This window comes from Leucoraja erinacea, unplaced genomic scaffold, assembly GCF_028641065.1.
Source record: "Leucoraja erinacea ecotype New England unplaced genomic scaffold, Leri_hhj_1 Leri_292S, whole genome shotgun sequence".
Lineage (NCBI taxonomy): Eukaryota > Metazoa > Chordata > Chondrichthyes > Rajiformes > Rajidae > Leucoraja > Leucoraja erinaceus.
Window position 1 is genome coordinate 1 of NW_026576193.1, and position 144179 is coordinate 144179.

At 46.6% G+C, this 144179-nt stretch overlaps 1 protein-coding gene across 1 annotated transcript; it reads left to right on the plus strand.

The window, feature by feature from the left end:
* The first annotated feature begins 1212 nt into the window (after positions 1 to 1212).
* LOC129693429 (adhesion G protein-coupled receptor E1-like) lies at positions 1213 to 94417 on the plus strand. The gene is made up of 16 exons (XM_055630256.1): positions 1213 to 1295; positions 2352 to 2599; positions 8659 to 8811; positions 18625 to 18777; positions 32917 to 32954; positions 34120 to 34297; positions 42272 to 42391; positions 47847 to 48031; positions 50825 to 50983; positions 65641 to 65841; positions 76304 to 76524; positions 79832 to 79898; positions 81125 to 81216; positions 84088 to 84256; positions 91571 to 91660; positions 92931 to 94417. The coding sequence occupies exons 1-16, from the start codon at positions 1213 to 1215 to the stop codon at positions 92961 to 92963; spliced, it is 2190 nt and encodes a 729-aa protein (XP_055486231.1). The 3' UTR covers positions 92964 to 94417.
* The last annotated feature ends 49762 nt before the right edge of the window (positions 94418 to 144179 follow it).

The window sequence follows — 144179 nt, forward strand, 5'->3', positions numbered from 1 at the left end:
TATGGATGGGAAGGGAATAGAGGGTTATGGTCTGAGCGCAGGTATATGGGACTAGGGGAGATTATGTGTTCGGCACGGACTAGAAGGGTCGAGATGGCCTGTTTCCGTGCTGTAATTGTTATATGGTTATATGGTGTACGTATGTGAGCGTTGTTTGTCCCCGTTTGGTTCCGACCTGATTCGGGTTGGTTGAAGGTGGGTAAGGGTAAGGGCTTTGAGGGCCGCTCACATACTGTTGCACAATTATGCCTTGAGTGTCACTGTCTGTTATCATTGTATGTATGCAAATTGATGTGAAATTCAAATAAAAAGATTTCAAACGTAAAATGATGAGAGGGATAGACAGAGTTGACATGGACAAGCTTTTCCCATTGAGAGTAGGGAAGATTCAAACAAGAGGACATGACTTCAGAATTAAGGGACAGAAGTTTAGGGGTAACATGAGGGGGAACTTCCTTACTCAGAGAGTGGTAGCTGTGTGGAATGAGCTTCCAGTGGAAGTGGTGGAGTCAGGTTCGATTTTATCATTTAAAAATAAATTGGATAGGTATATGGATGGGAAGGGAATGGAGGGTTATGGTCTGAGTGCAGATAGGGGAAAATAATTGTTCGGCACGGACTTGTAGGGCCGAGATGGCCTGTTTCCGTGCTGTAATTGTTATATGGTTATTGGGTATTTAGTAAATTTGCAGATGACACCAAGATTGCAAGGGTCACAGACTGTAAGGAAGGCTGTCAAAGTATACAGTGGGATATAGATCAGCTACTGGGATCTGTGGAAAAATGGCAGATGAAAATATCAAATACTGGAGGGCATAACCTTAAGGTGAGAGAAAGTTTAAAGGAGATGCCTAAAAACCAATTCCACCTTGTTGCAGCCCTTGCACTTTTTCATGGCTGCACTTTCTCTATAGCTGTAATATTATATTCAGCACTCTGTTTTCTTTCTCTTTTTGCACCACCTATTGTACCTATGTATGGTATGATTGACTAGATAACCCACGACACAACGATTTTCATCGTATATCAGCACATGTGATATAGCTTATTAGTGACACAGTGGCGCGACTGATAGAGCTATGACTCACAGCGCCAGGAACCCGAGTTTGATTCTGGCCTCGGCCACTGTCTGCTGGTTGCTAACCATTTTAACTCCCGTTCCCATTTCCATACTGACCTGTCCTGGGCCCCCTCCATTGCCAGAGTGAGACCATGCACAAACTGGAGGAATACCATCTCATATACACCTTTGACTTACCTTCCAATGGCAGGAACATTGTGTTCTCCAACATGAGGTAACTAATCCAAAAACAACCCGCGCTCCCTTTTTCTCCCCCTCTCCTCCCTGTGGCCAAGCCGGATTCTCACCTATTTCTCCACCTCCATCGCCTCCCATCTATATATCTTTTTATGGATTTATCATTCGACCTTTTCTATCCTCATCTCACATTGTTTGTCTTTTCATGCCTGGCCTTTGTCCAATCACCTGACAATCAGCCCCCTCCCCACTTGTGTCTATATATCACTTGCCAGGCTTTGTCCAGCCTCAAATTCTCTTCCAGCTTTCTATTTCTCTTGTGATGAATATTTCAATGAGAGTGAAACATGAGGTAGTCTCGGAGGCACGAGAGATCGCTGATGCTGGGATCTGCGACAACAAAGGAGAGTTGTCAGCGGGTCAGGCAGCATCTCTGGTGGAAAATGGACAGGTTCTGACCTTCATGTGGGCAGCAAGAATACAAGGGAGATAGCCACTGAAAAGAGTGGGGGAGGGCTTGGGGCAAGTGTGGGAGTGATAGGTGGATACAGATGAGGAATGGTTCATTAGCAGATGGAGTGAGGTGGGGAAGGGAAGGGTGGAGATAGAGACAGGGAACGGGAGGTGATGTGGAAACAAGAAAAGGCTGCGGATTCAGGAATTTGATAGGAAAGCAAGGTGAAGGGTGAATCAATATGGGAAGAGTAGTGGGGGATGGGAACAACGGAGGGGGGGGGGGTGGGGGGTGATGGCCAGGTGGAGTAGGTGGGGGGGGGGAGAAGTGAGGGCTATTGTAAGAAGCAGGGGTAGGCAAGACTCCTTGTAATGACATTACACACTTCACAAAAAGCAGAAAGAATCTAAGTTTGCTGATGTAGATGTGGGAGTAACAGAGGAGCAGAGAGGCAGCGGCTTTGTCCGTTTAGGCCTGGGCTGAGGAAAGGTCCCGTTTGTTCAGAAGGTTGTGAGTCTTCCTGTTCCTCACTGTGGAGCCACAGTTGTTGAGGACATATCAGGCTGTTACTGTGAATGTTGATTGAATCAAGGGATGATGGAGATGGAGGGACAGGTCACGATAGGACCAGGAATGATCAGCTGTGGAGTGTGAGGGCTGGCATGGGCAACAGACCACTCATCCCTTCTTGGTTTTTATTAAAGCATGGATCTTTTTTCTCCTCCTCCATCCAGATGATGATGAATGTGATGGACCTTCTGCAAAAGCACTGTGTGGCTCCAACGCTGATTGTCACAACACAGTGGGAAGCTACTACTGTACCTGTAAGGCAGGATATTTCCACCCGAGCAAACAACGTAACTTCACAGACAGCAGACACTGCGAAGGTGGGTGGTGACACTCACATTTTTGTATTTAATACTTTACTGTTTTGCCTCACTGGGGAGCTTGTGCTTTGAACTTGGCATGAATGGGAAGAGGCAAGGCCATAGCAGCTGGTTTCAGGTACATGGAGGAGTATTGGAAAATCAATAGACAACAGACAATAGACAATAGGTGCAGGAGTAAGCCATTCGGTCCTTCGAGCCAGCACCGCCATTTAATGTGATCATGGCTGATCATCCCCAATCAGTACCCCGTGCCTGCCTTCTTCCCATATCCCCTGACTCCGCTATCTTTAAGAGCCCTATCTAGCTCTCTTTGAAAGTATCTAGAGAACCGGCCTCCACCACCCTATGAGGCAGAGAATCCTCAGACTCACAACGCTCTCTGAGAAAAAGTGTTTCTCGTCTATGTTCGAAATGACTTACCCCTTATTCTGAAACTGGCCGCTGGTTCTGGACTCCCCCAACCTTGGGGCCATGTTACCTGCCTCTAGCGTGTCCAAACCCTTAATAATCTTATATGTTTCAATAAGATACACTCTCATCCTTCTAAACTCCAGAGTATACAAGCCCAGCCACTCCATTGTCTCAGCATATGACAGTCCCGCCATCCCAGGAATTAACCTTGTTAACCTATGCTGAACTCCCTCAATAGCAAGAATGTCCTTCCGCAAATTAGGGGACCAAAACTGCACCCAATACTCCAAGTGTGGTCTCACTAGGGCCCTATACAACGGCAGAAGGACCTCTTTCTGTACTCCTATACTCAGCTCCTCTTGTTATAAAGGCCAACATGTCATTCGCTTTCTTCACTGCCTGCTTTACCTGCATGCTTACTTTCATTGAATGATGAACAAGGACACCCAGATCCTGTTATACTTCCCCTTTTCCCAACTTGACACCATTTACATAGTAATCTGCCTTCCTGTTTTTGCTACCAAAGTGGATAACAGAACATTTATCCACATTAAACACATCTGCCATGCATCTGCCCACACGCTCAACCTGTCTAAGTCACCCTGCATTCTCATAACATCCTCCTCACAGTTCACACTGCCACCCAGCTTTCTGTCATCTGCAAATTTGCTAATGTTACTCCCACTAGTCACTGCCTCCCACTGGTCGCTGCCTACCATTTTGAAAGGGACCCGTTAACCCTACTCTTTGTTTCCTGTCTACCAAACCAATTTTCTATCCCTTTTTACTCCCAACTTGGAATCTTTCTTCCTCTTTGGAATTAACTGATCCTGTACCTTCTGTATTATTCCCAGAAATACCTGCCATTGTTATTCCACAGTCATCCCTGCTAGGGTATTTTTCCGGTCAATTTGGCCAGCTTCTCCCTCATGGCTCCATAGCCCCCTTTATTCAACTGTAACACAGACACCTATTTACCCTTCTCTCTCTCCAATTGTAGATTAAACTTGACCATATTATGGTCACTACCTCCTAATGGCTCCTTAACCTCAAGTTCCTTTATCAAATCCGGTAGGCTCCAATACAAGCTGCTCTAAGATTCCATCACAGAGGCACTCCACAAACTCCCTTTCTTGGGGTCCAGTATCAACCTGATTTTCCTAGTCTACCTGCATGTTGAAATCTCCCATAACAACCACAGCATTACCTTTACGACATGCCAATTTTAACACCTGATTCAACTTGGAGCCTCCCACCTCTCCTTACAGTGCTGCCATATATCAATTACATTCCCCCACCTTTTACCTACAAGATGATTCCAATTCAAAAGCTTAGATGACTCGGTTTTTCATCTCATTCTTTCTAATATTTGAGCCGAATACCAGTGTGAAATTAATAAGCTTCCCTTGTTTACTTTGTTTGATCAGCATGAACTTTTCTGACATCTTTTATGGCCTTTGAAATTCCGTTGACTACCGTTCATAGCATTGCTTTTACCCAACTGTGCCATGACTTGTGATTGACATCAGTTGCATCAAACAAACCAGTCAGAAAGGACATTATGGCAGGTTTGTTTCAAAATTCCATGTTCTACAGCCAGCGGGAAATGTGGGAAATTAATCTTGAGTTTTTTCAAGAAGTCACCAAGACAATTGATGGGGGTAGGGCAATGTTGTCTATATGGACTTTGGAAGGTCTTTGACAAGGTCCCACATGGTAGACTAGTCAGGAATCCAAGGTGAGCTGATGAATTGGATGTTGGTAGACAGACCCTGTACATGGATAGGACAGGTTTTGAATCTGGCACAAAAAGGAGAGGTAAACATAGAAAATAGGTGCAGGAGTAGGCTATTCGGCCCTTGGAGCCTGCAACGCCATTCAATATGATCATGGCTGATCACCCAACTCAGTATCCTGTACCTGCCTTCTCTCCATATCCCACAAGGGCCACATCTAACTCCCTCTTAAATATAGCCAGTGAACTGGCCTCAACTTCCTTCTGTGGCAGAGAATTCCACAGATTCACCACTCTCTGTGTGAAAATTGTTTTTCTCATCTTGGTCCTAAAAGAATTTCCCCTTATCCTTAAACTGTGACCCCTTGTTCTGGATTTCCCCAACATCGGGAACAATTTTCCTGCATCTAGCCTGTCTAACCCCTTATGAATTTTGTAAGTTTCTGTAAGATCCCCCCTCAATCTTCTAAATTATAGCGAGTACAAGCCAAGTCTATCCAGTCTTTCTTCATATGAAAGTCCTTACATGCCAGAAATCAGTCTGGTGAACCTTCTCTGTACTCCCTCCATGGCAAGAATGTATTTCCTCATATTAGAAGACCAAAACTGTACACAATACTCCGGGTGTGGTCTCACCAAGGCCCTGTACAACTGCAGTAGAACCTTCCTGCTCCTATACCCAAATCCTTTTGCTGTGAATGCTAACATACCATTCGTTTTCTTCACTGCCTGGTGCGCCTGCATGCCTACTTTCAATGACTGGTGTACCATGACACCCAGGTCTCGTTGCATCTCCCCTTTTCGTAATTGGCCACCATTCAGATAATAGTCTACTTTCCTGTGCCACCAAAGTGGATAACCTCACATTTATCCACATTATACTGCATCTGCCTTGCATTTGCCCACTCACCCAACCTATCCAAGTCACCTTGCAGCCTCCAAGCAATACCAATACCAATACAACAATACAATACCATTTATTTGTCATTTGAACCTCACGTGAGGTTCAAACAAAATTTGGTTTCTGCAGTCATATAAGAAAATAACCAAGACACACACCAACACAATTTACACAAAGATCCATCACAGTGAATCTCCTCCTCACTGTGATGGAAGGCAAAGTCTTGTCTCTTCCCTGCTCTCCATTCTTCTCCCGAAGTCAAAGACAAAGTCCCCGGCGGGCGCCAGCAATTCCGCTGCCATTTAAATCCGCGTCGGGCGATGTAAGGCCCTGCTCCGCGTCTTGATGTTGGAGCCCCCAGCGGGCGTTAGCAAGTCCCGCGGCTGTTTAAGCTGCGCAGGGCGATGTAAGGCCCCGCTCCAGGCCACTTTCTACCCAGCAATTCGGGCGGGAGAAGTTACAGTTGCTGGTGCTCCGTGAGTAGTCTCCCACCGGGGACCCGCAAGCTCCTGGTGTCACCTTCCACCGGAGTCGGGTCGCAGCAGCGCGCCACCACAGCTCTCCACGTTCCGAAGCCGGCCTGCTCCACGATGGTAGGTCCGCAGCTCCGCCGACTCCGTGACTTGAGCTGTCGTTCCGGTTGGAGGCCGCTCCGCGGCGCTAGGCCCCAACGGCAACGGAGACCCGACAGGGAAAAGGTCGGGTCCCCGTACAGGGAAGAGATTTAAAAGTTTCCCCCACCCACCCCCGCCTCCCACACATCTATCTTCTATTATTATATAAAACTCTGTGGCTGCCGCCTGCCATCCGGCTGCCTTTCTGCCTTTTGATTCATTCCATCGTGTGATGTCACAATGCCCAATACTCGCAGATGACCAATCGGAATGGCCGATGCACGCAGATGTCAAATTGGAATGGATCCATTTACATGTACGGCTGCCGGCTGCATTTCTTCCTTTGATTCCTTGCCACGCCGAATCCAGACGCACAATCGCCGAGATCTTTTCCATTTCGGTAGAGATTTCACTTTTCTTTCTAAGTATCCACTCCTCATTACATTTTGTCGTGTTTAAGTACACGTTTGTTAATCAAATCCTTCTCCCCCTCCCAATATTTCAAATAACACTGGCTTCTCACTCACAGAAACAGCTCCAGACCCAGCCCCTGGTGAATGTTGTCGCCTCCTGCTGGCCAGCGACCATAACGGCTGCTGGCGCCCGCATCTCGCCTCAAAGACGCCATTTAAAACCAGCCGCACTGCTCATTCCTGAGCCGCTTGAGTTGGAGGACCACGTCTCCCGTGGGGGCTACGGGTAGGGAACGGCTGCGTTCGGGGAGCAGATCCAACGGGTCTGCCCTTGGTCTAGTACACATTTAAAAACCCACAACAAACTATACCGTCAACGGGACAAAAAAATAAAAAAAGACAGACGAACTGCAGAGGCCGCTGCGACATTGGTCGCGCCGCCCATCCATCCATCCTCCTCCTCACAGCATCGTCCTCACAGCTAACACTGCCCCCCAGCTTAGTGTCATCCGCAAATTAGGAGATGTTGCATTCAATTCCCGCGTCCAAATCATTAATATATATTGTAAATAGCTGGGGTCCCAGCACTGAGCCCTGCGGTACCCCACTAGTCACTGCCTGCCATTCTGAAAAGGACCCGTTTACTCCTACTCTTTGCTTCCTGTCTGCCAGCCAGTTCTCTATCCACATCAATACTGAACCCCCAATACCGTATGCTTTAAGTTTGCATACTAATCTCTTATGTGGAACCTTGTTGAAAGTCTTCTGAATGTCCAGATATAACACATCCACTGGTTCTCCCTTATCCACTCTATTAGTTACATCCTCCAAAAATTATATAAGATTCGTCAAACATGATTTACCTTTCATAAATCCATGCTGACTTTGTCCAATGATTTCACCACTTTCTAAATGTGCTGCTATACCATCTTTAATAATTGACTCTAGCATTTTCCCCACTACCGATGTTAGACTAACTGGTCTGTAATTCCCCGATTTCTCTCTCCCTCCCTTTTTAAAAAGTGGGGTTACACTAGCTACCCTCCAATCCTCAGGAACTACTCCAGAATTTAAAGAGTTTTGAAAAATTATCACTAATGCATCCACTATTTCTGGGGCTACATCCTTAAGCACTCTGGGATGCAGCCTATCTGGCCCTGGGGATTTCTCGGCCTTTAATCCATTCAATTTACTGAACATCACTTCCCGACTAACATTTCTGGTGGAAAATGGACAGGTTCTGACCTTCATGTGGGCAGAAAGAATACAAGGGAGATAGCCACTGCAAAGAATGGGGGAGGGCTTGGGGCAAGTGTGGAAAGTGATAGGTGGATACAGATGAGGAAGGGTTAATTAGCAGATGGAGTGAGGTGGGGAAGGGAAGGATGGAGATTGAGGCAGGAACAGGGAGGTGATGTGGAAACAAGAAAAGGCTGCGGATTCTGAATTTTGAGAGGAAAGCAAGGGGAGTGAATCAATATGGGAAGAGTAGTGGGGGATGGGAACAACGGAGGGCGAAGGAGGTCCACTGGGAGGGATGTGTGGTGATGGGCAGGTGAGGTAGGTGGGGGGAGGAGTGAGGGGTATTGTGAGAAGCAGGGGTAGGCAAGACTCCTTGTAATGACATAACACACTTCACATAAAGCAGAAATAATCTAGGTTTGCTGCTGTAGATGTGGGAGTAACAGAGGAGCAGAGAGGCAGCGGCTTTGTCCGTTTAGGCCTGGGCTGAAGAAAGGTCCCTTTGCTGAGAAGGTTGTGAGTCTTCCTGTTCCTCACTGTGGAGCCACAGTTATTGAGGACACATCAGGTTGTCATTGTGAATGTTGATTGAATCAAGGGATGGTGGAGATGGAGGGACAGGTCACGATAGGACCAGGAATGATCAGCTGTGGAGTGTGAGGGCTGGCATGGGCAACAGACCACTCATCCCTTCTTGGTTTTTATTAAAGCATGGATCTTTTTTCTCATCCTCCATCCAGATGAGGATGAATGTAATGGAACTTTTACCCAAACACCGTGTGATGCCAACGCTGATTGTCACAACACAGAGGGAAGCTACTACTGTGCCTGTAAGGCAGGATATTTCCACCCGAGCAAACAACGTAACTTCACAGACGGCAGAGGCTGCGAAGGTGGGTGGTGACACTCACATTTTTGTATTTAATACTTTACTGTTTTGCCTCACTGGGGAGCTTGTGCTTTGAACTTGGCATGAATGGGAAGAGGCATAGCAGCTGGTTTCAGGTACATGGAGGAGTATTGGAAAATCAACAGACAATAGACAATAGGTGCAGGAGTAAGCCATTCGGCCCTTCGAGCAAGCACCGCCATTTAATGTGATCATGGCTGATCATCCCCAATCAGTACCCCGTGCCTGCCTTCTTCCCATATCCCCTGACTCCGCTATCTTTAAGAGCCCTATCTAGCCCTCTCTTGAAAGTATCTAGAGAACCGGCCTCCACCGCCCTCTGAGGCAGAGAATCCACAGACTCACAACTCTCTGTGTGAAAAAGTGTTTCCTTGTCTCCGTTCTAAATGGTTTACCTCTTATTCTGAATCTGTGACCCCTGGTTCTGGACTCCCCCAACCTTGGGGCCATGTTTCCTGCCTCTAGGGTCTCCAAACCCTTAATAATCTTAAATGTTTCAATAAGATCCCATCTCATCCTTCTATACTCCAGAGTATACAAGTCCAGCCGCTCCATTCTCTGAGCATATGACAGTCCCGCCATCCCGGGAATTAACCTTGTTAACCTATGCTGAACTCCCTCAATAGCAAGAATGTCCTTCCTCAAATTAGGGGACCAAAACTGCACACAATACTCCAGGTGTGGTCTCACAAGGACCCTATACAACTGCAGAAGGACCTCTTTGCTTCTATACTCAACTCCTCTTGTTATAAAGGCCAACATGCATTTTGCTTTCTTCACTGCCTGCTGTAGCTGCATGCTTACTTTCATTGAATGATGAACAAGGACCCCCAGATCCTGTTGTACTTCCCCTTTTCCCAACTTGACACCATTTACATAGTAATCTGCCTTCCTGTTTTTGCTACCAAAGTGGATAACCTAACATTTATCCACATTAAACTGCATCTGCCATGCATCTGCCCACACACTCAACCTGTCCAAGTCACCCTGCATTCTCAAAACATCTTTGTCACAGTTCACACTGCCACCCAGCTTTCTGTCATCTGCAAATTTGCTAAGATTACTCCCACTAGTCACTGCCTCCACTGGTCACTGCCTACCATTCTGAAAGGGACCCGTTAACCCTACTCTTTGATTCCTGTCTGCCAACCAATTTTTTATCCATGTCAGCATTCTACCCCCAATACCTTATGCCCTAATTTTGCCCACTAATCAAGTTCAAGTTCAAGTGAGTTTATTGTCATGTGTCCCTGTATAGGACAATGAAATTCTTGCTTTGCTTAAGCACACAGAAAAATAGTAGGCATTTACTACAAAACAGATAAATGTGTCCATATACCATGATATAAATATATACGCACATGAATAAATAAACTAGTAAAGTGCAAATAACAGAAAGTGGTTATTAATAATCGGAGTTTTGTCCGAGCCAGGTTTAATAGTAAGATTAAACGAGTACTTACCAGTACGAAGTTTGATCTGTATTTTATGAGGAGTTACGATGAGGGATTACGTGAAGAACCCACCCAGCGCGCAGGCGCGGCATACTTCCAAGCAGCGGTGTGGAATCACAGATAGACACAAATTGAAGTAAAGATAGTAAAGACTAATGAGACATCAGTCCGAGTTTGATCTATACCATGAGGGTGGGAGCGGAGGGCACGTAATCCCTCATCGTAACTCCTCATAAAATACAGATCAAACTTCGTACTGGTAAGTACTCGTTTAATCTTACTATTTTACTTCGGAGTCACGTGAGTGACTACGTGAAGACTTCAAAGGTCTGTGATTTCAAACCGTGTAACAGTTTTATCACTCACTGCCGAAAGATCATCGAGGGAGGAAGTGGTAGCTAAAGACCAACGAGTTTGTTAGTTTTAAAAAACAAATGTTTATTAAGAACAACAAAAAATAGCTCCCCTGGGCTTTAAATTATAAATTTGCGGTTTCTAAAATTTTCTCCGCAAAGACGTCCTTCTGCATCAGCGGTTTGCGGTAGAATTTTTGGAATGTCGATTCCCTTGACCATCCCGCTGCACTGAGGATGTGGTCTAGGGGAACCTGCATCCTATCCGCCGCTGACGTGGACGCTGCCCTAGTTGAATGGGATTTAAAAACATCTGTGTTAATCCCTGCCATATTAAGGACCTGTTTCAACCATCTGGATATTGTCTGGCTGGTAACCCGTCCAAAAGGCTTTTTATGGCTGACCCATAAGGCTTTCTCTCCCCCTCTAAGAGTTGGGTTGTGTCTATATAATTATAAAGGTGGGTCACCACACACAGCCTAGGTTCTGGAGGGTATGCCCGGAAGATCAACGGGGAGTTGGATGTACCTGGTCTGCTCTGTTTGACCAACCCCGGCATGGTAAACGTAATGGTATCTGGGGTGGTCACCATGTGGTTCAGATTTAACTGATGCAGCGACTGAACCCTCTGAGCTGAGACAAGCGCCATGAGCATGAGGGTCTTATAAGTGGACTGTTCCAGGCTCAGGGATCCCACCGGAGGCCAACCTCGAAGGTGTGACAAAACTACACTTACATCCCACATATGGGTGTATCTAGGTGTAGGGGGTTTGGTGTTATAGATCTCTTTAAGGAGTTTGATAACCAGAGGGTGGGATCCCACACTATGCTGTCCTATGGGCATAAGGTATGCGGACAGGGCGCTCCGAGCTGTATTGATGGCACTGTAGCTCATCTTTAGGTCATGGTGCAGGTGGGCCAGGAACTCCAGCACATCCGAGATCGAAGCCGTCTTGTAGGATGTCCCTGCTTCCAGACAGTACTGTTCCCATTTCCTGATGTAGGTCAGGTACTGTTTTTTGGTGGAAATTCGCAGGGATGCCGACATGGTGGTGATTGTTCTCTCTGATAACCCCAATCCCCGGTAAGGTCTGTTCAGAATCTGGAAACCAGGAGGTTCAATTTTTGGTGGCATGGATGACTAATGCCAGTTACCGGGTGAGTCAATAATTGGAGGTGGTTGTGAAGGACCATAGGTGTCTCTACCACCATGTCGTGGAACATTGGGAACCATGGTTGGGTAGGCCAGTCGGGCACGACCAGAATGCCGGAGGCTGAGTCTGCCTGAATTTTCTGGAGTACCCGACTGATGAGGCAGAAGGGAGGGAAAGCATAGAAAAAGAAATTTCCCCAATCCAGCGTGAAGGCATCTACCGCTGCTGCCTCTGGGTCTGGTTCCCAAGCCACATACATGGGTAGTTGGTGATTTAGTCTAGACGCAAACAAATCTATATCTGGCGTTCCATATTGCTTGACAATTTTAGCAAATAGTTTTGGGTCCAACATCCATTCGATGTTGTCATTGAATTTTCGTGACCTGGTGTCCGCCACTAAATTTAGCTTGCCTGGTAAATAGGCAGCTGATAGCCAAATATGTCTCTCGACACACCATTGCCAGATTATAGCAGTTAATTTGTCGCATGATACTGATTTTATGCCACCCATGTGCTGGATATAAGATACCGCCGTAGTGTTGTCGATCATAATCCTAACATGCACATGCCGCATATCAGATGTATATGCTTTTAGCCCATAAAAGGCGGCGAGCATTTCCAAGAAGTTAATGCCCAGTGATTGTAGTAGCGATGCCTCTGAGTTAGTCCATCTGCCACCTGTGCTGTCTATGGAGTTAGTAGCTCCCCAGCCTAAAGCACTGGCATCCGTTGTAATGGTTATGTTAGGATTGGTTACGGCGATAGGACTGTGACTGTGCCAAATATTATCAACCCACCACTGAAGTTCTGATTTGGCTTCAGTGGGTAACTCCATTTTGCGGTCATAATGCCCCCTATTAAGACGTAATGCATGAGTCCTTGCTCTTTGCAAGTTTTGATAATGCAAGGGCCCATGTTGGGCAGCCGGGAATGCTGCTACTATAGAGCCAATAACTCTGGCTACGTGCCGTATCCTTGGTTGCGGTGTAGCAATTAAATGGTTACAAGCTTCGATGAGTGAAACTTTTTTGTCTCTGGGCAGAGTGACAGTCATATGGACAGTGTCAATAGTGAAGCCTAGGTAATCCATGTTAGTAGTAGGCTCCAATATTGATTTATCTGGGTGAAGGATGAATCCCAAAGTTTCAAGGAGTTGTTTAGTGGCTAAAACTCCTGCGACAGCTAGTTCCCTTGTTCTCCCTAATATGAGAACATCATCCAGATAGGCCACCACTAAATGTTTTAGTTCTCTCAATTTTTTCATGGCCACTTTGAGAATTTTTGTAAATAATCTGGGAGCTGTCGTTAAACCATTGGGCAAAGCTTTGTACTGCCATAGCTGGCCCATCCAGATAAATTTCAGATATTTGTAATAATCTCTATGAATGGGTACCAAATAGTAAGCATCCTTGATATCTATGCTTGCCATGTAGTATCCCTTGGAGATCAGTTGTCTGGCAGTGACAAATGTCTCCATTTTGAAATGTTGATACTCAACAGACTGATTAAGTGACGTCAGATCAATAATAATGCGACATCCACCATCTTTTTTGGATTTGAGAAAAATATTTGATACAAATTCTTGCGGCTCGTGTGTGGTCATTTCTATGATGCCTTTAGCCACGAGCCGATCTAGTTCAGCTTGTCCTTCTACCTTCTCAACTGCTGAGGGAAGGAATACCCTTTGGGGCATGTGCTGAACTGGCGGTTCTATGCCTGGTTTGAATTCAATTTTGTATCCACTGATACTGTTGAGTATAAACTTATTGTTAGTAAGGGAGCACCAAACATGCTTGAAGAACCTCAAACGTCCTCCTGTTAATACAACACCCTTTGTCTGTGCATGTTGGCAGGAACCAGACCCACCTACCTCCATGTTTATTTGCGGGGCCGTTTTCGGTAGGTTTGGCCCAAGGTTGTCCGTGTTGGTGCTGCGGTGGGGCGGCGCATCTTCCCACGGCTCCGCCCTGGGCCCCGCTCTAAAAAAGAGCTCTGGGGGTAGTGGGAGGCGGTCACCAGGCTTTCACCAGCTCGGTACCTGCTGGTGGATGCTGAGGCGTGCTGCCAACTGGGTGTCTTCACCCTGCTCGGTCCTGGCGCTGCCCTCATGAGGCCTACAGGTTTTGCCGCCTCTTCCAACTCTTTTAGTTTTTTGGCCAGGTCTGCACCAAATAGCAGCGCCTCCCGTTCGGGCGCTGGGGCTTTGCAGAGGCCTGCGTATTTTGGATTGAGGGCAGGCCTGATGTTATCCCTCCGTAGGCTGTTAAGCTCGTACGTGGTGTTGCACATCAACGCCAGTGCATCCTGCTGGGGTATGGAAAGCTCTTCGTTCCCGACGGACCGAGCAAAGGCGGTGACGGCTGCAGAGTGGAGCTTCAGGACCCGCTGCATTTTTACTTCGTGAGTCCTTATCTGCTGCCCCAGCTGGTTCCATATTTGCCCGTTGACTGTTTTCACCCGCAGCGCCTCGCAATTCTCTGGCGCTGTATAGGTTTCAAGGGCCTGCTGGACGACCTTCTCCAGCAGCGGCTTGTTGGAAAGCCTATTGATGCTGGCCGCCAGTCGAGGTGGTAGTACCATCCCGGTCGTTGGGGGCGCAGCGTACCGACCCACTACACCCAGTAGCTCTTCTTCTAGCACACCCGGCATACTGATGTTGTCGTCCGCCTGCCCTTGGGATAGGCCAGCCCAGTCCTGGCCTCCCTTACTGCCCTCGAACATAAAGGGTACAGAAGGGTGTGGTGAGGAGGAGGCCAAAGCCCGTCCTCCTGGGAGATGCCTAGCCTGCATCTCCTCATCGATCATTTGTTCCAACAGCTGCCTCATGCAGCTGATGCGGGCGTCTCCCCGTTTCGGCGGTGGAGAGCGATCCCGTTCCTCCGACGAATCGGAGGACACCGGCCGGTCGGTTTTGTGAGTAGCCTTCCTCCCTGTGCGGGGCGTTGATATCGGCAGCACAGGGGGCGGCTCGGTGTCGGGTAAGCGGGAGCGTTGAAATGGCTCCTCCGCTACGAGTGGCTGCCGCCCAGCTATGGACCCCTCCTCGGGTGGAGTAGGGCAGGCAGTCCTTCTGGCTGGTCGCTTTCTGGTGGCCATAATTTCCACCGTTGAGCGACTCTGTAACACAAAAAAGGCACTTACCTGAGGTCTTGACTTTATGCTGCCGCTGGAGAGCCTGGCTCCAGCTGCTGCCGCTGTTGCACTGCTGACGTAATGCCGCGCCTGCGCGCTGGGTGGGTTCTTCACGTAGTCCCTCACGTGACTCCGAAGTAAAATAGCCTGATGGCTGTGGGGAAGTAGCTATTCCTGGACCTGGTTGTTGCAGACTTTAGGCTCCTGTACCTTCTACCTGAAGGTAGCAGGACGATGAGTGTGTGGCCAGGATGGTGTGAGTCTTTGATGATACTGCCAGCCTTTTTGAGGCAGCGACTGCGATAAATCCCCTTGATGGAAGGAAGGTCAGAGCCGATGATGGACTGGGCAGTGTTTACTACTTTTTGTAGTCTTTTCCTCTCCAGGGCGCTCAAATTGCCGAAACAAGTCACGATGCAACCGGTCAGTATGCTCTCGACTCTGCACCTGTAGAAGTTAGAGAGAGTCTTCCTTGACAATCCGACTCTCCGTAATCTTCTCAGGAACTAGAGGCGCTGATGAGCTTTCTTGATAATTGCGTTAGTGTTCTCGGACCAGGAATGATCTTCAGAGATGTGCACCCCCAGGAATTTGAAATTCTTGACACTTTCAACCATAAATGGGGCTGTGGGTCCCCCTTCAATCCTTCCAAAGTCCACAATCAGTTCCTTAGTTTTGTTGGTGTTGATGGCCAGGTTATTGCACTGGCACCATATGGACAGTTACTCGATCTCTCTTCTATATTCTGACTCATCCCCATCAGTGATACGCCCCACAGTAGTGGTGTCGTCAGCAAACTTGATGATGGAGTTCGCACTGTGGTTCGCTACGCAGTCATGGGTATAGAGTGAGTACAGCAGGGGGCTGAGCACGCAGTCTTGAGGTGCTCCCGTGCTGATTGGTATCGAGGCTGACACATTTCCACCACTACGAACAGACTGTGGTCTGTGGATGAGGAAGTCGAGGGTCCAGTTGCAGAGGGATGCGCAGAGACCCAGTTCTGCGAGTTTGGTAACCAGTTTGGAGGGGATGATTGTATTTAATGCCGAGCTGTAATCAATGAATAACAGCCTGACATATGAGTTTTTGTTGTCCAAGCGGTCCAGTGCGGACTGGAGGGCCAGCGAGATCACATCCACCGTCTGTTGTGGCGGTACGCGAACTGCACTAATCTCCTATGTGGGACCTTATCAAATGCTTTCTGAAAGTCCAGGTACACTATCCACTGGCTCTCCCTTGCACATCCTCAAAAATTCTAGAAGATTAGTCAAGCATGATTTCCCCTTCGTAAATCCGTGCTGACTCGGACCGATCCTGTTACTACTATCGAAATGTGCCGCTATTTCATCCATATAACAATTACAGCACGGAAACAGGCCATCTCGGCCCTACAAGTCCATGCCGAACAAATTTTTTTCTCCTTAGTCCCACCTGCCTGCACTCGTACCATAACCCTCCATTCCCTTCTCATCCATATGCCTATCCAATTTATTTTTAAATGATACCAATGAACCTGCCTCCACCACTTCCACTGGGAGCTCATTCCACACCGCCACCACTCTCTGCGTAAAGAAGTTCCCCCTCATATTACCCCTAAACTTCTGTCCCTTAATTCTGAAGTCATGTCCTCTTGTTTGAATCTTCCCTATTCTCAAAGGGAAAAGCTTGTCCACATCAACTCTGTTTGTTTCATCTTTTATAATTGTCTCCAGCATCTTTCCCACCACCGATCTCTGGCTAACTGGTCTATAATTCCCTGGTTTCCCTCTCCCGCCTTTCTTACAAAGTGGGATAACATTATCTACCCTCTTATCCACAGGAACTGATCCTGATGGTATAAGAAATTTATCACCAATGCATCCACGATTTCTAGAGTCACTTCCTTAAGTACCCTGGGATGCAGAACATCAGGGACTGGGGATTTATCAGCCTTCAGTACCATCGGTCTACCCAATACCATTTCTAGTCAATTTGGCCAGCTTCTCCCTCATGGCTCCATAGCCCCCTTTATTCAACTGTTAAATTGAACGGTTTATCCACTCTTCTCCCTCTCCAATTGTAGATTCAACGACCATATTATGGCCACTACCTCCTAATGGCTCCTTAACCTCAAGTTCCTTTTTCAAATCTGGTTCATTACATAATACTAAATCCAGAATTGCCTTCTTCCTGATAGGCTCCAATACAAGCTACTCTAAGATTCCATCACAGAGGCACTCCACAAACTCCATTTCTTGGCGTTCAGATTTTCCCAGTCTACCTGCATGTTGAAATCTCCCATAACAAACGTAGCATTACCTTTACGACATACTAATTTTAACTCCTGGAGTTCAATTTTAACTTGGAGCCTCCCACCTCTCCTTACATTGCTGCCGTATATCAATTACAGTCCCCCACCTTTTACCTACAAGATGATTCCAATTCAAAAGCTTAGATGACTCGGTTTTTCCACACAATCTTTCTGATATTTGAGCCGTCTACCCGTGTGAAATTAATATGTTTCCCTCCGTCCACCTTCATGATCAGCATGAACTTTTCTGACATATTTTATTACATTTGATAGCCCGTTGACTCTACCGTTCATAGCATTGCTTTTACCCAACTGTGCCATGACTTGTGATTGACATCAGTTGCATCAAACAAACCAGTCAGAAAGGATATTATGGCAGGTTTGTTCCAAGATTTCCATGTTCTTCAGCCAGCGTGGCTTTTGATGTGGGAAATGAATCTGAGTTTTTACATGATGTCACAAAGAGGATTGATGGGGGTAGGGCAATGTTGTCTAAATGGGCTTTGGAAGGTCTTTGACAAGGTCCCTCATGGTAGACTAGTCAGGAATCCAAGGTGAGTTGGTGAATTGGATGTTGTTAGAAAGACCCTGCACATGTATAGGACAGGTTTGGAATCTGGCACAAAAAAGGAGAGTTGTCAGTGGGTCACGCAGTGTCTCTGGTGGAAAATGGACAGGTTCTGACCTTCATGAGGGCAGAAATAATAGAAGGGAGATGGCCACTGCAAAGAGTGGGGGAGGGCTTGGGGCAAGTGTGAAAAGTGTTAGGTGGATACAGATGAGGAAGGGTTAATTAGTAGATGGAGTGAGGTGGGGAAGGGAAGAATAGAGATAGAGACAGGGTGATGTGGAAACAAGAAAAGGCTGCGGATTCTAGAGATTTGAGAGGAAAGCAAGGTGAAGAGTGAATCAATATGTGAAGAGTAGTGGGGGATGGGAACAACCGAGGGGGGAGGGGGTCCACTGGGAGGGATGTGTGGTGTTGCCAGGTGGGGTAGGTGGGGGGAGGAGTGAGGAGTATTGTGAGAAGCAGGGGTAGGCAAGACTCCTTGTAATGACATAACGCACTTCACAAAAAGCAGAAATAATCTAAGTTTGCTGCTGTAGTTGTGGGAGTAACAGAGGAGCAGAGAGGCAGCGGCTTTGTCCCTTTAGGCCTGGGCTGAGGAAATGTCCCTTTGCTCAGAAGGTTGTGAGTCTTCCTGTTCGTCATTGTGGAGCCACAGTTGAGGACACACCAGGCTGTCATTGTGAATGGTGATTGAATCAAGGGATGGTGGAGATGGAGGGACAGGTCATGATAGGACCAGGAATGATCAGCTATGGAGTGTGAGGGCTGGCATGGGCAACAGACCACTCATTCCTTCTTGGTTTTTATTAAAGCATGGATCTTTTTTCTCCCCCTCCATCCAGATGAGGATGAATGTGATGGACCTTCTGCACAAACACCGTGTGACGCCAACACTAATTGTCACAACACAGTGGGAAGCTACTACTGTACCTGTGAGGCAGGATATTTCCATCCGGATAAACTAAGTAACTTCACAGACGGCAGAGGCTGCGAAGGTGGGTGGTGACACTCATATTTTTGTATTTTATAATTTACTATTTTGCCTCACTGGGGAGCTTGTGCTTTGAACTTGGCACGAATGGGAAGAGGCAAGGCCATAGCAGCTGGTTTCAGCTACATAGAGGAATATTGGAAAATCAATAGACAACAGACAATAGACGATAGGTGCAGGAGTAGGCCATTCGGCCCTTCGACCCTTAAATAGCACCGCCATTTAATGTGATCTTGGCTGATCATCCCCAATCAGTACCCAGTTCCTGCCTTCTCCCCATATTCCCTGACTCCGCTATCTTTAAGAGCCCTATCTAGCTCCCTCTTGAAAGTATCTAGAGAACCGGCCTACACCGTACTCTGAGGCAGAGAATCCACAGACTCACAACTCTCTGTGAGAAAAAGTGTTTCCTCGTTTTCTGAAACTGTGGCCCCTGGTTCTGGACTCCCCCAACATGGGGAACATGTTTCCTGCCTCTAGCGTGTCCAAACCCTAAATAATCTTATATGTTTCAATAAGATACCCTCTCATCCTTGTAAACTCCAGAGTATACAAGCCCAGCCGCTCCATTCTCTCAGCATATGACAGTCCCGCCATCCCAGGAATTAACCTTGTAAACCTACTTCCCTCAATAGCAAGAATGTCCTTCCACAAATTATGGGACCAAAACTGCACACAATACTCCAGGTGTGGTCTCACTAGGGCCCTACACAACTGCAGAAGGACCTCTTTGCTCCTATACTCAACTCCTCTTGTTATAAAGGCCAACATGCCATTCGCTGTCTTCACTGCCTGTTGTACCTGCATGCTTACTTTCGCGACGCCATCTTGGCCACGAGGAGCGCCTCCAGTACTCACCTGAACACCGCCTTTACCGACCTCCACGTCGATGCTGCGCCCACCTTCACCTGCCTACCGATGACGCCCAGCCTCGCCGCTTCAACGGTAACTCGGACTTTCTCCCCCTCGCTGATTCCTCTGACCGCCGCCGCCCCCCGGGACCGCCTAACCTCATCGCCGCACCGGGCCCATCCGACATCGCTGTCGCACTGAGCCCGCCGAACATCACAGCCGCAACCGGCCGTCTTAACATCGCCGTCGCACTGGGTCCATCCAGCATCGCTGCCGGACCGGGCCCACTGAACATTGCTGTCGCACTGGGCCCGCCTAATATTGCCGTCGCACCCGGCCTATCCAACATCGCCACCGGACCCAACCTACTGGGCATCGCCGCCGGACCGGGGCTCCCCAAACATGGCTGCCGCACCGCACCCTACCCATCTCATTGCCTTACCGGGCTAGCCGCGCCGCCCCAACGACCATCCGCACACCGGGACCTCCCACGCATCGCCCGCGGACCCCGACTCAACTGCCCATGGACTCCCACCATCGGGTCCGCCGACCCTCACCACTGCACCTCCCTCCAGCAGCCCACAGCAGTCGCCTTGCCTGGAGCCTGGACTCTGCACTGGGCCTGCAGCCTCCACTCTGCTAACTCCCACTCTTCTGGGTTTGACTGCACTGGGTCCTAGTGCCAGTCTGCCCAGCCTGGTTAACCTCAGTGGCAGTTCCACTGGGTCTTCCCCATCCCCCTTTAAGTATGTGACCCCACCCACACTACAAACACTCACACCCCCCCCCCACCCCCTGACCACCCACCACCCACCACCCACTCACCACACATCGCCTCATCCCCAGTCCACCCACCTGCCTTCCACCGACCCCAACCCCCATCCCTGCCGGGTGTTCACCATCCCCCCCGACCTCCCCCTCTCCAACACCGAACGGTCTGTCCTCAGCAGAGGTCTTACCTTTGTCCCCCTCCGTCCCCACCTCAATGAATTCCGCGCCCACCACGACTTGGGTCTCTTCTACCGTCGCCTCCGTCTCACAGCGTTCTTCCACGGGAAGGAGTCCTCGCCCCCCCATTGATGACCCCTTTTCACGTCTCCAACGCACCCCCTCCTCGTGGAACCCCCCTCGAGGCCCTCCGGCTTTAGAACTCTTCATCCAAAACTGCCGTCGCGACATCAACCACTTCAACTTCTCCACTCCCCTGTCTCACTCCAATCTCTCCCCCCCTGAACGTACTGCCATCGACTCACTCCGCAACAACCCAGATTGGGTTATCAAACCCGCCAACAAGGGAGGTGCCTTGGTAGTCTGGCGCGCCGATCTCTACAAAGCTGAGGCCACGCGCCAACTGTCGGACACCACCTCCTACTTACCTCTGGACCATGACCCCACTGACGAGCACCAGGCCACTATCTCTAGCACCATCCCCGACTTCATCAACTCCCACGCCCGACCGAGCCTCCAACCTCATTGTTCCCCAGCCCCGCACGGCCCGTTTTACCTTCTCCCCAAAATCCACAAACCTGACTGTCCCGGTAGACCCATTGTCTCTGCTTGTTCGTGTCCCACCGAACTCATTTCCACATACCTTGACTCCATCCTATCCCCCTTGGTTAAATCCCTCCCCACCTGTGTTCAAGACACCTCAGACACTCTCCGTCATATCCACGCATTCCATTCTCTAGGCCCTCACCCCCTCATCTTCACCATGGACGTCCAGTCACTCTACACCTCCATTCCCCACCAGGATGGTCTCAAAGCCCTCCGGTTCTTCCTCAACCAGAGAAGCAACCTATACCCGGCCACTGACACTCTCCTCCGCCTAGCGGAGTTGGTCCTCACCCTCAACAACTTTACGTTTGACTCCTCCCATTTCCTCCAAACACAAGGCGTAGCTATGGGCACCCGCATGGGCCCCAGCCAGGACTGCCTCTTTGTCGGTTACTTCGAACAATCCTTGTTCAATACGTACCAGGGCCCCATCCCCAACCTCTACCTCCGCTACATCGACGACTGCTTTGGTGCCACCTCCTGCACCCACACACAACTGACTGACTTCATCCACTTCACCACTAACTTCCATCCGGCACTCCAATACACCTGGTCCATTTCCGACACTTCCCTACCATTCCTTGACCTCACTATCTCAATTGCAGGTGATAGACTTCTGACCGACATCCACTATAAACCTACTGACTCCCATGGCTATCTGGACTACTCTTCTTCCCACACTGCTTCCTGTAAGGACTCCATCCCCTACTCCCAATTCCTCCATCTACGCCGCATCTGCTCCCAGGATGAGGCGTTCCACACCAGGGCATCTGAAATGTCCTCATTCTTCAGGGAACGGGGGTTCCCCTCCTCCACCATAGATGAAGCTCGCACCAGTGTCTCTTCCATACCCCGCAACACTGCTCTCTCTCCCCATCCCCCCACTCACAACAAGGGCAGAGTTCCCCTAGTCCTCACCTTTCACCCCACCAGCCATCACATACAACAAGTAATCCTCCGTCAGTTTCGCCACCTCCAGCGTGACCCCACCACTCGCCACATCTTCCCATCTCCCCCCATGTCTGCCTTCCGCAAAGACCGCGCCCTCCGTAACTCTTGTCAATTCTTCCCTTCCCTCCCGTACCACCCCCTCCCCGGGCGCTTTCCATTGCAACCGCAAGAGATGCAACACTTGTCCCTTTACCTTCCCCCTCGACTCTATTCAAGGACCCAAGCAGTCGTTCCAGGTGCGACAGAGGTTCACTTGCATCTCCTCCAACCTCAGCTATTGCATCCGCTGCTCTAGATGTCAGCAGATCTATATCGGTGAGACCAAGCGGAGGCTGAGCGATCGTTTCGCCGAAACACCTCCTCTCGGTCCGCAATAACCAACGATCTCCCGGTGGCTCAGCACTTCAACTCCCCCTCCCACTCCGAATCCGACCTCTCTGTCCTGTGTCTCCTCCATGGCCAGAGCGAGCAACACCGGAAATTGGAGGAACAGCACCTCATATTCCGCTTGGGGAGTCTGCATCCTGGGGGCATGAACATTGAATTCTCCCAATTTTGTTAGTCCTTGCTGTCTCCTCCCCCTCCTCAGCCCTCTGGCTCGCTCCTCCCATCCCTCAGCCTTCGGGCTCCTCCTCCTCCTTTTTCCTTTCTTCTCCCTGCCCCCCACCCCCCATCAGTCTGAAGAAGGGTTTCAGCCCGAAACGTTGCCTATTTCCTTCGCTCCATAGATGCTGCTGCACCCGCTGAGTTTCTCCAGCATTTTTGTGTACTTTCATTGACTGATGAACAAGGACCCCCAGATCCTGTTGTACATCCCCTTTTCCCAACTTGACACCATTTACATAGTAATCTGCCTTCCTGTTTTTGCTACCAAAGTGGATAACCTCACATTTATCCTCATTAAACTGCATCTACCCACACACTCAACCTGTCCAAGTCACCCTGCATTCTCATAGCATCCTCTTCACAGTTCACACTGCCACTCAGCTTTGTGTCATCTGCAAATTTGTTAATGTTACTCCCACTAGTCACTGCCTCCCACTAGTCGTTGCCTGCCATTCTGAAAGGGACCAGTTAACCCTACTCTTTGTTTCCTGTCTGCCAACCAATTTTCTTTCCATGTCATCATTTTACCACCAATAACTTATGCCCTAATGTTGCCCACTAATCTCCTATGTGGGACCTTACCTTATCAAATGCTTTCTGAAAGTCCAGGTACACTGCATCCACAGGTGATTGTCACTGGACGTTTCAAAGTGAAGAATATTACAGTTGGTGCACTGGTCAGCTTAGATTTTAAAGCGTCAAATGCTTGTTGAGATTGCTGGAATCAGGACCAAGCAATGAGAGTTGTCGCAGGGGCGAGCTTAATTCGCTGAGGTTTGGTATGAATTTTCCAAGATAGTTCACCATACCCAGGAAACGCTGCAGGCCGAGCACGTCGGTGGGGGCCGGCATCTCAGTGATGGCAGCAGCTTTCTGTGGATCGGGCCTGAGGCGGTCGGGAGTGAATACGTGCCCGACATAGGTGACCTCTGAAACCCTGAACTTGCACTTGTTAGGGTTGAGCTTGAGGTTGATCTGACGTGCCCGCTCCATGACACGCCTTAGGTTTTGGTCGTGCTCTGTCGCATCTTTGCCATACACCAGGATATCGTCAACAATGATAGCGCACTTTAGGCCTGCAAACAACTGTTCCATGCTTCTCTGGAAAACCTCACTGGCAGAGTTGATGGCATTCTCAGAAACTTCCCCCTTAAAGAGATGAACTGGTCATACAGGATGATGTTATAGTCAAGGGCCACAAAGTCATGATCCCCTCATCATTGCATGATAAATACTACAATGAGGCGCACAGCGGTCACCCGGGAGTCGATGCTACACTGATCCATGCACAGAACCTGTCCTACTGGCCTGAGATGGCCAAATACATACGGGACCATATATCCTCTTGCCCCACCTACAACAGTCTTGCACCACACCAGCAGAGGCAGCCCCAACTGCAACAACCTCCACTAGCCCTGGCCTGGACGTCGGTGGCGGCAGACATCTTCGAATGGTAAGCACTACCTCGACCTCGTCGACTCGTTTTCAAACTGGTTTGAACTCGACCTCCTGACCTCCATCACATCTGAGATGGTCATCCATAAATTAAAGAAACACTTCTCCACATTCGGCTCACCCGTCCGTTTGCAGACCGACAACGGAAGACAGTTTACCAGCCACGAGTTCAAGCTCTCTGCTAACCGATGGAATTTCCACCATGTCACGAGCAGCCCTGAGTACCCACAGAGTAACGGACTTGCCGAACGGGCTGTCAGAAGCGCTAAACAACAGATGGAAAGATCGCGCCTGGCCAATTCAGATTTTTACCTTGTGGACTATGAGGGAAGAGTCTACCGCAGAAGTCGTCAACATTTGCTTGCTGTGCGAGAACCCCGTCCGCCACCAGCCGGACCCTATGCTCCACCGCTTTAGTTCCAGCCGTTCACTGCCGAACATTCTACTGATCCCCGCATGCCCCACACTCCTCGCATGTTCCATACTCCTCCACAAGGCACGGCCGTGACTAACAGCGGGATTACCCCTCCTGCACACTTCCTCTTTCAGCCACCACGTCTCACCCGCGGCTTTCTCGATTCCGGGTTCACCCACTCTCTCTAATCTTTCCGGTGAAGGAGGGGAGGATTTGTCCGTACGCGTTCGGGCCGCATCAGTAGACCGCCTGATAGATATGGAGAATTTGTTTAACTTTAATGGCATGGATGCTCACTATACTTACTCTTTAAGGGGGAAGGATGTAGATTGGTTTATGCATGCAACCAATCATATATAGGTTAGCATCACTAACCCCGCCTAACTGTATCTTTTATATTAACACCTACTTCCTATGCTACCCAGTTTGGTAGCAGACAGGAGGCAGTGACTACTAACATGCTGTTAAGTCTGTATGTGGATTAAAGATGATCTTAAGTTGCGTGTTGTGTAGATGTCAAATTTACAAGTTCCTTTATCAAATCCGGTTCATTACAGAACACTAAATCCAGAATTGCCTTCTCCCTGGTAGGCTCCAATACAAGCTGCTCTAAGAATCCATCACAGAGGCACTCCACAAACTCCCTTTCTTGGGGTCCAGTACCAACCTGATTTTCCCAGTCTACCTGCATGTTGAAATAGTAAGATTAAACGAGAACTGACCAGTTTGAAGTTTGATCTTTATTTTATGAGGAGTTACGATGAGCAATTACGTGGAGAAGGCCATCAACCCGAATGCGCGTCAATCTTCAAAGCAGCGGTGTGAAATCACAGATAACAGTTGTTGAACTAAAATAGTAAGATTAGAGCTGACTAGAACTTCCAGAAAAGATCTTTATGTTACGAGGGTCGGGAGTGGAGGGCACGTAATCGCTCATCATAACTCCTCATAAAATAAAGATCAAACTTCAAACTGGTATGTTCTCGTTTAATCTTACTATCTTACTTCGGAGTCACGTGAGTGACCACGTAAAGATTTTGAAGCTCTGATTTCATGCCGTGAAAAACCGAGTCCACACAAGCACAGCTGCATCAGTTGACCACACATAAGGGAAACATTCATGATGCATACAGACATGACACAGATCTAAAAACATGCTGATGCTGATAAATGAACAAATAATAATAGTAGTAACCCCTCTCAACCGAGGGGAAACTATAAATAGAATCTAAAATAGAGTTGGCAAATACCCCTGGTCTGGCAAACGGGTTAAAAGAAAATGTTGGAACTCATTCGATAGACCATCCTGCAGTCGGCAGGATGTGGTCCAGAGGACCATACATAACCCTTGCTGCTGATGTTGTAGCAGCCCTGGTTGGAGTGAGATTAAAAAACAGTATCTACTCCTGTATAAGCCAAACCCCCGTTTTAACCACCTGGAGATGGTCTGAACTGATATCTTCTTATGAGGTTTTTGTACCTAACAAACATAGCTATTATCAGAGCCTCTAAGGCTCTAGATGACCTTGACGTAATGTTGTAAATGTGTGACCACTCATAACCGAAGTTGCATGGGGTTTACCATGATAATTAGTTTGAGACCAGATACCCCTGGGCTGCCCTGCTAACTAAATCGTAAACATGAATTATCGTATAGAGCAGGTGTACCCATCCTGCCCAGTCGCAATTTATATAACGACTGGACCCGTTGCGCTGAGCACAGCGGCAAGGGAATAACTACCTTATGAGGGCCGAGCCTAAGCTAGGGATATAGCTGGAGCCCCCTAGTGGAGAAGTGTAACACAATATCAATGTCCCATACTTCCGTGTACTTGGTCTGGAAGAACGTGTGTTAAAGATATCCTTAAACTGGTTATCAGAGGGTGAGACCCGACAGAGCGGGTCCCGCTCGCTGCAGCAATATGATGAGAAGCACGTTGGGCCCAGTTAATGGGACTATAACTTAATTTATTGTCAAGGACCCATTTGAAAATGAAATCTAAGACATCAGTGTCCATGCCGTATTAATATGTAACATAGCATTTAAACAGAAACGGTACCCATCTCCTGAAGAGGAAATGTACTGCTATTTTTGGTGCTATCCCTGCACTCTGCAGTGAGCACAAACATTGATTGGTCTGACACCCCGAGCCGCAGGAGCTGTCTTCTCAGATTCTGTAAGGCAATGAATTGATTAATCACACAGAGGCTGGTTCCCCGAGTCCCAGGCTGAACCAGCAAAGTTTTATGTTTAGAAACCCCATATAAGGTTCTACTATAATTCCCAACATTTGCGGGAACTATGGGCACATAGGCCAGTCAGACAGTACGAAAACCCTGAAGCAGGATCTTGCTGAACTATTGCAAGACCCTCACTGATGAGGCCAAATGGAGCAAAGACACAAAAGAAAATTCCTCCCCCGTGTAACGAGAATGTATCTCTCGCCACTCTGTTGCCACATGACTTTACAAACTGGTGAATGAGCCTGGATGCAAACATATCGATATTCGGTGTTCCATCGAGCCATAATGTCATAAAATACACAGTGATCGAACATCCATTCTGTGTTGTCATTGATTTTACGTGATGATACACCAGCGCCAAATAAGGTTAGGTAAATTATGACAGGATACTTTGACTTGATTGCACCCATGTGACCAACATAAGCTACCACCACAGTGTATCAACCTGGAACTGAGCATGCAGATCATGCAGATCCGCACAACCCTTTAACCCATAGTATGCACCTAGTGTCTATAGGTAGTTGATACCAATAACTGAAGAATTGGTGATTCATACAAACCCCATCCGCCTCCGTAACTAGAGAAGGCATTCTTAATTTTCCATCTCAGAGCACTAGCATCAATCTGAAATACAACTGATGATTTATTGACAAAAACTACTGGAGCAATGCTGAATATTGTTCGTCCACCATTGTGACTTTGGTGGCTTCAGCTGGTAATAGCATAGGTCCATTAACAATGACGTATATGGCCGTTGAGAGATTACTACTTGCACGTTGTAGGTTCTGATAATGCAAAGGCACAATTGCACAGCTGAAACACAGCTGTTATATTGCCAATTACACTTTATGAATAGAAGACTGCTTGATAATAAGGTTGTTACAGGCTTCTATTGATTCCAAACTCTTGCCCCAGAGCAGAGTCACAGATAAATTAATAGTTAAAGGTAAAACCGAATAATCAATAACTGTGGTTGGTATCAACTTAATTTTAACTGGAAGGATGAGGAACCTCAATCTCTCAAATATAGTTGCGGCTGAAAACAGTAGATTTTAGCAAAACACAGATTTAGAATATCATCCAGATAAGCCATAACACGTGTTTTTGAGCTCTGAGCAGTCCCAGCACTGATTTAGTAATTTAGTAGATGACTTGGGTTCCCTGTGAATGGGACCTGTATAGTATGCATCTTTGAAATCGATGTGTCCTAAAGAAATCCGTTTGTTAGACAGTAACGAAGTTCCATATACTGAAAATCTATGTTGCAAATACGAGTTAAATCAATTATGAACCGACTTCCTCCATCCTTCACAATGAACAGGCCTCGTCTGCCATAATTCCGTGCCTGCCTTAAATGACAACTCTGGCCAGATACCCAAGCCTGTCTCGAAAGGTGATCCTGGCCATAATACTGAGCCTCTCTGGCCATAATACTGAGCCTGCCTTGAAAGGGTATTCCGGCCGTAATACTGAGCCTGCCTCGCAAGCCAACCCTGGCCCCAATTCCAAGCCAAGCTTGGTACCCTTATACTGTGCAATAATAACCCAGTCTCCTGCTATCATTATCATTTGTACGAAAACAATTGTAAATATTACCAACTTGTAAATGATCCACTACCTCATATTTCTGAAGAAACCAGACCCACCTACCTCCATGGTTACCGGTGGTCTATGGTAAGCCCAACGGCCCCTGACGTGGGTTCTATTCCCGTCTTGATTGGAGAGTAGGAAAATGGTAGTGTATGTGGATTCCATTTTTTCTGAGCCCGGCTTGGACCTTGGCCTGAAAGGCCTCTGCGCAGCTTTCAAGCTGCCGCCAGCTTTTGCTTCCTCATCCAGGTATACCTGTTGGATAGGTCTTACCTGAAGAGGAGATTCGGCGGCTGGTTTCATTTCTTCCAATGTCACCCCTGATAGTGCTGTTCACTGCCGGCACTTGTGGCATGAGGGGAACTCTGACCCCTTCTGGGTTTTCTGCCCACGGCAGTAACCCTATCATTTGCGAGTATTTCCTTGGAGCCATATGCATGTGCTGCAGTATGTTCCATGGACATACTTTGAATTTGAAGTCAGTTACACACTGACCATTCGTAGGCAACCCTGAGAACAGGTGCTACCGCAGGCCCCTGAGGATACCTGCGCTGTCATGGCCCCTCCTTCGGACCTATATCAGGTTATTTCCCCCCCCCCCCGAGTCAGACTGAAACTGACCCTGAATGCTCCCCTCCTCAGAGAGGGAGACATTGTGCAGCCCTGAAACAGGTGCTGCTGCCTGCGGGTTCTCCATAATCCCTCCTTTGTAGTATATCATTCTGAAGCACCCCTCCATCAGATGCTCCATGTGTTAAGGCATCCGCAGACACTACCCATAGAAGGAGGGGAAACCCTCCTGGCCTGACTCCCCTGAGTCCCAAGGCCTAACCGACTTCCCTGTGGTTTGACCCCGTCCCTGGGTATCCATTGCGGTCTGGGAGCCGCTAACCGCACTGTCAGTGACTCGGGTGGCGAGACCGGCTGACTGCTGGTCTTACCCCTTTTTCTGGGGGAATCATAGTGGTCTGGGAGCTGATGACCCCATTGTCTGTGACCAGGGTAGTGAGCAACTTCCCTTGGTCCAGCCCCCTTACTTAGGAAAGCACCGCTCGCACTTCCCCCCCCCCCCCCCCCCCCCCGGGTGTCGCTGACCCCCTTGTCAGCGACTGGGGTAGTGAGACCAACTTCCCCTTGGTCTTGTCCCCCCTCCCCCCGGGAGTGTCGCTGACCTCCTTGCCAGCGACTGGGGTAGCGAGATCAACTTTGCTTGGTCTACCCCCTTTCTTGGGAAAACCACCACTCGCAGTCCCCTCCTGGGTGTCGCTGACCTCCTTGTCAGCAACTAGGGAAACAAACCCGACAGCTTCCGGCTACCCGCTTCCGCGGTCCGGACCGGGATTCCCCACGGTCCATAACCGGTTTCCCCGCGGCCCGTCCGACTTCGCCCCGAATCCAGCAGGCAAGCTCTGCAAGGAGCTTCCTGCAACACAAAACACAAAACCTAGAAATTAAATTTTAAACTTACCTGTAGGTTTAAACTTACCGCTGGCAGGAGCAGCGCACCTGCCAGTCAGCCATTGCGCAATGCGCCAGACGTAATGACGCGCATACGGGTTGACGGCCTTCTCCACGTAGTCACTCACGTGACTCCGAAGTAAAATCTTCATAGCATTACCTTTACTACATGCCAATTTTAACTCCTGATTCAACTTGGAGCTTCCCACCTCTCCTTACATTGCTGCCATATATCAATTACATTCCCCCACCTTTTACCTATAAGATGATTCCAATTCAAAAGCTTAGATGACTGGGTTTTTCCTCATGTTAGAAACATAGAAACATGAGGAGTAGGTGCAGGAGTAGGCCATTCGGCCCTTTGAGCTTACACCGCCAGTCAATATGGTCATGGCTGATCATCCAACTCAGTATCCTGTATCTGCCTTCTCTCCATACTCCCTGATCCCTTTAGCAACAAGTGCCACATCTAACTCCCTCTTAAATATAGCCAATGATCTGGCCTCAACTACCTTCTGTGGCAGAGAATTCCACAGATTCACCACTCTCTGTGTGAAAAAAAAATTCTCATCTCGGTCCTAACAGACTTCCCCCTTATCCTGAAACTGTGACCCTGTGTTCTGGACTTCCCCAACATCGGGAACAATCTTCCTGCATCTAGCCTGTCCAACCCCTTAAGAATTTTGTAAGTTTCTATAAGATCCCCCCTCAATCTTCTAAATTCTAGCGAGTACAAGCCGAGTCTAACCAGTCTTTCTTCATATGAAAGTCCTGACATCCCAGGAATCAGTCTGGTGAACCTTCTCTGTACCCCCTCTATGGCAAGAATGTCTTTCCTCAGATTAGGAGACCAAAACTGTACGCAATACTCCACGTGTGGAACCTCCCTGCTCCTATGCTCAAATCCTTTTGCTATGAATGCTAACATACCATTCGCCTTCTTCACTGCCTGCTGCACCTGCATGCCTACTTTTAATGACTGGTGTACCATGATACCCAGGTCTCGTTGCATCTCCCCCTTTCCTAATCGGCCACCATTCAGTTAATAGTCTACTTTCCTGTTTTTGCCACCAAAGTGGATAACCTAACATTTATCCACATTATACTGCATCTGCCATGCATTTTCCAACTCACCCAACCTATCCAAGTCATCTTGCAGCCTCCTAGCATCCTCCTCACAGCTAACACTGCCCCCCAGCTATGTGTCATCCGCAAACTTGGAGATGTTGCATTCAATTCCCTCGTCCAAATCATTAATATATATCGTAAATAGCTGAGGTCCCAGCACTGAGCCTTGCGGTACCCCACTAGTCACTGCCTGCCATTGTGAAAAGGACCCGTTTACTCCTACTCTTTGCTTCCTGTCTGCCAGCCAGTTCTCTATCCACATCAATACTGAACCTTGAATACCGTGTGCTTTAAGTTTGTATAGTAATCTCTTATGTGGGACCTTGTCGAAAGCCTTCTGAAAGTCCAGATATAACACATCTACTGGTTCTCCCTTATCCACTCTACTAGTTACATCCTCGAAAAATTCTATAAGATTCGTCAGACATGATTTACCTTTCATAAATCCATGCTGACTTTGTCCAATGATTTCACCACTTTCCAAATGTGCTGCTATCCCATCTTTAATAACTGATTCTAGCAGTTTCCCCACTACCAACGTTAGACTAACTGGTCTGTAATTCCCCATTTTCTCTCTCCCTCCCTTCTTATGCATGAGTTTGTGTAAAGGGCCTGTTCCTATTCTGTGCTACTTTGCAAATCTATAGACCTAATCGGAGGAATTTACATTTGCCAATTAACCTACCAATCCTCATATTTTTGGGATGTGTGAGTATTACAGCATTAAAAGAAGCCCTTCGGCCCAACTTTACTATGCTGATCAAAATGCCCCATCTAGACTAGGGCCATCTGCCCGTGTTTGGCCCATGTCCTTGTAAACCTTTCCTATCCCGTACTTGTCCAAATGCATTTTAAATGTTTTAGGATGTACCTCAATTACCTACTCTGGCAGCTTGTTCTTTGACATTCTATCTTTGTCCCGCCCCCTCCCTTGACAACAGTCTGAAAAAGGGTCTCGACCTGAAACATCGCCCATTCCTTCTCTCCAGAGATGCTGCCTCACCAGCTGAATTACTCCAGTATTTTATGTCTACCTTCGATTAAACCAGCATCTGCAGTTCTTTCTTACACACTCGCTGCCCAAAATTGCTCACAATACTAGTATCCTTCAGTAAGTAGATGGTGATGGTGGAGGGTCCTTTGTAACAACATATCCTCCTGACAGCTGCTGCAGCTGTTTTCTTGTTGAAACAAAGCACTGCAGATGCTGGTTTACAAAAAATAAATACAAAATTCAGGAGTAACTCAGAGGGTCAGGCAGCATCCCTGCAGAATATGCAAAGGTGACATTTCTGGTCGGGACCCTTCTTCAGACTGTTTGTAAGGTAGGGAGATGAAAAGTGGAAGAGAGGAGGGGCAGGACAAAGCACTGCAGGTTATAGGTAAGCACAAGCGATGGAGAGTTGATAGGCAGATGGGTGGACAAAGGCCAGAGATGAAAACACACAGGGTGTGAGACAAAAGGATTAAAGAGTTGTGATTTAGGAATCTGGAGGAAGAAATGTCGGGGGAGGGGAAGGTGAGTAATAAGTGCACGGCGAGTTGTGGCTCAGGTCAGCAGAGGGAGGAAGAAAGACGGTTGTCTGGGGGTGAAAGGGGAGGGGATTCCTCTGTCCCACCTGGCCATGTACCTATTTCTTCCCAGCCCCCTCATTTGTCCAACCATTTGCCTATCAAAACCCCTTTGCCTGTGCTCACCCATCACCAATCACACTTTGTCCTGTCCCTCCTTTCTACCAGCATTTTTGGTCCCCCCCCCATACAATCAGTCCAAAGAAGGGTCCCAACCCGAAATGCCTCCAGTCTAAATTCTCCAGGGATAGTGCCTGACATGTTGAGTTATTCCAGCATTTTGTATTTTTTATCAACTATTTTCTGTTCTCTTCACAGATTTGATACATCTTCGCCCGAACAGTTCATCTTTTGCGGTAAGCTCATGTTTTTCAACGGTGCTCACTGGAAAAGGGGGAGGAAGAAAAAATCAACTGGGTTGTTGCTATGGATTGGAGAATTCAATGTTCATACTGTTGACTTGCAAACTACCCAAGCAGAATATGAGGCTTTGTTCCTCCAGTTTGAGTGTGGCCTTATTCCGACAATGCAGGAGGCCCAGGACAGAAAGGTTGATACGAGAATAGGAAGGGGAGATAAAATGGTTAACAGCTGGGAGATCCAGTCAGTCTTGGTAGACCGAGTGCAAGTGTTCAGTGAAATGATCCCTTTGACTACACCTGGTCTCACTGGACACCAGTAATGTAATGTTGAATGCAGTCGATGAGATTAGAGGAGATGCATCTCACCCGAAAGTACAGTTGGAGTCCTTGTATGGTGGTGAATGAGGTGGTATAGGCCAAGCGGTACATCTCTTGCCGTTGCAGGGGAATGTACATGAGGATGGTGCGGTTTAGGTGGGACGGGATGATGGAACCAAGGTTTGCGGAGGGAGTGGTTTCTGCAAATGTTGCTGGAAATTGAGGGTGTGAGCTATAGGGGGAGATTGGGCAGGCAGGGAGTGTGGGAGAATAAGGGGTAATCTTACAGAGGTGTATAAAATCATCAGGGTTATAGATAGGGTGAATGCACAGTTCTTTTTCCCCAGGGCAGAGGAATTAAGAAATAGAGAACATGTTGAGACAGAAAAGATGGAACCTGAGGGGCAACATTTTCATATAGAGGGTGGTACAGATATGGAACGAGCTGCGAGAGGAAATAATTCAGCGAGGCGTAATAACAACATTTAAAATACATTTGGATAGGTACACAGACTGGAAAGTTTCAGAGGGACATGGGTCAAATGTACATTAATGGGACTAGCTTCGATGGGGCAACTTGGTCAGCATGAACAAATTGGGCCATAGTGCCTGTTTTTTAGACTTTAGAGATACAGCGTGGAAACAGGTCCTTCGGCGTACCAAGCCTAACAACATTTCTATGCTTGTACATTGGATGGAAGGAGGGAGATGATTGCAAATGAGTAAGAGAATCAATAAATTGAAGGATATAGAGCGGTGTAGAGGAATGGATAGAGTGCATGTTCACAGGTGCTTAAAGGTTGATCAAGTTGTGATAAAGGCACTGTCTCTATCCCAACAGGATATTGATTCATTTGCTAAGGTTTCCACGACGAGTTTGTTAAAGTTTTGCAACACAAGTTCAACAGAATTCTTCAAGTTGGTTTCCAATTTCATGGAAGTCATGGAAAATTATGCAATTGCTGCTGCCCGGAATTTACATCATCAACAAAAGGCAGAGTTCTCTTCCAATAACTTGGGTAATGTAACAATCTTGTTATGCTAGGGGTGTTGAATAAAGTTCTGTGTTAGCGATTGGTTTAAGGTACACAGTTGGTACCAGCAACCATTGAAACTGTTTAGGTTTGGCAGTGAAGGAGGAAACTGGTGTACTGCTGGAACCAATGATCTTTCTCATGGGTAACACGTCAATGTTGACTGATAGCATCACCGCCTGGTTCTGCAACTCAAAGGCCCACGAACAGAGACAATTACAAAAAGTGCTGGTCCGATATGATACAATAGAACTTTTTTTATCCCAGGTGCGAAATTGATCTGCCAATAGTCATAAAAACGCAAAATACATGAAACATGAAATTAAAGTGATGAGTGGAAAGAATTAGGGATTTGCAAAGATTGGGGAGGAGGGAGGGGAGTCAGTCTCGGTCTTCCCCACGACAGAAGGGGGAGGAGTTGTACAGTTTGACAACCACAGGGAACAAGGATCTCCTGTGGCGTTCTGTGCTGCATCTTGGTGGAACCAGTCTGTTGCTGAAGGTGCTACTCAGGTTGGCCAGTGTGTCATGGAGGAGGTGAGCTGTATTGTCCAGGACGCTCCACAGTTTGAGGAGCATCCTCCCCTCCCATAAATCCAACTCCACCTCCAGGATGGAGCCAGCCTTCCTGATGAGTTTGTTGATCCTATTGCCGTCCGTGTGTCTGTCTGTGTCCGTGTCCGTGTCCGCATGAACACACCAGCCCACACCATTCAACAGTCATTGACTACACCTCTGTATTCACCTCTGTATTCAGCTTCCATCGCCTCACGGATGCAGCCCACAATTGCAGAGACAGACAAACACTTCTGCAGGTTGGCAGAAGTCCGGGTTATATCCGAGGTGTACATGGTGAGCAGGAAGGGGGAGGACCATCCCTTGTGGGGCCCCTGTGTTGCTCACTACCATGTCCGAGACACAGTTCTATAGCCTGTCACAATGTGGTCGGCCAGTCAGTTAGTTGGTGATCCAGGACACCAATGGAGCATCCACCGGCATCCTCATCACTTTGCTCCCTAGCAGTGTAGGCTGGATGGTGTTAAAAGCACTGGAGATGTCAAAAAACATGACTCTCACATTGCTTTCTGGCCTATCCAGGTGAGCATAGAAACGATGGAGCAGGTGGATGATGGTGTCCTCAACCCCCATCTTTGTTTGGGAAGCGAACTGCAGGGGGTCCAGGTAAGGTGTAACCAGGGGTCACAGGTGAATGAGCACCAGCCTCTGCAGGGACTTCATGATGTGTGAAGTCAGTGCCACCAGTCTGTAGCCATTGGAGGATCTGGGTTGTGTCCTCTTTGGTGCAGGAACCAGGCAGGATGTCTTCTACATCACAGGAACCTTCTCAAGGCTCAGGTTGAAGATATGCTGGAGTACTCCGCACCACTGGCTGGCTCACGCCTTGAGTATCCAAGGGCTGACACCATCAGGACCCGTGGCTTTGCTAGAGCAGTCTGCTAAGCTCTTTTCTCATCAGCTCAGCCTTGATGGTCAGGTGCCACAAAGAAAGTGTGGAGGAAGTAGAAGTTGGGTACATGGAAGGTAGAAAAAAATGCTGGAGAAACTCAGCGGGTGAGGCAGCATCTACGGAGCAAATGAAATAGGCAACGTTTCAGTCTGAAGAAGGGTTTCGACACGAAACGTTGCCTATTTCATTTGCTCCATAGATGCTCTCACCCGCTGAGTTTCTCCAGCATTTTTGTCTACCTTCGATTTTCCAGCATCTGCAGTTCCTTCTTAAACATGTTGCCTACATGGATTTCAGTGAGGCATTCGACAAGGTTCCGCATGGTGGGCTGCTCTGGAAGGTCAGATCCCATGGGATCCAATGAGAGATAGCTGAATGGATAGCAAATTGGCTCCATGTAAGGAAGCAGAGGTTGATAGTAGAAGGTTGCTTCTTGGACTGGAGGGCTGTGACTAGTGGTGTGCCTCAGGGTTCGGTGCAGGGCCCATTACTGTTTGTCATCTACATCAATTATTTGTGTGAGAACATACAGGGCAAGATTAGCAAGTTTGTTAATTATATCAAAGTGAGTGGTTTTGCAGATAGTGAAGATGGTTGTGAAAGATTGCCGCAGGATCTGGATCGATTGGCCAGGTGTGCGGAGGAATGGTTGATGGAATTTAATACAGAGGAGTGTGAGGTGTTGCATTTTGGGAGGTCAAACAAGGGCAGGACCTACACAGTAAATAGTAGTCTGTGGGTGGTGTTGTAGAGCAGAGGGATCAAGGAGTACAGGTACATGGTGCCTTGAAGGTCGAGTCGCAGGTAGTCAAAAAGACTTTTGGCTCTTTGGCCATCATTCAGAATATTGAACATAGAAGTTGGGAGGTCATGTTGCAGCCATATCAGACATTGGTGAGACCCCATTTAGAATATTGTGTTCAGTTCTGGGCACCATGTTACAGGGAAATATTGTCAAGCTTGAAACGGTTCTGAAAAGATTTACGAGGATGTTGCCAGGACTAGAGGGTGTGAGCTATAGGGAGAGGTTGAGTAGGCTGGCTCTCTATTCCAAGGAGCGTAGGAGGATGAGGGGGATCTTGTAGAGGTGTACAAAATCATGAGAGGAATAGATTGGGCTGATGCACAGAGTCTCTTGCCCAGAGTAGGGGAATCGAGTACTAGAGGAGATAGGTTCAAGGTGAATGGGAAAAGATTTAATAGGAATCCGAGGGGTAACTCTTTTACACAGTATGATGGGTGTTTGTAACAAGCTGCTAGAGGAGGTAGTTGAGGCTGGGATGATCCCATTGTTTAAGAAACAGTCAGGTACATGGATAAGACACGCCGGGCCGGCCCTAGGCCGATTGGACCGATTTTTCCAACTTGGGCCCCGCTCCCAAGGAGGGCCCCGCGTTAATTTTCTGTATTTCATGTGGAAACTCAAATTCGCCATACGTTTTGTTTACAAAACTTACATGGTTTTGTACATGGAATGCAAGCGCTGTATGGCTATCAGACACAAACGATGTGTTAACGACCGTAGCACTTGCGTTAACAGCCAGTTGCGTTAACAGCCAGTAGTTAACAAGTTGTTATCCAATGCGTCATCAATGCATCGATCTGCATTCCTCAGTAAATGTGTAATTGTGTTTTAGAAGAAGTATTAATGACGCTGCGTTCCTTTGAATACAATTCACGCGGCGTCATTAAGACTTCTTCAAAACATAATTACATTTTACTGAGGAATGTAGATTGATGCATTAATGGCACATTGAGAATTTCTTAAAACTCACCATCATGAGTGAGAACTTCTTCTTGGTCTGCAGCAGGTTAGTCATCCAATTTAACTGCCGACCCACGTTGTGTCTCTCTGTCTTTCGCTCTCTCCCTCCCTCTCTCTCCCGTGCGCTCTCTCTCCCGTTCCCCACCTCTCTCTCTAACTCTCTCAGCATTCCCGGGATAATTGACGTTTTGCGGTATACAAAAATACTGGAGAAACTTAGCGGATGAGGCAGCATCTATGGAGCGAAGGAAATATGCAACGTTTCGGGTCGAAACCCTTCTTCAGACCCGGCTATTTCCTTCACTCCATAGATGCTGCCTCAAGCCCTGTCGCACTGTGCGAGTTCACCCAAGAACTTAAAATCTCCGTGTAGCATCTCTGTCCCTATCTTCAAATTCTCACTTTGAAATAAAATACAGTTTTCGACTTAAACATTTCGCAGCAGGATTAGTTGATTCCCACGCATTTTCAATCATCGTTCGATGCAGTGGAATTTTCACACCTGGTTGATATAGTTTTTTTTTAAAGATACAGTACCTCACAATAAATAGTTTCAAGCATACCCGGTAGTAAACGCACAAACATTAAGGTGGTTACTGATGCTACAAACGGTTATAAATGAATATAATTTCAAAGTGAAACAGGAGATTTCCGTGGAAAGAATATTTTACCAGAATATAAGGTGAGGTCGCTGCAAAATGCTCACTTAAAACAATACGCCGTCAACTCAGGATTGTTTCGTAGCCCTCTGACAGGTGTTTCAATCTCACCTCGTAGCTCGCTGTTAATCGATTCATAGCTATTAATTTTCATTACTGGTCCGTATCGAACTTCTCCAAATGTAAACGCTTCAAGTTACGCTTCTTGTGTGGTGGTAAGGGAGGGACGTGGGGGGGAGATGCTAGGATAAAATACCATATATTTGCATTTATATAGCGATCCTGCTGCAAATTGTTTGTCGTATTTTGTTGTATTTTCTTTCAAAGTGGGAATTGGTAGAGGGACAGAGATGCTACACAGAGATTTTGATAGGAAGGAGACGTTACAGCTGCTGAGTAAAAGATTAGTCAAATGGTGGGTTCAATGAAGATCGGGCGAGGGGGATTGGGGATGGGGGGAAAGTATCTATAGCTTGGGACTTGCCTAAGTGAGTACTGAGATGGATTATCATTTCACACCAAATTTCTTAGACAATAATACATTTTATGCAATTATCACAACATTTTGTTGGATATGGATCAACCTATGGTACATGCTCGTAAATTAGTAAAACAAATGTTCTTTAAGTACTATTGTATCTGGGATGGGATTACTGATAACAAATAACCTACATTCTACATTTTGTCATAATGTGGCTGAAACAATGGCATATTTTGTGATATTTATTGAGATAGAAAGATACAATGGAGTTTGGGCAAGATATTACCTTGCAACATTCTATATGTCTGATAGATATTGTGAAATGGAACTCAGAAATTATGGGAGGATTACATAAAACTCCAATTCAAAGGTATTCTTATTTCTATCATGAACATACAATAGTGATATAGGACACAGGTCCTACTACGGTAAACTCATGAGCTATTACGATATGACTACGTGTTAAAAGTATCAAATTTTTACATCCAGAGTATATTTTACATGTGGACATTTTTCAATGTTGCAAAATCTTCACGAGTTACCATGTTTCCCAAGTACCTGCCGTTAGTGCTAAGAAATGGCATGTTGCCTTTATAACAAGAGGAATCGAATATAGGAGCAAAGAGGTCCTTCTGCAGTTGTACAGGGTTCTAGTGAGACCGCACCTGGAGTATTATGTGCAGTTTTGGTCCCCTAATTTGAGGAAGGACATTCTTGTTATTGAGGGAGTGTAGCGTAGGTTTACAAGGTTAATTCCTGGGATGGCGGGACTGTCATATGCTGAGAGAATGGAGCAGCTGGGCTTGTACACTCTGGAGTTTAGGAGGATGAGAGGGAAGCTCATTGAAACATATAAGGGCGTGGACACGCTAGAGGCAGGAACCATGTTCCCGATGTTGGGGGAGTCCAGAACCAGGGGCCATAATTTAAGAATAAGGGGTAAGCCACTTAGAACGGAGATGAGGAAACACTTTTTCTCACAGAGAGTGATGAATCTCTGGAATTCTCTGTCACAGAAGGTAGTTGACGCCAGTTCATTGGCTATATTTAAGAGGGAGTTAGATGTGGCCCTTGTGGCTAAAGGCATCAGGAGGTATGGAGAGAAGTTAGGTACAGGATACTGAGTTGGATGATCAGCCATGATCATATTGAATGGTGGTGCAGGCTCGAAGGGCCGAATGGCCAACTCCTGCACCTATTTTCTATGTTTCTATGTATGTGGAATTCTCTGCCTCTGGTGGAGGCAAGTTCTCTGGATGCTTTCAAGAGAGAGCAAGATAGGGCTCTTAAAAATAGCTGAGTCAGGGAATATGGGGAGAAGGCAGAACGGGGTACTGATTGTGGATGATCAGCCATGATCACATTGAATGGCGGTGCTGGCTCAAAGGGCCAAATGGCCTGCTCCTGAACCTATTGTTTATTGTCTATAGAAACATCCCGAGCTCCGACGTACCCGCTACGTTCATTCTACGTTTTTACCACGAGTTTTGATTTTTTTAATAAACTCGGGAGAGCTCTTGGGTGAACTCGCACAGTGGGACAGGGCTTCACACCCACTGAGTTTCTCCAACGTCTTCGATTTTCCAGCATCTACAGTTCCTTCTTAGATGTTTTGTGGTGATGGTTGCAGTTGCGGTTCCTTTCTGCGGTTCCTTTTTGTTGGGGGGGGGGAGAGAATCCTGGCCCGTGGCGACTCCTGATAAGTGATATGTTCCCTCCGCGCGTGCTGCCTTGCCCGCTGAGTTCTTCCAGCACTCTGTGTTTTTTGTTTGGCTCTGAAGTTGAAGGTGGACCCCCCTGTGTCTACCTTCAACTCCCTGTCTGTGGTGGCTCAGCGGGACGGGCAGGGGCTCTGGGGAGAGGGTTGCGGTTCTGGTCGAGACCCTTCTTCAGACAATCACAAGTACTCTCACCGACGAGAGTTCAGTTCAGTCTGAAGAAGGGTCTTCTCTCCAGAGTTGCTGTGCTGCCTGTCTTGCTGAGCTACTCCAGCTTTTGTCTATCTTCAATTTCAGAGTTAGATAAAATTGCAGACTTGATTTTTTAAATCTCAAAATTTTGTAACATTGCTAGAAAATGTACCTGCATCTTGGAGACCAAAGGTTAGGTTGTTAGCCAAGAAGGATATACTTTGTTATCCCTCAGTACAGCAACATCAAGAACGATGTTGCTGTACTGAGATATAGCCAAGTCTATCCCTCATTGCTAGCAGCTGATGGGAAGCGGCTGTTAAGTGGGAAGTGACTGTAAAAGGACTGCGCTGCTTGGGGGGGTTCCTTTCACAATGTGTGGGTAGTCTGTCCAGGGGTAAAGTTGCGGGGAGGGCAGGGGGGTTGAGAAGGAGGGGGTCGGCCGGGGCTCATCCAGCTCAAGAGCGGGTCAGCGGGCGATGGATAACAGGCAAGCGGGCGATGGAGCTTACTCCATATGTCAGTGCGAGTAACCTCAATTGATCCCTTGTTCGCGCTAACACAAGAGTAAGCTCCACCACCCGCTGTGATGCCCCACCATCAAATCTATTTAAAAAAAACAGGTTTAGCTCATTGGCCCAGTCCTAATTGCTTTTCCTCCCCAAGCCACTGGTCTTCTTGTGGTCTGTAATGCTCTTCATACTGCTACACACATCCCTCATGTTGTTCTGCTGAGGTTTCAGCTCCAGCTTCTTCCTGTAGTCATCCTTGCCCTGTCTCAGTCTTGCCTTCAGGTCTTTTTGCACTGTCAGGGCAATCGAAGCTCCCTCGTCGGGGCGATCGTAGCTCCCACATCGGAGCGGTCGAAGCTCCTGCGGTTTGGAGCTCCCGAAGTCGCTCTCTAACCAGGGACCGTGAGCTCCACGATGTTAATGTCCGCGGGCTCCTGCGGTTTGAGCTCCAAAGTCGATCCCCGACAGGGGTCGCGAGCTCCACGATGTCAAGTCCTGCAGGCTCTCGTGGTTGGAGCTTCCAAAGTCGGTCTCCAGCAGAGGTCACCAGCTCCTCGATGTTAGGCCGCAGTGCGGACAGAGATATAATACGTGTAAAAATTGCATCTCCGTCCAGATAAGAGATTAAAAAAGGTTCCCCCATCACTGCCCCCACCCCCCACATCAGCTAAGCTAAAGAACACTAAAACATACATTTAACACATACAAAGAAAACAACAAAGAAGGAAGAGACAAGACAGACTGGTGGCGAGGCAGCCATTGCTGGCGCCACCCGGTGGTTCAGAGATGCTGCCTGAGTTACTCCAGCTATTTGTGTCTATCTGCTGGATTATTCATGTATTTTTTGTGAAAGCTTTAAAGAAAGACCTTTATGGTTTAAAGTAAATAGACACAAAAAGCTGGAGTCACTCTGGAGAGAAGGAATGGGTGACGTTTCTTCTTTTAAAGACCATGCTCCACTCGTAATTAGAAAAAGACGTTGCCAATCTCTGTGTACAGGGTATTGTGAGCAACTCATTGGGTTTCTGGAGAGAGATAGGATTGAGAACCATTGGAAATATTACGTTATTTTCTACACAAAGATTTGACAAGTTACTGAAGCTGTGTGACATTTGATTCCCTGTTTTTAATGCTGCTGTTGACTTTTCTCATCCATTTTCAAAGAAATCTCCATGCAAGCAATCCGGAACAGCACAATCCCAAACGATAACAGATTAAAGTTATCCACTGGCAATAACAGCCTGAACATTGGCTGGAAGAGCGTGGCAGGGAAAGAGAATTTTGGTAAGTCCAAGTACAGCGTCAACCCTATTCATGGCTTTTTGCCATCTCATTGTAAGCTAAAGTATTACTTTTGATGTAGTTTCCTTTGTTAGACAGGCGAATGCCTAATTCTTTACTGCTAATACATGGGGGAAACTTCCAGATAATGGGAAGGAGAGTGCACAATATAAATGCCTCATTATACCTCAATCATATCCTGATATTATGGAGCATCTTTTGTAATGTGTAAGACAGGTTTAGGAGATTTCAAAACAAGCCCCTTTACCCAGGGTCTTTCTACCTAGAGGACATGGGTTTAAGGTGAGAAGGGAATGATTTTATTGGAACCTGCGGAGCATCCTTTTCACAAAGGGGAGTGGTGAGTACATGGAATGAGCTGCCAGGGAAGGTACTTGAGGCAAGTAGAATAACAACATTTAATGGAGACTTAGAGAGATACCTGGATAGAAAATGTTACGGATATGGACCAGTTGTTCGCAAATGGGACTACCTTAGATCAGGCTTCTTGGTCAGTATGGACAAGACGGGCCAAATGGCTTGTGTCCGTACCATATGACACTGAAATGGTTAATGTAGGAATAGATCAGATGGGAGACAATCTGGATGTTATAGGAAGGAACTGCAAATGACGGTTTCAACCGAAGATAGACACAAAATGCTGGAGTAACAGGCAGCATCTCTGGATAGAAGCAATGGGTGATATTTCAGGTCGAGACAATCAGGGGTGAGGGAGATAGAGATAAGGAAATGTAAAATGTGAAAAAGAGACAAAGGTGATGAAGATCAAGAACCATTGTTAGCTAGGAGAAGTTAACAACAAAGCAAACAGAGATAAAATATAAACAAGGACAGTAAGACTGGTCGGAAAACTGGGAAGGGGGGAAGGATGGAGAGAGAAGGAAGGCAAAGGTTACTTGAAGTTAGAGAAGTCAATATTCATACTGCTGGGGTGTAAGATGCCCAAGTGAAATCTGAATTGGGAGTAGGAGATAGAGTCTCTACAGGAAGCAGGGTGAGAAAAGTGTAGTCAAGATAGCTGTGAGAGTCAGTGGGTTCACAATAAATGTCTGTTGATAGTTTATCTCCTACGATGGAATCGGTGAGATCAGGAAATGGTGGGGAGATGTCATAGATGGTCCAAGTAAATTTGAGAACACGATGGAACTTAGTAGTAAAGTTAATGTAGTCAGTGAGTTCTGCATGGGTGCAGGAGGTAGTACCGATGTAGTCATCAATGTAGCAGAGAGAGTTCGGGGATAGGGCCAAACCATCAGAAGTTGTCTTTACTAAACACATAAATCCTCCAACATTTTCGCCACCTCCAACTGGATCCCATTACTGGCCACATCTTCCCATCTCCACCCCTTTCTGCTTTCCGCAGAGACTGTTCCCTCCGAAACTCCCTGGTCAACTGATCCCTTTCCACTCAAACCACCCTCTCCTGAGAAACTTTCCCCTGCAACTGAAGGAGATGCAACACCTGTCCCTTTACCTTCCCCCTCGCCTCCATCCAATGACCCAAACAGTCTTTCCTGGTGAGGCAGAGGTTCACTTGCACCTCCTCCAACCTCATACACTTTATCCGCTGTTCCAGATGTCAACTTCTCTATATCAGTGAGACCAAACGCAGGCTCGGCGATCAGGTGTTTCGCTGAACACATCCGCTCAGTCCATCTAAACATACCTGATCTCCCAGTGGCTCAGCACTTCAACTCCCCCTCCCATTCCCAATCTGACCTTCCTGTCCTGGGCCTCCTTCATTGTCAGAATGAGACCCAGCGCAAATTGGAGGAACATCACCTCTTATTTTGCTTGGGTAGCTTACACCCCAGCGTTATGAACATTGACTTCTCTAACTTCAGATAGCCCTAGCTTTCCCTCTCTATCCCCTCCCCTTCCCAGTTCTCCCACTAGTCTTACTGTTTCCGACTACATTCTATCTTTGTCCCGCCCCCTCCCCAGACAGCAGTCTGAAGAAGGGTCTCGACCCGAAATGTCACCCATTCCTTCTCTCCAGTGATGCTGCCTGTCCCATTGAGTTACTCCAGCATTTTGTATCTACCTTCAATTTAAACCAGCATCTGCAGTTAATCCCCATAAACACATAAATCCCCATGCTCTGTTACTTGGTTTGATGTTGAGAGCTTGGATTGGTTAGTCCTATTTCTACAACAGTGTTTCCCTACAAGTAACTATTCAATGTTTGCCCTTCCTGTTGACAGAAATCAAATCCAATCCAATCTCAAATATCCAAAGTTCACACTAACCATTGGTCATCCATTCACATTAGTTTTATGCTATCCTACTTTTGCATCCACTACCTACAGGGGCAATGTATGAAGACTGATTAACATGGAACATTCAATAATACAACACAAGAGAGACCCTTTGGCCCACAATGTCTGCACTGAACATGATGCCAAGACACTTATCTGTTTGCACATAATTCACATCCCGCCATTCCCTGCATATCCATGTGCCTATGCAAAAGTCTCTTAAATGCCATCTTTGTATCTGCTTCCACCACCACCACCCTCAGTAGTAAACTACAACCTATAAACCTACAAACTTGCATATCTTTGCAATATTGGAAATAGCAGGAGCACCCATAGGAAACTCACACAGTCACAGGGAGAACGGACAAACTCCACACAGACAGCACCCGGGATCAGGATCGAACCCGAGTCTTTGGCGCTGTGAGGCAGCAACTCTACCAGATGCACCACAGTGCGATGAATTAGCATTATTTTCAAAATCGGAGATCATCCAGTCAGAGCAAGAATGAGAAGAAATTTCTTCAAGCGGTAGGTCATCAGCCTCAGAAGTTCCTATCTAACGAAGGCTGTGACTGGTCAGGTCCAGAGGGATGTTGCTGCTAGATTGTGTCTCTGTGAATAGTGAACGGATCAATGTGAGGGATCAACCTTGTTCTCCACCTTATCTACCTGTCCACAATAGCATTGGTACAAGTGACCAACACTGTCCTTGTGGAGATCAACTGCCCAGCACAGTGGCACAGCGATAGAGTGGTTGCCTTGCAGTGCCTGAGACCCGGGTTCAATCTTGACTATGGGTGCTGTTTGTACGGATTTTGTACGTTCTCCCTATGACTGAATGTGTTTTCTCCGGGTATGCTGCTTTCCTCCTACATTCTACAGACATGTAGGTTTGTAGGTTAATTGGCTTCTGTAAATTGTCCCTAGTATGTAGGATAGAACTAGAGTATCGGTGATGATGGGTCAGAGTGAACCCGGTTGGCCATAGGGCCCGTTTACACTCTGTATCACTAAACTAATTTAAACTAAACTACATTTTCTGAAGCATTTCTAATTTCTATATAGTAGAGAGTCAGGGCCTATCTGGCAGCTCCAAGTTGTGCATCATGAGGCATGGTGGGGCTTCAATGGCATACACATTCACCAGCACCATCTGTAAGCATATGGCCCATACACCCTCACTCGATTAATTCTCTCCAACCAGGGAGTCGACGTTGGCCCAGGCAGGGCATCTGCACCTGATGTACCCAGGAATGAGATGCCAGACTAATGAAACTGCAAAGTTAAACCATGCAGGAGACAGGGCCACGTCGACTCATAGAGGATCTTTCTGGAGATCAACATCCCTACCACACCTAGTCATGAATGATGCTCATGAATTGTGTGCTGAAGGCAACGCTGAAGCTTTACACCAGACCCAGTTAGAAGTAACAAGTGACTGATGCATCTGAGTTCCTCCTGAGATCTCCAGTATCTCAGAAGTTGGTCTTCAGCCAGTTCAGTTCACTCGAGCTGATAAAGAAATGGCTGTAAGCATTGGACAGAGTAAAGGTTGGGTGATCAGATAACATCCTTGCTGCTGTATTAAAGAGCTGCTCTCTAAAACAAGCTGTGCCTGTAGTCAAACTGACCCAGTGTAAGTCTAGCATTGGTATCTATCCTACCAGTGGGGTGAATTGCCCAGGTGATGTCCTGTCACAAAAGGCAGGACAAATGAATACAGCTTCTTGGTGCACGATCATCATCAAAGTGATGGGAGGAGACATAGAAGGTGCTTTCATCAATCACTCACTAGCTGATTCCAACTCTGGGATTCACAAACCCAAGGATGGAGCAAAGACATCTATAGCGAATGCCCCTGATAGCAACGCAGTATTTGATGGAGTGTGGCATTAAGCAGCATCTGGTAAACCAGGCCAGTGTGCATCAAAGGGAAAACATTCCAATGGATGGAGTCAGATCTCACTCGTGGAAAGGCAGCTGTGGTCATTGGAGGTCAATAATCCCGCCCCAGGGGCATTACTGCAGGAGTTGCTCAGGGCAGTATCCTCGGCACAACCATCTCAGCTGCTTCCATCAGGAGATCAGAGGTTGGAATGTTTGTTGATGGATGCACAATGTCCCATTCCTGTGACAACTCCACAGCTAATGAAGCGGCCCCTGGCTGCAGGCAGCAAGGTGTAGAAAACATTCAATGTCACATGACATTCACACCACAAATGGCTGGTAATGACTGTCTCCAGTCAAACCACCTGGCTGGACATCTCCTGACACCTGTATCAGCTCTGGACACCACAAAACCTTTCCACCATCTACAAGGGACAAGTCAGGAATGTGGGCAAATACATGGCCAACATCTGTCAAGAGTTTGACACCATCCACAATGAAGCAATCCCCTTGATTAGTACCCCACCTATCACACTGAACACTTACTTTCTCCACTATTGGTGCCCAGTGATTTGAGTTTCATTCATTAGTTACTCGCCCAGGCTGCTCCAAACCCATGGCTTTTACCACCAAGAAGCACAAGAGTTTCAAGCACATGGGAACATGACAACTTTTGCCCCTCTCTAAATTACACCCCCTCCTGACTTGGGAATAACCTTCAGTGAATTAAGCAAAGCTTCATCACCGGGTCTAAGTCTGAGAACTTCTTCTCAGCAGCAGGCATGTGGGTAGTAGAGTGGTGCAGCTGGTAGAACAACAGCCTCACAACGCCAGAGACATGGGTTTGATCTTGTCTGTGTGGAGTTTGCAAGTTCTCCACATAGGTTTTCTCCGGGTGCTCTAGTTTCCTCCCACATCCCAAAGAAGTGCTGGTTTGTAGGTTCATTGGACTGTAAATTGTCCCCAGTGTGTAGTCAATGGATGTGTAAGTGGGATAACATAGACCTAGTGTGAACCTAGTGTGATCGATGGTTGGCGAGGACTTGATGGGCCAAAGGACCTGTTTCCATGCGGTATCTTTCAATCAATTTGATCAAACACTGTGGAAGCACCTTCAACAGGGCTGCATAGTTTACGATAGTGCCACCACCACCATGAACCAACAGGGATGGTCTCTACACATTGACCAGGAAATTAATCTTTGTGTCTCTGCTCCTGAATCACACTTGATGTCTGCACGTTGCCATGGCGATGAGGGTAAGCGCTCAATGTTTAACATTTCCTTTGTACAGATGTTGCTGCCGTTGTCCTTATCTGGTACAAACATCTGGGCTCTCTTATGGAACCGAACCTTATGGAAGGCTGCGAGAATGAAAGCAAGCTGGGGCTGAACTCAGACATTGTTAGTGCTGCAGTAACGAACACAGGCAGGAGCCACCTCCTGGAACCAGTCACTCTCACCTTCGGCAACAAGAAGGTTTGTTCAGGAGCAGCAGCTGAAAATCTGAAATAAATGTAGAAAGTGCTGGAGTTATTCAGCAGGTCAGTCAGAATCTGTGGAGAGGAAGGAGCTAATACTTGTTTGGAATTCCATGATGGAGGAATAGCAGGGTGTGGATGAGTCGTGGAAGGGAACTTGTGCCCTTGTCCTTCTGACTGGAACAAGCTGGCAGAAAATAGCAGGAGGAGGCCATTGGGCCCTTTGAGCACTCATTGTGATCAAGGCTGATCATCCACAATCAGTAACCAGTGCTTGCCTTCTCCCCATATCCCTTGATTCCGCTAGCCCTAGAGCTCTATCTAACTCTCCTTTAATGTATCCAGTGAATTGGCCTCTAATGTGGCAGAGAAGTCCCCAAATTCACAACTCTGGGTAAAAATGTTTTTTCTCATCTCTGTTTTAAATGGCCTCCCTTTTATTCTTAGACTGTGGCCCCTGGTTCTGGACTCCCCCAATATTGAGAACATTTTTCCTGCATCTAGCTTGTCCAGTCCTTTTATAATTGTATATGTTTCTATAAGATATCCTCTCATCCTGCTAAATTCCAATGAATAGAACCCCAGTCTTTCACATCTTTCCTCATATGACAGTCCCGCCATCCCAGGGATTAATCTTGTGCTCCTACGCTGCATTGCCTCAATAGCAAGGATGTCCTACCTCAAATTAGGAGATCAAAAACTGCACACAATACTCCAGATGTGGTCTCACCAGGACCCTGTACAACTGCAGAAGGACCAGTCTCAACTGTGTCCAGGTGAGACCACGTCTGGAGTTGAGGGGGAGTTAATTGCTTTGCGGTAGATGGGTGCCAGGAGGTGAGTCACTGAGTGAGTTATGATTAGTGTTATGGTTGGAATCATGTCACCACATTCAGTCACACATTCATATAGCATAAGAACAGGCCATTCAGCCCACTGCACCCTCACTGACCAGTGGCTACCCATCTGGTTCACATCCCATTCCCAGCACATGGCCTATAACCTGCTCTACCAAGGTGTTTGAAGTCCTCATCCAAACATATATTAAATGCTATAATTCTCATCTACTGCATCCGTTGGCCCCGTCCAATGTGGGCTTCTGAACATTTGCACGATCAAGTGTAGACTCAGCGACTGTTTCACTGAACACTTGTGCTCGGCCTGCTGGATCACCTGGACTTCCCCTTCCCAACTGATCTTTCTGTCCTAGGCTTCCTCCACTGCCAGAGTGAGGCCACACACAAACTGGAGGAATTTGGGTGGTTTAATATCCAATGGTATAAATATTGAATTATCTAATTTTATGTAAGGTATATAAACACCTCACTCTCCCTTCCCCTTCTTCAAGCCCCCCCCCCACTTCCTCCACTAAAGGTCCATTAACCAGCCCCTCAGTTCAAAACTATGTATCCCTTTTGTTTTCAGACCTATCTCCAGCCTACAATCAGCTGTTGCTGTCCCTGATTTTTCACTTACCAGTTTTTCCCTACTCACCCGACTACAATCGGTCTGAAGAATGGTCCTGATCCAAAACATCACGTATGCAACTTCTCCAGAGATGCTGCCTGGCAATGCTGAGTTACTCCGACAATTTGTTTCTCTCTACTTATGAAATGCAACAGTGACTCTGCTCCCACCACTCTCTCAGGCAATGTGTGCCACTCTCTGAAAATGCATCCCCTCAGATCCCCTTGGTCTATGTTAACTTTTACCTGATCAAAGTTCTCAATTTTTATCTATCATAGTTTCCTGCGGCTGACCCTTGAAACATCACCTCATAAATCATAATACCTCAGTGATGTTCCATTATGAGAAAAAACACACGTAATCTCACCAGTCTTTCAGAACTGAAACTTAATCCCAGGCAACCTCCTGGTGAGTCTTCTCAGCACCCACTCCAATGTTATTGAATCTTTTCAATAAAGAAACTTATAAAATTGAGGTAGCGAGACTTCAAGGTCTGCTTGTTCCTTCTCTCCAGAGATCCTGCCTCCATCTCTGGAGAGAAAACACTCCAGCATTTTGTGTCTACCTAGCGAGAGTTAAAGGTCTGCTTGTTCTTGTTACAGTGAAGAGCATGGGTGGCAGAAGAAGGAAATGCTGGATGACAAGAGATATTGAGGCTCTGGTGAAAATAAAGAAAGAGGCATATGTCAGCTGGAGGCAGCTGGAATCGAGGAGATACCCGGAGGAGTACAGGGGATGCAGAAGTACACTTAAGGAAATGAGGAGGGCAAAAAGGGGCAATACGATAGGTTTGGTGGAGAAGATTAAGGAGACACCAAAAGTTTTTAGAATAAATTTTAATATGATAAAAAGAGTAACTTGGGTGAGAATTGGGAGCCTCAGAGACTAAAGTAGACATCTATGTGCGGAGCCGCAGGAGATGGCAGAGGTCCTCAATGAATATTTCACTTGTGTTTTTACCGTGGAGTAAAAGCAAAAGACTAGGGAGTTCAGAAAAATTATGCTGTGATCTTGAGTAAAACGCACGTGCTGGGTAACTCAGCAGTTCAGGCAGCATCTTTGGAGAGAATGGACAGGCCACATTTCAGGTCAGAACACTTATTCATATTTATATGAGGTGTTGTTCCTCCACTTTGCATGTGGCCCTAATCTGGCAATGGATGAGGCCCAGGACAGAAAGGTCAGTGTAGAATGGGAAGGGAAGTTAATATGGTTAGAACTGGGAGATCCACTCTTGGCGGATCGGGTGTAAGTGTGCGGTGATTTGGTCATCTCATCTATACTTGGTCTCCTTGATGCTAAATATTTTTTTCTCTCTCACCAGCCCACTGATAAAAGAGCCAAGTGTGTCTTCTGGAACAGCTCAAACTTCAGCTGGTCCACTCAAGGTTGCCAATTGGTTGAGTTCAACGCAAGATACACAGTGTGCAACTGTACGCACCTGACAAGCTTTGCGGTGCTCATGGCCCTGGATGTAATAGAGGTACAGTCCGCACGAGCCGGGGTTGTGAGTGGGAGGTGTCTAAAATCAAGGGGCCACAGACCGTTCCCCAGGGTAGAGGAGTCTAAACCTAAACGCACTGGCTTAAAGGGGGGATGGGATAGATTGAAATGAGACATGAAGGGTGACGGAGTACTTATGGAACAGGCTGCCAGAGAAAGTGGTAGAGGAAGGTACAAGTATGCTACTTAAAAGACACATACAGGTACTTGGATAGGAGAGGTTTGGAGGAATATGGGCTAGCACAGGCAAATGGGACTTGCTCAGTTAGGAAATTAATCCTATTGACGAGTTGGGCCGGAGTTCCTGTTTCCTTTCTGTATGGCTCCATGAACCTTTGTGATAGAGTGATAGAGCTATACAGCATGGAAACTGGCTATTCAGCCTACATTGTCCATGCCAGCTTGGTCTTTGGGGCTAGTACTATTTCCTTAAATATGGCCCACAGCACTCCTAAACCCTTCCTATCCTTATATCTGTCCAAAACCCTTTTGTAAGTACTAATTGTGTCCACTTCTACTGCTTTCTCTGGCAGCTCGTTGCAGATACTGACTCCCACGAGTGAAAAAGCTGCCTCAGAGGATCCTCTTAAACCTCTCCCCTCTTAACTTAAGCCTATGCCCTCTAGTTTTAGTATCCTTTATCTTGGGAGAAAGACTGAGCCACTAAGGTCACCCCCTCAGCCTCCGACACGCCAAAGAAAAAAGTCCCTGCCTCTCAAACCTCTCCCTATATCTCAAGCCAGCAAGTCCAGGCAACATCCTGGAGAATCTCTTCTGTGCCCTTTCCAACATAGTGACATCCTACCAGTAGCTGGCAACCAGAACTGCATAGAGTATTCCATTTGTGATCTCACCATCGACACGTTCAGCTGTATCATGATAAACCAACCATTGTACTGAATACCCTTCCTAATGAAGGCAATCGTGCCAAATGTTTTCTTCACTACCCCAACGACCTGAACCATTACTCTCAAGGAACCATTCACCGAGATGTTCTTTTAGCTTCAAAATAGTTATGGATAAAGATGGGCGGGGGAGTGGTCACAAGCCTTGCCCTTCATCCCAACAGGAACATGCTACCCCTGTGCTCTTGCTATCTCATGTTTGGAAGCCTCCCACTTGCCAGTTCTCCTTACCTGCAAACACATTCTCCCCGTTGACCTCTGCAAGTTGTCACCTCATGGCTCTGAAATGACCTTGCCCCAATTTAGGGCCTTAACTTTGAAGTAGTCCTACATAACTACTTTAATACTAATAGAAGTATGGTCCTGAAGTCTCCCCTCCATCCCCACCACTACTGAAACTTGTTCCCTAAGAGGAAGTCCAGTGCTTTGCCCTCTCCATAGGCCCCATGCAGGGCTTTCTTTGATTTAACCAATTCAATCCTGTCCAGACCCTTTACACCATGGGAAACCAGTCAATTAGGGAAGTTGGAATCTCCCACTAATACAATCCTATTATTTTTACGGCCATCTGCAACCTCCTAACACATCTCCACTAATTCCCATTGACTATCAGAGGCCTATAATACTCTTCCATCAAAGTGATAATTCCCTTCCTATTTCTAGGTTTGACCCATATAGCCTTACTATATGATACCCCAAGAATACCGTCTCTAAGCACTGTAGTTATCTCCTCCCTAATCAAAAAGGCAACTTCCCCTACACTCCTCCCTTATCTGCGTCTCTATCAGCTCCGTAGTATCTGTTCCCTGTACACACTGAGCTGCCAGTCCCGCCCTTCTCTCCAGGGAATTCCCACAAGGAATTCCGGGAACTCACCACTCTCTGTGAGAAGAAATTTCAAGCAACTTAGCTTTAAGTGCTGCCCCCTGTCATATAACGATGTCTCCTTATTCATGTCTCCCCGCTGATGGAAACATCTCAATGGCTGCCTGTCACACCCCTAGGATAATGAACGTTTCAATACGATCAGCCGGCATTCTTCTCAACTCCACCCAATACAGATTCAATTTCTTTAGCTGCTTATAATAACAACCCTCTCAGAGAACCAATCCATGAACTCTTTAGATAGACACAAAATGCTGGAGTAACTCAGCGGGACAGGCAGGGTCTCTGGAAAGAAGGAAGGGGTGTTGTTTCGGTTTGTGACCCTTCTTCAGACTGAGAGTCAGAGGAGAGGGAGACATAGAGATATGGAAGGGTGCGATGTGACTCCAGCATTTTGTGTCGATCTTTAGTGTAAACCAACATCTCCAGTTCCTTCCTACATAACACCCATTAACTATTTATTTGACTGTCTTTAATACCACTGGATCATTTTTAAATAAAGGAAGCAAAAACTGTGCACAGCTGTGGTAACCAGGGCAGAGGGTCTTCAAATGGAAGAAGTGATGGGAAGATAGAGGTTATGACCAGTAAATCTTCCAAGGAAGGACAGGCAGGAAGAGGTTTAACTGGCTTACTGATGGGAGACAGAGGGTTATGGGGAGAGGCTGAAGATCTGTGACCAATAGTGTTCCATAGGGAACTGTGCTGGGACATCTGGTGTTTAGTTTATAGTTTAGTTTAGAGATACAGCGATGAAACAGGCCCTTCGACCCTCCGGGGCCATGCTGACCAGAGATCTCTGCATAGTAACACTATCCTACACAAACTAGGGATATTTTTTACATTTAACAAGCCAATTAACCTACTTACCTGTACGTCTTTGGAATGCGGGAGAAAACCGAAGATCTCAGAGAAAACCCATGCAGGTCACGGGGAGAACGTACAAACTCTGTACATACAGCACCCATAGTCGGGATCGAACCCGGATCTCCGGCACTGCGAGCGCTGTAAGGCAGCAACTCTTAACTACGCTGTAAGGCCGTCTCCCTGCAGCCCTGGTGTTTGCGATATACATAAATGATTTTGACGTAAACATAGATTGGTTGGTTAGTAAGTTTGCCAATAACACAGGGGTGGCACAGTGATGCAAGGGTAGAGTTGCTGCCTTACGCTCCAGATACGCGGATTGTGCTGTACGCTTCAGCGTCCAGGACATTGTTGTGCCATTTACGTCGCACCAGGATGTAATCTAGCTGGCGCTTTTCTTCTGTGCACCGGTCCTGATGTGTGCACAGCTCTCCTTGGCGCCTTTTGAACATGATGTTGGCTGCTAGGAGTCTATACTCCTGGAGAAAGCTGCCGAGTTGTTGACCATTCCGATCAGTGTCACCAGTGTGATAGATGTAACAGGCATCCTCCGGTCCGAGGCGGACATTGAAGTCCCCAAACACAGCCAGAAAATTGTGCACATGTACTCACTCCATCGCAACTTGGAGAACAGAGTGGAATTGTTCCACTTTGGCCTCAGGGCTGCTGTTGTGAGGGGAGTAGCATACCATGACAGTGGTGACAATGTTACCACTAAACTCAGCAGAGGAACTCGGTCACACAGACCCTTGCCCCCCCCCCCCGAAGAGTAATTGAGGATGTGAAGAATAACAACCTGCCGGCCATCCTAACGTTCATAGACTTCAGGAAGGCTTTTGACTCGATTCATCGATGTAAAATGATGAGGATTTTGAAGGCTTACGGTATCCCTCCTCGTGTCCTTAGAGCAATTGAGGATATGCACTTGGGCACCACAACCAAGGTTGTCACCCGGCTGGCGAGAACAAAGTGCTCGAGATCCTCGCGGGGGTCTTACAGGGAGACACGCTGGCACCCTTTCTCTTCGTTATTGCCCATGTTAATGCCAGGAGGCAGGCGCTCAAGGAACATGAGGACCTCGGCTCCACAATCACCCCAAGGAGTTCGAGAAGAATCGGGCCAGTTAACTTGACAGACCTCGACTTCGCTGATGCCATCATCCAGCTGTCAGACCAGATTAGGGAGGCACAGGAGCTGCTCGGCAGGGTCGAGACGGAGTGTGAGAAAGTGGGCCTTCACCTCAAGAAGACGGAGTACATGGTGTTCAACGTTGGTGACCATGAGCCTCTCAAGACCAGTGGCGGTGCATCTCTCAAGAAAGTGGAGGACTTCAAGTACCTGGGAGCGAGGGTGCAGGGCTCGGAGAATGACACCAAGGTCCAGAAAGCGCTCGCATGGAAAGCTCTCAATAACATGGGGAAAATCTGGACGTCTCGGATGTCTAAGGGTCTCAAACTGAGATTCTTGCATGTAACTGTAGAGACCATATTATTGTACTGGTGTGAGGCATGGACTCTCACTCGAGCACTGTCCAAGTCTCTCGATGGTACATCCACCCGAATGTAGTTGGAGGGACCACATCACAGTGGTAGGGAATTGAAGAATACAGTTGAACAGAGGGATCTGGGAATAACCGTGCATAGTTCCTTGAAGGTGGAATCTCATATAGATAGGGTGGTAAAGAAAGCTTTTGGTATGCTAGCCTTTATAAATCAGAGCATTGAGTATAGAAGCTGGGATGTAATGTTAAAATTGTACAAGGCATTGGTGAGACCAAATCTGGAGTATGGTGTACAATTTTGGTCGCCAAATTATAGGAAGGATGTCAACAAAATAGAGAGAGTACAGAGGAGATTTACTAGAATGTTGCCTGGGTTTCAACAACTAAGTTACAGAGATAGGTTGAATAAGTTAGGTCTTTATTCTCTGGAGCGCAGAAGGTTAAGGGGGGACCTGATAGAGGTCTTTAAAATGATGAGAGGGATAGACAGAGTTGATGTGGACAAGCTTTTCCCTTTGAGAATAGGGAAGATTCAAACAAGAGGACATGACTTCAGAATTAAGGGACAGAAGTTTAGGGGTAATATGAGGGGGAACTTCTTTACGCAGAGAGTGGTGGCGGTGTGGAATGAGCTCCCAGTGGAAGTGGTGGAGGCAGGTTCATTGGTATCATTTAAAAATAAATTGGATAGGCATATGGATGAGAAGGGAATGGAGGGTTATGGTACGAGTGCAGGCAGGTGGGACTAAGGGGAAAAAAAATTTGTTCGGCATGGACTTGTAGGGCCGAGATGGCCTGTTTCCGTGCTGTAATTGTTATATGGTTATATGGTTATCACTAACACCCTGCTCTATGGGGAGATTCCACCTCTGACCTAGAAGATCAGAATGAGAAGGATGAGGCTCGCTGGTCACTGCCACCGCCACCCAGAAATGCCAGCAAACAAGGTTGTGTTGTGGGAACCCACGCATGGAAGACGTGACCCGGGACGGCCAATCAAGACGATATAACTATATAACAATTACAGCACGGAAACAGGCCATCTCGACCCTTCTAGTCCGTGCCGAACACGTATTCTCCCCTAGTCCCATATGCCTGCGCTCAGACCATAACCCTCCATTCCTTTCCCGTCCATATAACTATCCAATTTATTTTTAAATGATAAAAACGAACCTGCCTCCAACACCTTCACTGGAAGCTCATTACACACAGCCACCACTCTCTGAGTAAAGAAGTTCCCCCTCATGTTACCCCTAAACTTCTGTCCCTTAATTCTCACGTCATGTCCCCTTGTTTGAATCTTCCCTACTCTCAGTGGGAAAAGCTTATCCACGTCAACTCTGTCTATCCCTCTCATCATTTTAAAGACCTCTATCAAGTCCTCCCTTAACCTTCTGCGCTCCAAAGAATAAAGCCCTAACTTGTTAAACCTTTCTCTGTAACTTAGTTGCTGAAACCCAGGCAACATTCTAGTAAATCTCCTCTGTACTCTATCTATTTTGTTGACGTCCTTCCTATAATTAGGCGACCAAAATTGTACACCATACTCCAGAATGCTGAAGACGTTGATGGAAGACGCATGTGAAGAGACAAAAGAGGAGCTTGCCAGCTGCATGGAGGACAGAGATGTGTGGTGCATCCATCACCGTGCCCGTCGGAAACCAGCACCACTGCGTCACTAATGTTTTCAATGATGATGATGATGGAAGGCAGAAGACAATGAGTGGCAATAAACGCGGCTTTTTGTAGTTGGCTGAGAGTGGAATTCTCTGCCACAGAAGGCAGTAGCAGCCAATTCACTGGATGTTTTCAAGAAAGAGTTAGATTTTGCTCTGGAGAAAAGTGCAACCACTCTGTCAGCGGGAGATTGAGGAACAGATGCATAGACAGTTTACAGAAGGATGCAAAAGCAACAAGTTGGTGTTGTGGATGATTTTATCTTCCCCAATATTGACTGGGAATTGCTCAAAAGCTTCAGATGAGGCAGAATTTACAGGTGTATCCAACAGTATGTAGATAGTCCAACTCAAAGGGATTCCAGGTTGCCTCGTGTTGGGAAACAAGCTTGGCTGGGTTATTAAATTCAAATATTAAGGGCCAGCATAGTCTCTCAGTAATTGAATCCAGAGATCCAGGTTCAATCCTGATTCAGGGAGTTGTCTGTATGGAATTTGTACCTTCTCCCTGTGACTGCAGGGGTTTCTCTGGATGCAGTTTCCTCGCACACTCCAATGTACAGGCTTGTAAGCTAATTGGCTTCCGTAAAGTGTAAATTGTATCTAGTATACAGGATAGTGCTAGTGTACGAGGTGATTGCTGACAGTGGGCCGAAGGGCCTATTTTCCTGCTGTATCTTTAAAGTCTAAAGTAAGGTCACTGGTGTTTCAATGAAAGAGGTTTTTGGGAACAGTGATTATAACTGCAAAGGTATTCAGATAGTTATGAATAAGAATAAGTCTGGACCTTGTGGTACTAAGTGGGGTTAGGTGCATGCAGCATTATTAGGCATCTGCTAGGGAGAGTATATTGGGAGCATCGGTTATTGGGTAAGTCCACATCTGACATGTGGAAGTGGTTTAAAGGCCAGCTGACTAGAGTTCAGCACCATATGTTCCAGTGAGGAGGAGACATAGGATGGCAAGGTAGGGGGAACCTTGGATCATCAAAGACGTTGCAAATTTGGTCAAAAAAAATAGGGAGCTTATGTAAGGTTGAGAAAGATAAAATCAGACAGGAACTTTGAGGAGTATAAAGCCACGAGGAAAGAAGCAGGCCAAAAGGGAGAACAAAATGGTATTGGTGAGTAGGAATAAAGGAAAATCCTGGGCTTTTTATCCGTATATTACGTATAAGCAGATAACTGGAAATAGGTAGGACTGTTCAAGGCTCAAATGTTGATTTATGCTTGAAGGATATAGATGAGATACTTAACAAGTACTTTGCATCTGTTTTCACCAAGGAGAAGGACGTGGAGGATAGTGAGATCAATGTGGAGAATACTAATACACAGTGGCACAACTGGTCAAGCTGTGTCAGGAACAGTGCCAGAAACTTTGGCTCGATCTTGACCAAGGGTGCTACCTGTGAGGTTCATACGTCCACAAGTTCTGGGAACACCATTAGGCCATTCCGCCCATTAAGTCTACTTTCATGTTCAATCATGGCTGATCTGTTTTCCCTCTCAACCCTTTTCTTCTGCCTTCTCCACATTATCCCTGACACCCTTAGGAATCAAGAATCTGTCAATCTCTGCCTTAAAAAATATTAATTGGCTTGGCTTCATCTGTGGCAATTAATTCCACAGATTCACCACCCTCTGACTAAAGAAATTTCTCCTCATCTCCTTTCTAAACATACACCCTTTTATTGTGGCTATAGCCTCTGGTCCTAGACTCTCCCATTAGTGGAAACAGCCTTATTCTATCCAGGCCTTTCACTATCCGGAATGTTTCATTGAGGTTCACCCTCATCCTTCTATAATTCAGTGAGTAGAAGGCCCAGTGCCGCCAAACGCTCATCATATGTTAACCCAATCATTCATGGGATCAATCTCGTAAACCTCCTCAGCACCGTCTCCAATGTCAGCACATCCTTCTTCAGATATGGGGCTCAAAACGGCAAATATGCTTGCACTTTCTCCCTGTGACTGCACGGGTATTCCTCCGAGTGCTCCAGTTTCCTCCCACATTGCAATGCTCATGAGTCATTGCAGCAGAATTAGTCCATTCGACCTATCAAGTCTACTCTGCCATTCAATCATGGCTGACCTACCTTTCCATCTCAACCCCATTCTCCTGCCTTCTCCCAATACCTCTGGCATCCTTACTAATCAAGAATTTGCCAATCTCCACCTTAAAAATACCCGATTTAAAGTGGCAAACTCTGCTTTAAAGTGGCAATGAATTACACAGATTCACTACCCTCTGACAAAAGTAATTCTACCTCATCTCCTTTGTAAAGGTACATCCTTTTATTCCAAGGCTGTGCACTCTGGTCCTAGACTCTCCAACTCGTGGAAACATCCTCTTCACATCCACACGAACCAGACAATTATTCGATGTTTCAATGTCCCCCTCATCCTAGATAATATCTCAGGACACACATTGTTGGTAGGATGGTTCAGTTATCAGGCTATGGAACCATCCCACCAACAACTAGTCCAGATCTACTATCTACCTCATTGGAGACTTGGATTATCTTTGATAGGATTTTATTGGATATCTAGCAGTAAACATTATTCACATTATTCCCTTTATTGTGTATTTGTACACTGTAGATAGCTTTATTGTAATCATGTGTTGTCTTTTCACTGACTGGTTAGCACGCAACAAGCTTTTCACTGTACCTTGGAACACATGACAATAAAGTAATCCTTCTAAACTCCAGCGAGTACACGCCCAGTGGTCGTCATCATACATTAACCCAATCATCCTCTGGATCATTCTCATAAACCTCTGACCCTCTAATGCCAGCAGATCGCTCCTCAGACAAGGGACACAAAACTGCTCACAATGCTCTGACATTGCCTCATAAAGCCTCAGCATTACATCCCTATTTTTAATATCTAGTTCTCTGGAAATAAATGCTAACATTGCATTTGCTTCCTTACTACCAATTCAACGTGCAAATTAACCTTTTGGGAATTCTGATCCACCATTCCCATGTCCTTCTGCACCTCCACTTTCTGAATCCTCTGCCCATCTAGAAAATAGTCTACCACCAAAATATTCCTACTCCCAAAGTGCATGACTGCACACTTTGTTATGTTGTATTCCCTCTGCCACTACTTTGGCCACTCTCTCAACCTATCCAAGACCTTGCCTCACTGACACTACCTACCCCTCCACCTATATTTGTGTCATCCACAAAATTGACCACAAAGCCTTCAATTCCCTCATCCAAATCATTAATAGATAATGCAAAGTCTAGTGGCCCCAAAACCAACCCCTGCGGAACTCCACTAGTTACTGGCAGCCAACCAGAGAAAGCCCCCTTTATCCCTACTCTTTGCCTCTAAAATCTTACCAACCATTGAAGTCAGGCTAACCGGCCTATAGTTTCCCCTCTTATCCTTCGTTGCCTTCTTGAATAGCGGAGTAACATTTGGAATTTTCCAGTCCTCTGGGACCACTCCTGACTTCAGTGATTCTTGAAAGATCACCAGTAATGCCTCCACAATCTCTAATGCTATCTATTTCATAACTGTGGGGTGTTGTCCATCTGATCCAGATGACTTATCCACCTTCAGACCTTTCAGTTTCCCAAGCACCTTCTAGTTAGTAATAGCAACTCCACTACCTTCTACCTCCTAACTCTCTTGAAATACAGACATTTGGCTGATGTCTTCTTCTGTAAAGACTGATACAAAAAATGTATTTAATTCATCTGCCATTTCATTATTCCCCGTTATTACTTCAAAGAACATTACAAGAAGGGTAGTCGAAGTAATCCAAGACAGTCTGGGCCCGGGAACCACAGAATCGCAGGGTGGAAATGTCATAAACTAGATGGCACAGCATAAAGGTATGAGAGGCCTTAACACCTTAAGTTTAATGGAGATGAACGGGGCATGTTTTTTACACAGAGCGGCGGGTGCCTGAAACACACTGGTGGTGTGGTGATGGTGGTAGATATGATGGCGGCATTTAATGCCGAGAATGGAAGGATATGGAGCATGCACAGGCAGAGGAAATTTGGTTAAGCATCATGCTTGGTATGGCCATTGTGGGTTGAAGGGACTGTTCCTGTGCTTCTAATACTCCAGGTGCTGCCTCACCACTATGATGGACCATAGTCAACAATCTTCCTTATATCTAAACATAAACGTTTTTGCAATAAGGGCCATCCAAACTAACACCCTAAAGGCCATTCTTGCCTTCCTAACTACTTTCTTCAGCCTGCTAACGTTTTGCAACTTCTGCACAAGAACACATGACTTCTCTACTTCCGTCATGGAACATATACAAAATATTGAACATAGAATAGTACAGCACAGGAACAGGCTCTTCTGCCTACGAGGTCTGTGCCTAACATGATGCCAAAAGCAACATATCTGCCTACATAATCCATATTCCTCCATATCCTGCACATCCATGTGCTTATCCATAAGTCTATTAAATGCCACTATCATAACTGCCTCCATTTCCACCCGACAACTTGTTCCAGGCACCCACCATCCTTTGTGTAAAAAAAAGCCTTGCCCCACAGATCTCCTTTAAACTTTGCCCCTCTCACCTTAAAGCTATGCCCTCTAGTATTTGACATTTCGATCCTGGAAAATAGGTTCTGACTATCTCCCCTATCTATGCCTCATTTGCAACTCTCCTTCATTTAGATAATGTTCTACCTTTGAATTCCTCTTCCAGTGCATGACCTCACACTTTCCACATTAAACTCCATTTCCTAACTTTTGGTTCTTCATTCTCCCTGTAGAGTCGTAGATTCAAAGAGTCAAAGAGTGATACAGTGTGGAAACGGTCCATATCCCTCCAAACCTGTCCTTTCCATGTACCTGTCAAACAGTTTCTTAAACGATGGGATAATCCCAGCCTCAACTACCTCCTCTGGCAGGTTGTTCCATACCCCGACCACCCTTTGTGTGAAAAAGGTACCCCTCTGATTCATATTAAATCTTTTCCCCTTCATCTTGAACCTATGTCCACTGGTCCTTGATTCCCCTACACTGGGCAAAAGACTCTGTGCATCTGCCTGATCTATTCCCCTCTTATACACCTCTATAAGATCACCCCTTATCCACCTGGGCTTCATGGAATAAAGAACAAGCCTACTCAACCTCTCCCTATAGTTCACACCCTCTATTCCTGGCAACATAAATCTTTTCTGAACCAATTCAAGCTTGACAATATCTTTCCTATAACATGGTGCCCAGAACTGAACACAATATTCAAAATGCGGCCTCACCAATGTCTTAAACAACTGCAACATGACCTCCCAACTTCTATACTCATTACTCTGACTGATGCAGGTCAAAGTGCCAAAAGCCTTTTTGACCACATCTACCTGCAACTCAACCCTCAAGGAACCATGCACCTGTCCTCCTTGATCCCTCTGCTCTACAACACTAACCAGAGACCTACCATTTATTGTGTTGGTCCTGCCCTTGTTCAATGTCCCAAAATGCAACACTTCACATTTCTCCGTATTAAATTATATCAACCATTCCTCTGCCCACCTGGCCAATCGATCCAGATCCTGCTGCAATCGTTCACAACCATCTTCACTATCTGCAAAACCGCTAACTTTTGTTTCATCAGCAAATCTTGCCCTGTATGTTCTCATCTTGATGTAGATGGCAAAGAGTACCAGGCCCAGAACCGAACCCTGGGGCACACCACTGGTCACAGGCATCCAGTCTGAGAAACAATCTTCAACCATTACCCTCTCCTTCCTTCCATGGGGCCAATTTGCTATCCATTCAGCTTTCTCTCTTTGGATTCCACGTGATCCAACTTTCCAGGTTAGACAAAAGTGCTGGAGAAACTCAGTGGGTGCAGCAGCATCTATGGAGCGAAGGAAATAGGCAACATTTCGGGCCGAAACCCTTCTTCAGACTTCCAGAGCAGCCTACCATGTGGAACCTTGTCGAAGGCCTTACTGAAGTCCATGCACACAACATCTACAGCTCGGCCTTCATCAACCTTTTTGGTCACATTTTCAAAAAAATCAATCAGATTTGTGAGACACGATCTCCCACATACAAACCCATGCTGACAATCCCTAATCGGCCCTTGCCCATCCAAATGCCTGTATATCCTGTCTTTCAGAATACTCTCTAGTAACTAACCAATTATAGATGTTAAGCTCACTGGCCTATAGTTCCCAGCATTTTCCCTGCAGCCCTTCTTGAAAAGAGGTAAAACATTTGTCACCCTCCAGTCTTCCGGCTCCTCTCCTGTATTTAAGGACAACTCGTAAAATTTCAACCAGGGCTCATGCAATGTTCTCTCTAGTTTCCCACAATGTCCTCAGATATATCAGATCAGGCCCTGGAGATTTGTCTGCCTTCAAACACGACGGTACCTTCAGTACTTCTTCAACAGTAATCCTGACTGCTCTCAAGACACTTCCAGTCACTGCTCCAATTTCCTAGGTCCTATTGTCTTTCTCCTCGGAAATATCGATGAGAAATACTCATTGAGGACCTTGGCTCCACACAGAGGTGACCGCTTTGATTCCTGAGAGGTCCCACTCTCTCCCCTCCAGGGATGCACTTGATCCCAGCTGCCTATACATGTCCCATGCATCCTTCTTGTTTTTGGCTAATGTCTCAATTTCCGTCGTCAGCCAAGCTTTCTTATGTTTGCCTGCTTTGTCCTTCACTCTAATGGGGACGTGCACATCCTGAGCTTTCTTCAGTACATGTTTAAAAACATCCCACTTGGCTGATGTTCCTTTCCCATCTAATAACCTGCTCCAGTTAACTTGAGCGAGACCTTCTCTCATACCCTCAAATTGGCTTTAACCCTGTTCAGCATTTAAACACGGGACCCTCTGCGTCCCTATCCATATAACTATCTTAAACCTAATCGAAATGAGGTCACTGGTCCCAAAAGGCTCCTCCACACACACTTGATTAACGTGCCCTTCCCAATTTCCCAATACTAGATCCAGCATTGCCCTCTCACGTGTAGGAGCCTCCACATACTGCTTAAGAAACCTTCAGAACAGTTTTGAGGAATTGCACCCAATCTGAACCCTTCACGCTATGATTTTCCCAGTCTATATTGGGAAAGTTGAATTCCCCTCCTACAACAACCTTATTTGACCTGCAGCTGCCTGCAATCTCCCGGCACATTTGTTCTTCTAATTCCTGTTGACTATTTCCCTTTCTTGTTCCTCAGCTCCACCCGTATAGCCTCACAACATGAACCGTCAATAATGTCACCTCTCAACACAGTCGTGACATCTTCCTTAACGAACAATGCAATCCCCCCTCCTCTTTTCTCCTCACCCCTGTCTCTCCTGAAGCTCCTTTACCCCAGATTATTGAGCTGCGAGTCCTGCCCCTCCCTTAGACAGGTTTCAGTCATGGCTACAACGTCCCAGTCACTCGTACCTATCCATGCCCTAAGCTCATCTGTCTTACCCATCAGGATCTTTGCAATAAGATACGCGCAGTTTAAACCAACCTTCCTTCCTCGGTCTCCTACCTATTCTGCCCACTAACCTTTCCCACACCATCCTCCATACAAACTTCTAGACTCTCAGTGTCATGTCCTGCACGAGATCCCACCCACCTGCCAATCGAGATTAAACCCATTAGCATTAAGTGTAGCATTAAGTAGCATTAAGTGTAGCATTAGCAAACCTTCCAGATGGGATGTTGGTTACGTTTAGGTGCAACCCTACCCCTTTTCGCAACCCTGCCCCAGAAGAAATCCCAATTATCCCAAATCCCTGCCCCCTGCACAAACTCCTCAGCCACACATTCATTTCCCCAGTCTTATTATTATTACCTTAACTAGCACGAGGTACTGGAGGCAATCCTGAGATCACTATCCTGCAGGCACTACTTTTCAGTCTTCTACCCTATTCCGTAAATTCTTGTTGCAGAACCTTCTTCCTCTTCCGACGTATGTGCCAATATGCACAACAACATCCGGCTGCATCCCCTCACTCTTGAGGATGTGGTGCAGCTGCTCAGAGAGGTCCTGGCCTAGTACCAGGGAGGTAACACACCATCCTGGAGTCTCGCCTGCTGCAGAGTCCAAACATAATTCAGCATCTTATTTCATCTGCGTCACAGTGGTGCAGCGGTAGAGTTGTTGCCTTGCAGCGTTTGCAACACCAGAGACACAGGTTCGATCCTGACTATGGTGCATTCTGTTCGGGGTTTGTACATTCTCCCCGTGACCACGTGGGCTTATTCCGAGTTTCGGTTTCCTCCCACACTACAAAGCCGTACAGGTTTGCAAGTTAATTGTCTTGGGTTTGTATACTTGGTATAAGTGTAAATTGTCGCTAGTATGTGTAGGATAGTATTAATGTGCGGGGATCGCTGGTCGGCGCAGACTCGGTGGGCTGAAGTGCCTGTTTCCATGCAGTATCTCTAAACAAAACTAAAATCTATTATAATCTTATCGGCAAACATGACACTGAGTCCTCGCCCCCAGGTCATTAATATAAATTCCAACTAGCCTAATCCAAGAACTGACCTGAATGCACCCTCATTGCAGATTTACAGCCTGGAAAAGATTCATTCAATCTTATATCTGTTAACCTTGGCTATTTTTCAGGTATGATTTCAAGGATGAAATTTGTATGAATGGATTTCATGAAAATAGAATTTAGAACAGTGCAGAAACAGGTTCTGCTGCTACAAAGTCAGTGCCGACCGTGATACCAATTTAAACCACACATTCCCCACATGTGGTCTGTAAACAGTCATCCCCACTGTTCATGTGTCTGTGTGAATGCCTCAAACATTACTCTAATTTACAATGGCTCTTTTCTCCTCAGGGGAATGATGCTCACAATCTAGATCTGATCACTCTGGTCGGCGTTATTGTCTCTCTGGTTTGCCTTGCGCTGTCAGTCCTCACCTTCACCCTGTGTCGGGCCCTTAAAAGTATCAGGACCACCATCCACACTCACCTGTGCATCAGCCTATTTTTGGCACAACTGCTGTTCATCTTTGGAATTGACAAGTTCGAATATCAGGTAGGTGAAGATAATGGTGCCCACTTCTCCCAGTGATCACACTCAAAAGGTCAAGGTCAAAAATTGTATTTGCCATTTGTGCTTACACACATAGGAACTCTTGTGCGGTTGTTCAGAGAGTCAAGTCAAGTCAAGTTAAAAAGACACACAGAAGACACATAATCTATAAAAACATATTTCTCAGGAACAGGCCTTGGTGCATGACACCAAGATGGGCAGTGAGCCACATCACTGTTCATTACTACACTCAACACATGCTACTGTTTGGCCCCAACAGTGTAATGGCCCAGTGTATAATCCAATGCATCATCCACTGTACAACCCAATGTACCAATCCATTAGTGTGTAAGAAGGAACTGCAGATGCTGGTTTCAACTGAAGATAGACACAAAAAGCTGGAGTAACTCAGCGGGACAGACAGCATCTCTGGAGAGAAGGAATGGGTAACATTTCAGGTTGAGACCAGTCTGAAGAAGTTTATATGAACAATTTGTATGAGAATATGCAAGGCATGATTAGTAAGTTTGAAGATGCCATTAAAATATCATAGATGGTAAATAAGGTTGTCAATAATCAGCCGGGTAAGTGTACCAAAGAATGATTAATGGAGTTTAATTAGGATGAGTACATAGTATTTTATCTAGAATAGGGGAATCAAGAACCAGATGGCGATAGAGGAGGCCCAGGACAGAAAGGTCACTGTAGGAACAAGAAGGGGAGTTAAAATGGTTAACAACCGAGAAATCCAGTAGGCCATGGTTTAATACGAGCGCAAGTGTTCAGCGAAACAGTCGGCCGATTCTACACTTGGTCTAGCCAATGTAAAGGAGGTCACATCTGGAACACAGAGAATGAAATCAAATACTAGAGAGCATTGCTTTAAGGTGGAAGGGCAAAATTTAAAGCAGATCCACTGGGCAGCTTTTGTTTTACACAGAGGATGGTTAGTGCCTGGAATGCACTGCCAGGGTTGGTGGTTGTGGCAGTTACAATAGTGGCATTTATGAGGCTTTTGACTAGAAATATGGATATGCAAGGAATGGAGGGATGTGGATTTTGCGCAGGTAGATAAGGGATAGTCTTGGCATCATGCTCAGCACAGACATTGTGGAACGAAGGGCCTGTCCTTGTGCTGCACTCATCTGTGTTTTATGAACACTTGGGAGCTTTGAAACTTAATGGACAGTTTGCATTACAGTCAAGGAAGGGCTAAACATCCTATGACGTATGAAGGTCCAGGTCCTAATGAGATATATACAAGGATACAGTGGGAAGCTGAAGATTAAATCGCAAGAGCCCTGGCTAAGATATATCAATCATCATTAGACAAGGGTGAGGTGCCACAAGACCTGAAGGTGGCTAATGTTGTGCCACTATTTAAAAAGTGCTGCAAAGAAAAACCTTGGAACTATAGGGCAATGAAGTTAACATCTGTGGTAGGTAAGTTACAGGAGATGATTTTGAGGGATAAGATGCATTTGGAAAGGTGGGGGATGTTTTTGATTGATTTGTTAAAATTAAATAACCAAGGTTGAGGGCAGGGTTGTATCAATAGTCTCTATGGACTTTAGCTGGACCTCGTGTAAGGTTCCCCATCGTAGGCTTCACTGGAAGGTTCGATAACGTGAGATCCACGGAGAGCCAGCTAACTGGATATAGAATGTGTAAGAACGAACTGCAGATGCTGGTTTAAACCGAAGCTGTTGGGACAGAAGACATGAGCGGCGGACTGGCTTGCGATACGAATAGGGCTGTTGAGCCAAAACCAAAAAGGCCTAAGGCAGGCAAGGCCATTGTAGTGGGAGACTCCATTGTGAGAGGTATGGACAGGGGTTTCTGCGGCAACAGACGTGATGCAAGGATGGTGTGCTGCCTTCATGGTGCCAGGATCCAGGATGTCACGGACAGAGTGCAGAAAATCCTCAAGGGCGAAGGTGAACATCCAGAAGTGGTAGTGCATGTCGGCACAAACGATGTCGGAAAGAAGGGGATGAATATTCTGCAGCGTGACTTTAGAGAGCTCGGAAAAATGTTGAAAAGCAGGACCTCCAGGGTTGTTATCTCCGGTTTGCTTCCAGTTCCCCGTGCTGGCGAGAGCAGGAACAGGGAGATACGGGACCTGAACGTGTGGCTGAGGAACTGGTGCACGGGGCAGGGATTTAGATTCTTAGATCACTGGGATCTGTTTTGGGGTAAGGGGGAACTGTACAAAAGGGACGGATTGCATCTTAATAGGTGTGGGACCAGCATTCTGGCAGGCAGGTTTGCCACTGCTACACGGGTGGCTTTAAACTGAATAAGGGGGGTGGGTTGTCGAATGGGATAGTGGAGGATGGAGTTAAAGGGAAAGGGTTTCTTAAATGTGTGAGCGTAGAGACCGAGGGGTGTAAAATGAGGGTAGAAGCAATAGGTAGCAAGGTGAAAAGTAAAAGTGGCAGGCAGACAAAACCCGGGCAAAAATCAAAAAAGGGCCACTTTCCAACATAATTGTATAAGGGGTAAGAGTGTTGTAAAAACAAGCCTGAAGGCTTTGTGTCTCAATGCAAGGAGCATTCGTAATAAGGTGGATGAGTTGAATGTGCAGATAGCTATTAATGACTATGATATAGTTGGGATCACGGAGACATGGCTCCAGGGTGACCAAGGCTGGGAGCTGAACATCCAGGGATATTCAATATTCAGGAGGGATAGAGAGAAAGGAAAAGGAGGTGGGGTAGCGTTACTGATTAGAGAGGAGATTAATGCAATGGAAAGGAAGGACATTAGTTTGGAGGATGTGGAATCGGTATGGGTAGAGCTGCGAAACACTAAGGGGCAGAAAACGCTGGTGGGTGTTGTGTACAGGCCACCTAACAGTAGTAGTGAAGTTCGAGATGGTATCAAACAGGAAATTAGAAATGCGTGCGACAAAGGCAAAACAGTTATAATGGGTGACTTCAATCTGCATATAGATTGGGTGAATCAAATTAGCAGGGGTGCTGAGGAAGAGGATTTCTTGGAATGTATGCGGGATAGTTATCTAAATCAACATGTAGTGGAACCAACGAGAGAGCAGGCTATTTTAGACTGGGTATTGAGTAATGAGGAAGGGTTAGTTAGCAATCTTGTTGTGCATGCCCCCTTGGGCAAGAGTGACCATAATATGGTTGAGTTCTTCATTAGGATGGAGTGATGGATGTACATAAATGTTGAGAGGCATAGATAGAGCAGGCAGTCAGAACCTTTTTCCCTGGATGAATGAAATCAAATACTAGAGAGCATTGCTTTAAGGTGAAAGGGCAAAATTTAAAGCAGATCCACTGGGCAGCTTTTGTTTTACACAGAGGATGGTTAGTGCCTGGAATGCACTGCCAGGGTTGGTGGTTGTGGCAGATACAATAGTGGCATAGTGAGTGAAATCAAGGTTAGCCGGAAAGTGGTGTTGGGTAAATTGAATGGATTAAAGGCCGATAAATCCCCAGGGCCAGATAGACTGCATCCCAGACTACTTAAGGAAGTAGCTCCAGAAATAGTGGATGCATTAGTAATAATTTTTTCAAAACTCTTTAGATTCTGGAGTAGTTCCTGAGGATTGGCGGGTAGCAAACGTAACCCCACTTTTTAAGAAGGGAGGGAGAGAGAAAATGGGGAATTACAGACCAGTTAGTCTAACATCGGTAGTGGGGAAACTGCTATAGTCAGTTATTAAAGATGGGATAGCAGCACATTTGGAAAGTGGTGAAATCATTGGACAAAGTCAGCATGGATTTATGAAGGGTAAATCATGTCTGACGAATCTTATAGAATTTTTCGAGGATGTAACTAGTAGCGTGGATAGGGGAGAACCAGTGGATGTGGTGTATCTGGACTTCCAGAAGGCTTTCGACAAGGTCCCACATAAGAGATTAGTATGCAAACTTAAAGCACAAGGCATAGGGGGTTCAGTATTGATGTGGATAGAGAACTGGCTGGCAAACAGGAAGCAAAGAGTGGGAGTAAACGGGTCCTTTTCACAATGGCAGGCAGCGACTAGTGGGGTACCGCAAGGCTCAGTGCTAGGACCCCAGCTATTTACAATATATATTAATGATCTAGATGAGGGAATTGAAGGCAATATCTCCAAGTTTGCGGATGACACTAAGCTGGGGGGCAGTGTTAACTGTGAGGAGGATGCTAGGAGACTGCAAGGTGACATGGATAGGCTGGGTGAGTGGGCAAATGTTTGGCAGATGCAGTATAATGTGGATAAGTGTGAGGTTATGCATTTTGGTGGCAAAAACAGGAAAGCAGACTATTATCTAAATAGATATAGATATGCCATTTATTGTCACTATACATGTACAGTGAAACTGAAAGCTGCTCGTACTCAGTGCATACATACAATTTTACACAAAAAACAAGAAACAGAAAAACAAAACAGAAGGGAGATGGGGGGGGGGGGGGGGGAATAGGTGCACAAATTCTACGGCGCTACATACATATATACATATATACAGATGGAAGTCCGTGTTGGGCGGTGTAGTCAGTGCATGTGTGGATTTGAATTTATGGTAGATATAATTCTCGGGAAGCAGCTATTCCTGAGTCTGTTTGTGTCCGACTAGGAAAAGGGGACTAAATGGTGTCCGACTAGGAAAAGGGGAGATGCAGCGAGACCTGGGTGTCATGGTACACCAGTCATTGAAAGCAGGCATGCAGGTGCAGCAGGCAGTGAAGAAAGCGAATGGTATGTTAGCTTTCATTGCAAAAGGATTTGAGTATAGGAGCAGGGAGGTTCTACTGCAGTTGTACAGGGTCTTGGTGAGACCACACCTGGAGTATTGCGTACCGTTTTGGGCTCCAAATCTGAAGAAGGACATTCTTGCCATAGAGGGAGTGCAGAGAAGGTTCACCAGACTGATTCCTGGGATGTCAGGACTGTCTTATGAAGAAAGACTGGATTGACTTGGTTTATACTCTCTAGAATTTAGGAGACTGAGAGGGGATCTTATAGAAACTTACAAAATTCTTAAGGGGTTGGACAGGCTAGATGCAGGACGATTGCTCCTGATGTTGGGGAAATCCAGGACAAGGGGTCACAGCTTAAGGATAAGGGGGAAATCCTTTAAAACTGAGATGAGAAGAACTTTTTTCACACAGAGTGGTGAATCTCTGGAACTCTCTGCCACAGAGGGTAGTCGAGGCCACTTCATTGGCTATATTTAAGAGGGAGTTAGATGTGGCCCTTGTGGCTAAGGGGATCAGAGGGTATGGAGAGAAGGCAGGTACGGGATACTGAGTTGGATGATCAGCCATGATCATATTGAATGGCGGTGCAGGCTTGAAGGGCCGAATGGCATACTCCTGCACCTAATTTCTATGTTTCTATGTCTATGTTTCTATTCAGTTAATAGTCTACTTTCCTGTTTTTGCCACCAAAGTGGATAACCTCACATTTATCCACATTATACTGCATCTGCCATGCATTTGCTCACTCACCCAGCTTATCCAAGTCACCTTGCAGCCAAGTAATCCGCAAACTTGGAGATGTTGCATTCACTTCCCTCGTCCAAATCAGTAATATATATTGTAAATATCTGGGGTCCCAACACTGAGCCTTGCGGTACCCCACTAGTCACTGCCTGCCATTCTGAAAAGGACCCGTTTACTCCTACTATGTGCTTCCTGTCCACCAGCCAGTTCTCTATCCACATCAATACTGAACCCCCAATACCGTGTGCATTAAGTTTGTATACTAATCTCTTATGTGGGACCTTGTAATTTCAGTTTTTGTTTCACACTAATATTGTTTATTTGTAATTTATTGTACTTTTGTTTATTGTATTACCTATGAGTTCTGTGTTTACAGAGCTGTTATGGCTGCCATGTAAACATTTCACAGTAGAAATAAGTGAGTAGAGCAGGGGACAGAGCTCACCGCCCTGAGGTGCCCTGTGTTGATGGCCATCGAGGAGCAAGTGTTGTTGCAATCTGGACTGATTGTGGTCTGGTGATGAGGATGTTGTGAATCAATATAAATGACAAACCTTACAGGACGTCATCCAGCACAGAAACAGACCAACAGAAGTCATAAGTTCTGGATGTCAGATGTGGGAGGTCATGGTGTTGGATGGCCCTCCAGACGTCCACATCTGCACCAGGTGCAGCGAGATGGGGCTCCTAAGGGACCGTATTAGGATCCTGGAGCAGCAGCTAGATGACCTCTGTCTGATCAGGGAGAGTGAGGAGGTCATAGAGGGGAGTTATAGGGAGGTGGTCACTCCAAAACCACGGGAGAGAGACATGTGGGTCACGCTAAGGAAGGGCAAGGGGCAGAGGCAGGAACGAGTGAGTACTCCAATGTCGGTACACCTCGCAAATAAGTACTCCTGTTTGAGTACGGATGGGGGTGACAGCCTACCCGGGGGTAGCGACAGCGGACGGGCCTCCAGCACAGAGACCGGCCCGGTTGCTCCAAAAGGTAGGGGAAAAGAAGAGGGCAATAGTAATTGGGGACTCTATTGTTAGGGGGTCGGATAGGCGTTTCTGTGGACGCAGTCGGGAGACCAGGATGGTGGTCTGCCTCCCTGGTGCCAAGGTCTCGGACGTGTCTCAACGCATCCAAGATATCCTTAAATCAGAGGGAGAGGAGCCTGAGGTCGTGGTACATATAGGTACCAATGACATAGGTAAAAAAAGGGAAGAGGTCCTGAAGGGAGGATTTAGGGAGTTGGGAGGAGAGTTAAGAAAAAGGACCAAAAAGGTAACAATCTCAGGATTACTGCCTGTGCCACGCGACAGTGAGAGTAGGAATGGAGCGAGGTGGAGGATAAATGCGTGGCTGAAAGACTGGTGCAGAGGGCAGGGATTCAAGTTCCTGGATCATTGGGACTTCTTTTGGGGAAGGTGGGACCTGTACAGAAAGGATGGGTTGCACTTGAACCCGAGGGGGACCAATATCCTAGCGGGGAAATTTGCAAAGGCTGCTGGGGAGACTTTAAACTAGAATGGTTGGGGCGAGGGACTCAAATAGCGAAAGCTAGTAGACAGAATGGGAGGCAGGAAGCAGAAAAGGGAAGCACTCGGACACAAGAGGAGAAAGAAAAAAAAGGAAATAAACAGAGAATAAGAGACGGGGGGTTTCTTAAATGTGCATATTTTAATGCTAGGAGCATTGTAAGAAAGGTGGATGAGCTTAGAGTCTGGATAGACACCTGGAAGTATGATGTTGTGGCGATCAGTGAAACGTGGTTGCAGGAGGGCTGTGATTGGAAACTAAATATTCCAGGATTTCGTTGCTTCAGGTGTGATAGAATTGGAGGGGCAAGAGGTGGAGGTGTTGCATTGCTAGTCAGGGAAGATATTACGGCAGTGCTTTGGCAGGATAGATTGGAGGGCTCATCTAGGGAGGCTATTTGGGTGGAATTGAGAAGTGGGAAAGGTGTAGCAACACTTATAGGGGTGTATTATAGACCGCCAAACGGGGAACGAGAATTGGAAGAGCAAATATGTAAGGAGATAGCAGATATTAGTAGTAAGCACAAGGTAGTGATTGTGGGAGATTTCAACTTTCCACACATAGACTGGGAAACACATTCTGTAAATGGGCTGGATGGGTTGGAGTTTGTAAAATGTGTGCAGGATAGTTTTTTGCAGCAATACATAGAGGTACCTACTAGAGGAGGGGCAGTGCTGGACCTCCTGTTAGGAAATGAGACGGGACAGGTGGCGGAGGTATGCGTTGGGGAGCACTTCGGGTCCAGTGATCACAATACCATTAGTTTCAATATAATTATGGAGAGGGTCAGAACTGGACCTAGGGTTGAGATTTTTGATTGGAGAAAGGCTAACTTTGATGAGATGCGAGATGATTTAAAAGGAGTGAACTGGGACATTTTGTTTTATGGGAAAGATGTAGAAGAGAAATGGAGGACATTTAAAGGGGAAATTTTAAGAGTACAGAATCTTTAGTTCCTGTTCGGTTGAAAGGAAACAGTAAAAATTGGAAAGAGCCATGGTTTTCAAGGGAAATTGGACATCTTGTTCGGAAAAAGAGGGAGATCTACAATAATTATAGGCAGCATGAAGTAAATGAGGTGCTTGAGTATAAGGAATGTAAAAATAATCTTAAGAAAGAAATTAGAAAAGCTAAAAGAAGATATGAGGTTGCTTTGGAAATTAAATCCAAAGGGTTTCTACAGCTATATTAATAGCAAAAGGATAACGAGGGATAAAATTGGTCCATTGGAGAGACAGAGTGGACAGTTATCTGCAGAGCCAAAAGAGATGGGGGAGATATTGAATAATCTTTTTTCTTCGGTATTCACCAAGGAGAAGGATATTGAATTATGTGAGGTAAGGGAAACTAGTAGAGTAGCTATGGATACTATGAGGTTCAAAGTAAAAGAAGTACTGACACTTTTGAAAAATATAAAAGTGGATAAGTCTCCAGCCCCTGACAGGATATTCCCTAGGACATTGAGGGAAGTTAGTGTAGAAATAGCCGGGGCTATGACAGAAATATTTCAAATGTCATTAGAAACGGGAATAGCCCCCGAGGATTGGCGTACTGCGCATGTTGTTCCATTGTTTAAAAAGGGTTCTAAGAGTAAACCTAGCAATTATAGACCTGTTAGTTTGACTTCAGTGGTGGGCAAATTAATGGAAAAGATACTTAGAGATAATATATATAAGCATCTAGATAAACAGGGTCTGATTAGGAACAGTCAACATGGATTTGTGCCTGGAAGGTCATGTTTGACTAATCTTGAATTTTTTGAAGAGGTTACTAGGGAAATTGACGAGGGTAAGGCAGTGGATGTTGTCTATATGGACTTTAGTAAGGCCTTTGACAAGGTTCCTCATGGAAGGTTGGTTAAGAAGGTTCAACTGTTGGGTATAAATGCAGGAATAGCAAGATGGATTCAACAGTGGCTGAATGGGAGAAGCCAGAGGGTAATGGTGGATGGCTGTTTATCGGGTTGGAGGCAGGTGACTAGTGGGGTGCCTCAGGGATCTGTGTTGGGTCCTTTGTTGTTTGTCATGTACATCAATGATCTGGATGAAGGTGTGGTAAATTGGTTTAGTAAGTATGCAGATGATACCAATATAGGGGTGTTGTGGATAATGAAGAGGATTTCCAAAGTCTACAGAGTGATTAAGGCCATTTGGAAAAATGGGCTGAAAGATGGCAGATGGAGTTTAATGCTGATAAATGTGAGGTGCTACACCTTGGCAGGACAAATCAAAATAGGACGTACATGGTAAATGGTAGGGAATTGAAGAATACAGTTGAACAGAGGGATCTGGGTATAACCGTGCATAGTTCCTTGAAGGTGGAATCTCATATAGATAGGGTGGTAAAGAAAGCTTTTGGTATGCTAGCCTTTATAAATCAGAGCATTGAGTATAGAAGCTGGGATGTAATGTTAAAATTGTACAAGGCATTGGTGAGACCAAATCTGGAGTATGGTGTACAATTTAAGTCGCCCAATTATAGGAAGGATGTTAACAAAATAGAGAGAGTACAGAGGAGATTTACTAGAATGTTGCCTGGGTTTCAACAACTAAGTTACAGAGATAGGTTGAATAAGTTAGGTCTTTATTCTCTGGAGCGCAGAAGGTTGAGGGGGGACTTGATAGAGGTCTTTAAAATGATGAGAGGGATAGACAGAGTTGATGTGGACAAGCTTTTCCCTTTGAGAATAGGGAGGATTCAAACAAGAGGACATGACTTCAGAATTAAGGGACAGAAGTTTAGGGGTAATATGAGGGGGAACTTCTTTACTCAGAGAGTGGTAGCGGTGTGGAATGAGCTTCCAGTGGAAGTGGTGGAGGCAGGTTCATTGGTATCATTTAAAAATAAATTGGATAGGCATATGGATGAGAAGGGAATGGATGGTTATGGTATGAGTGCAGGCAGGTGGGACTAAGGGGAAAAAAAATTTGTTCGGCACGGACTTGTAGGGCCGAGATGGCCTGTTTCCGTGCTGTAATTGTTATATGGTTATATGGTATAATGAAAATAGTGAGTGCATTGATGCTGTCTCCAGAATTCAACATAATGGAGTTGCCACTTTGGAGGGCACCAAACAGTATCCATGCTACGTTAGAAATGGAGCAAGGCAGTTAGTCTAACTTGAGTGGGCAGTGAAATGTATCTTCGTACCAATGCATTATCCCTTCTATCCCTTATCATTTATCCACACACTGTGAATGGCTCACGGTGTACAGATTCAATTGTAATCATGTATTGTCTTTCTGCTGGCTGGTTAGCATGTAACAAAAGCTTTTCACGGTACCTCAGTACTCGTGACAATAAACTAAACTGAAACTGCTGTGTACAAGTGTCTTGGCCCAGTGCACTGATCCAGTGTAATGCCCAGTATACCAAACCAATATACGCAGGCCCAGTATATTGACCAAGTGAACCAGCCAGTGTACCACCCTGTGCAGCCCAGCTCAGGCTCATTAATTCCTTGTTGTTCTCTTACATCACTTCCAGACTCTTTGTGCCGTCATCGCTGGATTCCTGCATTATTTCTTCCTGGCCTGTTTTTCCTGGATGCTCCTGGAAGGTGTGCAGCTTTACCTCATGCTGGTGAAAGTCTTCAATGCAAAGAGTATGAGACCAACGTACATGTACTTGTTTGGCTACGGTTGCCCCCTGATTATTGTTGGCATCTCAGCAGCCGTGTATTCCCAGGGATATGGAACAAAGGAGCAGTAAGTATGAAAACTATAGTGAAAACTACCTATTCCCCTCATGATGTCATACACCTCCACAACATCACCCCTCTCCCTCCTGAATTTCAAGGAATAAAGATCTAGCCTGCTCAACCATTCTCTACAGCTCAGGGCCTCGAGTGCCAACACCTCACCACACAGGTGAGATGCTGCAAGGCTGAAGGGTGTGCCTCTATTCAAGAAGGGCTCGAAGGAAGAGAGTATTCTGAGGGATAGGATATATATGCATTAGACAGGGGCTAATCAGGGCTAGTCAGCGTGATTAGGTACATGGAAGTGTGTGACTTACCAATCTAATTAAATTTTGAAGTAATCAAAGAGGTTGAGAAGGGCAAAGCCATAGACATTGTCTACATTGGCTTCAGTAAGAGATTTGATGAGGTTCCGCATGGTAGGCTGCACTGGATCATTAGATCATATGGGATCCAGGGAGAGCCAACTGACTGAATAGAGAATTAACTGTGTGAAAGGAAGCAGAGGGTGATGGTGGAAGGTTATCATTCAGAATGGAGGTCTGTGACTAGTGGCATGCCAGAGAATTGTGAAGGCGTGATGAGTAAGTTTGTAGATGACACTAAACTGTGTGATATAATACATAGCGAAGATGTTTATTAAAAAAATGCAGTGGTACAAGCCATTGGTACAAGATATTTAGAGTATTGTGTTCAGTTTTGGTCACCTGATCTCACAAAAGATCTCCTTTATATTCAGCCTGTGGTGGGTGCCTGGTACTTTGTGCAGGGGAGGTGGTGGAAGCAGATATGATAGCATGTTTAATGGGCATTGAAACACATACACGAGAAGATAGGGAATGGTGGGATACGGACCATGTGCAGACAGATGAGAATGTTTATGTTTTCATCATGATATGAGCAGTGAAGGTCTCTTTCAGTGATGTGTTGTTCTTTGTTCAATGTTTTATGTCCTTGCCAACGTATGTATCCATCTACAATACCATCATGCCATTTGCCTGCCTAGTACCGTATCCATCTAGGCCTAGCCTATTTATTTACTACAAACAAAGGTCCCAGCACCTATAACTATGGTGCAACACTTTATATACTGTACACCCAGTCAGAAACACCTCATTCACCATTACCCTCTGCATCCTATCACCAAGCACAATGTGGCTCCAGTATATGCCCCAGACAGAGTCAGAGTCATAGGGTGATACAGTGTGGAATCAGGCCCTTCGGCCCAACTCCCCATACACCGGCCAACAATGTCCCAGCTACAATAGTCCCACTTGCCTGCGACCTATGTACTGAAGTCTTCGGGATGCTCTGCACCTTAATCTTCTGAATCAGCCCACCATGTAGGGCTTTGTCAAATGTCTTGCTAAAGTCCATATGGGCAACATCTTCTGCCCTGCTTCATCAATCTCTGTTGCCTCCTCGAAAAACCCCATCACAATTTCCCCACACAAATACATGCTGATCAAACCTAACCATTCCTGCCTTTACAAATATTTTCTGTCCCTCAGAACTCCCTCCAATATGTTCCCAACCACTGACACAAGGTTCACTCGCCTATACTTATCTGGCTTACCCCTTCTGCCCTAAAATGAAATCTTCTTGCGGTCAAAGCAACATAGTTTGCCTTCCTGACTGCCCCCTGCACCAGCACATTAACTTCCAGTGGTTTGTCAACATAGAAAATAGATGCAGGAGTAGGCCATTCGGCCATTCGAGCCAGCACCGCCATTCAATATGAGCATAGCTGATCATCCAGAATCAGTACCCCATCCCTGCTTTCTCCCCATATCCCTTCATTCCATTAGCTCTAAGACCTATATCCAACTCTCCCTTGAATACATCCAGTGAATTGGCCTCCACTGCCTTTTGTAGCAGAGAATGCCATGAATTCACAACTCTCTGGATGAAAAAGTTTTTCCTCATCTCAGTCCTAAATGGCCTACCTCCTTTTCTTAAACTGTGACCCCTGGTTCTGGAATCCCCAAACATCTGGAATATTTTTCCTGGATCTAGCCTGTCCAATCCCTTAAGAATTATATATAAGATTCCATCTCATCCTTCTAAATTCCAGGGAATATAAGCCCAGTCGATTCAATCTTTCATCATATATCAGTCCTGCCATCCCGGGAATTAACCTGGTGAACCTACACTGCACTCCCTCTATAGAATGTCCTTTCTCAAATTAGGAGGCCAAAACTGCACATGGTACACCATGGCCCTGTACAACTGCTGTAGAGTCAACTTGCTCCTATGCTCAAATCCGCTCGCTATGAAGGCCAACATGCCTTTTGCTTTCTTCACGGCCTGCTGTACCTGCATGCTTTCTTTCAGTAACTGATGTACAAGGACACCCAGGTCTCGTTGCACCTCACCTTCTCCTAATCTGACACCATTCAGATAATCTGCTTTCTTGTTTTTGCCAACAAAGTGGATAACCTCACATTTATCCACATTATACTGCTTCTGCTATGCATCTGCCCACTCACCCAACCTATTCAAGGCACCCTGCAGCCTCATAGCATCCCCCTCGCAGGTCACACTGCTACCGAGATGTGTGTCATACACAAACTTGGAGATGTTACATTTAATTCCTTTGTCTAAATCGTTGATATATATTGTATATTGTAAATATAGTCTACCAGGGATGGAGCAAGAGCTTTCACCAACAGCCCCAACTTGTCCTCAAGGAGGTCACACGTGGCCTCTCTCCGGCTCAGGGGGAGGTGAGTTGGGGTGGGATAGGGAGACTGAGAGGCAGATACGAGGGGTGCAGTGGAGATGGATGGGGTAAGGTCACTGAACAATCGTCAAGGGAAAGAATATAGCTAAAAATTTTAAAGCCCTTCCCCAGCCATAACTTCCTGCACAAAGACCAATAGGCTCGAGGCTCTCGACCATGGGAGAACAAAGAAGGGAAGAGATTGAACTTTTTTTTGCCTTCCATCACAGTGAGGAATGTGGGGGAGTCACTGTGGTGGATGTTTATGTTAAAATGTATTTTGTGTGTCTTGGTGCTTTTTATTGGTATGACTGTATGGCAAATCAAATTCCTCGTATATTGCAAAACATACTTGGCTAATAATATAATGATTATGAAGACCAACAGTGCCAAGCTGGGTCCACACAGAATTGAGTGAGATAGCAATGTACCCATGATGGGAGTAGTCGATTCCTGCCGAACCTCACACATGGCAGGGAGGCTGTCTGAGCAGCAATGTTACTGGTGTGGGAACATTCCTGTACGTGTGTGCGCAAAGTGTAAGCATTTTACAGTGTCATTTGGAAATAACATTTTTTTACTCTTTCCCCAGTTGTTGGTTGGATCTAAATTCGGGATTTATCTCGGCTTTCCTGGCTCCGGTCTGTGTGATTATTCTGGTAAGTTTGGAAAAATATGAAACAGAGATTGTCTGTTGAATTCAGAATGTAAGCTGATAGGTTTTGGAACCACTAATGATGATAGGACGTCAACCATGAATGGCAGGTCGGAGGAACAGAAAGGCCTTGGAGCATTAACCTGTGCTGTAATCTTGGGTATTAATATTTAGCAGTATCGGATTGGATGACATTTCTCCAAAGAGCATTGGTAAAGATTATGTCTTTATCACTGGTTTTCGTGATAAATCTTTAGACTGTCCATAAATATTTGTAGATTCACAATGCATATGAGAAGATTTGAAGTCATCCACTCAGTGCTGATGCAACACTACGGTAATATCTACATCACTGTCTTTTTGCCCACCTACTGACTTGTGGCGGAGAGGCATGCACTGGGGACGATCTCCGCAGAGGCACAGATGTGGCACAGGCTGTGGCAAAGCGATGGCAGAACTTCGTCTGACACACCAGCGAACAAACTGTCTTTTAAAAATGATTGTTGAGGATCAATGTAGAGGCAAACATGGCCAAATGTAACTATTTATGCACTGCTAGATGTTTCTATGACAATGGAAATGCATTAAAGATAACATCTGCTGCAGTTGTATAGTGCCCTAGTGAGACCACACCTGGAGTATTGTGTGCCGTATTGGTCCCCTATGTGTATTTGAGGAAGGACATTCTTGCTATTGAGGGAGTGCAGCGTAGGTTCAAAGGGTTAATTCCCAGGATGGCGGGACTGTCATGTGCTGAGAGAATGGAGCGGCTGGGCTTGTATAATCTGGAGTTTAGAAGGATGAGAGGGGTTCTTATTGAAACATATAAGATTATTAAGGGTTTGAACACGCTAGAGGCAGGAAACATGTACCCGATGTTGGGGGAGTCCAGAACCAGGGGCCACAGTGTAAGAAGGGGTAATCCATTTAGAACCGAGAGGAGGAAACACTTTTTCTCACAGAAAGTTGTGAGTGTGGAATTCTCTGCCTCAGAGGGCAGTGGAGGCCGGTTCTCTGGATACTTTCAAGAGAGAGCTAGATAGGGCTCTTAAAGATAGCGGAGTCAGGGGATATTGGAAGAAGGCAGAAACAAGCTACTGATTGGGGATGATCAGCCATGATCACATTGAATGGCTGGCTCCCTACACCTATTGTCTATTATCAAGAAAATATTATTTCAATAAACCACTGTCTTAATCGGAATAATGTGGCTTTTTCTTTTCTTGGAAGGTCAATGGAGGATTTTTTATTATGACTGTGTTGAAACTGGCTGAAAAGTTTTCAAGTGTCAATCCTGATATGGGCCAGTTGAAGAAAATCAGGTGAGAACAACTAGTGTGGCTGCTGGTACCTTCGTTGGTTGATACGGTATCCAGGTCATGCAAATGGCCAGCACTTGTCCCACTCCCATCCTTTTCCCATTATTCCCATGAAGCTGCTGATGCTGATGCACCACATGAACGTTCTGCCATCGACGCACTCCGCAACAACCCAGATTGGGTTATCAAACCCGCTGACAAGGGAGATGCCGTGGTAGTCTGGCGCGCCGATCTCTACAAAGCTGAGGCCACTCGCCAACTCTCGGACACCTCCTCCTACTTACCCCTGGACCATGACCCCACCGACGAGCACCAGGCCACCATCTCCAGCACCATCACCGACTTCATCCACTCCAATGCCCTACCCGACCGAGCCTCCAACCTCATCGTTCCCCAGCCCCGCACAGCCCGATTTTACCTTCTCCCTAAAATCCACAAACCTGACTGTCCCGGAAGACCCATTGTCTCTGCCTGTTCGTGCCCCACCGAACTCATTTCCAAATACCTTGACTCCATCCTATCACCCTTGGTTAAATCCCTCCCTACCTATGTTCAAGACACCTCAGACACTCTCCGTCGTCTCCGCGCATTCCATTCTCTAGGCCCTCACCCCCTCATCTTCACCATGGACGTCCAGTCACTCTACACCTCCATCCCCCACCACAATGGTCTCAAAGCCCTCCGGTTCTTCCTCGACCAGAGAAGCAACCTATACCCAGCCACTGACACTCTCCTCCGCCTAGCGGAGCTGGTCCTTACCCTCAATAACTTCACGTTCGACTCCTCCCATTTCCTCCAAATACAAGGCGTAGCTATGGGCACACGCATGGGCCCCAGCTATGCCTGCCTATTTGTCGGTTACGTCGAGCAATCCTTGTTCAATACATACCAGGGCCCCATCCCCGACCTCTACCTCCGCTACATCGACGACTGCTTTGGTGCCACCTCCTGCACCCGCACACAACTGACTGACTTCATCCACTTCACCACTAACTTCCATCCGGCACTCAAATACACCTGGACCATTTCCGACACTTCCCTACCATTCCTTGACCTCACTATCTCCATTGCAGGTGATAGACTTCTGACCGACATCCACTATAAACCCACTGACTCCCATGGCTATCTGGACTACACTTCTTCCCACCCTGCTTCCTGTAAGGACTCCATCCCCTACTCCCAATTCCTCCGTCTACGCCGCATCTGCTCCACGGATGAGGCGTTCCACACCAGGACATCTGAAATGTCCTCATTATTCAGGGAACGGGGGTTCCCCTCCTCCACCATAAATGAGGCTCGCACCAGGGTCTCTTCCATACCCCGCAACACTGCTCTCTCTCCCCATCCCCCCACTAGCAACAAGGGCAGAGTCCCCCTAGTCCTCACCTTTCACCCCACCAGCCGTCACATACAAAAGGTAATCCTCCGTCACTTTCGCCACCTCCAACGTGACCCCACCACTCGCCACATCTTCCCATCTCCCCCCATATCTGCCTTCCGCAAAGACCGCTCCCTCCATAACTCCCTTGTCAATTCTTCCCTTCCCTCTCATACCACCCCCTCCCCGGGCACTTTCCCTTGCAACCGCAAGAGATGCAACACTTGTCCCTTTACCTCCCCCCTCGACTCCGTTCAAGGACCCAAGCAATCGTTCCAGGTGCGACAGAGGTTTACCTGCATCTCCTCCAACCTCATCTATTGCATCCGCTGCTCTAGATGTCAGCAGATCTATATCGGTGAGACCAAGCGGAGGTTGGGCGATCGTTTCGCCGAACACCTCCGCTCGGTCCGCAATAACCAAGCTGACCTCCCGGTGGCTCAGCACTTCAACTCCCCCTCCCACTCCGTCTCCGACCTCTCTGTCCTGGGTCTCCTCCATGGCCACAGCGAGCAGCACCGGAAATTGGAGGAACAGCACCTCATATTCCGTTTGGGGAGCCTGCATCCTGGGGGCATGAACATCGAATTCTCCCAATTTTGTTAGTCCTTGCTGTCTCCTCCCCTCCTCAGTCCCCCTGCTGTCTCCTCCCATCCCCCAGCCTTCGGGCTCCTCCTCCTTTTTCCTTTCTTGTCCCCGCCCCCGATCAGTCTGAAGAAGGGTTTCGGCCCGAAACGTTGCCTATTTCCTTCGCTCCATAGATGCTGCTGCACCCGCTGAGTTTCTCCAGCTTTTTTGTGTACCTTCGATTCTCCAGCATCTGCAGTTCCTTCTTAAAAGCTGCTGATGCTGACAGGTCCTAGAGTCATACCGCATGGAAACAGGCCCTTTGGTCCAACTCGTCCATGCTGACCAACATGCCCCATCTAAGCCATTCCCGTTTGCTGTTCTGATTTGGGATTCACGCATTGATAGCTGGGCCCTTTCCAAACTTACCAAAAGGGGAAATAACATCAGGCATATACAGTGGACCAGATAGAGGGAACTGTCAGCTCCAGGGTCATAGGTTAGGTATCACACGTGGAAGGTCAATCATGTGAATCACTCAGTTGCAATTCCTGTCCTGTTATCTGTCGAGGTTTCTGAACGTGTTTAGGGGGTGGGCATTCTCTGGTTACACATCAGTGTGAGAAGGAATCAGCTTTGTATTATTCTGTTTGAAACAAACATTTCTCAGCAGACGCCAACATAATCATTTTTTCTTTTCCAATAAATCCTTTGACGTTTGGTGTGCCACAAGTCATGGCTCACTTATTGTATCAGCTGACTGGCTGATATCTCTATCGCTGCAGTCTGTGCATTTAAGTCAACACAAATAATTGAAAGAGAGAGGATCTAGAAGCAGCAGGAAGTTTATATTGCACCTTAAAGTATGCGCTGTAGTGAGTGACACAAAGTATTGTGTTGCATTCAGCTTCTCGTGCCTCTTGTTTTAGGGTCTTTACCTTCACTGCTGTCGCTCAGCTCTGCCTCCTGGGATGTACTTGGATATTTGGCATGTTGCACTTCCAGAAGGAAACAATTGTCATGACCTACATCTTCACTGTGATCAACAGCTTGCAAGGAATGTTCATCTTCATCCTGCACTGCCTCCTTAACAAGCAGGTAAGTCCCCTTGAATTTGTTCAGCAACGTTCACTCAAACAGTATGTAGATGGCCAACTAGAGAGAGGGCAATGCTGGACCTTCCATTGGGGAATGAGACTGGGCAAGTGACTGGCCTGTGTGGGCGAGCACGTTGTGATCAGTCACCAGGATTATGGACATCTAGCCAACGGTATAGCCATGGGCATTCACATAGGTCCCAGCTATGCCTGCCTTTATTGACAGCTGCAGGACTAATAAGGTTATCATAGAAGGGGATTTTAACTTTCCAAATATTAACTGGGAATATCATAGTGCAAAAGGTTTAGACAGGGTAGAATTGGTCAAAAGTATTCAGGAACATTTCTTCCGGCAATATAAAGAGAGCCCTTCTCCAGAGAAGGCAACGCTTGATCTGGTCTTCAGAAATTGAAATGGACAAGTGGATGAAGTGTTCATGGATGAGCCTTTTGAGACCAGCAGTCATTGTCTATTAGGTTTACATTAGTTAAGGATAGAGACCAGGTGGGCCCACGAATTAAAATCCTAAATAGGGGCAAGGCCAACATTGAAGGTATCATCATCATCATCCTCATCATCATCATCCTTTATTGTCATCTTACAAAGCAACAGTTGTACAGTGCAAAATGAGAAGACGTTTCCCAGGGAATACCGGAGCATCGCACATTAAACTTAAACATTTCACGCATAAAAATAAAAACAATTAAAAAAAACAATCCAGTTCCTGATAAAACAGTACCAATAGTTAAATAAAAGTGCAGGTAAAAACAGCAACATTAAAATACAAGTAAAAAGTCATAAAATGTCCAGGGCAGCTGATTTAAGTGGCCAGAGCCAGTGCCAGAGTTATTACTCAGTGCCAGTTATTAAATTGTCAGTGCAAAGCAGCAGAATCAGGCGGAATGACTGTTTAGCAGCCTCACAGCCTGTGGAAGGAAGCTATTTAGCAGTCTGGTTGTCCGGACTTTGATGCTACGGTATCTCTTTCCTGATGGCAGGAGATCTAGATGTGTGTGGAGGGGTTGGAGTCTGTCCTTTGCTATGCTCAGTGCTTTTTTCAGGCAGCGGCTCTGGAACAGTTCTTGTACCGAGGGTAGGGAGACGCCAATGATCCTCACTGCTCCCCTCACTATCCTCTGCAGAGACTTCCTGTCTGAGCAATTACCGTTGGAGTATCACGTGTTCATGCAGTACGTGAGTACAGACTCCACGGTGCCCCTGTAAAACGTCCTGAGGATGTTGGTGGGGAGTGAGGCCTGTTTGAGTTTCCTCAGGTAGTGCAGTCGCTGATGGGCCCTAGTGAAAAGCAACAAGACAGGCACCAACATAAAAGTTAACATAAACATCCACCACAGTGGATTCCCCATTCCTCACTGTGATGGAAGGCAATAAAGTTCAATCTTCTTCCTCTTTATTTTCCCGCGGTCGGGGCAGACAAACCATCCGCAATCGGGGCGATCACAGCCGACGATCGAAGCCCCCGTCGGGTTGATCGAAACTCCCGCTCCGGGGCGGTTGAAAGGCTTAAGGGCAGCATTATGGTCGAAGAGGTATGAAGGTAGACAAATATCCCGGGCCTGATCAGATTTATGCAAGGACACTGTGAGAAGCTAGAGAAGAAATTGCAGGAGCCCAGGCTGAGATTTACGGTTTGTCATTAAATACAGGAAAGGTGCCAAATGACAGGAACATGGCAAATGTTGAGCCTCTTTTTAAGAAGGGCTGCAGAGAAAAGCCAGGTAACTACAGGCCAGTGACTAACATGTGTGGTTGGCAAGAGAGTATTTCGAGGGATGATATACATGCATTGAGATGACAGGGGCTGATTAGGGATAAGCAGCATGATTTTGTACGTGGGATATCATGTCTCACAAATCTGATTTTTGCAGATGTAACCAACAAGTTTGATGAGGTCAGAGCTGTAAACATTGTACATATGGATTTCGGCAAGGCATTCAACAAGGTTCCGCATGGTAGGCTGCTCTTGAAGGTTAGATCAACTTGGATCGAAGGAGAGCTAGCTGACTGAATAGAAAACTGGCTTTGGGGAAGGAAGCAGAGGGTGGCAGGGGATTCCACAAATTCACAACTCTCTGGGTGAAAAGGTTTTTTCTCACCTCAGTCCAAAATGGCTTCCCCTTTATTCTAAGACTGTGGCCCCTGGTTCTGGATGACCAAAATTAGAAACATTTTTCCTGCATTTAGCTTGTCCAGTCCTTTTATAATTTTATATACTAAAGTTATTTATAGTTTAAAGTTTTAAAGTTTTTTAAAGTAAATAAGGTGGGGGGGGGGGGGTCTAATGGGATAGTCAAGGACAGAGTTAAAGGGAAAGCGAGTAAAGGATAGTTAATGACCCCAGAATTAACGGGAAAGAAAGCCCACAAAGGGATAGGAGTGTATGGCCAAGTGTAATAGGGATCGATGTGAAAGGTGAGATGCGTAAGGAATTAAAAGCATTGTATTTGAATGCGCAAAGTATAAGGAGTAAAGTAGATGAGCTTGAGGCTCAGTTAGAGGTTGGTAGATATGACATTGTGGGGATTACTGAGACGTGGCTGTAGGAGCATCGGGCCTGGGAACTTAATATTCATGGTTATACATCCTATAGAAAGGACAGGCAGGTGGGCAGAGGAGGGGAGGGGGGGTGTAGCTCTGCTGGTGAGGGATGGAATTCAGTCCCTTGCGAAGGAAGACATAGGGTCTGGCGAGATAGAGTCACTGTGGATTGAATTGAGGAATTGCAGAGTCAAGAAGACACTAATTGGTGTTATCTACAGATAGATAGATAGATAGAATCTCTATTTGCCACACGACCAGGGTAGCCCGGATGTAGGGTGTACATTGCAGCAGGAGTTAAAGCTGGCATGTAACAAAGGTAATGCCACTGTGGTGATGGGGGATTTCAATTTGCAGGTAGTCTGGGAAAATCAGGTTGGTTCAGGACCCCAAGAAAGAGAGTTTGTAGAGTGCCTCCGAGATGGATTCTTAGAGTAGCTTGTAATGGAGCCTACCAGAGAAAAGGCAATTCTGGATTTAGTGTTGTCCAATGAACCAGATTTGATAAGAGATCTCGAGGTAAAGGAACCGCTTGGAGGTAATGATCATAATATGATTAGTTTTAAACTGTAATTTGAGAAGGAGAAGGTTAAATCGGAAGTGTCAAAGATGCAATTGAACAAAGGGGACTATGAAGGCATGAGAGAGGAGCTGGCCAAGGTAGACTGGAAAGGGATCCTAGCAGGAATGACGGTGGAACACCAATGGCAGAATTATCTGGGCATAATCCGGAAGACACAGGAATATTTCATTCCAAATAGGAAGAAAGATTATAAGGGGAGTAGGAGGCAACCGTGTTAGGGATAGAATAAAACTAAAAGAAAAGATGTATAACACAGCAAAGAGTAGTCGGAAGCTATAAGGATTGGGAAACTTTCATAGGACAACAGAAGGAAACAAAATGGGCAATACAGGCTGAAAAGATGAAGTACGAGGGGAAGCTGGCCAGGAATATAAAGAAGGACAGTAAAAGCTTCTTTTGATATGTTAAGGGAAAAAGAGTAGCAAAATCAGATGTGGGTCCCTTGAAGGCAGACACGGGTAAAATTATTACGAGGAACAAGGAAATGGCAGAGGAGTTGAACAGGTACTTTGGATCTGTGTTCACTAAGTAAATCTCCCAGAAGGAGGTTAGTGGAGGACAGAGGATCAAAGGGGGTAGAGGAACTTTGGCGAGAAATAGTATTGGGTAGGCTAATGGGAGTTTAGGATGAGTCTTATAGAAACATAAAATTATAAAAGGGCTGGACAAGCTAGATGCAGGAAAAATGTTCCGAATGTTGGGCGAGTCCAGAACCAGGGGCCACAGTCTTAGAAAAAAGGGGAGGTTATTTAAGACGGAGGTGAGAAAAAACGTTTTCACCCAGAGAGTTCTGAATTTGTGGAATTCCCTGCCACAGAGGGCAGTGGAGGCCAAACCACTGGATGGATTTAAGAGAGTTAGATACTTTAGGGGATATTGGAATCTAGGGATATGGGGAGAAGGCAGGCACGGGTTATTGATAGGGGACGATCAGCCATGATCACAATGAATGGGCGGTGCTGGCTCGAAGGGCCAAATGGCCTCCTCCTGCACTTATTTTCTCTGTTTCTATAAGATCCCCCTCATCCTCCTAAACTCCAGTTAATACAAGCCTAGCCTTTTCAATCTTTCCTCATATGACAGTCCCGCCATCCCAGGGATCAATCTTGTGAATCTACGCTGCACTGCCTCAATCACAAGGATGTCCTTCCTCAAATTAGGAGACCAAAACTGGACACAATACTCCAGATGTGGTCTCACCAGAGCCCTATACAACTGCAGAAGAACCACTTTACTCCTATACTGAAATCCTCTTGTTATGAAGGCCAACATTCCATTAGCTTTCTTCACTGCCTGCTGTACCTGCACGCCAATTTTCAGTGACTGGTGTACATGGACGCCCAGGTCTCGCTGCACCTCCCCCTTGCCTAAACTAACAGCATTGAGATAATAATCTGCCCCCTTGTTTTTACCGCCAAAGTGGATAACCTCACATTTATCAATATTATACTGCATCTGCCACGCATCTGCCCACTCACCCTGCAACATCCAAACATCCTCTTCACAGTTCGCACTGCCACCCAGCTTTGTGTCATCCGCAAACTTGCTAGTGTTGCTCCTAATTCCCTCTTCCAAATCAATGATATATATGGTAAACAGTTGGGGCCCCATCACCGAGCCTTGCGGCCTTATGCAGGTCCCTCTCCGTACCTTCTAAATGCAGTTATAGTACTGCCTATTCTGACAGTTCATACAATATAACCAACACCTTCTGTGTGATAAAATTGCCCCTGAGGTTTGTATTAAATCTTGCCCCTCTCGCATTAAATGTGTTCCTTTCATGTTCTTGATTTCCCTCCCCTGGTACAAGTCTGTGAATTCACCCTCATTCCCCTCATAATTTTATCCACCTGTAGAAGATCACCCTCTCCAGCCTGTGCTCCAAGGAATAAAGTCCTAGCCTGACAACCTCTTGCTATTTCTCACCCCACTCAAGTTCTAGCAATATCCTCACAAATCTTCTCTGCATTCTTTCCAGCTGAGTGACCTCCTTCCTAGAGCAGGGTGGCCAAAACTGAAAACAGTACAGTGTGGCCTCACCAACATGTACAACTTTAACATAATGTTCCAACTTCTATACTCAATACCATGACTGTTGAAGTCCTTCACCACCCTATCTCCTTTCAACTTTACCCTTCTCACCTTAAAGCTCTGCCCTCTAGTATTTGATTTTACCCTCCTAGGAGAAAGTTTCTGACGGTCTGCACTATATATGCCTCTTATTATTTTATATACATCTATCAGGTCTCCCCACAACCTCCAGCAAAAAAAACAAGCAATGTCTGTCCTACCTCTCCCTGTAGCAAATACCTCCTAATCCGGGCATCTTTCATGTAAACCTCCTTTGCACATTTTACAAAGCCTCCACATCCTTTGTGTAATGGGGAGGCAAGAAAATGCACACAATACTCCAAACGCTGCCTCACCAAAGTCTAATAAAGCTACCTGACCAAGTGTATCCAATGACATGATATGATATGCCATTTATTGTCATTATACATGTACAATGAGATTAAAAGCAGCTCGTACTCAGTGCATACATATAATTTAGTACAAAAAACAAGAAACAGAAAACAAAACAAAAGGGAGAGGGGGGGGGGGGATAGGTGCACAATTCTGCGGCGCTATATACATATCTATAAAGGCAAAATGGTGAAGGATGAATAGGTAATATTCTTAGGTAGATGTTTAAAGATTATATTAAATATTGAAAAAATGTTTTTTAAAAAATGTTAAAAATTACAGTTACAATACACATTACAGTTCCAAATTTCAGTACGTGGATAGAATAGATGGAAGTCCGGGTGTTGGGCTGTGAAGTCAGTGCATGTGTGAATTAAGAGTAGTAATGACTTTCGGAAAACAACTATTCCTAAGTCGATTTGTCCTAGATTTGATGCACCTATAGCGCCTTCCAGAGGGCAGCAGGTCGAACAGTCCAAACGCAGGATGGGAGCTGTCCTTGATGATATTCTTTGCCGTGCTAAGGCAGCGGGAGGTGTAAATATCCATCAGGGAGGGGAGGGGGCAACCAATGATCTTCTGTGCTGTCCTAGTTACCCTCTGAAGCCTCTCCCTGTCTGCCATGGTGCAGCTGCCGTACCATGCTGTAATGCAGTATGTCAGCAGGCTCTCGATGGACGAGCGGTAGAAGGTCAGCAGCAGGTTAGAGTCCAGGTTGTGCTTCCTGAGGACCCTCAGGAAGTGCAGCCGCTGCTGAGCCTTCTTGATGACCGCTGTCGTGATGTCCGTCCAGGAGATGTCAGCAGCGATATGGACGCCGAGAAACCGTAAGGTGTTGACCCTCTCCACACACTCGCCGTTGATATGTAGGGGGGCTAAGTCGGTGCTGTGCCTCCTGAAGTCGACAATGAGCTCTTTTGTTTTCCTGGTGTTCAGAGCCAGGTTGTTTTCTGAGCACCAGGTTGTCAACTTCAGGACTTCCTCTCTGTAGGCTGCCTCGTCTCCCTTTGAAATAAGTCCGACTACAGTAGTGTCGTCAGCAAATTTGACGATACCATTGTTGTTGTGGGCCGGACTACAGTCGTAGGTGTAGAGACAGTATAAGAGGGGGCTTAGCACACAGCCCTGTGGGGAGCCGGTACTCAACCTGCGAGTGGAGGAGAGGTGGGGGCCGAGTCTCACAGACTGGGGCCGGCCCCCACCTCTCCTCCATTGTGGAAACCAAGGGAAAAATTGGTGCCCACTGGTTGGCATGGATATCGTGGGCCGAATGGCCTGTTTCATATTTCTTAGACACCATGACAATGATGGACAACATTATTGACCACAATATCTACACAACTGAATCTACACACAGAGGAATCTGTAGATGCCACAGAGTTCCAGGGTCTGGCAGATATTAGCAACCACTGGGCCACCAATATCGAGTTCAGTTGTGGAACTGAGAACGGTGTCAGGTGCAGGGTGGAATCTGGAGCAGGAGCTTCCTGGGTGGTGAGGCTGACAAATCCACTCACTGCAGGTAATGCTGGAGTGACCCTTTGTCCTGGTGCTGATCACTTGCCTTCTGCTTTGGCAATGAGAGTGAGGTAGCCAGAAGCCGGCAGTTCGGGCCCTGGATTGTGATCTCCATGGACAGCCCTGGTGTAATGGCCACTGGCAATGGTGTGGACAGGATTGTAAACACTCCATGTCACCTTGTCTTTCAGGTGAGGGATGAGTACGCCAACTACTTCCACCGTTTCTACCAATTGAAGAAAGACTCAAAATACTCTGAGTTTTCAACTTCTTCGACGCAGGTATGGTAACGATTAGTCTAGTGCCGGGTCTGTCATGGGGGAGTGATTGTACTCATGTACAGTGTGATGTGACTGGATAGCACAGAAACTACATTTCTCACTACATCTCTGTACACGTGACTATAATAAGGATTAGTACCAGGACTTGTACCCATTAAGTGGCCTGTGTTCACCTGTATCTCTTACTGATGGGCTGTTTTCACCAGTATCCGCTTCGGGAAAACCTGAATCTTCCAGAATCAATCTTGATTGACAGAATTGAAAGATGCAGCAGGACAGGCCCTTCGGCCCACCGATTTCACACTGACCATCAGTCACCCATTGATACTATATTCTATGTTATCCCATTTGCGCATCCACTCCCTACACACTAAGGGCAAATTGACAGCGGCCAATTAACCAACATGTCTTTGGGTAGGGGAGAAAAGTGGAGCATCGGAGGAAACCCATGCAGTCACAGGAAGAAAATCCAAATTTCACACAGACAGCACCCGAGGTCAGGATCGAACCCGGGTCTCTGACACTGAGGCAGCAGCTCTACCCGCTGCATTGCTGTGCCTCCCTGGTCATTGTTGTTTTCTTTTACCAGGGATCTGCAGCACGTTCTCTGACACCCACAATGTCACCTTGTCCTGTGGCTGTTGGAGTAAGGGGCTCACTCCATCCGCACACCACCCTACAATTGTACACAAGTCTGCACTCACCCACCCATATCCCAATGAACCTGACCAATGCTCCACTCATTGGCCCGGCCATGGCCCACACGGCCTAGAACAGGTTACACTGTCGTGCTACACAGCATCACCAGCCATTCCCCACACATTAGCCCATACACTGCCTCCCACACACCCACATACAAACCTGCATCATTGTCCATATATCCACCCACTCAGTGTCACACATGCTGACACACACACTCCCCACACTCGCTCACACACCCCCCCGCAAACTGTAAACATGTCCCCCAAATATTCATCCTACACCTTGGCCACTCACTGCACCCAAAAACCCGCACACCAAGACACTCGCTCCCCTCACCCTTTGCCCCCCATCTATCTCCTCAGACAGCCCCAGGTGCAGTGGTCTGTGTTGGCTCTCATGGTGTTGCCTGCTGTGCCATGGTGGGGGTTGGCAGGGTTGATGTGCTGGTGTCCTGCTCGTGAGAACATTAGGTCTCTGCTGCCTCAGCCAAAGCCAGCAGGTGCCCTGGCCCCGACAAGCTGCCACGTGGTTAGTTTCTGATCCCGATGTCTTGTCTGCTTCCTTACAGGGCCTGAAAAGCGTTCATGAGACGGGAATGTGATTGAAAGCACGAGAGCTCTGCAGAGCTGGCTACAGCTGCTTCTAAAGCGAGAGACACAGAGCACAAGAGCAACAGCGCACTGACTCTCTTTGCTTGGGACTGTAACTCGCCTCTCCACTGGGACTATCCCATTGCTGCTGCCACCCTCTCCCCATTCTTACCTCCATCGCTCTGTTTCAATCTGCTACAAACTTCAGAAGAAAGAGGTGAGAAGTTGCAGCTGAGAGTTGAGCTGCTTTAGCTCTCTACTTCTATTGAGCATGTACATAGCAGGAGTTCATAGCTTCTACATTGTTGAACAGACTGTCCAATAATAAGCACGGTAGCATCTAGCCTGGATTCTGGGGAACGGAAGAGTTGCCTTTCACTTCAAGCACCTCCTTGGGCAGATGGGATGATGTCCGTCTGGCTTTAAGGTTGTTTGATTTGGTGATCCTCTATTTGTTGGCTATTGGACAGTGGTTGGCAAGGTGACAAACCAGGATTCAGCCATCGGAAGGTGAGCACGGGCAGCACAGGTCAATGAGTTGGGAAGGAGTTTGCTTGGGGTCCAACATGGGCAGGGTGGATGTCTAGCAGGTTTAGAGTTGAGTTAGTGTTCAATGCATCCAATGACTGCCCTGCCCTTGGCTAGATGTGGCCCTGGAGCTCAGCTAGCGTTTGTAAGCTGGCAGAGAGTGTGTCCCAGACTGGCTTTTGCCTGCTGTTGGGTTGGTGACACAATATGATGACAAGAGTGCATGTGAGCTACAAACCCATTCCCCATCGCCGCCCATCATTATTTGGAGCTTTTCAAGAGCCAACAAAAAGCAGGTTGTAAATGCCACTGCCAACCACATCTCCTGATTGGTTTGGGACATGTGAGGCACAGATGAGCTTCTCTCTCTAGCCAGTGTCGAGGGTGAAAAGCCGAAGGGTAATAAAGCTTGAACAGGACCCACCGGTCACCAGGTGAGATGCCAGAGTCTGGGCCAGGCTGCTGCTCAGCCCTGAGTCAGGCCCAGTGCAAGTTCCTCAGCAGAGAATCAGCACGAGGCAGCCGTCACACGGGACCCCATCTCCTCCCGGTTCCCTCCAGCCCCTCGGCACCAGCTAATAGCCGCCACCATTGAGTGATACCCACCACCATCTCACCACCACATTATCTGGGTGGAGTGGTTCATGGATGGACCTCCCATTGTCACCCTCCCAAAGACAGTGTGGGACGGAACACTCAACCCTGCCTTTGCCTGAGGCTGATGAATGAAAATGCAGCCAGTGCTGAGCACGGCTGTGGTTCCCAGTGCCCCGGGTTTGCCCTGTAACTGCCGCAGGTGAGACAAAGGAGGTTTCACCGGCTCATACGGAGGAAGCAGGAAGGGAAAGCTGGTTACACCTTGTTACTGTGTACTGATACGTAGAAATGCAAAATGTTTTAATATGCCAGGCCTTTATTGAATAAAATATCATCTTGATCTGTGGGTCTTGTTAATATGTTCACAGTCCTCATATTAATAATTATTTCTCATAACTTGTAAGAAGGTGTGGTCTAAATGTGAAATATTCAAAGTGTTCCTGAGTGAGGGCGGTTTAGACCAAATGTGCCTTTGAAACCCATGGTTACGGGAAGGCAGGAGAATGGGGATGAAAGAGAAAAATTGACCAGTCATGATTGAATGACAGAGTAGAGTTGATGGGCTGAATGGCCTAATTCTTCTCCAATGTCTTATGGTCTTATGCCCTGGGGAACAAGAAGTCATTCCTAAAACCCAGGACTGAGATTCCTTCCTGCACTTGGCCACATGCATCAATTATTCAGAACTTGCTAGAACATTTGTGGTTGGTGAACACTGTCTACACCACCGTCTACAGAGTGTCGACTGTCTAGACCAATGTACACCTGTCTACACAGTTAGTGCCCACTGTCTTGCTAGTGAGGGAGTGCAGCGTAGGTTCACAAGGTTAATTCCCGGGATGGCGGAACTGTCATATGCTGAGAGAATGCAGCGGCTGGGCTTGTATACTCTAGAGTTTAGAAGGATAAGAGGATATCTTATTTAAACATATAAGATTGTTAAGGGTTTGGACACTCTAGAGGCAGGAAACATGTTCCCAATGTTGGGGGAGCCCAGAACCAAGGGCCACAGTTTAAGAATAAGGGGTAAGCCAATTAGTACGGAGACAAGGAAACACTTTTTCTCTCAGAGTTGTGAGTCTGTGGAATTCTCTGCCTCGGAGGGCGGTGTAGGCCGGTTCTCTTGATACTTTCAAGAGAGAGCTCGATAGGGCTCTTAAAGATAGTGGAGTCAGGGGACATGGGGAGAAGGCAAGAACGAGGTGCTGATTGGAGATGATCAGCCATGATCACGTTGAATGGTGGTGCTGCCTCGAAGGGCCGAATGGTCTACTCCTGCAACTATTGTCTATTGTCTTTCTAAAGCCTCCACATTCTACCAACAGTTTGTTAACCAGAATGCACAAAATACTCCAAGTATGCCCAAATACGGTAAATCCACAATAGACACAAAATGCTAGAGTAACTCAGCGAGAGAGGCTGCATCTCTGCATCTCTGGAGAGAAGGAATGCAAGACATGTTGGGTCAAGACCCTGTTTCAGACCGAGTGAGGGGAGAGGGAGTCCAGACATATGGTGGGGTAAGGTGTGACAATGACAGATCAAACAGACAATGATAAAGAAGTAGAATGGTTCATTATTAGCTGAGGGGAAGTTAACATGGAGGCATACAATCAGTAAAATTAATCAGGAGGACAGTGAGACTTGTGGGAGAACTAGAGTGTGGGAGGGAGGGAGAGAGAGGGAAAGCAAGGGTTGGAGAAATCAAGATTCATACTGCTGGTATCCGTTATTGCCGTATGTCCACTATAACCAAGTAAGGTAATATCATTGTATAAATAGTAGAAACAAACAAATGCAGATGTTGGTTAATACACAATGGACAAAAAGTGCTGGAGTAACTCAGCAAGTCGGGCAGCTTCTCTGGAAAACATGGATAGGCAACGTTTCTGGTCGACATCCTTCTTCAGACTCTTGGTCCGGAACAGGAGCTGGAATCCAGGTGAGTTGATGGCCCTGGCCTGTGGCAGCCGGGGGTGAAGTGAGGAGAATCCAGAGCACAGATAAGGATTGGCCACGGCGGTGGGTTCGGTGCCAAGAGCAGTAGGCACGGCATGGGAATGATGGGTGTGGTGGAGATGGTGGTGCTGGCAATGGCTGCTGTGGTGGCAGGTGTTACCAGGGTGCCGGTGGCGGTAAAGGCAGCTTGCCCAGGGGCTGCTAGCCATGGTAGGTGTGTCCGGATCGGTGGTGGTGGTAGCGTTGCAAGCAGCAGGAGAGGCGCCGGAAGGCAGGGGTGGCTGGTGCTGTGGACGGTGAGGAAGGCGTGGGTGGATGGCACTGCGGGCAGCCAGGGCGGTGACATGAGCAGGGGGCGGCTAACACTGCGAATGGCATGTGGTGTTTGGATGCATGATCTTGCATTGAGCTTCTCGAATGTACCAACCAGCCCACAATTGTCTGGATTAAACTCCATCTGGAATTTCTCAGTCAAAAATTTCCAGCTGAACTAAATACTGCTGCTTTCATTAGCAACCTTCCTCACTCTCCACAATTCCAATGTTCATATCATCTGTAAACTTATTATTCAGCTCCCTTACATTTTCATCAAAATCATTGGACAAAGCACTGCTATTTACAGATCACACAGCTCACAGACGTCCAGTCAGAGAAACACATCTCCAAGTCCATCTGTGGTCTGTGACCCAGCCAATATGGATCAAATCTCCCAAATCTCCGTGGATCCCATGTGATTTAATCTTCTAAACCCACCTATCATGAAGAACATTGTCAAATGATTTACTAACTACATCTACGTAGACTACATCCATTACCCAACACTCATCACTTAATGTCGTCACCTCGATAAACTCAATCAAATCTGTAAGTTAGGAACTGCCCCGCATAAAGCCACTCTGAATTTTACTAATAAATCCATGATTTTCCAAATGCAAATACCAAATCCTGTCCTTAAATATCTCCTTCAATCTTACACACTGGCTTGTGGCGCCTCTCCTGCCGTTAGCAAGGCTACCACCACCACCGCTCCGGCCACACCTACCATCACCATGGCTAGCAGCTCTTGGGCTGTTCCCACGCGGTCCCTGCCTTTGCCTCCGCCGGCACCCTGGCCGCGCCTGCCACCACAGCAGGCGTCTTACTTGCCTATAGTTTCCCAGATTATCCCGGTCAAGGCGTCTAGTATCTCCTCCCTTGCCTCTATTAGTATCCTCGAATAGATTCTATCAAGCTCCATGACCTTGACTTCCTTAATGTTCTCCAAGACACACAATAGCTGCTCTTCCTTAATATGGACATGGCCGAGAATATTAAACACTCACTAATCTCACTATCACCTATGCCTTTGTCCTTGCTCAATTCCGATGCAAAGTATTTGTGTAGTACCTCACCCACTTCCACCGAATCCATGAATAAACTCCCTCCTTTGTCCTTCAGTGGACCTACCTTTTCCCGCTCCCTACATATGTATCAAATGCCTTGGAATAATCCCTAATTGTACTTGCCAAGGGCATCCAATGGCTCCTTTTAGCCCTTAATTGTTGTTAGAACATAGAACAGTGTAGTACAGAAACTAGACCTTCAGCCTTTAATGTTCACACCAAACAAAATACCATGAAAATAACCTTTGTTTTGATGTGATCCATATCATTCCATTTCCTGCATATCCATATGTTGATATACAATGCGCTTGAATGCCAATATCATAACTGCCTCCACTACCAGCATGTTCAAGGCACACACCACACATCTCATTTAATCGTTGCCACTCTCACCTTAAGCTATGCCTTCTAGTCCAGCGGATGAGGCGCAGCTCTGTGTGTGTGCAGCTGCCGAGAGCCGGTCCACACTCCTCTCCCCGCCCCCCGTCTGCCACTCGTATCTGCCGCTTCTATCTGCCCCCTGACAAATACAAACTTGAAGAAAGAATAAAAATCAGACCCAAACTACAGCACTTCATTCGAATTTTTATTTGTAGCGTTTGACCTTTGACAAATCCCATGATTCCTTGCATTTTTTGGAATACCGAACTCGCTTATTTCACTGAACCTTAATTGGTACATGTGACAATAAACCCATCTTGAATCTTAAATCTAAAACCTAAGCCCCTGTCACTAGGGCAGGCCTAGTCAATAGTAGGTAAGTTAAAACCACCACTACAACAATCCTGCTTTCCATACTGTGTATGGATGTTCCCCAGTTGACTATTGGGAGACCTACAGTATAACCACTTTATTATTCCCAAGCTCTATCCGTGTGGCCTCGCGGAATGAGACCTCCATCTCGGAGGTTTACTGCAAGGTACATTGGCTACTGTAAAGTAATCGTGAGTGTACGTGATCAACTGCAATCATGAGTCATAGTCACAGAGCACGGAAACTGACCCTTCAGCCAACCTCTTCCATGTCGACCAAGATGCCCCATCTACACTGGTCCATTTGCCTGCAATTGGCTTATATCACTCTAAAGCTTTCCTATCGATGTATCTGTCCAAATGTCTTTTAAATATTGTTATAGCACTTGCCTCAACTACCTCCTCTGGCAGCTTATTCCATATACTAACCACACTGTGTGAAAAAGTTGCCCCTCTGGTTCTATTATACCTTTCCACTCTTGCCTTAAACCTATCCTCTAGTTCTTCATTCCCCTTCTCAGGGTAAATGGCTGTGCATTCACCCCACCTATTCCCCACATCATTTTATAAACAAGGTATTAGAGATGATTCTGAGGGAAAAGGTATGAATGTATTTGCATAGATAGGGGTTGAGAAGGGATAGCATGGTTTTGTAAGTGGAAATTGTGTCCAACAAACCTGGTTGCTCTCCCAGCTCACATGCACTCTAGACAGGTACATGGATGGGAAGGGATTAGAGGGACATCAGCATGGGCTTGTTGGGCCTGTTTCTGTGCTGTACAACGCTATGATTCCAAGTAAGATTAGGATTTGTTCCCAAGACAGAGGAAGTTTCAAGGTAAATTGACAGCGGTTTCCATCCCCAGAGGTCAGTCATTGCCAAAGAGGTGAAGGAAAAGCAGGGCAATGTTGGAGGGGGGATGTGACTTCACCCACAGGAACACAGATGCAAGCATTGTACAATTTGTTCACCAGCTGTGGGAGTAAATAGAATCCTCCCTTGATTTTCCATCAGTGCACAGTGAGCATGAAGGATAATCCCAATAGATTTTATAAGCATATGAAGGGGAAAAGGGTAACCAGAGAGATAGAGAGAGAGGGGCCCCTCAGAAATCAAAGCAGTCCACTCTGTGGAGCCACAGGAGATGGGCAATGTCGAGTTATTTGTATAATAAGGCTCGTACCACGACGTAAACGGAGTACAGGTATATCTTTATTTAGCAACTCTGTACAGCAGCCACGTGCTTGTGTCCATGCCCGGGCAACTCCCCAACTGCCACTCCCCCGGTTTCCCACGTCACCTCCGGCCACCGCATTCCTTACACTATTATTCCCATAATCTCCCTTTCTTTGAGAACAAAGCGTGGACTACCTTTGTCTCTGCAGGTCTTAAGGGGTTTATTCTGCCCTTTTGCTGGAAGACCTGTCCCTGATTCAAGCATGCAAAATAGAAATAAAATAACTTCCGCGTTACCATACTGTGAACTATTACTTTAGCAGGCTGTGTTCTTCAAAACTTAAATTCTCAGGTTTCAGGTAAATGTACCAGGTTTACAGAACAATTTCACATCACATTTCACTCTCTTTTTCTTTACTGTAGAAAACAGATCAATAAATCACAAATCAAGTCTCTTCGGCTTTCTAACCCCTCTCCCACACCTGGTCCGCACAGTCTCTGTGGTGGGGCCCTCTCTGCTGGGTGATGTTGTCACTGGTGGAGCTGGCTCTGGTGTAGGTGAATCTTCTCCCACCGGTGGCTCATCCGCGTCGACTACCCCACTGTTGGTCTGCAGCAGCACCAAGTGATGCCGATTCCTCCTCAGTGTGCCCTGAGGCACCTGGACGATATAAGAGCGAGGGGTATTGTGTGTAGATTGCACTGTGCCCTGGACTCGTGCATCGGTGATCCACACATCCTCCCCAGGTACGAGTGGCTCCAGATTTCTCGCTCCGTGCCTCTTGTCGAAGGATCTTGCGTCGTTCCACCTCTTCTCCCTTTCTTTGGCCTCCAGCGCGTTGTAGTCAGGCAAAACTGGATTCAGCAGGGTTGGAAGGGCAGGAACTGTAGTGCAGAGGCGGCGCCCCATCAACAGCTCGGCCGGGCTATAGCCGTTCTGTAGAGGGGTTGCTCTGTAGGCCAGTAATGCAAGATATGGGTCTGACGCTTTTGTTAGCAGGTTTTTCACGGTTTGTACAGCACGTTCCGCCTCCCCATTGCTCTGAGGAAACCTGGGGCTGCTCGTGATGTGCATAAAGCCATACTCTACTGCAAAGGCTTTAAAGTGGCTACCTGAGAACTGGGGCCCATTGTCACTTTTAAGAACTTCACCAATTCCATGACGAGCAAACATGGATTTCAGGTGTGCCACCACATCTGTGGACCTTGTGGGTGACAGCAGTGCAACTTCCACATACCTTGAGAAATAATCTACTACTAGTAGATAAGTCTTGTCTTTCAGCGTGAATAGGTCAGCTCCCAAGGTTTGCCAAGGCCTGTCTGGCATCTCCGTTGGCATCAGCGGCTCTTTGACGTTCCTTCTCTCTTGGATGCAGGTTCTATATTTCAGCACCATGTCATTCAGCTGGCTGCTGAGTCCTGGCCACCATACCATCTGTTTGGCCCGGCCCCTGCACTTTGTCACCCCCAGATGTCCCTCATGTAGTCTCTGCAGCACATCACCTTGTAAGGCTGATGGGATGACGAGCCTCGTGCCCCGCAGCAGCAGCCCATCGTGCACAGTCAGCACTGCTCTATCAGCCCAGTAATGTCTCAGCACTCCCTGCAGTTGGCTTTTGTCGGGCCAGCCGTCTGTGCAGTACTCCATCAGTGCAGAGCATGTGCTGTCTGCCTGCAGGTGCTCACGTAGGCTGCTCAGATAATCTCCACTGACAGGAATGTTGCTGATGACAGAGTCTACATAGATGTTGGTGTCCTCTAATAGGCTTGTGTCTGTGTGTGTTCTTGCGGCTCTCAGAGGAGCACGAGATAAGGTGTCGGCTGTCCACAGGCTTTTGCCAGGGACATGATCGACTGTATAGCTGTACCTCATGAGTCTCATCCTAAATCTTTGGATTCTTGGTGGGAGGTCATCCAAAGCTTTCCCTCCCAGCAGACTCACCAACGGCTTATGGTCAGTTTCCAGCTCGAATGGTCTTCCCAGGATGAAACAGCTGAACCTTTCACATGCCCACGTTGCAGCCAATGCCTCCTTCTCTACTTGAGCATAGCGCTGCTCTGTTGGTGTCATTGACCTGGACGAATATGCCACAGGTGACCACATGGCATCACTCTTCTGCAGCAGGACTGCCCCCAGGCCGAAGGAAGAGGCATCAGCAGAGCACTGTTGGGTTGTATAATGTGAGCACTGGTGTGGATGACAGCTCTGTTTTTAACTGATCAAAGGCGGCCTGCTGCTCTGTCCCCCAGTACCAGTGGTTCTTCTTGGACAGCAGGTCTTATAGCACTTTGTCTTTTTCAGCCAGGTTAGGCAAGAAGCGGCCCAGCTGATTGACCATGCCCAGAAAACTCCTGAGTTCGCTGACATTTTTGGGTGCATCCATCTCTTGTACTGCTCTCGTCTTCTCTGGATCTGGCTTCACTCCATCTGCTGAAATCACATGACCCAGGAATCTGACTGTGTGGCGTGTGAGCTCACATTTGTCCATGTTGAGCGTAATGCCGGCCTTTTGTGCCTTCTCTAGCACCGCATGTAGCCGCACATCATGCTCCTCCTGCGTCTGTCCCCAGACCAGGATGTCATCCATGTGACGCAGTACCCCCTCCAGGCCACCGGTCACTTCTGTCATCATCATCCTTTGAAAGTGCTCGGGGGCTGATGCTATGCCAAAGGGTAGACGGTTAAAATAGTAGCGCCCAAAAGGCGTGATGAAGGTGGTGTATTTGGCAGACTCTTTTGTCAACGGTACTTGCCAAAAGCCCATGTTGGCATCTAATTTGCTGAATACTGTTGCGCCAGCTAGCATGCCCAGAATGTGCTCGACAGAAGGTAGGATAAACGTTTCTCTGCATACTGATCCATTCATCATTGTGAAGTCCACACAAATACGAACATCACCTGTTTTCAATCGGCACCACCACCATCCCGGCACACCAATCAGTCGGCTCCTCAATCTTGGTGATTACGCCCATCTTCTCCATACGGTCTATCTCCTTCTTCACTTTTCCCATAAGCGGCAGAGGGACTCTGCGTGGCGTGTGGAGAGAGAAGGGCACAGCCTCTGGCTTCAATTTAATTGAGTATGGCCTCCGAACAAGACCCAAGCCGCTACACAGCTTCGGATATTGTTGCTTCACTGATTCCACGGTGATGCCGTCAACCCTGCACACAAGTTGAAGCCGTTCTATTTTGGATGATGGATTGAACAGTGCTCCGTGAGATGTTCAAAGCTTGGGATATTTTTTTTATAACCTAACCCTGCTTTAAACTTCTCCACAACTTTATCCCTGACCTGTCTGGTGTGTTCCTTGGGCTTCATGATGCTGTTTGTCACTAATGTTCTCTAACAAACCTCTGAGGCCTTCACAGAACAGCTGTATTTATACTGAGATTAGATTACACACAAGTGGACTCTATTTACTAATTAGGTGACTTCTGAAGGCAATTGGTTGCACTGGATTTTATTTAGGGGTATCAGAGTAAAGGGGACTGAATACTTTTGCACGCCACACTTTTCAGTTTTTTAATTGTAAAACAATTTGAAAACCATGTATCATTTTCCTTCCACTACACAATTATGCGCCACTTTGTGTTGGTCTATCACATAAAATCCCAATAAAATAATGTAACGTGACAAAATGTGGAAAAGTTCAAGGGGTATGAAAACTTTTGCAAGCCACTGTAGACATTGACCACAGCAAATTCCCCACATTCCTCACTGTGATCTTCTTACTTCTTAAGCCCTTAAGCATAGGCCATTGACAAATATCCTCCACCTCATTTGGTTGTTGGCAGTTCTTCCCCAGTTGAGCCCACTCAGACATTTCTGTCTGGATACCTCAGTTCCAGCTGTTCCTGCAGTGACCTCTTTTCCATTTTAACATTACATCCCAACTTCTATACTCAATGCTCTGATTTATAAAGGCCAGCATACCAAAAGCTTTCTTTACCACTCTATCTACATGAGATTCCACCTTCAGGGAACTATGCGCAGTTATTCCTAGATCCCTCTGTTCAACTGCACTCCTCAATTTGCTACCATTTACCATGTACGTCCTATTTTGATTTGTCCTGCCAAGATGTAGCACCTCACACTTATCAGCATTAAACTACATCTGCCATCTTTCAGCCCATTCTTCCAAATGGCCTAAATCTCTCTGTAGACTTTGGAAATCTACTTCATTATCCACACCACCTATCAAGAAGGTTAGTCAAACATGACCTTCCAGGCACAAATCCATGTTGACAGTTCCTAATCAGACCCTGTTTATCCACATGCTTATATATATTATCTCTAAGTATCCTTTCCATTAATTTGCCCACCACTGACGTCAAACTAACAGGTCTATAATTGCTAGGTTTACTCTTAGATCCATTTTTAAACCAGCATTTTTGTGCACCTACAGTTTTTCCAATACTGCCTCTGCAGCTTTTGCGGTTTTCAATACTGTTTCTGCAGCTTTTATCTTTAAAGCTCTAAGGTTTTAAAGAAAATACAGCCTTTCGGCTTGCTTCATCTCCGTGAGGGTTCGATCTCACTCAGGCCTGCACAGTGCTGGGGTGCAATGTGGGCTCACTCACCACCCTCAGCTGCTTGCAGTATCCTGCCGGTAGCTCGGCACTGACGTCCAAACAGGTACTTACATGTGTAGTGGACCCGTCGAGATGCATTCCTGGCATTCTTTACTGAGCTGGAAAGCGTCCATTTTTCAAGGGCTTTCTTTTTTCTGTTTCTCTCCAGGGCTAAATCACACAAACCGCTGCCACCATGTTGTACATGGTACGGTATCTGTTATACCATTGTTATGACTATGGAATGACCACAACTACACGTATTTAGGGGTTTGAGGCTGAGGATAAATCAAGGCTCTGTTTAGTTCACGGCCATCTGCAACAAGAGTGCCCAGCCCATCTTACATCACTTCCACATATACATGTAGCTACGCGGGAAACAGAGAAGTCCTCGTGATATAACAAAGTAGTCCTTGCAATATCACAACAAGAGCCCCCCAATATCACAACGGGCCCCCCCCCCCCGTTAACTGCTGCGAATGGCAGCTCAATATGGCGTCCGCACGGTTGCCGTCATTTTCAGCGCGTGCCATTTCACCTGGCCATTCATCATCGCGGATGCAGAAATCTGGATGCAGATTTCTTGTGAGAGCAGTCACTCCTCATGGATGTGAGGGGCCAACGTCTCGTCCACGCATCAACATTTGAGAAGATTTCCTGGCTCTCAACTGCACCCACCGCGCCGGTCAGCAACCCCGTAGCGACGGTGGACAATGTGTACACCCGGGTACTCTCTGAGTTTCTGGACATTGTCATCCCCAAGTTTGGCTCGGCCAGCCTGAGGCACGGTGTCATACACCATATTCTGACATCGGGTCCACCGCTCCACGCCTGCGCCCGCAGGCTCGCGCCCAACAAGCTCCTCATAGCAAAGGTGGAGTTTCGGAGTATGGAGCATCATTTGATGCTCGAACAGCCCATGGACCTCCCCGCTGCACATGGTGCCGAAGGCTGTGTGGGGACTACCGCCACCTTAACGAGGTCACAACCGCTGATTGTTACCCTATTCCCCACATACTTCTCAACACATGTGGCCAGGGATCGGATCTTCTCCAAGATTGACCTAGTCCGGGGATATCACCAGATCCCCGTGCGACTGGAGGATGTCCCCAAGGCGGCAATTAACACCCATTCGGGTTGTTCGAGTTCCTGCGGATGCCCTTCGGCCCCAAGAATGCCGAGCAGGCCTTTCAGCGCCTGATGTACACCGTGGTGCGCGGACTCGACTTCCTGTTTGTCTACTTCGATGACATCCTCGTGGCAAGTCGCTCGCGAGAGGCACACTGCACCCATCTGCCTCTACTCTTCCAGTTTTGGATCCTTGGTCCACCCATCAGCAGCGCCAGCGGCTATTTTGTAGTACACAACGTACTTTTGACACATCACCGAGAAATGTAACCTCGTGGAAGATTCTTTGTCCCGTCCGGCAATTGCAGCCATGCTTAACATGTCCTCGGGAATAGATTACTCCGATTTGGCGGTGGCCCAGCTGGCAGACGATAAGATGCTGGTGTAACACACAATTGGTGTACAATTTTGGTCGCCTAATTATAGGAAGGATGTCAACAAAATAGAGAGAGTACAGAGGAGATTTACTAGAATGTTGCCTGGGTTTCAGCAACTAAGTTACAGAGAAAGGTTGAACAAGTTAGGGCTTTATTCTTTGGAGTGCAGAAGGTTAAGGGGGGACTTGATAGAGGTTTTTAAAATGATGAGAGGGATAGACAGAGTTGACGTGGAAAAGCTTTTCCCACTGAGAGTAGGGAAGATTCAAACAAGGGGACATGACATGAGAATTAAGGGACTGAAGTTTAGGGGTAACATGAGGGGGAACTTCTTTACTCAGAGAGTGGTAGCTGTGTGGAATGAGCTTCCAGTGAAGGTGGTGGAGGCAGGTTCGTTTTTATCATTTAAAAATAAATTGGATAGTTATATGGATGGGAAGGGAATGGAGGGTTATGGTCTGAGCGCAGGTATATGGGACTAGGGGAGATTATGTGTTCGGCACGGACTAGAAAGGGTCGAGATGGCCTGTTTCCGTGCTGTAATTGTTATATGGTTATATGGTTATATGATCTCTGGCTTGGTGCTTGAGAACGTGCCGTTGGGCCCCTCGGGTTCCATCACGGGTCAGCCGAGTCCTATCGTTCCAGCGGCCTGGCGCCATCGCATGTTTGAGGTGATCCATGGGCTGGCCACCCATCCATCTGGGCCACGGTCGCTATAGCAGCCGCAAGGTTTATGTGGCAAGGACGTCGGAAGCAGGTCGCTCGCTGGGCACTGGCGTGCATCCCGTGCCAGACATCAAAGGTGCATCGAGACGTCCGGGCTCCCGTTTCAGACTTCACAGTGCCACGCCGGTGGTTCGCTCACGTACACGTGGATATCGTGGGGCCACTGCCTCCGTCCTGGGGTGTTTTGCATCTGCTTATGGTGGTTGACCATTTTATGCGCTAGCCGGTGGCCATCCCGCTTACAGACACTTCAACTCAGTTGTGCGCTCGTGGCAACGTGGATTGCCCGCTTTGGGTTCCACTTCACATCACGTCCGATGGGGCACCCATTTCACGTCTTAACTGTGGTCCGCCATGGCCCTCCTGTTGCAGACGCAGCTCCACCACTCGACAGCGTACCATCCCCAGTCAAATGGTTTGGTAGAGCAGTTCCACCGCTGTCTGAAGGCTGCCCTGATGGCTCATCTCACGGTTCCTGGGTGGATGGACGAGTTGCCGTGGGTCATGTTGGGGATTTGGACAGCCTCCAAGTTGGATCTGTCATCGTCCTCCATGGAGTTTGTGTATGGTGCTCCGCTCATTGTCCCCGGGGAGTTTGTCCCTGCTGCTGATGGGTCCCAGGAACCCCCGTCATCAGTGCTGATCCGCTTCCGGGACAGGGTCGGCACCCTATCCCCCATCCCAACGTTGCGTCAGTTGTGGCCCTTTCACACGTGCCACTGCTGCTGATGGGCTGCCCGTACGTTTTTCTTCGCCGTGTTGCCTTTGCAGCGCCCTTATGAAGGTCCCTTTAGCGTGCTGTGGCACGGACCTACTACATTTGATTTGGACGTGGGAGGCCGGCATGAAAATGAGTCCATGGCTTGTTTGAAATCGGTCCACTTGGACCTGAGCGTGCCAGTCCATGTGGCTCAACCGCCCCGTCGTGGGCGTCCGCCGCCCCGGGCTCCCGGAGATTCTTCCGAATCGAGCAAGCCCCCAGGAGTGATGAATTGTATCTGATCGTTCTGGCTGCCTCATTCAACGTCCAGTCCTGTTCGGTTCCTCTGGTTATGGGGGGTGGGATTCATGTGGTGGCACCTGGTGACAATCCAAGGGCACAATGAACCCTCAGCTCTAGAGGGCGGCGACTTTGTGTGGGAGGCATTAGTCACTGGGTCGGTACCTGAGTTGGTATTTAAGGCCGGATAACGCCCGTGACCTTCGAGGAGTACGGAGCTGTATTGGAGAGAATAAACACGTCTAGTGCACATACAGTAACTCGTGTCCGATTAGTAGCAATGTTACAAAATTTTGAGATTTAAAAAATCAAGTCTGTAATTTATCCCATCAGATAAAACATAAAAAGAAGTTTAATTTGACACCTAATTCACTTTCATATCTCAAGTATTTAAAAAGTTATGGCCATTTTCATACTCGGAAATTAGCATCTTGTTCCCTATTGATTTTCTATGGACATAACAAAAAAGCTGTGATCGTGTGCTGTCAAAAGGCCATAATCTTCTTAAAAATTAAGAGAACTGAATGAAATTTTCAGTTATCGTAGATTGAACCATTCTGAAACAAATATAAAATAATCTTACTTGGATGACCTGAAATTAAAACATATAATTAGTTAGTTACCCAATTGTAGCTAATTTCAAACTTCAATTACTAGATCTAAACATCTATCCATTTCTTAATAAATGATTAACATTTTTAAATAGCCCAAGTGTCCAAATAATATTCATAAATAATTCTCAATAAAACATGATTTTGAAATCTCATATACATTAATTTATAGGCCAAATGGAAGGAATTTAGTGTTCAATTGCTGTAAATTAAAGTCCATTTTAAATCAGCTTTCTAGTGGGATCCTGTGAACGCGTGGTTTAGAACATTCACATTGCGCCAAATTAGTGCCCTCAAATGCCCAGAAAAATACTGCGGGATATAAAGAGCCCAAAATTAGCTACTCGCAATAGTAACTTTGTATAAAGGGTTCTAAAGAAGCCCTTTTTAATGTAAAAATAAGGTACATACCTTTAATTGTTTGCTTTATAAAACCCTGGGGCTGCGAGAGGTCGCGGGTTTAGAGAGTGATTTTTAAACTACTATAACTATTATACAAGGCCATAAAAACTAATAATACCTTTTGCGACGGGGTCTTTCAGCGATTTTTCGTTTATGATTTACTAGGCTGAACATTTTCGATTGCAACAGCCTAGTGAAAATCGCGTTTTAAACCCGCCCCCCTCTAAACAGCGCCAAAATCGCGCACACGGGCTGGGGCAGATTCTCAACGACGATTCAGGTAGGTTTTGCAACATACCTACGATTAGTTTTTGGCTGGACTCCTGCGAGTCCTGGCTACAATAATTTAGTTTAGTTTAATTTAGAGATATAGTGCGGAAACAGGCCCTTCGACCCACCGAGTCCGTGCTGAGCAACGAACCCCACGCATTAACACTATCCTACACGCACTAGGTAGGCGGCGCGACTCTGGTCAGCAGCGGCCTCTGCAGCCTGTCCGCGTTTTTTATTATTTTTTGTCTGTGTTTTAATGTAGTTTTTGTTATTTTATGTTGGGATGTGTGTGTGTGTGTGTGGGGGGTGGGGGTGGGGTGGGAGGGGGGGGAAACTTTTAAATCTCTCCCTGCACTGGAGACCCGACCTTTTCTTGTCGGGTCTCGGTTGTCGTTGAGGCCGCAACGAGGAGCGGCCTCCAACAGGAAGAAGCCGGGGACTCAGGTGCCGACTCACCTCACCTTCGTGGAGCTGGCCGAGACCAGTGCGGGTGGAGCGGTGGAGGAGCGCTGCCGCTGCTGCTGCTGCTGCTGCTGCCCGACCTCCGGAGATTGGGAGGCTGCTGCTGCGGGTCTGTGGACGGCGGCACCGGGAGCCCGCGGGTCCCTGGAGAGAGACCGCTTTTCGGGGCTCCTGCAACGGCGACCTCTCCCGCCCGAGTTGCGGGGTCGAAGAGCTCCTGGAGCGGGGCCTAGCACCACTGCCCCGCGCGGCTGGAATGGCCGCGGGACTTTGCGAGCGCACACCGGGGGCTCCAACACCAAGACCCGGTGTGCGACCTCGCACCACCCGGCGTGGCTTTAATGGCCGCGGGACAATCGCCATCGCCAGCCGGGGGCTTTGACTTTGACTCTGACATCGGGGGGGGGAGAGTGCAGTGGAGAGATACGTTTTTTTGGCCTTCCATCACAGCTATGTGATGGATGTTTATGTAAAATGTAATTGTGTAGTGTCTGGGGTCTATTTGTGTGTAATGTATGGCTGCAGAAACGGCATTTCATTTGGACCTCCAGGGGTCCAAATGACAAATAAATAGACTATTGACTATTGACTATTGAGATAATCTAGAGACAAGTTACATTTATACCAAACCGATTAACCTGCAAACCTGTACGTCTTTGGAGTGTGGGAGGAAACCGAAGATGTCGGATAAAATCCATGCAGGTCATGGGGAGAATGGACAAACTCCATACAGACAACACCCGCAGACAGGATCGAACTCGGGTCTCTGGCACAGTAAGACACCAACTCTACGTCTGTGCCACTGTGCCACCACTAGGCACCCCACTAGTCACCATCCTCCAACCTGACAAACAGTTATCCACCATTACTCTCTGGTATCTTCCATTCAGCCACTGTTGAATCCATCTTGCTACTCCACTACTAATACCCAACAATTGAACCTTCTTAACCAACCTTCCATGTGGAACCTTGTCAAAGGCCTTACTGATGTCCATATGGACAACATCCACCACTTTACCCTCAAACCATGTCCAAATGTATTTTAAATGTTGTTCTACCTCCTCTGGTAGCTCGTGTGGTCAGGGCCTTCCTGTGTGAAGAGGTGGCGTGGTCTTGCCAGTCATTGATGGAAGATTCCAATTCAACAACGAATGGGGCAGGGGTGGGACAGCAGGGATGTCTCAGATGGCAGAAAGACCAGAGGAAATGCCTTCACTCTCCCAGTCTCAGTTTCCCCTATCTCACCTCAGCCTGGCTCCCATCCACTGCTCAATGGTCTACTGCTCCTGTTTTCTCATGTGAATTCATGGAATGACCTTGGGAAGTTATTCTAGAACAAAGAGTTTCTTCAGCCAGTGCTGGGATGTGTGTTGGGTCCACTGTTGTTTGTCATATACATCCATGATCTGGATGATGGTGTGGTAAATTGGATTAGTAAGTATGCAGATGGTACTAAGATATGTGGTGTTGTGGATAATGAAGTAGAATTTCAAAGTCTACAGAGATTTAGGCCATTTGGAAGAGTGGGCTGGAAGATGGCAGATTGAGTTTAATGCTGATAAGTGTGAGGTGCTACATCTTGGCAGAACAAATCAAAATAGGATGCACATGGTAAATGTTAGCGAATTGAGGTATGCAGTTGAACAGAGGGATCTAGGAATAACTGTGTATAGTTCCCTGAAGGTAGAATCTCATGTAGATAGGGTGTTAAAGAAAGCTTTTGGTGTGCTGGCCTTTATAAATCAGAACATTGAGTGTAGAAGTTGGGATGTAATGATAAAATTGTACTAGGCATTGGTGAGGCCAATTCTGGAGTATGCTGTACAAATTTGGTTGCCAAATTATAGGAAAGATGTCAACAAAATAGAGAGAGTACAGAGGAGATTACTAGAATGTTGCCTGGGTTTCAGCGCTTAAGTTACAGAGAAAGGTTGAACAAGATAGGTCTTTATTCTTATGAGTGCAGAAGGTTAAGGGGGGGGGACTTGATAGACGTCTTTAAAATTATGAGATGGATAGACAGAGTTGACGTAGATAAGCTTTTTCCATTGAGAAGTAGGGAAGATTCAAACAAGAGGACAAGATTTGAGAATTAAGGGACAAAAGTTTAGGGGTAACTTGAGAGGGAACTTCTTTACTCAGAGAGTGGTAGCTGTGTGGAATGAGCTTCCAGTGGAATTGGTGGCGGTGGATTCGACTTTATCATTTGAAAATAAAATGATATAGGTATATGGACATGAAAGGAATGGAGAGTTATGGTCTGAGTGCAGGTAGATGGGACTAGGGGAGAGTAAGTGTTCGGCACAGACTAGTAGAGCCGAGATGGCCTGTTTCCGTGCTGTAATTGTTATATGGTTATAAGGTTATCCCAGGTAACATTCTTTTGAATCTCCTCTGCATCTTCATCAGAGTAATCATGTCCTTTCTAAACTGTGAACTCTGAAAGCCACACACGATATTCGATCTGTTGGCTCACAAATGTTGTATAAAACTGTCCCACAACTTTCCTGGTCTTGTAGTCCATATCGCAGCTAATGAAGGCTAGCATTGATAAATCTTCGATACTACACTGTCCACCAGTACTGCCATCAGTCCTTGGACATCGAGGTCCTTCTGTTCCTTGACACGAGCATTCACAGTGCAGAGTCTACCTTTTATTGTCCTCCCAAAAAGCACTACTTAGCACTATTGGGGCTAAATCCCATCTGCCCAACATTCCAGCTGATTAATGTCTGTATGTTGCCTCCTCACTATCCATAAACCCCACCAGTTTTTGTTCCTCTGCAAACATACTACTAATACCCGTTACGTTAAAATCTAAGTCATTCATGGATATAACAAAAGATCCCAGCAGTGATCCCTAGGATGTATCACTGGTCACAGGCTTACATTTTGAATGTAAGGACAGAGTATACAGTTAATGGCAAGACCCTTAACAGCATTGCTCCACTACGAAATCTCCTCAAAGAATGCCTACTTTGAAGAACTTTGCCTCTCTTTCCGACAAGAGTTGTGTAGCTCCACTGCGAAATCTCCTTAAGGTATGCCTACATTGAAGAATTTCTCCTCCTCTTTCCGATGAGAGTTCTGCATCGTCACCTATTCCTTTTCGCCAGAAATCCTACCTGGCAGCTGAGTTACTCCAGCATTTTGTGTCTGTCTTTGGTTTAACCAGCATCTGCAGTTCCTCCTGACACATAGATCTGCTTCACTGCAAAATCTCCTCAAGGTAAGCCTACTTTGAAGAAGTTCACCTCCTCTCTCCAACGAGAGTTCTGCGACACTCTCTCTTGCTTTGCCCCCTCTATGAGACCTCCTGCTCTCTGGCTCTACGACCATGTTTTAACCCAGCCTTTCTCTCCATGCCTTCCCCACCCGAGTCGCCGTACTAGTTTTACATAGAAACATAGAAATTAGGTGCAAGAGTAGGCCATTCAGCCCTTCGAGCCTGCACCGCCATTCAATATGATCATGGCTGATCATCCAACTCAGTATCCCGTACCTGCCTTCTCTCCATACCCCCTGATCCCCTTAGCCACAAGGGCCACATCTAACTCCCTCTTAAATATAGCCAATGAACTGGCCTCAACTACCCTCTGTGGCAGAGAATTCCAAAGATTCACCACTCTCTTTTATTGTCATCCCTGGTGATTCCACTATCTGTTTAACTCGTTATCGCCTATTTCACGGCCAACAATGGACCCTTGTGGGCTCCTCATTTCCTTGATTATCATTGCTTTCTGCATATCTTCCATTCATTTGTCCAAAGTACCGTCTATATTTCACGTTCCCCATTCCCCTGACTCTTAGTCTGAAAAAGAGTTGCGACCCAAAACATCACCCATTCCTTTTCTCCAGAGATGCAGTCTGACCCGCTGAGTTATTCCAGATTTTTGTGTCTTTGGTTTAACCAGTATCCTCCCTACACCCTTAACAGCATTGATTTGTAGAGGAATCTTGGAGTCCAATTTCCTAACTCACAAAAGGTGGCAGCACAAGTAGATCGGGTGGAAAGATGTGCAGGTTTGTAGAGGGTGCAGAGAAGGTTTATACAAATGCTGCCTGGTTTAATAATAATAATAATAATCTTATTTATATAGCACATTTTTAGTCAACTTGCATTGACCCCAAAGTGCTTCACATAATTACATTACATTTACACACAGGCAAAGGTGGGTGAATGTCTTGCCCCAAGGACACAACGACAGTACGCACTCCAAGCGGGATTCGAACCGGCTACCTTCCGGTCGCCAGCCGAACACTTAGCCCATTGTGCCATCTGTCGTCCCATAGAGGGTTTCAGCTTTCAGGAGAGGTTGGATTGACTTAGATTGTTTTCTTTGGAATGTGAGAGGTTGAGGGGAGACTTGATATTATGAGATGTGTGAATAGTGTAGACAGTGAGAACCTTTTTCCTAGGGTGGAAATGTCTAACACTGGAGGGCACAGCTCTATGGTGAGAGAGGGTATGTTTAATAGTAAGATTAAACGAGAACTTACCAGTTTGAAGTTTGATCTGTATTTTATGAGGAGGAACGTTGAGGGAATACGTGAAGAACCCGCTTCCAACGCATGCGTGTCATTCTTCAAAGCAGCGGTGTGAGGTCACAGAAACCTATAATGACCTAACATAGTAAGATTATTAAAGAGATACCAGTTTTTGATATGATCATAAGAGGGTGGGAGCGGAGGGCACGTATTCCCTCAACGTTCCTCCTCATAAAATACAGATCAAACTTCAAACTGGTAAGTTCTCGTTTAATCTTACTATTTTACTTCGGAGTCACGTGAGTGAATACGTGAAGATTTCAAAGCTCTGTGACCTCATGCCGTGGAACGAGTCCATGCTTCACAACTGCCTTGGGTATTGGGAGAGAGCATCATTAGTAATTTTAAAACACACTTATACAAAGAGTTGTGTGGTATAACGAAAAATATATACATTTTTTAAATTGACAATCATAGCCCTGTAACCTTTCGGGCAAATTATATTGTTGAACGTAAAATGGTTTCCGAACACGATGATGGCTCCAAAAAATAACCGGTTTATTATAAAACCTTTGGAAAATCCTTTCGGATGACCATCCTGCCATTCTGAGGATTTGGTCTGTGGGTACCTCTAGAATTTTTGCTGCGGATGTTGCTGCAGCCCTGGTGGAATGAGAGTTAAAAAACATTAGTGTCTATTCCTGCCATCTTTAGGACATATTTGAGCCACCTTGATATAGTTTGGGTCGTGACTCTTTTGTGCGGTTTCTTGTAAGAGATTAACAACGCCATTCTCTGACCTCGAATGCTCTTAGTATATTCTATGTATAGTTGGATGTGTCTTGCTATACACAGTCGTTCGTCATATGGGTATACCATAAATTCAAACACTTGACCCGATGAACCTGGTCTGTTTTCTTTTATTAAATCCTGTATGACAAACACCAGTTTCTCGGGTGAGCTGATCAGGGAGTCCAGGCTCAGTTTGCTTAATGGCTGGACTCGTTGTGCGGTAACTAACGCCATGAGCATAACCATCTTCATGGTCCGTTACTGAAGTGACAATGCTGTTATGGGCTACCAGCTCCTCAGCATGTTTAGAACGACACCCACATCCCAGTCATCTAATGCCCCTGTCCCACTTAGGAAACCTGAACGGAAACCTCTGGAGACTGCGCCCCACCCAACGTTTCCGTGCGGTTCCAGGGGGTTCCTGGGGGTTCCCGGAGGTTTTTGTCAGTCTACCTAATGGCCGAAAGTGGTTTCCGCTTCTTTTATGTTCCGGCGATTATTTCCAAAAATTCAAAACTGGCCACGACTAAAAACAGGTTGTCGTTTTAAAAACCGGTAATTTTCTTGTCAAAACCGGTTGCGATGCTTGTTGAAGGTGGTTGCCGGAGGTTGCAGGTAGTGGAAGGTAAAACCTCCCTGGTGGCATAAAACTGGGTGAAAAAAAGGTCTAACCTTCCACTACCTGCAACCTCCGGCAACCACCTTCAACAAGCATCGCAACCGGCTTCGACTAAAAAAGCACCGATTTTTAACCTATTTTTAGGCGCGGCCAGTTTTGAATTTGATGAAATAATCGCAGGAACATAGAAGAAGCGGAAACCACTTTCGACCACTAGGAAGACTGACAAAAACCTCCGGGAACCGCACGGAAACCTTGGGTGGGGGGCAAAGTTTCAGGAGGTTTCTGTTCAGGTTTCCTAAGTGGGACAGGGGTATTAGAATCTAAATCCATGCTCCCTGCACCAGCTCCTCAGCCACACATTAAGATCCTCTATCTCCCTGTTCCTGCCCTCACCAGCACGAGTAACTGGAACTGGAACTGGAGAAAATCTTTTTGGTCATGTCTTCAGAAAAATCAATCAGATTTGTGAGTAACGACCTCCCACGTACAAAACCATGCTGACTATCCCTCTTCAGCCCTTGCCCATCCAAATGCCTGTATAACCCATCCCTCACAATACTCTCTATTAACTGTCCAACTACAGATGGCCTTTAGTTCCCAGCTTTTTCCCTACTACAGACCCCTAATTAGTCAATGGTGTGAGATTCAAAAATCACAAATGCTCTTGAGACAAATTCAGACAAAGAAGTGTTTTTATTAATTTCATATTCTGCAGAATAGGTGCCTCTCCTCTTTCCCCTAGAGGCACATCTAGAGATGCTTTCTCTCTTTATACCATTTTTCACTGTATATTGTTACTTTATTCTTCCCACAGCATGTCTGGCTCTCTGACGCTGATCCCAAGCTCTGAAGTTTTTATCTTTCTACTTTTTTATATAGAATTTTCAGAGTTCTAGTATAATTCAACCATCCCTATAAAACTTTTCTCACAATCCACCATTTTTCTTTTTGCTACGCATCTTTTGAATTATACTATATCTTCCTTTTCTAGTGCTAGCAGCAGATTCTTCGCCTCCCTATCCTCCTCTCGCTAGTCATACTGTGTTCTGAAGGCCAGCGCAGGGAATAATACAACATCCGAATAGGCACAAAGTCAATGGTTCCTTCCCTTCACGCACAGTCTACGGGCTGATATTGTCTGGTGGGGCCTCCACAGGACCCTTAAATCGGTTTGCGTGTGTCCACCCTTTTTCTTTTGTTCGTACTGCTGTCTCGGTGATTAATAACACAAGGTAGGGTCCAGTCCACTTTGGTTGCAGCTTTTCTTCCTTCCATGATTTTACAAGATCCCAGTTCTCTGCTTTCACAGAATGGATTGGCAAGTCGAGATGGGGACTCTGTGCCAACAGCCCCTTGGTTTTTAATTCTGTAATAGAATGAGATACTGCCAGTAAACAGTTCCTTAAGAAAACATCATTACCATGGTGGGTATTCCTTCTATCTTTCCCAAATAATAAAAACCTAACTTGTTCAACCTTTCTCTGTATCTTAGTTGCTGAAACCCAGTCAACATTCTAATTGATCTCCTCTGTACTCTCTATTTTGTTAACCTTTTTCCTATAATTATGCCTACCAAAATTATACACCATACTCCACAATTGACCTCACCAATACCTTGTACAATTTAACATTACAACCCAACTTCTATACACAATGCTCTGATTTATAAAGGCCAACACACCAAAATCTTTCTTTACCATCCTTTCTACACGAGATTCCACCTTCAGGGAATTATACACAGTTGTTCCTAGATCCCTCTGTTCAACTTCATTCCTCAATTCACAATCATTTACCATGTAAGTCTAATTTGAATTTGTCCTGCCAAGTTGTATCACCTCACACTTATCAACATTAAATCCATCTGTCATGTTTCAACCCAGTCTTCCAAATGACCTAAATCTCTCTGTACATTTTTTAAAATCTACTTAATTATTCACAACACCACGTATCTTAGTATCATCTACATACTTCTTAATCTATCTTACCACACCAACATCCATATTATTGATTCACATGACAAACAACAGTGGTCCCAACACACATCCCTGAGGTACCCCTCTAGTCATTGACCTCCAACCTGATAAACATCCATCCACCATTACTCTCTGACATTTCCCAACAGTCACTTTTAATCCATCTTGCTATTCCTTACTAACCACTTCTTAACCAACCTTATTTCCTTTATTGAACTTTGTCAAAGGCCTTACTGAAGTTCACCACTTTAACCTCATCAATTTTCCTAATAACCTCTTTTAAGAAAAATCATGATTAGTCAAATGTCACAATCACAAATCCATGCTAATTCTTCCTAATCCTACCCCATTTGTCCAAATTCCTATAATATTGTCTTTAGTATCCTTTCCATTATTTCCCACCACTGATGTCAAACAAGTTCTTGTTAAAACTCTACTCTTCTTTGTCCTCCTGTTCAATTACCTCAGGGCTATTATCTATTCGTACCTGTGGGACAGCCCTCATGTAATTATTGAAATCGTACTAGGTATCTCAACCTTCTAAACGAACATCGGTCGGTGATTTAGAAAACTCATACATACACCTTGTCTTCAGGTTTAAAGGGTCCTTCTTCCTGGTCCATCTCCGACAGCTTTTACTTTACCTGTTCATAAATAGACTTGTATATCATTATTAACTGTTTCATATACTTTTTAAATTCTATCTGTAACTGTTCCAAACTCGGTCCCTTGCAGGAACTTCTCCATTGTGTCACCTGCTGGTTAGTTTGCATGCAACATTTCTTCAGTGCCAATGGCAGAGCATTACACAAATCTTATTTATTTTAACCTTCAATGTTCCATTTATTCTTTTCATCAAATGAAAACAATCCGTTGTCAAAGCTGATTTCTGTAGGTTTACCAAACCTCTTAATTACCTTATTCAGCATAAACGACACTACAGTGCTCATACCTAAATCGATTCAGACTTACCCTGGACATCTCTTCCAGATGCTGTTTCAGCTGCTTTGTCTGCATTTTAATTTAACTTCTTTGACATGTACTTTTTCCATTTCACCATACAATTTCAAAATTTCCAATCTAGTCTGAACTATATCCTGCCTTTCCCAAGGTCATCATCTGCTGTCTTATATTCTGAAGTATTTCTCTCTCTTCACTTGTGGAACAAACCAACAAATTGTCCACATCAGCAAATACTTTCTAAGGGTATACCATATAACCATATATCGAACCTGCCTCCACCACCTTCACTGGAAGCTCATTCCACACAGCTACCACTCTCTGAGTAAAGAAGTTCCCCCTCAACTTTCAACTCTGCCTTTCCCATCTAATTTAAAAAACCTACCTCATCCTAGCCTTTCTTGACATCCTTCCTTAAATCCCTTTCTCTCTCTTGGGGACCCCAGTCCTGTTAGGGCTTATAATCTCCAGATTAATTTCACTCCTGATAGGACTTTGAGGAAAAGTTCCCCAAGACATGTATTATTGGCATGTAATTCTCTGGCCCCGCTTGGTTCCCTCATAGGACTCACTTGTGTCAGTTCATCACTTATTTCAGTCTTTTCAACCAGGGGCTTTGTTCATTGACATTGACCGCAGAAACCAACTGTTTGCTGAATCGGGGGTTGGAAATAAATGACAATCCCACCACCTCCTTCAATTCTGCTTGACTTTAAGAAGAATGACTTCCACCACAATAGTTCATAATATAATGTCCACATGCCTTCTTTTTCTTGTTCATTTTCAACTCTCCACCTTCTCATTCCCCTTTGTTCCTTGGGGTTCACCTTAAGTGGGTAACATTTGCTGAGGGGCCTGCATACCCTCGGTCATGACGGCATCCAACCAGAAGATGGCGCTGTAGCCGGTAAGTTTGTGAGCGGCGGCCATGTTTGTAGTCTTTTGTCGGCCCGGTTGTAACAATTTACATCATCTTTATCTGACACTTAGTGGTTCCCACCACTTTTACCAATGGTGCCTTCAAATCTTTCATGGCCAATAATCGTCCCACGTTCTCCTCCTCCAAAGCCCTAATCCATTTCCTTCCCCATCAGGGATATAGGGTGAGGCATTTTTATTTATTATTTATTTTTAATTTTTTTTTTTTATTTTTTTTTAGCCCTCTCAGTTTATGGGTGCCCCAAGGGATAATCTGTCATCCTGTCGTCTCCTACTTCTGTTTCTCTCTCTCTCTCTCTCTCTCTCTCTCTCTCTCTCTCTCTCTCTCTGTCTCTCTGTTTCTCTCTCTCTCTCTCTCTGTCTCTCTCTCTCTCTCTCTCTCTCTCTCTCCCTCTCCTCTCTCATCTCTCTCTCTCTCTTAGGTCTCAGGAGTCTCTCATTCGGCCCTCTCTCTCTCCTGCACCGCCATTCAATATGATCATGGCTGATCATCCAACTCAGTATCCTGTATCCTGCCTCTCTCTCTCATACCCTCTGATCCCCTTAGCCACAAGGGCCACATCTAACTCCCTCTTAAATATAGCCAATGAACTGGCCTCTCTACCCTCTGTGGCAGAGAGTTCCAGAGATTCACCACTCTCTCTGTGTGAAAAAAAAGTTCTTCTCATCTCGGTTTTAAAGGATTTCCCCCTTATCCTTAAGCTGTGACCCCTTGTCCTGGACTTTCCCTAACATCGGGAACAATCTTCCTGCATCTAGCCTGTCCAACCCCTTAAGAATTTTGTAAGTTTCTATAAGATCCCCTCTCAATCTCCTAAATTCTAGAGAGTATAAACCTCAAGTCAGTCCAGTCTTTCTTCATAAGACAGTCCTGACATCCCAGGAATCAGTCTGGTGAACCGTCTCTGCACTCCCTCTATGGCTGCTCTCTCTCTCTCTCTCTCTCTCTCTGTCTGTCTGTCTCTCTCTCTCTCTCTCTCTCTGTATCTCTGTCTCTCTCTCTCTCTGTCTCTCTCTCTCTCTCTCTCTCTCTGTCTCTCTCTCTCTCTCTCTCTCTGGCTGTATCTCTGTGTCTGGCTCTCTCTCTCTCTCTCTCTGTATCTGTATCTCTGTGTCTGGCTCTCTCTCTCTCTCTCTCTGTGCTTCTCTCCTCTGTGTCTCTCTCTCTCCTCTCTCTCTAAAAGCTGGTCTCTTTCATCATTAACTGGCTCTCTCTCTCAATCCATCTCACCATGTCTCTCTCTGTCCTCTCCCTCTCTAGTAACTCTCTTTCTCTCTCTCTTAACTTTACTGACAAAGAATGTCTACATCATGAAAACATAAAACAACAAAAACCATAAAAGCTGGTCATGTTTCATCAATTAACTTATTTCCAATTATTTCAATCCATATTCACCATTATTTTAAATGTCCAATTCCTAGCACTAGTAACAATTTTCCAAATTAACTTTACTGACAAGAAATCTAAAAGAACATCAAGAAACGATTAAAAGAAAATCAAAAGCTGATCTTTACAACTTCCCTTTTTCCAAACCGGTTTTTACATACAAATCACATTCGTTCCGTTCTTACTTCAAATAGATTATTCATTTTATATTTTCTCCCTGTCCTGCACTCTTGTCCCCGGCCTTTGCCGTCTTCTTATCTGCTACTTTCGGGAGTAACTCCCTCATCATCCTGTCTCTCTCTTCTACTGCCTGCAACATAATCTTTACTACTTGTTTTTCACTTCTGTGAAAAGGAATTGATCTAACTGTTCTTGTCAGACCTAAAGGATCTTCAAGGAGGCTATTTAACAAACCCCCTTCCCCCTCAGGGTCCTCTCCTAGGTACCTCCCTCGGGGGTCTAATTTCAACCGAACTTATCTTCCCCTTCTGCCCTTTGACTCCCCGTCCTGTTGGCCGGGTGATCTTCGTCCACCCCGGCCCCTGTCTTCTCTTTCCTTTGGGTATTTTGGCCCCCTCCGGCTCTGCATTTGTCCCAACGGACTATACCTTATCATGTTGGCTCCTCCAACCCCTGGGTATTTCCTGCCCTCCAGGGTCCAGCATTTGCCCCAACGGACTATTGGGCAGAATGCGGGGATTTGGCCCACAGCCTTTTCCCCTCCCTTTTTCTAAACACCGTGTTTAATTACCTTATTTATCATAATCATATTCTTAATACCATGTTCATCATATTCTCAATACAGTGTTCATCATATCTGCCTTGCCCGTACAAGGTCTTAAATTTCTACAGAACTTCTTATCTTCCCCTCCCTTCTGGGTACCTTACGGCCCCCTGAATCCTTCAGGGCGTCAACCACAAGGTCTTTCCACAATCGCCCAGGAAGTACTTTATTAGTCATTGTTCCTACCTGGGTTCTGTGCACAGAAATTGCTCGATTGATTTTTCACGATTTCCAACTACTCCCACTTCTTTGCCGAGTCTCTGTGTGGTCCGGATACTACTGCTTAAACAGCTGATGGCAAGCAAGGAGTCTGAGACTGCTGAACTCAGCAGGGTGCACCTTCCCTTCGTCCGTCTACTCCCGTCAGCTGTCTAGAGTATTGGATCTCGGAACGAGCCCCCAAGTTGTGAGATTCAAAAATCACAAATGCTCTTGAGACAAATTCAGACAAAGAAGTGTTTTTATTAATTTCATATTCTGCAGAATAGGTGCCTCTCCTCTGATGTCCCCTAGAGGCACAAAGAAAATGGAGATGCTTTCTATCTTTATACTTTTCTTCACTATGGTCACTACCTCATGTCTCCCCATCGAGTTTCGTCCAATCATAACATAAAGCCCACATTCCCACGAGAATGTCCAGGAATGTCTCGGACCATCTCCTGACGTCAAAGACTCCCAAGGCCTTCTGCTGAAGTTTTTATCTGTTTGCTACTTTTTTATCTAGAATTTCTCTCTGTTCTGTATATTGTTACTTTATTCTACCAGCAGTCTGGCTTCTGCTGATAAGCTAATTTCTTTCTAAGTTATATTTTTCAGAGTTCTAGTATAATTCAACCATCCCTATAAACCCTTTTCTCACAATGGGAATTAGAACAACTATGCCAGGAGATTGGCCCTATCTCCCTCACCCCCTCCATCATTCCCCCTCTCTCTCCCTCTCTCCCCTTCTCTCCCCGTGTCTCTCCCTCCCTCTCTCTACCTCTCCCTCCTTCCCCCCTCTCCCTCCGTGCCCCAACTCTGCCACCCTCTCCCCTCGTCCTCCTCCCCTCACCCTCCCTCTATCTGTCTGTCTGTCTGTCTGTCTCTCTCTCCATCTCCCTCTCTCTCTCCCTCTCCCTCTCTCCTCTCTCCCCTCTCCCTCTCTCTTCTCTCGCTTCCCCCCTTCTCCCACCACCCACCCTCTCCCCCCCCACTGTCCCTCCCACTGGCCCCCACCTATCCCCTGCCCCCCCCCCCCCCCCCCACACTTGCAGTAACTCACCTTTACTCCTCTCTGGTTGCAGTTGCGGGAGATGTATGATGACCCGAACCCCCACGTCGAGCCGGGTGCCGAACGAGGAGGAGGAACCTCCGGGAGGAGTGACGGGGACCGAGCTGTCAACGCCGACAGAGCCTGTGCTCATGTCCCCATCCCTTACCCCCTCCCCTCAAGACCCTCAAGAGCCCCCTCCCTCATGGCCCCCGTCCCTCAGCCTCTCCCTCATGGCCCCGTCCCTCAGCCCCTCCCCTCATGGCCCCGTCCCTCAGCCTCTCCCCTCATATCCCAATCCCTCACCCCCTCTCCCCTCATGTCCCGTCCCTCACCCCCTCCCCTCATGACTCCGTCCCACAGCCCCCTCCCCTTATGGCCCCGTCCCTCCCCCCCCTCCCCTCGTGGCCCCGTCCCATACCCCCTCCCCTCGTGGCCCCGTCCCTCACCCCCTCCCCTCATGACCCCGTCCCTCACCCCCTCCCCTCTTATGGCCCCGTCCCTCAGCCTGGCCTCTCGCTCACTTTGTCCACAGGGATTCACCCTGTGAATGAGCTGCACTGTTGCTGCATCGCTGCAGCTTCAGCCTCTGCTGCAGGGAGTGGGGACGCTCGCTACTACTGCGTTTGCCTTTATTATTGTCACGTGTACCGAGGTACAGTGAAAAGCTTTGTGTTGCATGCTATCTAAACAGATCAGATAATACTCTTGATAAATATAATGTTAAAACTCAAGTACAATAGAGAAAAGTGGTAGATACAGAGTGTGTAGTTTTCATCATTGTAGTGCAACAGTTCCAAAGACAAAGTCCAATGTCCGCAATGGTGTCGAGGTGAATCAGACAGTACCCTAGCTTATCGAAGATCCATTCAGAAGCCTGGGAACAGAGGGGAAGAAGCTGTTCCTGAGTCTGGTGGTTAGTGTTTTCAAACTTCTGTATCTTTTGCCAGACAGGAGATAGGATAAGGAATGCGACAAGTCTTTGATTACATTGGCAGCTTCTTCAAGGCAGTGTGGTGTAGATGGAGTCAGTGGTGGGGAACCTGGTCTGTGTGATGGACTAGGCTCACATCCACAACTCACTGTAACTTCTTGCCGCCTTGGGCAGAGCTGTTCCCAAACCCAGCTGTGACTCACCCTTAAGGGCCTGTCCCAATTGCATGTGATTGCATTCGTCTGGCGCAACCAAATGTGGTCGCTTGAGGCGTACGGGCCGCGCGGGGCCGGTCCCACTTTGAAGCGCGGAGGCGTATGGCGTTGTGCGGAACTGGTCCCGACATTGCGCGAGGCTCCGAAAATCCCGCACTGTCCGAAAATTCCACTCGCCAACGGCCTGTCGGCCCGCAGGCGCATTGAGCGTGTACGCAGCGTCTTGACATCATACACAGCGTCTTGACGGCATATGCCTAGCGTGTGTCGTTGCGCAATGACGTTCCCGCTGACGCCATGCGACGCCAAATTCGGTCGACCCGCCTCGTGCCCAGCTGATTGGTAAGTATGACGCAAATGACGTCACGCGCAAACTTAACGTGAACTCCGCTTCCGTTTGGTCGCGCCAAACGCATGCAGACGCATGCAAGTGGGACAGGCCCTTTACAGTAAGTTTCCACGGTGCATATTTAGAGGTAGGTAAGTCACTGGAGACGTGCCCAATTTCCACACTCCTCAATAATTCAGCTCATCACCAATGATTAGTTATTTACACACGCACAAACACACACACACATATACACATATGCACACGCAAACGCTCATGTATACATACACTCCTAACCCCATAAAGATGCACAGTGACCACACACACACACTCCTGATCACACGCAGATGGACTGTGATAACACACACACACATTTGACCACATACACACCTGACTACATGCAGATGCACTGTGATCTCATACATACACACACACATACTCCTGACCATACATGTACACACACACACATACACACACACACACACACACACATACATACACACACACACACACACACATATACTCACACCACACATATACACACACACACACCAGGCGACACACACACACACGCCAGGCGACACATACAAACTGATCACACATGCTTGGACTTAGACACACAGAAACATGACAATGTACCCATGGATTTCGCTCATATACAACACGTGTGCTCACACATGGACGGGCAGGAACACACTGAATCACCCACAGTCATAGAGTGGTACAGTGTGGAAACAGGTCCTTCGGCCCAGCTTGCCCACACCAGCCAAAAATGTCCCAGCTACACTGGTCGCACCGGTCTGCACATGGTCCATATCCCTCCAAACCTGTCTTATCCATGTACCTGTCTAACTGTTGGGATAATCCCAGCCTCAACCAGCTCCTCTGGCAGCTTGTTCCATACACCCACCACCCTTTGTGTGCAAAAGTTACCCCTCAGATTCCTATTAAATCTTTTCCCCTTCACCTTAAACCTATCTCCTCTGGTCCTCAATTCCCCCCTTCTGGGAAGAGACTCTGCATCTACCCGATCTATTCCTCTCATAATTTTGTACACCTCTATAAGATCTCCCCTCATCCTCCTTCTCTCCAACGAATAGAGACCCAGCCTACTTAACCTCTCCCTATAGCTCACACCCTCTAGCCCTGGCAACATCTTCATAAATCTTCTCTGATCCTGTTCATGCTTGACAATATCTTTCCTGTAACATGGTGCCCAGAACTGAACACACTATTCTAAATGCAGTCTCACCAACGTCTTATACAACTGCAACGTGACCTCCCAACTTCTATACTCAATACTGTGAGTGATGAAGTCCAATGTTCCAAAAACCTTTTTGACCACCGTATCTACCTGCGACTCGACCTTCAAGGAACCATGTAGCTGTACTCCTAAATCCCTACAAAACTCCCCAGAGGCCTACCATTCACCGTTTAGGTCCTGCCCTTGTTAGACGTCCCAAAATGCACCACCTCACACTTCTCTGTATTAAATATCAACCATTCCTCAGCCCACCTGGCCAATAGATCCAGATCCTGCTGCAATCTTTCACAATCATCTTCACTATCTGCAAAGCCACCCACTTTTGTATAATCAGCAAACTTGCTAATCTTGCCCTGTATGTTCTCATTGAAATCATTGATGTAGATGACAAACAGTAACGGGCCGAGCATTGAGCCCTGAGGCACACCACTAGTCCATCTATGCCCCTTTCCCTCAGTCTCCATCATCTGTCACACCTCCCGCCTCACCTACTCCTTCCCCTCTCCAGTTTCTCCTGTCCCTTTCCCACAGTCCACTTTCCCTCTGCCCTGCATTCTCACTCCCTCTCCCACCATTCTCCACATTCTTCTTTTCCACATCTCCTCCTCCCCATTGGGTCTACAGGCCGGTACGTGAGTCCCTTATCCTGCCCTCTCACCAACCAGCCTCTCCCACACCCACACGTCACTCTCTCCCCCTCTCCCCCAATGCTCACCCCAATACACCCTCTCCTCGACAACTCACCACCTCGATACGTGTGGCATGGATAGGGTAGACACTCGCAGCCTTTATACCGCGAGGGAACTAACAGATACTGGAGGCTATAGCTTCCAGGTGAGAGGGGCACAGTGTCAAGGCGATGCGTAGAGTAAAATCTTTACACAGAAGTTGATGGGTGCCTGGAACGTTCTGCTGGGGGTGGTGGTGGAGGCAGATAGGAGGCAGAGTGGTGTTTAAGTGTGGATGGGCATGTGGATATGTAGGGAATGTGGGAATATGGATGGTGTGCAGGCAGATAAGAGTTGTTCTTGGCATGGTGTTTGGCACAGACATCATGGGCTGAAGGTCCTGTCTCTGTGGCCCCAGTCATGATTCCACAATCATCCCCAGCACAGTGACACACTGATGTGAAGCCGTGCCGTGAGGTAGCAGTTGCCTTCGAGGGACGGGGATGGAGGGGCTGTAGAGGCAGTGAAGTGGCAGCTCAGACTGCACGTGTTTAAAGGCCTGGATACTGAGTGTACTGAATATTAATTGTGTGTGAAGCTTATGATTTGTATTGCTGTTACTCATGTGTGAGCTCAATAAACTCGCAACCACTTGAACGCAAGATTCGGAGAACCTGGTCTTCCTTTATAAGCTAAAAAATCTATGGAACGAGCTGCGAGAGGAGGGAGGGAGGTGAGGCAGCTGCAATAACAACATTCATACGTCAAACAGTCAACAGAGGAACAGCAGCAAGGGAATAGTTCAGGTGCACGCACAGAGTCTTTCACCCAGAGGGGGACGGGAATCAAGAACCAGAGGGCATAGGTTGAAGGCGAGAGTGGAAAGATATAATTGAAACTGAGGGGCAACGTTTTCACACAGAACAGTGTAAACTGCTGTGTAGTTCATGGCCAGAGAGTTGTGTGCTGCTGGGCTGTGGAGAAGGTGGGCGAGATGCCTGCCTTCATTGGCGGTGGTGTAGTTACAACAAATACCACAGCATGGTACAGGTTTATAAACCTTGCTCACCTCAGCTCACACGCTGGGTGCGGTTCTGGTCACCACACGTCAGACGGTGCAGAGTAGATTCACCAGGATGTTCCAGGGACAGAACGTATCTGTAATAGTGAGACAGACTGGCATTTGTTCTACAAGCAGCAGAGGATACTGATGGGTTCTGTGCAGAGGGATCAATATTACACAGGCCGTACGTAAAGAAGATAGCAGGAAACATTCCAAAAGCCACGGAGGCTAAAATCAAAGGACAGGACAGTATTAAGACATGGGTTGCAGGTTTGGAAGACACGTTTAGTTTAGAGATGCAATATAGAAACCGGCAATGTGGCCCACTGATTCCGTGCCCCCCATCAATTACTGTTCACTCTGGTTCTACGTTGTGCCCTATCCACAAGGGAACAATTTACAGAGGCCAATTAACCTACAAACCTGCACGTCTTTGGCATGTGGGAGGAAACTGGAGCACCCGGAGGAAACTCGTGGTCACAGAGAGAAGGTGCAAATTCCATACACAGAAGACACTAAAGGTCAGGGTGGCAGCCGTGTCTCTGGCGCTGAGGGGCAGCAGCTCCACCAGTTGTGCCACTGCCGATGTGAGGGGGGGTTTCCCCCAGAGGGTGAGTGGAATGTGAAACTCACTGCTTTACATTCCAGTTTATTGTCAGACACAGCTAAAAATGTGGTGTTTCATGCTATCCAATCAGGTTGAAAAATACTGTACATAAATACAATTGTCAAACTCAAATACAATTGCTAAAGCAAAGGGGAAGATACACAGTACATAATATATTCTCAGCATCATAGCGCATCAGATCCAGAGACAAAGTCCAATGTGTGATGGGGTAGAGGTGAATCGGACAGTACCCTAGCTTATAGAACTGTTCAGAAGCCTGATTACAGAGGGGAAGAAGCTGTTCCTGAATCTGATGGTGTACTTTTGAGCTGCTGTGCCTTCCGCCCAATGGAAGCTGGGAGAGGAAGTAAGGACAGAGTGGGACAAGTCTTTGATTATGTCAGCTGCTTCCCCGGGGCTAAAGTGTAGATGGAGTCAATGGTGGGTATTCTGGTCTGTGTGATGGATTGGACTACATCTACAACTGTATAGTTACATATTCATCTCTATATAACTACAAGTCTCTGTCTTGTTTGTATCTGCGTGTGTGCCAATCTGATTAACTTCTATCTTCTTCCAAAAACTAGGCCACAGACTTCCCATTTTCCCACATCCTACAGACATTTTCCCCATGGTGGCGATAACATCTTCCCGTTGCGTTCCCACCTATATTTCCGAAGATATTAATCCTTGAAATTTAAAAAACAACCCAATGCACTCGTTAGGCAGGACGGGACACCCCAGGAGGAAGAACCACCCTAGCGCTCATGGTGAACGAGGAATGGCGGCGGCTGCCGATGCCCAATGGCCGCCCGGAGTGGGGAGGGTTGTCCCGTGGGCCGAGCCCGGGGACTGGGCCTGGGCTGGAGCCGAGCCTAGTGATGGAGCTGGAGTGAGGGCCGAGCTCATGGCTTGGGATGGGGCCATGACTGGGGCTGAGAAAGAAGCCGGCGCTGGAACCAAGGACAAGCCTGGGGTCCGGGTCCGGGGTCTGGGACGAGCCCGGAGATTAATTTGGGGCCTGGACGGGAGCCCAGGCGGTGGCCGAGCTGACAGGTGGAGTCTACAGCCAGCGCCGGTCAGAGTACGAGAACCAGGCTGAGTTCCAGGCCCTTGCACTGCTCTACGACCTGGGTAGGTGCTGGGGCAGGGAATGGGAGTGAAGGGCGAAGGATGAGGGAAATGAGAAGGAGGGAGATTGGGGGGGGGGGGTGGTGGGGGTGTGTGGAGGAGGGAGATGTGGAGGGGTGGAGGAGGGAGATGGGGTGGGGTGTGGGGTGCAGAGGGGAAAGTTCCTGGGGAGGTGAGGAGGGGGAGAGTGGGGTGATTGAGGGAGAGGAGGGGGTAGGGAGGGTTGTTGCCACATCTGCACCCCCTCTCTCTCTCACCCCCTCTCTATCTACCCTCTCTCCCCCCCTATCCCTCTGCACCCTCACTCCCACCCTCTCTCACTACCCCCTCCCTCTCCCTCTCTCATCCTCTCCCCTCTCTGCCCTCCCTCTCCCCACTCTACCCCTATCCCTCTACCCCCTCCCTTTCTTTCTCTACCCCCTAGTCTGTCTGTCTGTCTGTCTGTCTGTCTGTCTGTCTGTCTGTCTGTCTATCCTATCACTAAAATGCTCATCTTGACCACATCTGTTTTTTTTATTTTGCGCAAAAACGGTATCCGATATAGCTAGGATTTTTTCGCCACCTTACTCACCGCTGTCCTCTGCTCCAGGTTCACCAAGTATTGTTCCGATCGGTGAAATATTAGAAAGGTTATGAAGATTTTAAAGAATTGTGATATTAGCAGATTGGTTTTCTTGTCAGTCAGTCACCATGAAGGTAACGCCCCTTACGGCACCCGCGGAGACTAAAATCCCGGAAGTGGGACTGAGTCCGTGAGCAGCGCGTTAAGTTGAATCAGAAGCATCTGAGTGAATTCGGAGTGCGACCGGGAGCAACTGCATGAGGCCGAAAGCTGAAGGTGTGGGGTGAGCAGAGTGCGAGGTGTGTCTGCTGTGACCACTCCTTCTCACACAATGCTTCCCCCCTCCCCCCTCCCTCCTCCCCCCCCCCCCCCCCCCCCCCCCTCCTGGCCCCGCTTCTCCCACAACCCAACTTCACCAACATACCCCTTCCCCCACTCCCTTCTCCCGCATTCCCACACATCCTTCTTCCCCACACCTTCTTGACACTTCTTTGGGGCCTTTTTGACCTCTTTATCTATCTGTGCATCGAGCTTCATGGAATCATGCACTTGTACTCCTAGATCCCTCTGCTCTGCAACACTACCCAGAGGCCTACAATTTATTATGTAGCTCTTGATCTTGTTCGACGTTCCAAATTCCATCAACTTTTCCTCCGCCCACCTGGCCAATCAAAGTTCAAAGTTCAAAGTAAACTTTATTGTCAATTCAATTATGCAACAGTAGTTACACAGAGGATTGAAATTACGTTTCCCCATACTCCAAATGTGCAAGTAATATTAAAAAACACAGACAGACAACATACAAATAAAAATAGACAATGGACATTACATTATTTAAAATATTAAAATATTCACAGTGTGCCATAATGTAGCAAAAACTTTGAGGTATTTTAAAAAGGGTGCAACAATGAAAGGTGCAATATAGAAAAAGTGCAAATTTCGTACTGGAGACATTGAGCGAAAGTTATTTTCACAGTTTGTTTGTCTTTGTTTGGGTACGGATCATGGAATTTTCTTAAGTGTGTTGAGTAGTCTGATGGCCTGAGAGAAGAAGCTGTTTTTGAATCTGGTGTTTTTACTCCACATGCTGCGGCAGCGCTTACCGGAAGGTAGGAGGGTGAACAGTTTGTGTGCTGGGTGAGTGGTGTCTTTGATGATATTGCTTGCTCTCTTGCGACAGCGAGATGGGTATAGGTCCTGGATTGCTGGTTGGGGTGATCTGGTGATCTTCTCCGCTGTCCTCACCACTCTCTGTAGGGCCTTCTGGTCAGCAGCAGAGTAACTGCCATACCAGACTGAGAGACTGCTGGTAAGAATGCTCTCAATGGCACCCCTGTAAAAAGTCGTGAGGGCAGAAGGGGGGAGGTCAGCTCTCTTCATCCGTCGAAGGAAGTGGAGGCATTGCTGTGCCTTCTTGACTAGGGAGATGGTGTTGGTGGACCATGTCTGATCATCTGTGATGTGCACTCCCAGGAACTTGGTGCGTTTCACAGACTCCACTGCAATGCCATTGATGGTGAGTGGGGTGTATGCTGTCTGTTTCCTCCTGAAGTCCACAGTTATTTCTTTTGTTTTATTGACATTGAGTTGAAGGTTATTGATATCACACCAGTTGATGAGTTGTTGAACCTCCTCTCTGTAGGCTGAATCGTCATCGTGGCTGATGAGGCCCACCACTGTAGTGTCATCTGCGAACTTGATGATGTGGTTCGAATCGTGTTTGGCATTACAGTCATGAGCAATCGATCCAGATCCTGCTGCAATCGTTCACAAACATCTTCGCTATCTGCAAAACTTTGACATCATCAGCAAACTTGCTAATCTTGCCCTGTATGTTCTCATCCAAATCATTGATGTAGATGTCAAACAGTAACAGGCCAAGCACTGAACCTTGTGGCACATCACTCCGTTCTCAGAAGCATGGAGACATAAGGCACTATTCCCATTTGCCCACGTTTGGCATGTATCCCGTTAGACTGTTCCAATCCATGCAGCTGCCTATTCACATGTGATCTTGACCAACAGACCCCATCAGTGAGGATAGAGGACAAATCATCCTTCACGATAATGCTCAACACTAGTGCTCCACAAGACTGCGTTCTCACCCCCTTCTTTACTCCTTGTACATCCATGACAATGCAGCCATGTACAAATCTAATTCAATCTTCAAATTCACAGACGACACCGCCGTTGTGGTCCAGATATCAAATAATGATGAGGCGGATTACAGAAAATGAATTGAGAACTATGTGTCCTGGTGTCGAGACAACAACCTTTATCTCAATGTCAACAAGTTAGTGCCGTTGTACGTTGTTCAAATGCTCGTGCTCAAGTTCGATTCAGCAAACGGTGGTTGCATTTGTGTCTTTCATTGGAGACTCACTGTGAGTTGAGCTGCGGCATTATCTGAGCGACTGCATGCATTTCCATTGTGTTGAGGACCTGCATTGATCAGGCATCTACATAGATTTAATAACTTAATTCGTTGCATGCGATTCACAGACTGGCTATAACGAACATGATTCCTCTTTCTGGTTGAACAAACTCAGAGCAAGGACGTTCTCAGAGTGAAACAGAGCAGCTGCGGGAGCACAGTGCAACATGGAAACTTATTGTGGAGACTGAGGACATTTGTCATGTCTCCAATCACCCATACAAACGTCTGGAGATATACCATAAAAACATCTGGTCAGATTGCATCACAACGGCATAGGTACAGGTCTAACCAAGACCACAAGCAATTGCAGGATGAAGGTGTAGTCAAGTCCGTGGCAGATTCCAGAATTCCCACATTGACATCATCTACACTTCACACTACACTTCAGCCTGCCTCGGTAAATCAGCCGGCAACATCAAAGAGTTGACCCACTCCGGTTATTCTACTTCCTGCGCTTGATGGTCAGGAGGTACAGAAGGTTGAATGAACGCGTCACCAGACTCGGGAACAGCTGCTTCCACTCCATGACCAGGCTAATGAATGTCACTGCCATAGTCTAGGGTACTGTTGGATTCCACCCATTAAGGTCATTGGGCTTAGCCTATGTAATTGATGAGCTTCAAAGAGTTTGAACTGATTGTATCTATGTCTGGTACAGAAAAGGAACATGTTACATTTCGGGTCCAGTAGATGAGGTTGGACGAGGTATCCGTTTTTCAAGGTGTGGACTCTTATACATCGATAACAACAAATGTTGACTGGGCGATCGTTTCGCTGAACACCTTCGCTCAGTCCGCCTGAACCGACCTGATCTCCCGGTTGCCAAACACTTGAATTGCTCTTTCCATTCCCAAACTGAACTTTCTGTCCTGGGCCTCCCCCATTGTCAGAGTGAGGCCAAACTCTGTTGGAGGAACCGCATCTCATATTTCGCTCGGGCAGCTTACAACCCAGTGTTATGAATATTGTTTTATCTAACTTCAAGTAACCCCTGCATTCCCTCTCTCTCCACCCATTCCCCTCCTAGTTGCACAAGCTTCAAAGTCGTATTGTTGAATCTCATTGGTTGGGGACCGACTTCGGGAGCTCCAACCGCAGGAGCTTCGATCGCGGGAAACAAGGTGGAAAGAAGATTACCTTTATTACCTTCCTTCACAGCGAGGAGTGTGGGGGAGCCGCCGTGGGGGATATTTGTGTTAACTTTTATGTAGTTGTGAGTATTGTTGTTTTTATGGTATGACTGTATGGCAAACCAACTTCATTGTATGTTTTTACATACTTGGCTGATAAATGAATTACAATATAATAATTTAGCTAGCAATTGCAGCCACCGAGAACAACAGCAACCCTTAACCCTCGAGCTGTCTCCTCCCATCCCCCCGCCCTCGGGCTCTCCTCCTCCTCCTCCCTTCCCCCCCCCCCCCCCCTTCCTTCCCCCCCCCCCCCCCCCCCCCCCCCCCCCCCCCCCCAGTCTGAAGAAGTGTTTCGGCCCGAAACGTCGCCTATTTCCTTCGCTCCATAGATGCTGCTGCACCCGCTGAGTTTCTCCAGCATTTTTATGTACCTACAATATAATACAGTTATATTGAAGTTTTCACGTAGCGCCCAGCTAACACTTGCCTGTTTACTTTATCATCGTTACTGTTTTGCATATATTTCATTCATTTATGTTATACCTCTCTACATTACCGTATATATCTCTCGTTTCCCTTTCCTCTGACTCGGTCTGAAGAAAGGTTTCGACCTGAAACATCACCTATTCCTTTTCTCCAGAGACGCCGTCTGTCCCGCTGAGTTACTTTAGCTTTGTTTTTACTCTCTTCGGGTTTAAACCAGCATTTGTAGTTCCTTCCTACACAGCTATATCTTGATGACAGGATCAACAGTTCAGACTGGTGGAGAATGTACCACTCACAAAGCTGTGCCCTCTAGTGTTAGCCATTTCCATTCTGACTGTCTACCTGATCGATGCATCTCATAATTCTCTGTACCTCTGTCAGGTTCCCGCTCATCTACCTGTCAACCGCATCTATGCCTCCTATAGTTTTATGTATTTCTCGGTCGGTGGGCCACGCTGTATCTTTAAACTAAAAACTAAAATCTCCTCATGCATCCTCTCTAATCTGACATAGAAAGTTGGTGTTTCACTACGCCAATCATCACTGACTCTCCCGACTCAATTCTAAGGTACCGTCTTATCAAAATCTTCAGTAAATCTATTATAACGACACGCGAGGGTTCCCGTAATACATGCAGCAATAACCGAAGAAGGATCTCGGCCCGAAACATCACCTCTGCCTTTTCTCCAGAGATGCTGTCTGACCCGCTGAGTTATTCCAGCATTTTGTATCTATCTGTATGAACGGTGCCGGGGTTGAAACAGCCGTCACGATATTATGGGACAGATAGACCGATGGAAAGTGCTGGAGTAACTCAGCGGGTCAGGCAGCATCTCTGGACAGAAGGAACAGTGATGTTTCGGGTCGGGGCATTGATTTGCTGTTGTTCTCGGTGGCTGCAATTGTTCGCTAAAGTTCGTTTCCATCAGTTTGCCCGGAAAGGTATTCAGATAAATAGTCGGTTGACCCCGGCGGTGCGTCTCAATTGTTTTGCTTCAGTAGCTTAATAGATAGACATCTTCGCACTATTTCCAAAGTAAAAGCCGCGCCGACAATGGAAACCATACCATGTGCGGATCTCCGGCATCTAACCTTTGCTGTCGGAAGCCATAGTGAAGGTGGGTCATCGTTTGCCAAGTCACGTCTGATTGCGATGGAGTGTGGTTTATTGAAGTTTAATTTAGTTTAGTTTAGAGATACAGCGCGGAAAGAGGCACTTCGGCCCAACCAGTCCACACCGACTAGCGATCCCCGCACATTAACACTATGCTACACACACTAGGGAAACTTTCAATTATACCAAACTAATTAACCTACAAAGCCGTGGGTCTTTGCAGTGTGGGAGGGAAACAGGAGCACCCGGAGAAACCCCACGCAGGTCACGGGGAGAACGAACAAACTCGGTACAGACAGCACTCGTGGTCAGGATCGAACCCGGATCTCTGGCGCTGTGAGGCAGCAACTCACCCGCTGCGCCACCGCTGCCTGAAGTGACACCTTTGCCGCGGGGAACAGACATTAGGACGGTTCTGGTTTGATTCACCGAAAACGTCCGTGTGCCGGGCGGTGAGTGGACGCGGTTGTGTGTTGCTTGCTGCAACTTTATAGGGCAGACAACAGGTGTCAGGCCTGGTTTAGACATGTCGTGTTGTGCAGCGCAGTCTCGCTTCACTGTAAATAACAGCGGCTGGCTGTTGTGCAGGTAATTGTGTGTTTGACCTGAACCCTGAATCATACTTTCACGCCAGGCACCGACCCTGTTCATTACAGTTCCGATCGGGCAGCGCACATAGAAAACCTCGTCGAACAGTGGTGAGTTTCTCAAACATCATTGTATCCAAGACCCTTGCAGTACGCACTGGAAACTACTCTGTGAGAACACGAAGTCTTTCAATATTATCAGAACACAGATTCAGATTCAGATTCTACTTTCACAAAATGATGAGAGAGATAGACAGAGTTGACGTGGAAAAGCTTTTCCCACTGAGAGTAGGGAATATTCAAACAAGGGGACATGACTTGAGAATTAAGGGACTGAAGTTTTGGGGTAACATGAGGGGGAACTTCTTTACTCAGAGAGTGGTGGCTGTGTGGAATGAGCTTCCAGTGAAGGTGGTGGAGACAGGTTCGTTTTTCTCATTTAAAAATAAATTGGATAGTTATATGGACGGGAAGGGAATGGAAGGTTATGGTCTGAGCGCAGGTATATGGGACTAGGGGAGAATATGTGTTCGGCACGGACTAGAAGGGTCGAGATGGCCTGTTTCCGTGCTGTAATTGTTATATGGTTACAGTACAGAGACAACGAAATACAGTACAGAGACAACACAATGACTACATGTAGATTTTATTCTTTCCAAATAATTCATCAGTTATTAATGTATCTTTGTCCTACTTCATCCTTCTTCTTTTCCCATAATTTTATTTAACTTTCTCTCACTGAAAATTATTAAGAAAACCATTCTCCCATTTGTCTGACATATAGGTGCAATGAAAGACGGCTCTATTTCGTGAGCTAGACGCGGGAGGAAGAACGGTCCTGACCCGAGATGTCATCATCTCTCCATGTTCTCCAGAGATGCTGCCTCACCCGCTGGGTTACGCCAACACTTCGCGCCCTTAGCTAATGCGTGAAAAACACTTACTAAATCTATATCTCTCCCAGCATTACCTTGAAGTTCCCTTCACTATGTCGGCCTCTTTTCCTCATCGCGATTCCCCAGTATGTAAATGATTGGATAAAATATATTTCAAACTTGCTCATTAACCATATAACCATATAACAATTACAGCACGGAAACAGGCCATCTCGGCCTTACAAGTCCGTGCCGAACAATTATTTTCCCTTAGTCCCACCTGCCTGCACTCATACCATAACCCTCCATTCCCTTCTCATCCATATGCCTATCCAATTTATTTTTAAATTATACCAACGAACCTGCCTCCACCACTTCCACTGGAAGCTCATTTCACACAGCTACCACTCTCTGAGTAAAGAAGTTCCCCCTCATGTCACCCATAAACTTCTGTCCCTTAATTCTGAAGTCATGTCCTCTTGTTTGAATCTTCCCTATTCTCAAAGGGAAACGTTTGTCCACATCAACTCCGTCTATCCCTCTCATCCTTTTAAATACCTCTATCAAGTCCCCCCTTAACCTTCTGCGCTCCAGAGAATAAAGACCTAACTTATTCAACCTTTCTCTGTAACTTAGTTGCTGAAACCCAGGCAACATTCTAGTAAATCTCCTCTGTACTCTCTCTATTTTGTTGACATCCTTCCTATAATTGGGCGACCAAAATTGTACACCATACTCCAGATTTCGTCTCACCAATGCCTTTTACAATTTTAACATTACATCCCAGCTTCTATACTCCATGCTCTGATTTATAAAGGCTAGCATACCAAAAGCTTTCTTTACCACCCTGTCTATATGAGATTCCACCTTCAAGGAACTATGCACGGTTATTCCCAGATCACTCTGTTCAACTGTATTCTTCAATTCCCTACCATTTACCATGTACGTCCTGATTTGATTTGTCCTGCCAAGGTGTAGCACCTCACATTTATCAGCATTAAACTCCATCCGCCATCTTTCAGCCTCATTCTTCCAAATGGCCTAAATCACTCTGTAGACTTTGGAAATCCTCTTCATTATCCACAACACCCCCTATCTTGGTATCATCTGCATACTTACTAATCCAATTTACCACACCTTCATCCAGATCATTGATGTACATGACAAACAACAAAGGACCCAACACAGATCCCTGAGGCACCCCACTAGTCACCTGCCTCCAACCCGACAAACAACCATCCACCATTACCCTCTGGCGTCTCCCATTCAGCCACTGTTGAATCCATCTTGCTATTCCTGCATTTATACCAAACAGTTGAACCTTCTTAACCAACCTTCCATGAGGAACCTTGTCAAAGGCCTTACTGAAGTCCATATAGACAACATCCACTGCTTTACCCTCGTCAATTTCCCTAGTAACTTCTTCACATTAACCATATAACCATATAACAATTACAGCACGAAACAGGCCATCTCGGCCCTACAAGTCCGTGCCGAACAACTTTTTTTCCCTTAGTCCCACCTGCCTGCACTCATACCATAACCCTCCATTCCCTTCTCATCCATATGCCTATCCAATCTATTTTTAATTGTGTTGATACTTGCCGGCATTTCTGAAATCAGGCTCCTCTGGCTTATTCGTGCACTACTAATCGTGCACAGACTTGTAGGGCCGAGATGGCCTGTTTCCGTGCTGTAATTGTTATATGGTGATATGTTATATGGTTATACTTTACTCGGTTTTACCGCCTGTGTATTAGTTTATTCAAGGATTCACACCCCCCCCCCCCCCCCCCCCCCCCCCCCAACTGAACCAGTTCATTTTAAAAACTTCACAGAACATCCAGCTAAGTTTTGTAAACAAGTCCAGTTCTATTATTCTTCCATTGCACGAATTAAGCATCCGCGTGCACGTCACGCTACAACGGGGATTTAAATTTGCTTCCATCATCTGTTTTGGTTGCAATTTTCAAACCATCGATTGTGCAAGCACTGTGTCCCGGCGGGCCATGGCTTGTATAAATTGAGACCTCCGGGAAGGCGGTGTCACCATATGATTGGGAGAGCTCTGTCGTTCACTGGGTGATTTCATTCAGACTGAAAATGTTGGAAACCTTCTACGGCTTCCGGAAAATATTCTACATCATCATTGCGGTGATTGGTGTTCCTGGTACGTGAGTGTAACTGCTCAATCATTGTTAGTGTGAGTACCTGTCGGTCTTCGCTTCCTTTTTCCAATAGGTATATTTGATTGTTTGGTGTTTAGAGCCTTAGAGTGGTACCGTGTGGAAACAGGGCCTTCTGCCCAACTTGCCGACACTGTCCAACATGTTCGCGCTACACTAGTCCCACCTGCCGCATTTGGTCCATGTTCCTCCAAACCTGACCTATCCATGTAACTGTCTAAATGTTTTTAAAAGTTGCGAAAGTATCTGCCTCAACATCCCCCTGTGACACGAGACACGAGGAACCTTTGATGCAAGAATCTTGAGCAAAGCCCAAAGTGCAGGATGGACTCAGCAACCGTGGAGGGAAAGGAAAGGTGACTTTTCGGGTGGGATCTTTCAGTCTGAAGAAGGATCCATTCGAAGCGCCTTCTGTCTCCTTTGGCTTAGAGATCCGAGCCCGTCGAGTCCACGCCGACCAGCGATCCCCGCACTTTAACACTATCCTACACACACTAGGAACAATTTACACATACCAAGCCAATTAACCTACAAACCTGTACGTCTTTGGAGTGTGTGTGAGGAACCGAAGACCTCTCAGAGAAAACCCACGCAAGTCACGGGGAGAACTACCAACTTCGTACAGACAGCACCCGCAGTCGGGATCGAACCCGGGTCTCCGGCGCTGCAAGCGCTGAGTAACTCCACCGCAGCGCCACCGTGTCGCTTTCCTCTTCCGTCAAAACTGCCTGGCCCGTTGTGCGATTTACTCAATGTTTTTTTTCTTTGTGCTATCTGACACGGAGGATAGAAACTGGGTTTCGGCCCACAACCACCTTGCCATCTATCATGTTCCCATCTCTTCACCAGGTCCTTAAACCTCTAAAACGTGGCAGCTCAAATAATCCTCTAGATCGTCCTCATATCGCCGCTGCACCCATCAGATCGCCACAGATTGCGTTACAAATTGTAGCCGCTGCCTGGGTGACAGTACAATCTTCTACCGATCCCTTTGAAGCCTCTCACCTCTCACCTTATAAATGCTTTCCGGCTGCAAAATAGTAAAAGGGAACGATATCTGCATCGGCCTGGCTGTATCCTCAATGAAGATAGACACAAAATGCTGGACTAACTCATCGAGGCAGGCAGCATCTGTGGAGAGAAGGAATGGGTGACGATTAGGGTCGAGACCCTTCTTCATACTGAGACCCAGGGGAGAGGGAGTCTCGAGATATGGAGGGGATGGTGTGAAAACGGCAGATCAAAGCAGACGCTGTTCAGGAAATGTAGACACAAAATAATGGACTAACTCAGCGGTTCAGGCAACTGAGACCCGCCGAGACCTACATGATCACCCGGTTGCTAAACACTTTAAGTCCGCCCTCTCATTCCCACACTGACCTTTATGGCCTGGTCCTCCAATTTGCGCTGGGCCTCACTCTGACAGTGGAGGAGGCCCAGGTCAGAAAGGACAATGTGGGAATGGGAGGGGGAGTTTAGCAAGCGGGAGATCAGGTAGGTGGACTGAGCGGAGGTGTTCAGCGAAAGGATTGCAGAAGCTGCGATTGGTCTCGCCGACATATAGGAGTCACACTTGGAACAGCGGATACGGTAGATGAAGCTGGAGGAGGTGCAAGTGAACCTCTGCCTCGCCTGACAGGAGTCGGGGTCCTTGGACAGAGTCGCGGGAAGAGGTACAGGGACATGAGTAGCTTCTCCTGCTGTTGCGGGGGAAGGTACCTGGGGACGGGATGGTTTGGGTGGGAAGTTGGTGGAGTTAACCATGGAGTTGCAGAGGGAACTGTCTCTGAAAGGCGGAAAGGATTGGAGATGGGAAGTTGTGACTAGTGGTGGGATCCCATTGGAGGTGGCGAAAATGTCGGAGGATTACGTGCTGTATGCGGCGGCTGATGGGGTGCTATGTCTGTCAGCTCTCCCAGGTGCCCAATGTTTGATGTGTCTGCCTTGTCTTCTATACGTTCAGCCGAAAATAAGCCTGAATCTGCGAGTGACTTTACTAGAACGTTGTGTGAGATTGAGTAACGCGTTAATTTAAACTACCCGAGCGCTGCCAACAACATAGAATATAGAGCAGTGCACCATCGGCACAGGACCATAGGCCTACAACGTATGTGCCAAGCACGATACCATCATCTCCTGTGCCTGCATATGGTCCATGTCTATCTATTCCTTGTGTATCCATGTTGCCATCTAAAAGCTCTGAAACGCAACTCTCGCATCTGCTTCCACCACCACCCATGTGAGCTTGTGCCAAAGCCTACATCACGCTCGGTGTAATATACTAAGGGGCAGAAAACGCTGGTGGGTGTTGTGTACAGGCCACCTGACAGTAGTAGTGAAGTTGTAGATGGTATCAAACAGGAAATTAGAAATGCGTGCGACAAAGGCAAAACAGTTATAATGGGTGACTTCAATCTACATATAGATTGGGTGAATCAAATTGGCAGGGGTGCTGAGGAAGAGGATTTCTTGGAATGTATGCGGGATAGTTATCTAAATCAACATGTAGAGGAACCAACGAGAGAGCAGGCTATTTTAGACTGGGTATTGAGTAATGAGGAAGGATTAGTTAGCAATCTTGTTGTAGTTGCCCCCTTGGGCAAGAGTGACCATAATATGGTTGAGTTCTTCATTAGGATGGAGAGTGACATTGTTAATTCAGAAACAATGATTCTGAACTTAAAGAAAGGTAACTTTGAGGGTATGAGACGTGAATTGGCCAAGATTGACTGGCAATTAATTCTAAAAGGGTTGACGGTGGATATGCAATGGAAGACATTTAAAGACTGCATGGATGAACTACAAAAATTGTTCATCCCAGTTTGGCAAAAGAATAAATCAGGGAAGGTAGTGCATCCGTAGATAACAAGGGAAATCAGGGATAGTATCAAAGCGAAGGATGATGCGTACAAATTAGCCAGAAAAAGCAGCATACCGGAGGACTGGGAGAAATTCAGAGACCAGCAGAGGAGGACAAAGGGCTTAATTAGGAAAGGAAAAATAGATTATGAAAGAAAACTGGCAGGGGACATAAAACCTGACTGCGAAAGCTTTTATAGATATGTGAAAAGAAAGAGATTAGTTAAAACAAATGTAGGTCCCTTGCAGTCAGAAACAGTTGAGTTGATCATGGGGAACAAGGATATGGCGGACCAATTGAATAACTACTTTGGTTCCGTCTTCACTAAGGAAGACATAAATAATTTGCCGAAAATAGCAGGGGACCGCGGGTCAAAGGAGTTGGAGGAATTGAGTGAAATCCAGGTTAGCCGGGAAGTGGTGTTGGGTAAATTGAATGGATTAAAGGCCGATAAATCCCCAGGGCCAGATAGGCTGCATCCCAGAGTACTTAAGGAAGTAGCTCCAGAAATAGTGGATGCACTAGTATTAATCTTTCAAAACTCTTTAGATTCTGGAGTAGTTCCTGAGGATTGGCGGGTAGCAAACGTAACCCCACTTTTTAAGAAGGGAGGGAGAGAGAAAACGGGGAATTACAGACCAGTTAGTCTAACATCGGTAGTGGGGAAACTGCTAGAGTCAGTTATTAAAGATGGGATAGCAGCACATTTGGAAAGTGGTGAAATCATTGGACAAAGTCAGCATGCATTTACGAAAGGTAAATCATGTCTGACGAATCTTATAGAATTTTTTGAGGATGTAACTAGTAGCGTGGATAGGGGAGAACCAGTGGATGTGGTGTATCTGGACTTCCAGAAGGCTTTTGACAAGGTCCCACATAAGAGATTAGTATACAAACTTAAAGCACACGGCATTGGGGGTTCATTATTGATGTGGATAGAGAACTGGTGGCAAACAGGAAGCAAAGAGTAGGAGTAGCAGGCAGTGACTAGTGGGGTACCGCAAGGCTCAGTGCTGGGACCCCAGCTATTTACAATATATATTAATGATCTGGATGAGGGAATTGAAGGCAATATCTCCAAGTTTGCGGATGACACTAAGCTGGGGGGCAGTGTTAGCTGTGAGGAGGATGCTAGGAGACTGCAAGGTGACTAGGATAGGCTGGGTGAGTGGGCAAATGTTTGGCAGATGCAGTATAATGTGGATGAATGTGAGGTTATCCATTTTGGTGGCAAAAACGGGAAAGCAGACTATTATCTAAATGGTGGCCGATTGGGAAAGGGGGAGATGCAGCGAGACCTGGGTGTCATGGTACACCAGTCATTGAAGGTGGGCATGCAGGTGCAGCAGGCAGTAAAGAAAGCGAATGGTATGTTAGCTTTCATTGCAAAGGTATTTGAGTATAGGAGCAGGGAGGTTCTACTGCAGTTGTACAGGGTCTTGGTGAGACCACACATGGAGTATTGCGTACAGTTTTGGTCTCCAAATCTGAGGAAGGACATTATTGCCATAGAGGGAGTGCAGAGAAGGTTCACCAGACTGATTCCTGGGATGTCAGGACTGTCCTATGAAGAAAGACTGGATAGACTTGGTTTATACTCTCTAGAATTTAGGAGATTGAGAGGGGATCTTACAGACACTTACAAAATTCTTGAGGGGTTGGACAGGCTAGATACAGGAAGATTGTTCCCGATGTTGGGGAAGTCCAGGACAAGGGGTCACAGCTTAAGGATAAGGGGGAAATCCTTTAAAACCGAGATTGGAAGAACTTTTTTCACACAGAGAGTGGTGAATCTCTGGAACTCTCTGCCACAGAGGGTAGTTGAGGCCAGTTCATTGGCTATATTTAAGAGGGAGTTAGATGTGGCCCTTGTGGCTAAAGGGATCAGGGGGTATGGAGAGAAGGCAGGAACAGAATACTGAGTTGGATGATCAGCCATGATCATATTGAATGGCGGTGCAGGCTCGAAGGGCCGAATGGCCTACTCCTGCACCTATTTCTATGTTTCTATGTTTAATAAACACACAGATTGAACATGATCCAGCACTAAGTGCACGCAGTCTGTCACCGTGCTGGAGAGAGAGAGATACAGGGAGAGAGAGTGTTATTATACTTGAATGGCCTACTCCTGCACATAATTTCTATGTTTCTATGTTTCTATATACAAGCCACGCACATCTCTGTTCAACTCCTCCCCTCTGGTCCTGAAACTGTGCGGTCGAGTCTCTCACAGTTTAACCCTTGGAGAAAGGTACTGATACTCCACCTTATCTATGCCTCTAATACTTATATATATATGTATCGCCACTACTCTCTTCTCCGACTCTCCACAGAAAACAACCCAACTTTGCCCAACCTTACAATCATTACCCTCTAATATATAACAATTACAGCACGGAAACAGGCCATCTCGGCCCTACAAGTCCGTGCCGAACAACATTTTTCCCTTAGTCCCACCTGCCTGCACTCATACCATAACCCTCCATTCTCTTCTCATCCATATGCCTATCCAATTTATTTTTAAATGATACCAACGAACCTGCCTCCACCACTTCCACTGGAAGCTCATTCCACACCGCTACCACTCTCTGAGTAAAGAAGTTCCCCCTCATGTTACCCCTAAACTTCTGTCCCTTAATTCTGAAGTCATGTCCTCTTGTTTGAATCTTCCCTATTTCAAAGGGAAAAGCTGATCCACATCAACTCTGTCTATCCTTCTCATCATTTTAAAGACCTCTATCAAGTCCCCTCTTAACCTTCTGCGCTCCAGAGAATAAAGACCTAACTTATTCAACCTTTCTCTGTAACTTAGTTGTTGAAACCCAGGCAACATTCTAGTAAATCTCCTCTGTACTCTCTCTATTTTGTTGACATCCTTCCTATAATTGGGCGACCAAAATTGTACACCATACTCCAGATTTGGTCTCACCAATGCCTTTTACAATTTTAACATTACATCCCAGCTTCTATACTTAATGCTCTGATTTATAAAGGCTAGCATACCAAAAGCTATCGAGGCAGCATTCTGGCAAATCTGTTCTGCACGCTTCGCAGATACACCACAAGCGGAGCAGGGCATCAAGATACACAACACTTCACCGAATCACTCTGCAGTGATCGCAATTCCTTTTATCTTTATGGATTTGAAGTTTCTGCAACTGATGCCGATATCTTCTGTAAATAAACAAACAAAATAATAGATTTAAAAAAAACACTGGGATGGAGTATATGAAATAAAAATGGAAAGTGTTGGAAATAAGCAGCAGTTAGGTTTTGCTTCTGGGGAAGGAGAACTGGAATTAATGTTTAGGGTTTCAGCCCCAGCGTCAGGCATGTTCAATCAGCTCCCTCTGACCAAGGTTCTCCCTCCTGAAAACAATATCACGATGGCACCACCTCACGTTCCGGAAATGCTGTCTGCGTGCTAATGATGTCAAGGAATACCTTTTCAATGGCCTTTGCGAAGAGAACTGTGTGAAAAAGCCTAATCAGCGTCCAGCGGACCGCGTGGCAGAAGCTGCCAGCCGCCCGTCGCCTGCAGGAGGGGCCGATGCCGAGCCGAAGACCAGACGCCGGGAGGATGGAGCCGGCAACAAGGACGAGTAAGGAGCATGGCCGGTGGGAATGGACCGG

Bases quoted from the DNA above. Each gene is read 5' to 3' on its own strand.
- LOC129693429 (XM_055630256.1), top strand. From the start codon at position 1,213: ATGCACAAACTGGAGGAATACCATCTCATATACACCTTTGACTTACCT. The intron at 32,955-34,119 runs GTAAGCTCATGT...CTATCCCAACAG, and splicing joins CGAACAGTTCATCTTTTGCG to GATATTGATTCATTTGCTAA. The intron at 79,899-81,124 runs GTAAGTTTGGAA...TTTTCTTGGAAG, and splicing joins CGGTCTGTGTGATTATTCTG to GTCAATGGAGGATTTTTTAT.